Source organism: Talpa occidentalis, unplaced genomic scaffold (assembly GCF_014898055.3).
Source record: "Talpa occidentalis isolate TD23 unplaced genomic scaffold, MPIMG_talOcc4v2.1 talOcc4.13, whole genome shotgun sequence".
Taxonomy (NCBI): domain Eukaryota; kingdom Metazoa; phylum Chordata; class Mammalia; order Eulipotyphla; family Talpidae; genus Talpa; species Talpa occidentalis.
Genome location: NW_023601322.1, coordinates 36,714,748 through 36,858,926, shown reverse-complemented (window position 1 = coordinate 36,858,926; position 144,179 = coordinate 36,714,748). Strand labels below are relative to the sequence as shown.

The following is a 144,179-nucleotide window of genomic DNA, read 5'->3' as shown; positions in this document are numbered from 1 at the left end:
GGAGGGACTGTCAGGGTAAGAAAGATGGAGAGAGAAACAAACACTGACACGAAATTCTTTTCTCACCATACTTGTTCAACAAATTGTTGCATTCCTGCAACAGAATTAACTCTTCCTCCAGGTGCCCCCAGCAAACTGGGTCTTCTGTTCCAAAACTAGTTTCTTGGAATAGTAAATTTCTCAAACAAAATATCAGATGGTAGCATGGGTACTAGTTTCCTCAGGCTCAAGTAAGTGAGACCTTTTAAAGTGCAAATTTCTTGCCCTCACTTATTTTGGGGGTCTCTTTGTGTGTGGGGGTGGGGGGTAGCCTTACCTTTTCCCTTCTGCATTTACAGCCCCATCCACCAGAGGGAGCCTGAGAACAGTCAGGACAGTTTGAAGCCAAGTTAAGCCTCAGGCTTAGAGTCAGTGTTTGGTTAGGACCTGTGGGTGGTGGGTTCCCCACTCAGTTTGCTCTGTTCCTCCTCACTTGAGGCTGGGTGGGCACCTGGCGTAAGAGGCGAAGCAATTCTTACCTGATTCTCAAGTCACATGAGTCAAGAAGCCACACACTCTGAAGCTGTCTCTCCTTTTCCAAGAGCTGCTCAGTCCTACCCCAGGTGTGACATCGTCAGATGTGGTCCTCCAAAGCCTACCATGAGTCGTTCCCTTTATTTTTCCTACAAGAAAAGTAAAAGAGGGGAATCTGTGTTTGCCCAAACTCTTTGAACTGCCTTCAAATCATTGCCCTTCTGAGACTGGAAAACTTTCTACAGAAAAGGTAAAGTTCCACACCCCCATCACACCCCCATCCCGCCTGGACCTCACCAGTGCTTGTATCCTGCCTATGTGCATGCTGTACATTGGGCCAGCTCTGGGGAAGGGAATTCCTGTCTCCCCGAGACAATTGAGAATAGTCATTTGGGGGCTTACCTGTTGTCCCTTACCAGCCCTATCTGAGGAACTGAGCTTGAGCTACAAAGGTCACTTTCTAGAAGATTCTCCTGAGAATCAAATAATTTAATCTCTTCTGTGGACCTCAATAAGACACCCTCCTTCTGCTTTCTACCCACCACAACCCTTAATCTCCTTTCCTCTTGTAGCTTTTCTGGGTCTGTCCCTGGGGGTTAAAACAGTCTGTGATACTCTTTTAAATTCAGTTTCTTCACCATTTGCTTGTATTCCCACTCTCCACTGTCACTCCAAGAGTCCACCTCATCTCTCCCCACCTCTTCCTTCCTTGAGATCTTTGCCTCATATAGTTCTCTACTTTGACGGATTATAATCAGTCTCCAATGCATTCCCTTAAATGTTCAGAAATCCTGGATCCAGCCCCATGGCAGGTGCAAATCATAGTTTAAAATTCTATTTTCATAAGTCATTTGCCTATTAACTCATTTAATATCTACATTGACACCATATTCCTGGAGGGTGGTAGTACTCCGTACCACTCAGCTGGAAACCACCCTCTTTCCGCAGGGTTGTGTTTAAATTCCAAAGGAGCTTCAGACAGTGCTAACAGGTTTGGTGCCCAAAAGAAGCTAAGAAGTGCCTGTTTTTCATTCCTCTCCATCCCCTGGGATCCACTGGCTCTACACCACTGCCATGGCACTTGCTGCAAACAAGACTCCTTTGCTCTCTGGATGCCACATTTTGGCTCAGAAACGTCTGCAAAGTTCTGCATAGTCTCTGGGGACTAGCAGTTTTGCCACCTCCTTCTGGTATCACCTTAGAAGCAATGCACCCTCGCTCCAGCACCCATCAACCTCTCTGCTCTCATCCATCCCCAAATCTCTCCTTCACTCCCAAGGGAACTTTCCCCTACCCTGTAGAAATTGCTCTCTCCTCAATCCCTGTTCTATCAGTCCCTGCCTATATCCCATATATTTTTGATCCATTACACGGCAGGGAGAGGGGCAGCCCAGACCTCGCAAACCTGCCTGCTCTAAATAGGTTCTGCCATCTGCCACATCAACACAAAACATATGAGACTTTAATGGGAAGGAACTTTAATACAATTAGGAAATAATACAAGAAAGACAAAGAATCTAGTTTCTAAATCAAGCACACAAAGTTACCCATCCCCTCGTGGGTAAAAGTCCACCCAAGCAGGATTGGCCCAGAACAAGGCCCCAAAGCCTGTCACAAGTCTAAAGCATCTTCCAGTGGGGACCCACATAAAAGGGTCAGAAACAACCAGACAAGTCTGGGAGGAAAAGAGCAAAATCAAGATAAAAGCTGCCACTGTCACCTCCCCACGGGTCTCTCACCCATGTCTGTGTCACCCAGTCCACGACCAAAAGGCAAGCGCAGTTTCTTCATGTGTCTCTCAGCTCCAGGTCTCCTTCTGGCTCTCCATCCTGATTCCTCCCTTCTCAGTCTCCTCTGCAGCTTCTTCTCCTCCCTGCTCAGCTCCACCCTCCCTTGGGTGGGGCAGGAAACCTGGAACCTCCCCCCTTTCCAGGGGACCACCCTGTTACAAGTCCTTTCCAAGGATCAGGTTTTAGAAACCAAAGTCATTTTCTTTTTACCTTTGGCACTTTGTCACATCCCTCCTTTGAGGCAGTGACACTATAACAGCGTAGGTGAAAGAAATTGCCAGCCGGCAGGATGACTTGCCCCAAGTCCGGTTTGACCAGACAGACTAAATCATGGACCAGTGAGTCCTGGCCAAACAATTCAGCCCACCACACTGACCATGCAGCTCCGTGCTAGACAAAAAGCGACTAATAATCACCTCAGAATTTCCTGGTTGGAGAGGGCAAGAGGCCACATGCGCAACTGGATGGACCAGCTGTGCATGCCCGGCACAGCCAACAAAGAAAAGCGGTGCGGCTGCTGACCTCCTGGCCTCATGGACGTACTGAATCTGAGGGCAAGTTAAGGATAATTAGGCAGCCTCAAGGACAGTGCAGGGACTTCAGGAGAGTTAAGGAAGTCTCCAGAGATAAGGACATCAAGAGAAAAGTAACCAGTTCTGGTGAGATTAACAAACATCCCAGGACTAAGGTCAATAAGACATTCAGTAAGGAGTACAATGAAAGATAAGGAATGTAAAGATCCCCGCTCAGTAGCAGATGAAGTGAGACCACCTGAGAACTAACCAATCACAAGAGACTGGTGGAGCTTTAGAATAATGAGGGAAAGAAGTGACTCCACTTTGGCTTCCTTGCCCCTCCCTGGCCTGGTTTCATGGCCTGGGAGTCCCACTTTATTTCTGTTCCTTTTCTCCTCAATAAACTTTTCTTTCTCTAAACAAACCTGCCTCTTCTCGCTTGCTTGTCTGAGAGTCTGCGAAGTTCCTGCCGCGGCTTCGTGAGACACTAACCCATGGTGGTCTAGTGGCTGGGACTCAGTACTGCCCCTGCAGCCTGGGATGGTTCCTGGCTAGGAGACTAGGCCTGAAAACCTGCAATTCCAGTATCAATACCTTTTAAATATCTCCTCTTAGCTGCCTTTGAGGAGCCAGGCTAGATGTTCCTTTTCCACACTGGCTCCCTCAGGCAGGAGTTCTCTAATAAAGCCTTGCTTGGTTCAACTACACTTAGTGCTAAGTCACAGGGCAAGAGGATAGATTCTGGGTTCAGAATAGAATAGGGAAAAGCCTCGGAGGAATAAAAAGCCTCCAGATATATGAGCAACAAATTCCAAAGGGGATTAACCACACACACACACACACACACACACACACACACGCACTCAGACTAGGGGCAACAGGACATTCACAGACTGGGAAGATGAAGAAAAAGTGTTATAGGACAGGGAGAGGGGCAGCCCAAACCCCCGCAAACCTGCCTATTCTAAATGGGTTCTGCCATCCGCCGCATCAACACAAAACATGAGACTTTAATGGGAAGGAACTTTAATAAAACTAGGAAACAATACAGGAAAGGCAAAGAGTCTAGTTTCTAAATAAAGCACCCAAAGTTACCCGTCCCCTCGTGGGTAAAAGTCCATCCATATGGGATCGGCCCAGAGCAAGGCCCCAAAGCCTGCCACAAGTCTAAAGCATCTTCCAGTGGGGACCCACAGAAAAGAGTCAGAAACAACCAGAGAAGCCCAGAAGGAAAAGAGCAAAATCAACATCAAGATAAAAGCTGCCATTGTCACCTCCCCATGAGTCTCACCCACATCTGTGTCACCCAGTCCACGACCAAAAGACAAGCGCAGTTTCTTCACGTGTCTCTAGGCTCCATGCGCCTCCTCCAGGTCTCCTTCTGGCTCCATCCTGCTTCCTTCCTCAGTCCCTTCTTCAGCTTCTCCTCTTCCTGCTCAGCTCCACCCTCCCTTGGGTGGGGCAGGGAACCTTCCCCTTTCCTGGGGACCACCCTGTTACAAAAGGACTCCTAAGATAAGGGCTGAGATGCAAGATGTAATTCTGGGCACAGAGACCTTAAGACAGAGTGAGACTACAAAGAACTACCCGATCCCAAAGAGACTAAAGGGATTTCAGAATAATTAGGGAAAGAAGGTATACATTCCCTGAGGCACAACTCCTTTTCAGCATCCTCTCCCTCCCTGGCCTGGGAGTCCCACTTCTTTTCTGTTCCTTTTCTTCTTAATAAACTTTTCCTTGTATCTATTTCTCTAAATAAATTTGCCTCTTTTTGCTTGCTTTCCTGAGGGTTAGTTCCTGCTGTGGCTTCATGAGGCACTATCTCGTGGTGGTCTGGTGGCTAGGGCTCAGTGCGGGCCACCGCAACCTGGAATCAATTCCTGGCTGGGGAACTAGACCTGAAAACCTGAAATTGCATAACAATGCTCTCTGGTGAATTTCCTAAAAAGGATCCATTCTTTTGGGTGAGGGCCTATAAAAACCCTGGAGGACTTACTAAACCAGGTATGCAGCAGAGAGAACGGGAAGAATAATGGCAGGAAAGATAGAAAAATGCCCATTAATATTTTTTTCAGCTTTTTATTAATTTTTTTTATTTTTTTACATCATTGTTCATTTTTAAACAATATTTGCTTCCCCTCACCCCCTCAGGTGTAGTACCCATAGAGTTTCCTTCACCAATGCACCTGTGCACCATCACCTCAGTCCCCTGTACAAAACACAACAAAGCAAAAACAGACAATTATAAATCAGAGCCATTAATATTTTTAAATGCCATCACATTTGCATCTGCTATTACCTGATTAGGAACTGTAAATCTCAGAAGACATTAGTGATTGAAAGATGTCTGCCCTCCAAGGCTATTTTCCTTGCTCTCAGATCATGAGTCTTGCCCTATGCTTATCTCCAGTCTGGAAGTATTTAGAGGTATAAGCTCTACAATAAGTCTGGCTCTACAATAAGTCTGGCCCTATTTTTACAGTAACCACCTCTCTCTCCATTATTCCACTTAGGCATTCTTCTGCCTAAAGCTCCTGGACCACTTCACATTTCATTAGGTGCTTCATCAGGAAGGGAAGAAAGAAGTGGGGTACCTCAAAATGACTTCCTTCATTTGCTGATTTCTTTGTTTTGCACCAGAAAGCATTTCTGCATCTCGGTTGGCATATTCAAACAGAGTGAAGAGAAACCCCTCCTGTTAATTCCAGTTCCACTCCATTTACTGGCATACACAGTTGAGTGAGTTGTTTAAGTGGGGTTGTTATGAAATGAAATGAATTTGAATTTTCATTACATATTCTTTCAATTATTTATGGGTTGGGGTAGTCCATATCAGTGACTTTTCCCCTCTACCCTCCTGAATCATCAAGAGAAAGCAGAAGGAAAAGTAACTCAGCACTTTTTCCGAGGCCTGATGGTGATTACTGCTTACTGTGCCGAACTGATCTTCATTAAGGACTCCTAGCCTGATTTCTTCCAATAGCCTTTCAGACCTTTGAAGATCTTTGGGTCTAGGGCCACCACTCTATAGAGCAAGAGGAGACCAAGTGTGAGCTGAGAGACCCCACTAGGTACCAGGTGTTCTACACTACTGAAATCCCCAATACTGAATTTTCTTTCTAAGCCGCTTTCAGAAACAAGTCTTAATTAGTTACTATTTGAGTGATTCTTTGGGAGTTGTCCTGTAACCTCTTACAGGTCACCTCTTACAGGATATAAATAGATGATATAGATATATAGATATATATGTAACCTGCCTGCATAGGGAGTCTCCCCTAATTTTTCTCCCATTATCAACTTAGCTAACCATCGCCTAGGAAGGTTTAAACTCTGATTATAATGGTGAAAAGAGAAAAGTTGACTATTCATAATTAAGCCATCTGATGCTTAAGTTCGTGTATGAACTCCAGGAGAATATTCAAAATAAGTCCTTATTTTATTAAAAACAAAATGTCTCTTCAGTTAAACCTAGGAGACTAAACTCAACAGGAATCAAAGCGTTCACCTCCTTAATTTAGGGCTGGAGGTAGTTACCAAATTCATATTCTTAAAATAGCTCTCTCCTGATCTATTCCAGACTCACACCACCAAAGTTTGTACAGGCAATTTGTTGATTTTCATAGTTTTCATAAATAAGGTATACAGTGGAAAGTTGGGATGGTATTACATTTAAAAATAGGTAGATATACAATTATAAAGAATGGAACTAGTGGGCCTCCCCGGTGGCGCAGCGGTTGAGCGCTGGGTTGCGAAGCTAACCGGCCTCTGCAGCGCCGGTTCGATCCCCGGCTGCTCCCCGGCCACCGGAGGAGGGTCCCACATGGCGCGCAGATCAGCAGTGTACTTCAGTCCTTCTGCCTGCTCTGCTCCCCGCTCTGGCTCTGGTGAATTCTCTCACCCTCCTGCGCTTCTGACTGTACCCAGTGCATGACATGCCTCTATAAAAAAAAAAAAAAAAAATTTAAAAAAAAAAAAAAAAAAAAAAAAAAAAAAAGAATGGAACTAGTGACTGAAAGTAGATTACAGGATAAAAGGCCAGGGTGAATACAAACAAAATGAGGGCAGCATTTGGAGATCCCCCTAATTGTATGGTAATTGGGAGTCAAAGCAGAATCCATTTAGAGTTCACAAAACCTATTAGGAGTCCAGAGGACCAATAGCAAGTCAACCAAAATTAGAAAAAGAAATCAGACTTTAACTGTAAACAGAAGAGTAATCATTAGCTGTTCCTTTTCCCTAGAGTAAGTCATGGATAGTTGCCTGACATTTTACATGTTACTCTAAGTAAGAAAAGAAAAAAATTACACAATTGGCCTACTGGTTAGCAGGGTTTTTCTATGTTAATGGCCCTCGTCTACCATCTACATACGATCATCCAGCTAACTTCTAAGATTAAAAAACGTCTTCCCAATTGCTCCACAATAGTGTAATCTTCTAATTGTCCTGTACCCATTCAGGTCCACAGGTGCAGACAAAGTTCCCCCACTCTGCATATGTGCATGACAGCTCACCTATGGCTTCATGCCAAGCCACCATCTGTCATTCAGACTGATTACATATGCAATAAAAATATTGCTAACCCAAAAACTTTTAGGAATGTGTCTCACTGCTAAGTAACAAAGAACTCTTTTCAATGGATGCCATGTTCATGTGATACAGGTAAATAAGGTCAATGTAAGTCACAATTACCTACATACTGATAAAGAATCAGATGGTCCTGAAATTGGCAACATCTTTTAATGACTGTGTTTATTATGTGCAGACAAACACAATTTTAATACTTAAATTAATCTAGTCATAATATGTTACTAGAGTGCCATTAACCCAATATATTAAAGCAACTTGTCATTGAGTTACAAATGAAATTATGACAGATGTTTTTGAAACGGCAGATTATGTTGAAAATTAACAACTGCTAATACATGGAAAACTACCACCAAATCTCTTGCTTTATTTGGTTTCACTTTAATACCCTACAATTCTTTGTCAGATCCACATACTAATCTTTTCTGTGCAGGTTCTAGGAACATTTCTACTTCTTTATTTTAGCTTACTGAGTAGTAAAAATTATTAAGGGGGATTTAAAACATTTTTTTGGACACAAAGTTCATATTCCCAGGACTTCATGCTATACCGTTTTTAAAAGATTGCTTTAAGTCATTCAGTTAATAAAATCTGGCAGGCACTGAGTGGAATATTGGAAAGACCACAAAACTTGTATGAAGTTGCATAGGGTTAACATAATAAAACAAGGAGCTCAAAGGAGGAGGAATGGTTTCCTGGCAAAGAATCAGGAAGACTTCATAGAAGGAACAGAATAAGAGTTAGGCTGAGGAGCTGAGAAGAATGAGAATTCTATTTGATTGCTAAGCAGAAATTCTTTTCATTTATTTAGTGTATATTTGTTGACCCCAAACCTGTGCTGAAAAAAAAATACCATTTAGCAGGAATTTAGAAAACCTAAATAAGGGACCAGAAAAAAGACTAATACAAAGTAAAAATCAAAATCAAAAAGCAACTATAAACCAGAGACACACTATGGGGGCGGGGGGCGGGGAGAGAAAGGATTAGGGTCAAAATAAGGGGGGTGCAATTGTATGGGGAATATAACCAAAATGAAAATGCATACATTGTGTAAAAATGAAAAATTATGTAAGAATTATATAAAATAAAATATTAAAAAAAATATCATGGGTGAAAGTGCAGAGGCAGATATGCTCTAGGATATTGGCATGACCACCAGCAGACTGGCTCAATTCAATGAGACCCTTTTCAACATATGTTGGACTGACTCATGAAAGTCAGCCTGAGGTATTTGGGCTTTGCTTCTGGACAACGTGAAGTCATTAGATGTTTGTAACCAGAAAAACATCTGCAACAGCTTTAACTTGGGTAAAGAAAAACTGGCGTCAAAGAAACAGCAGAAATCTGTCAAAACTAGTGTGAACCATTTGGAAGCCATGCACAGAAGCTGTGCCAAAGATTTGCAAGAGATTATCTGGAGAGGAAGATTATGTAGACAAGAGAATAAAATCAAAGGGACTATAGTAAAGAAGGTGAAATTGAAGGAGTAGGCAGTCATCCAAAGCAGGAGAATTAAGGGGAAATGGTGGCTAAGACATCCAGAGAGCAGTTTCATGAACCAGGGAGTGAACAAACACCTTATGCTACAGAGTGGTCAGAGGATGTAAACTGAAAGTAGCAATCTGGAGCACTGGAGAACCAATGTGAGCAGGTTCAGTGATTTTGCAGAGTCAGAAAATTGTGTATCTTGATAATTGAGGAAGAGGGAGGAGAGACAAAAACCAGGCAGAATACTCAAAAAAAGGGGGGGGGGCTTTTGTGGGCTTTTAAGATATAGAGCAGTGTCTTGACCATGAAAAAACTTCTTTAAGGTGGAGGAGACCTGGGAGCATTCATATATTTTAGGGAAGGAGCAAGAGAAAGGAAGAAGCTATAGAAGCAGTTAAAAAAAAATTAAAAGCTGATATAATCTAGTAAGTACTTTCAGAGAAGCAGTAAGTAGAGGAGAAATGGCGTGGATCGTCAGCTCCCTCAAACCCACCACCACAGAGTCAGGCAGGTGAACATGGTGAGAGAAAAAACATACATAGGAAACAAAACCCAGAAATTCCCATCAGGGCAAGGTACATAAGAAATGAAACACAGCTGCCCTACACATAGTGATGAGAAACACCCAGAGTGACCTGGAGAACAGTCCAGGGGGATGTTTCCATACATACTCCATGCCTCTGCCACCAGAGCACTGCAGACATTCCTGACAATCTAACACGTTCTGAGCTGCACATTAGCCCTGTTTCAAATATCGGCACTTAAAAGTGGGTTTTCTGGCTGCAGGTTTCACGGATCCAACCAAGTTTATGGAAGTAGACAGGAGAATTAGGAAGGATGCACATATGCCAAAAAAGTAAGAGTTGGTTCACCTACCCTCTATCAAAGTGGTATAATTCTTGATGGCATTTTAATTAATTAAGTAGATGGAAATTAGTTAGAATGAGCAAGTAAAATTTAGCACACTATACAAATGATTTCCAGTAAATTCCTAAAAAAAAAAATGCCCCCAAAAAGTTGCACTGAGAGAGATGCAGTTCTCTCAAATGAAGTAAGTTTGCTGTTGAGTTTCTAGGGTGAACGCTTTGACAAGAGTGTTGGTCCCTGAAAAATTTCCAGTTGCTACCACTTTCCAAAGGCCACCTCCCTGTAGACCACTGAGCAGGGTTATATTGTAAAAAGACTTAGGCTGAACAGGGGTCTTCAGAGAGGGCTATAGGCTCTCCCGATTATCACAGGGACTCTTGGCTTTGCCTATTAGAAGGTTAATCCTAATTTCTGTAAATGAACCAGATTTGAAAATAGGTATTTAGGAATAGAAGCGGCCCCAATGCCACGGCTCACAAAGCAGCTGGGCAAGCCGCATGGTCAGCCCACCGTTCAACGATAATAGGTTTACCAAGTGAAATAAAGGCTAAACTGGGGATAGGTGAGAACAATTTACCCTATATGACCTCTTAGGAAAGTCACCCAGAGCACCCTGGGGGGGGAGTAGAGCATAGGAGGGAAATGCGGATATGCCCTCCCATCTGAGTTGGAAGTCCCCTGTTACGGAATTGAAACAGAAAAAAATAAAGTTTCCAATTACTTGTACAACGATTTTATTTGTTTGTATTTTATATATTAAAGTGTGTCAGCGTGTGTCAGGTTCTTTTGCTTAGTCTCCTGGATTAGGACACAAGGCCTTGAATGGAACCCACAATACCTCAAGAGCAGCATCCAGCCCATGTTCCTGAGGACACATTCTGTCCCATGGATAGACACACAGACATACCCAGAAATCCTGACAGCTCTTTTCAGTGAGAGGTTGTGCAACAAGGATGTGGGTGGAATAAATCATAATTTAGGAGGTCTAAAGTTCCGCATTGCATTGCATTGTTTATTTTACCAACCCCAAAATACAGCTTTTAACAAATGTTTAAGTCAATCCGTCTATGGAAAGAGAAAATTATATGGATTATTAATTCTGTTTATGCCTTTTTGCATAAAGATCATTGGGTTTTCAGACCACTAGCTCTACACATACAAACACACATCACATTTTAGCAGCCTGCATGAGCTCCTTTGCAAATGTTAATGTTTCTTTGTTAATGGGAATTCTTGTAGTGTGTGTATGTATATATATATACACAAATATATATATATGCACTCTACACAGTTTTGAATGATTTCTGCTCTCCTGATTCTCATCATTTTCTAAAATATTTTCCCTACTTGCAAATGGAATATATGTTTATTATAGAAAATTTAGAAAGTAAAGGAAAGCACAAAGATGAAAATAAAAATCATTCATAATAAGCCCCTATCCAGAAATAAACACTCATCATTTTGGTGTATATACTTACAATCTGGCTTTCTATGTTTAAGTACATTTTGTGTTTTTCCTCCAAAATAGAATTACACCATATATACCCTTTAAAAAGCAGCTTTTTTCTTTTCACCTAATATGTCACACACATATTTCTATATCATTAAATATTCTTCTAAGTATAATTTTCAAAAGATACACAGTATGCTATGTAACAGATATACCTAAAGTTACTCAACTGTGCCCTTTTGTTGGATATTTAAGTTGTTAATATTTTGTTATTATTAGTCAGATTATGTGGAACATCCTTTTATCCTTGCTTAAATCCACAATTATTTCCTTAGGGTGAAATCTTAGAAGTTGAAATGCTGATTCATGGAATTAGACCAGTATTAAGACTTTCTGTATATTGTAAAACTGTCTTTTGGAAAGGTTATACTAATCTACATTAGTGTATATGGGCATGCATTTTCCAACACTAGGTTTTCCATTATTTTGGCTTTTGTTTTTTGGGAGTACGACTTATTCTGACCATTTTCCCTAAACCAGTAAATGAAAAGCCTGATCAGAGCTGGATATGTTCCCATGATGTCTTTCATCAACCTGTCAGGCAAACTGGCCATCAGCATATTAAATCTGATCACTGAACACAGTTCTAATGTGGCTCCTCACTTTCTATGACTAATCTGTTCCCTTTTATCCACACAAAATGTTTCTGATCAGATATCTAAATGCTCTTAAGTAAAAATAAAGGCAATTTCAAGCAGTTGGGGATAAAGATTCCAAATATGGTTCTATAAAATGTAATGAGGTTTTGAATTGTAAAACTCTCAGTTGAGGGGAGAGTTCTCAGTAATGACTGTGATACTAACAGGAAGATCTAAAGAGTAAACAGCTCAGATCCCTGAACGGACCTCTGAGGAATGAAAGCTGGGTAAAAGCTAGCAGGAGTGAACAGAACAATATCAGAGTAAATAGACTGTACTGATTCCAAGAGATAAGATTGATGAAATCCAGTGTAGCACTAATACATCCCACCCACATAGTTATATAAATAGGCTTGTGGAAGAGAGCTTACAGAAATGTATGCCCTTAAAAAAAAAAAAGAAAGAAACAAAGAAACAAAGACTGTGTCAGGCCATGGCAGCAGGCTTATTTTATGTAATGAACAATCTACCTCCCCAAAGAATCCTCCTAAAACTGGATCTGAGACTAGTAAAGTAACAAAATGGGGTGTACTAAAAATAATTTTTTAACTGGTAATGGTAGTTCATATGAACTTATGATGTACATCCAATTTCTCATCTAAAACAGCGTGGAACTCAATAATTAGTCTGAAAGGTAACTTCTAGAAATGTTTGACAGGAAAACCCATTATTTCTGTGTGAGGCAGCCACCTGGCCTCCACGTCAACCAAAGTAGTAAACGAGTCCCAGAATGCTCAGGAAAAGCTGACACGCTGGACTAATCTTTAATTTATTGATTTGCTACTTCACTGAAAAAAAAGTAGTATATCAATAAATGGCTTTAGTTAAGAAGTTAAGGTCCAAGAAGAAACAGTGAGGGTTTGCTGGACCACATTGAGTACATCAGAAAATAAAATCAGGAGCTTCTGGGAGAAAATTGATATTTGGGAAGGACACCAGAGCATCAAACAATATAAACTTGAAGATCAACAAACTTGAAGATCTGTTTTATAATGTCCTTCCTTTTTTTGCCTTCTTATTTGTACAAAATAAAAAACAACAATAAACTGGAAATTTTCAGACAAACTAATCTAAAATCAGTAAGTGAAATGAATAATTTAAAATCTAGGATCCAGCAAAATGTGACTTTGTAACTTATGACTTCATGCTTAATTATAATGATCAATTAAAGAAATCTCTGCATGAAAATTAAAAATAGGGAATCCTAAAATGATAAAACTAAAAAGGAAAGTAAAAGAGAAAGGCAATGGTGTAAAATTAAAATAATCCTTAATTCTGAAGATGAAAATGGTCCCTGAACATATTTAAATTACTTCTTGCTCTTGCAATTTTATATTACTCCTTCAAAGGCAGATATTGTAAAATTTTCCTTTATAGCCAGAGAAAATGTTGCTGAAACACACTTTCTGAACGTCTAAAATAGGATGAATTAATAATTTTGATGTATGTAAAATTTTTAATTAACATGAAAAATTAATTTTGAATAAAATTTTAAGTTAACTATATAGATGCAAATTTCAAAAATTTTACTTAGTGAAGACTGACCCATGATCTCATTCCTCAACACAATTATTAAAATGTTTTTGTACTCTTTTCTAATATTTTTATTTGAATTGCTTGTTATACTGTCGTTACCGTGGGTTGCATAAAGTTGGGTATCCTCTTTTCATTTAATATCCTATCACAAGCATTATTTTATAAATGGGACCAGGAGATTTTTTTTAATTGAGGTAACATTGGTTTGCAACACTGTATAAGCTTCAGGTGTACAACTGCATACCTCAAGGACTATATATGCCACACCACACATGCCACCAAAGGTCTAGTTTCTAGTTTCTATTCACCACAATCCAACTGACCCCTTCTGTTCAACCCAATCCCACTCTATGACCCTCTGATGACCACTGTTCTATTGTCACAATGTAAGGATTTTGCTCTATTGTGTTGTGTGACTGATCATTTGCTTTCATTCTTCATATTCAAATATGAGTAAAATCATAGGCTTTTATCTTTCTCCTCCTGACTTATTTTACATAGCCTAGTCCTCTTACGGTCCACGCACATTGTCACAAATGGCAAGATTTCAACTTTTTTAATAGCTGAGTAATAATCCAATGTCTATCGCATTTTCTTATTCATTCATCCATTGATGAGCACTTAGGTTGTTTTCATGTCTTGACTATTGTGAATAGTGCTGCAATGAACATAGGGGTGCACATATCTTTTTGAGGTAGTGTTTTTGTGTTCTTCAGATAAATACCCAGCGTGGAATTGCTGGATTATATGGTACTTCTATTTTTAATTGTTTGAGGAAATTTCATGTTGTTTTCCACAAAGGATGTACCAATTTACATTCCCACCAAAAATGTATGAGAGTTCCTTTTTCTCCACATCCTTGCTAACACGTATTTTTCTTGTACTTTTGATAATAGCCATTCTAGCAGATGTGAGATGAAATCTCACTGCAGTTTTGATTTTCTTGCCTAATGACAAGTGATGGAGAACATCTTTTCCTGAGTCTGTTGGCCATTGGAATGTGATCTTTTGTGGAATGCTTGTGTAGATCCTCTGCCCATTTTTTATTTAATATTTATTTTGTTTAATTTAATTATATGACAGCTAATAGTCTTCCTAGTGTGTCATAACTTCTTTTGTTAGACTTGAATAACATTTATGTATTACTAGACTACAAAAGCCAGTGTAATAAATATGCTTGATTGCCTATGAATTGATAGATTGTAAAAAATGCCAGCAGTTGTTCCCTTTCCAGTGCCCATGCCCTCTTGCCATGTAACTGTAAGTGCCCTTCTGCTCTGACTCTGAACTCAGCCATGTGACTTGCTTGGCAAATAAGATATTAACAACCCTGATGCACACAGTGCTTGCACATCAAAGCTGCTCCTTTGTTCTCCTGGGAGCTCAGTCACCATACGAACAGGCATGAGCTAACTAGATGGGAAGACACATAGTCCAGTTGTCCCCAATCCTTCTGCAGACCTGTCAACCACCAGTCCCATGAGTAAAGCTATTGATATTATTAGGTTACTTGGCTACTTCATCAGCTGAACACAGAGATTTGAGCAAACCTTGCCAAAACCAGCATAACTGACTCAGAGAAAAAGAAATGCCTAGTAATCCACACAATTATGAGTAAAATAAGTGGTTATTACTTCAACTTACTTTTAGAGTAGCTTATTACAATAGCAAAAAGTTAACTAATATAGCTATATATATATATCTATATCTATATATAGATATAGATATATATATATCTCCTTATGCTACTTTCCCATAAATGAATTTATTGGACCAAAGAGCAAGGATACTCATTATTCTTCAGTAATCACATTTGCTGATAATAAATTATGGTAAACAGTCTACCTTCTCAACATTCAGTAGCTCCAAGACTGGATTGGCGATTATCTAACTATTATCTGAGTAGTTTTAGAATCCTTGAAAACTTTTTTAGTAAGCCAGAATATGACATTTGATATATGAATAGGCTAAAGGAGAGGCTAAAGGAGAACCAGGATTTGACATTTTGTGGGGCCCAACTATGCTAATGGTGTGGAAATTTTCCATCGTCTGTGCATCCTGACTCTAAAGCCTGATGAGGTCCTCTATGAAGGAGGGAAGCCATTCTCTTCTTTATTTCACTCACTCATTCAAAGCATATTTACTTAGCATTTATCAGCTAACAAATCAGGTGTTAAGAGGCAGCAAGAAAGTGGTTCCTCCAAACAAGGGATCAGGAAAAAAAAGACAACTAGCAGACAAACTGCTAAATCAGAGATATTCAGCAAGGGAGAGAAAGGGATTAAAGCAGGAGAAGGAAAAGAACAAGAGACTATGATGATGGTTCATGGTGACTTGGTGGAGGGAATTTTGTGGGGACTACATATAAATATAAAATATAAAATATATATATAAATATTTTTTTAAAAAAAGTGAATCCTGGGCCTCCTGGTAGCGCAGGCGGTTGAGTGCTGCACTGTGAAGCTGTCTGCAGCCTCTGCAGCGCCAGTTCGAGCCCGGCTTGCCAAGGAGAAACCCACATGTTGCTGCAGACCTCTCCTGTCTCGCCTGCTGCTCCACTTAGCAGTGTATTTTGTCATTCTGCCTGTTCTGTTCCCCACTCTGTCTCTGGTGAATGCTCTCACCCTCCCACACATCTGGCCTGTACCCAGGTTATTGTATAAATAAATAAATTTTAAAAAAAGAAAGAAAGAAAGTGAATCCTACCTTCAAGATGCTTAGTCTTCTAGGGAGAGGAGAAATGTCTAGCCTCATCAATCCTGGCAGCAATCTCTGAACTTCTTATGGAAATATTTCCTGAAATACAGGCTGTTTATAGCTCCCCAGGCCCTACTTGATCTTCATTTCATGTCTCTTAGTTGTGGTTGTAAAGTAAAAGTGATTTAGAACAAAACAATTTCAATATTGATTACTTGTTGAAATGATAAGATTTTAGACATATTAAGTTAAATAAGATACATTTAATTTTATTTATAATTTAAATTTAATTTAAACTAAATTTCATCTTTTTATTCTTTTTAATGTTGCAGTCTGAAAAATGTAATGTATGATTCACATTTTGAGCTCATATTATATTTCTATTGGACAGTTTTTCCCTTTCAATACCTGAATGAGAAGGATGTTGATTTAAACTGAGTGGCAAAGAAATTAACTGAATGAAGGTAATTGTAATCTGTACAAAACTGAAGACTCACTTCAGATAATAGTATTTGGTCAAAGTGTGCATTTGGAATTCCCTCGTGATATAGAAAATTGGAAGATTACCTAAGCTTTCAGCTGATGCCAATCATCACAGGAGTACATAGGTATCAGGTCCCCATAGCATCTCTCTCTGTCCATATTGTAGCCATGACTTGTCCACATAGCAATCAGCCTTAGTTCACTCACTTGAATAAATCTCATGGGTAAGTATATTCTCCAGATTGGGAAAAGCACAAATGAAGTACAAATATAATTAAATAAAACAAACTTACAGTATTAATAATCTTGTATTAAATTCAGAAGTAAATTTTTATATCATTAGGACTATAGGTGTATATCTAGTTTGAAGTATTTTTAATTTTTAAGAAATGTTGGAATATTAGGGATTCTGATAGCTATTAAACTTTGTGATTTCAACTTAAAAATGTATAATTCATTTTGGCATTATTTTAAAGGATGAAGAGTTTTTTTAAGTAGTAAATTATCTTGGCATGTTTAGAGAAGGTGTTTGTGTTTATGATTTGTTTTACTATGTTTCCATTTAACATAGATTTATAATATAAGAGTTTTTTTTAAGTGCTTAGGAAGTTTCTCCATTTTGAAGTCAATAATTTGCCCTGTCAGACATCCAAAGATCTGTAAAAGAAAAAAAGAAACCTATTAAGTATACTGGTGAATTTTTAATTGTTTAAGAAATTTATAAGTTTGTAAATAGTACTGATTGTTTAAGGACTTCTAGTCTTTTCAATTTAAGTTAATAAAATAATCTAAGAAAAGTGGAGTTATTTGCCTTTTTAAAAGACTTTTATATAAAACATAAAATTTAGCCATTGTTTCATTATTATAAATATTAACTTAAAAAGTCAAATATCATAGGGCCTCCCTGGTAGTGCAGGCTGTTGAGCACAGCTCTGTGAAGCTGTCCGCAGCCTCTGCAGACTGATTCAATCCCGGCCGGGCCAGGAGACACCCAGATGGGGCAGCAGACCTCAGTCAGTCTGCCTGTTCTGTTCCTCGCTCTGGTGAGAGTGGACATCCTTGTCTTGTTCCAGATCTTAATGGAATTGCTTTCAGCTTTTCACCATTGAGAATGATACTGGCTGTTGGCTTATCATAGATGGCCTTTATGATGTTGAGGTATGTTCCTTGTATCCCAAGAATTTCAAGGGCTTTTATCATGAATGGGTGTTGCACTTTGTCGAAAGCTTTCTCAGCATCTATTGATATTATCATATGGTTTTTATATTTCTTTTTGTTGATGTGTTGGATAACGTTGATTGATTTTCGGATGTTAAACCATCCTTGTGTCCCTGGAATGAATCCAACTTGGTCGTGGTGAATTATCTTATGGATACATTGTTGGATTCTGATAGCTAAAATTTTATTGAGGATTTTTGCATCAGTGTTCATTAGGGAGATTGGCCTGTAGTTTTCCTTTTTTGTGTTGTCCTTGTTCGGTTTTGGTATTAGTGTAATATTGGCTTCATAGAACGTGTTTGGTATTGTCCCTTCCTTCTCAATTTTTTGGAAGAGTTTGTGAAGGATAGGCACTAATTCGTCTCTGAATGTTTGGTAGAATTCATTTGTAAATCCATCAGGTCCTGGGCTTTTGTTTTGGGGGAGGTTTTTGATTACCATTTCAATTTCGCTGCTTGTAATTGGTCTGTTTAGGTGTTCTATTTCTTCTTTATCTAGCTTTGGGTGATTGTAGAGTTGTAGGAATTTGTCCATCTCCTCTAGATTGTTGAACTTGTTTCCATATAACTGTTCATAGTAGTTACTGATTATTCTTTTGATTTCTGCTGTGTCCGTTGTGATTTCTCCTCTTTCATTTATGATCCTGTTTATTTGTGCTTTCTCCCTTTTTTCCTTTGTGAGCCTGGCTAGGGGTTTGTCTATTTTATTGGTTTTTTCAAAGAACCAGCTCTTGGTTTCATTGATCTTTTGGATTGTTTTTTTAGTTTCAATTTCATTTATTTCTGCTTTGGTTTTTATTATTTCTTTTCTTCTATTGGTTTTGGGGTTTTTTTGTTGTTCTTTTTCTAGATCTCTGAGCTTCAAGATTAGGTTGTTTCTTTGAGTTCTTTCTTGTTTCTTGATGTGAGCTTCTATTGCTATATATATTCCTCTTATTACTGCTTTTGCTGCATCCCATACATTTAGGATATTGGTGTCCTCCTTGTAATTCAATTCAAAGAATTTTTTAATTTCTTCTTTGATCTCCTCGTTAGTCCAGTGGTCTTCCAGTAGTGTGGTTTTTAATCTCCATGAGGTAGGATAGTTCCTTGCCTTCTTTTTATGGTTTATTTCTAGTTTGATGCCTTCATGGTCAGAAAAGATGGTTGGTATGATTTCAATCTTGGTGTATCTGTTGATGTTTGTCTTGTGCCCCAGTATGTGATCAATCCTGGAGAATGATCCGTGTGCGCTTGAGAAAAATGTGTACTCCGTTTTTTGGGGGTTTAGTGTTCTATAGATGTCTGTTAAGCCCAAATGCTCTAGGTCCTTATTTAGAGCTTTAGTTTCTTTACTTATTTTTTGTCTTGTTGATCTATCCATTGTTGATAGTGGTGTGTTGAAGTCTCCCACTACGTATGTGTTTTCTCTGATGTCTGTTTTCAGAGAGGACAACAGTTGTCTGATATATTTTAGTGCTCCTTCGTTTGGTGAGTATATGTTAATGAGTGTTATTTCTTCTTGAAGTATTGTCCCCTTGATCATAATGTAGTGACCATTGGGGTCTCTTTTTATTTTTTTGAGTTTGAAGTCTGTTTTATCTGATATAAGTATAGCTGTTCCTGCTTTCTTTTTTGGTCCATTTGCTTGTAGGATTGTTTTCCATCCTTTAACTTTGAGCCTATTTTTATCTTTTGTAGCTAAATGTGTTTCCTGGAGACAGCAAAAGGTTGGGTTTTGTTTCTTAATCCAGCCTGCAACTCTGTGTCTTTTTATTGAAGAGTTTAGTCCATTTACATTTAGAGTTAATATTGATATGTTAGCATCTGTATTTGCCATTGTGTTTGTCTTTCCTTTGATTTTATTTATTTATTCTTTTAATAACTTTTTTTTTTGGTCTTCTTTCATTGTTATTCGTCCCTCTGAGGTTCTGGCTCTAGGATTCCTTGTAGTATTTTTTGGAGTGGGGGTTTAGTCGTAATGAAATTCCGGAGTTTCTCTTTGTCTGGGAAGGTCCTTATTCTTTCTTCATAGAGGAAGGAGAGCTTTGCGGGATAGAGTATTCTTGGTTGGCATCTGTTTTCTTGGAGTCTGTTGACTATGTCCCTCCACTCTCTCCTTGCCCATAGTGTTTCTTCAGAGAAGTCTGATGTCATCCTGATTGGTTTTCCTTTGAATGTTATCTGTTTCTTCCCTCTTGTCAGCTTCATTATTTTTTCCTTGTCCTGGATTCTTGGGAGCTTTACTATTATGTGTCTTGCTGTGTTTTTCCTTTCGTCATGGAAGTTTGGTGTTCTTCTTGCTTCTTGTATATCAATTTTCAGCTCCTTCTTCATGTTTGGGAAGTTCTCTTCAATTATCTCCTGGAATATTTTCTCTGTTCCTACATCTCTCTCCTCTCCTTCTGGAATTCCTATAACTCTTATATTTCCTTTCCTCATGGAGTCAGATAGTTCCCGAAGTCTTTCTTCATTCTTTTTCTTTTTCCTTTGTTCTTACTTCTCTTTCCTTTTCTGTTTTGGTTCTTTTTGTTTCTGTGTCTTCAAGAGCACTTATTCGTTCTTCCATTTCATCTATTCTGCTTTCATTGCTTTTCCCAGAGTTCTTTAGTTCCTCCATTAATTCTTTGATCTCTTGCATTTCTTTTACTTCCCTCTTTAGGGACTCAATTTCATTCTTCTGACCATTGTTTTCCCTCTTTAGGGACTCAATTTCCTTCTTCTGATCATTGTTTCCCTTTATGACTTCTGTCACTTTTTTAATCATGGCAATTTTAAATTCTCTTTCTGGAAGGCTCAGAAGTTCTTCCAAGTTACTGTCGTTGCAATCTGGAGGGTGGTTTTCTTTTTGTGGTGTGCTTCTTTCCTGAGGAGTTGTTAGGTTGCGTGTGGTTCTTCTACTCCCTACTGTCTGTTTTCTAATTTGTCGTATGCATTGGGACACTGTGTTGCTCGGACTGGCCGGCATCTTGGGTGAACTTCTCCGCTCCCCTCTGGCTCCTCCAGGAACCATCTCTGGCTTCTGGGGGAGCTTTCTGCTGGTTTTAGGCAGTCTTTACTGAAGAAATGTCCCTGTTCTAAAATGGCGAAGCGGGACGCAGTCCCTGCGCATCCGGTCTCAGGCACACTCTTCTGCGCGCCCGGTCTGACCCGGACGTGTGTGTCCGCTCCCTCTGTGGGCTCAGACTGCTGGTCGGAAGGGTCCTGGCGTGGGCTAACTTCCCAGCTGGCCACTGGGTCCTCCAGAAGCCTTCTGCCCTTTTCAAGAAGTCTTTTCTTAAGAAATTTCCCTGTTCTATGGGGTGTTAGTGACTTTTTTTCTGGTCGCTATGTGACGCCAGAGATCTCTCCTCTTGTCCTTGGGGGGCTGTTTTTCAACCCCCCCACCCCTGTGGGACAGGGAACAGAGTGAGAATGGTAGGGTGAACCTCAACGGCTTTGGGGTGCTGTGTCTGCCTTGTGCCCCACCGTCGTGGAGAACCCACGCCCCGAATTTCATGCCCCGGGTCTCAGTTCCAAAGCCCTCAGGTCTAGGACATGGGCTGTAGCCCAGTTCAGTGGCGCGGGAATGGCGCCTTTTGCCCCTGCTTCCGTGCCTGGGCACCTGGTTCCTGCTTACTCAGTGAGGGACTTTCACCTCAGTGAGGGCCTCCGCGCGTCTCCCCGCAAGCCTAGGTCGCAGGTGCGGGGACCTGGGCAGCTGCGATCCCTATCCGTGTTTGCTTTTCAAGCGCGCCAAGCGCGCCGCTTTTCCACGTAAGCTTACCAGCCGGCCTGGGCTGTGTGCAGGTCTCCCGGGGTCTTTGTTGTTCTCTAATGGCACCGGGAGCCGTTCGCTCACCGCCGCGGCGAATCCTGCAAGGTTCTCCACAGCTCCCGTTCACAGGGTGTGGTGGCTGCAATAGTTCCTTTCCACTCCCAGTTCCGCTTGCTGCGTAGTTTGTTCTTGTTGGTCATTTTAGTGTGTTTTTTTCCTCCTCTCTGCGGGTCGGAGAGTGCTGACTCTGTGGGAGGGGGAGGGGAGCAGGGTTCTGCGCTTTCCTCCCTTCTAGTCCTCTTTTATGGCAACTTTCTTCTTTGGGTAGTTTGCTGGAGTCACCCGTTTATCTTCCGCGTCCCAGTTCTCACTGGGACCTGCCCCTTTTCCTCCCTATTAACTTTTTTTAATGGGAGATCTTACTCGCAGCGCCTCCTCGCCGCCATGTTGCTTCGCCCCTTTGTCTCATTGTTATTTTAAAACAACTAAAGTTGGGTCTATCTCAGAGTGTTCATTCCTTGTTCTGGCAGTTTCTAAAATATCTTCTGTATGCCCACACTGTTGGCCCAGGGCATTTACTTTATTTAAATGGTAATGAAGATTTGGCAACCATTTTAAAGCATACAAATAAATTTATCCCAAAAATAACTTTAAAAATTTCGATCTTTACTGGAAGCTTACATTCAGGGAAAGCCTAGAGGTAAAAATCCAATTAGGGGGTATGGCAAGAGATACTCAAGAACTGAACCAGCATTTGCAAAAGTTGTAGTCCTAACCTCATTATTTAGTCTGGACACTTTTGTGAGTGAAGGAGGGTGGTAATAGAATGGATACTGAATTTAAATTCCACTGCCTATTGTATGATCACCTCAGTCAGTTGAAATACAAAATGGAAGAGAGATGAAAGAGAAATGTGAAAAAAAAAGGCAAAAAGAGTAATTTACCAGATTTGAGAGGTAAAAAGGGAAGAGTGTAATAAAATGCTAAGCTCTGGTACAATGGAAGACACTGGCACTGTCGATAAAAACAGGACACAAGGGCCCTGGGCAAGAGAGGAGGAAACAAGAAAACAGCAAATGACTAGGTCTGGATGTAGAAATATGGGACTCATCTCTACTAAGAGGGAGAGAAAAGAGGACAGAGAAAGACAGTCTCAGGAATATACTTATTGTGTGCAGAGAATAGGAGGAATATTTAATGAAAGAGTCATGAAGGTAATCAGAGACTTATAAGGGCATTATAAGGAAAATTGGGCATTATTAGCAAAACAGAGGCTTTTAAGTGAGTTTGGGAGAGAAAAAAAATAGAAGAACAAAGCTACCAAACTTTTCTGGAAATACTAGGTTGAGAAAAATAGAGTCAAAGCTACTGAATTAATAATTAGAAAAGTCACTAGCAAATATTAAGAAAGTTATTTCTTTAGGGATGGGATCTAAGGGTAGATTGCAAGAAAGTAAAAGAGTAGTGATGAGGAAATAGAAATACAGAGGTAAAGACTATTCTCTTTCAAATGTTTGCTAGTAAAAGGAAGGAGAAATATAAAAGTATAAATAGGGGAAAGTGTGACTATTAGGGGAAAATCTATTTACACAGCAGAATTAAAAACCTAAATTGAGGTTCTCTTCCCACATAAGAACAATGTGAAAGCCACCCGATTCTCTTGGGCTCTGTCTATTCATTTTGGAGGGAGCCCAAGAAAACCCACATAATAACCTACAACATGTTAACTTTTGTTTAAAGTCTCTAAATGATTGTAAATTCTAGATCAATTGCTTTGGTTGAATTCAAGTCAAGTGGTTCTTTGTGTTACTGGAATTTTGTAAAAAAAAAAAAAAAAAACCTGATTTCTCATTTGAGTTTCTATTTTATTGTTACTTGGAAGACTGTGGATTTAGAAATATAATTTTAACTTATAAGTTACTGAAGTAAAGGTTACTTTCATCTGAAAATTTTGGAGATAGAGGAAAGGGAGATGAGGATATGAAGAAAATAGAAAGAAATGGCAATTTATTATAGTATATGTCTATATGTACACATATATAAAAGTAAATAAAAATCTCTCTAGATTTCCACATTTGAAGACTCAGTCCTTAACCAAGGCAATACTCCAAAAATATTAGATTTCACTTACTTTATTTATTGTTTTGTGTATTGCCAACCACCCCAATCTCTAGCCCCTTTCCCACAATGGTGAGAGACTGAAAGTTTCAGTTCATGTCAGACAGTACGTGCCTCTCCTGGCACCTGGGGCTCTGGAATATGCTGTCTAGGAATCCAGGACTTTTTCCCCTGTCTGCGTCCTCCAGAGAAGTTGTAACCTCCTAAGAGGGGACAAGGGCATTTGTGGGACTGAACGGTGGCAGCGGAGGATGGAAATGGGTGTGCAGACAGTTTCCACATGTGGGCATGAGGCCCCTAGCAGTAGGAAGAGAAGAAGAAGCAAGGGATGAGCTTAGGCCAGCTAAAAGTTCTGGGAATTCTTCATTTGGCAAATTCCAATTTGTTAGGGTGGTATCTGTTTAGAGGAAATACAATTTAGGGCAAAATCTTCCCCTAACCCAGAAGCTCTTTCCACACAGGAGGTAGAGAAAGAAAATAGTTTTTGGTTTTTTTTTTTTTTTTTTTTACAGGTTTTTTTTTTTTTTAAAGATTTATTTATTTATACAAGCACTGGGTACAGTCAGAAGCGCGGGAGGGTGAGAGAATTCACCAGAGCCAGATCAGGGAGCAGAGCAGGCAGAAGGACTGCAGCACAGTGCTGAGGGGAGCAGCGGGTGGCAGGAGAGGTCTGCACGCCATGCGGGACCCTCCTCTGGTGGCCGGGGAGCAGCCAGGTATCGAACCAGCGCCGCAGAGGCCGCGGGCAGCTTCGCAACCCAGCACTCAACTGCTGTGCCACCGGGGAGGCCCAAGAAAATAGTTTTATTAGTGAGTAAGTATTAAAGCAGAATGTGATATGCACCACAGACAAATCACTGAGAGCATATAAAGAAATCTCGCTGTTTAATGTAACAGCAGAAACAACCCACTAACTGTATGTGCTGAAGGTAAACAGCAACTCGTGGCAAGTGAGAAGACTTGACAATACCATTTATTACACATACTTCATCCTAAATACACCTGGCAATTGCGGTAACTATCTGTTAGCTAATTGGTTTCAAACAAAGGACACCATCTTTGTGACAGAGGTAGTTTTGCAAAAGGGAGGAAAGTAAACACCAAAGTTACTCTTGTCTTTCTGCAGAAACTGGGAGATGGGGTGTTGCCTTCCTGGATTACACTTCAAACACATGGCTCTCAGGTCTTTGAGGAAGACTTGCTAGGTCAAAAAGAGATTGACACCAGACTTGTCCAGCATCTTTACAGATTTACATACATTTCAAAAAGACAAAAAATTTTCAGTGACAAGAAAAAGGAGGGAAGAGAACTATATTGCCTTATTTTTAACAGGAAGAATTAAGCCTCTTATTTTTTTTAATTATTTTTTATTTTTATTTATCCTTACAGATAGAATGTGTTTTACTTAATAGTCTGTTACCTTAAATCATAACTGCTAGATACTTAGACATAGTACATGTAGACTTCTGTTTATTTTCTTATCAGGATCACAAATGTCAGAAGTAAGTCTGCCAGTATACTTTTGTATTTTTTTTCCTAACAATGAAATTGATTGTTTTTGTATGATTTATTTTAATTTTTAATAAAAGAACTGATAAAAGTTTAGAGATGAGGATACTGAGCAACTGACTCACTCAGAAAGTCAGTGACAGCTCTAACCAGTCCTCCAGGTAAAACTCAGCTCTCCTCACACTGAATCACTCATGGGTGGTTTACTATGATTTCATACTGTGTTGACATGACTCAGTAAGTCTTTTTTTTTTTTTTTTTTTTTTTTTTCAAAAAGCCTCAATATGACCTGTTTGTCATGCACAACTATGACCTGAAGAAAGCTGAATGTTGAATCTGAATACTTGAAACTTGGAGGGGAAACACATATTTATCACATAACTATTGTCTAAGAAGCTCGTCTTGAATTAATTTGTCAGTGTTGTGCCCAAGATCAGCAGACTCGGCGAGCATAGCCTCCAAGAACCCAAAGACAGCCGATGCAAACACAAAAGGGAGTTTATTACAGACTCGAGTCCAGGCTCACAGCACCTACCAACGCAGCAGCAGATATCGAGAGCCCTGAACAAATGAAGCAGGGTTTTTTTTAATAGGGTTAAATCATGCTGGCAGTTACTTATTGGCTACAAGGATGCGTTCTCCAACTTTGCCTGGCTATAACTCTAAGCTGACTGGCCTGGCCGAGATGCAACTCCAGCCTGCAGCTCCAATTACAGCAAGTTCACCCTCATTGGTGACTGGAGGGCGAGGGTGGAGTGAGGGTCAAAAGTGTCGAAACTATCTCTAGAATGCAGTCGTCATTCCCGGGGCAGCAAAACCTAAAATTCTAAAATGGCAGTTACACACAAAATGACAAAGAAATGGCTAAGAATACTTATGCTTGGTTCCACAGTCAGCAGAGGTCATTTTGCAAGTCCAGAGTGAAAGATTTTTTTCTAACTGGCATATCATTTCCCACTCCCCATGCTAGCTCCAAGATTCCTATAAATGCCTGAGGCGCACATTCCCCAGGCTACCTGTGGCGCCAAACTCTTCCTCTGTCTTTCCACTTCACCTAGCACTGCATCTCTTCTGCTCCATGCCAAACTAAATCTGGAATTCATCCTTACACTCCGTGAAGACTTTACCAAATGTCACCTTTCTCCTTAACATTCAGTTTCCCCTCTGACTTCTCATCCCTCTGTGTGCACACATAGACAAACACACACACATATACTTCCAGGCTATTTTCATTCTCCCTCCTTGATTCTCTTTCTCTTGCCTCCTCTCAAAACTCAATTCCTCTCATTATGCACAGTAACTTAGGTCTTACCCACAACTCAGCAGCTACTTTTGCATAGCCAACACTCTGGAAGGACTAGCTACTCTACTATTATAGTTACAGAGCATCAAAGAGAGGAGGCCGTAATTTCAATTTTCTCTTTTGCAAATCAGTGGGAGGGAGTAGTGCAGAAATTCCTTTTCCCACTGTATCAATTAAAATGATTTCATCTGTAAATAATATAAAATGTAATTCAAACTGATTTAAACTAAAAGGGTTTATTATACCATGTACCAAGAAGTCTAGAATTTGGGAGGTTTAAGGATTTCATTTCAAGGACACAAGCACCTCACCTCCATCATTTTGCTTTATTATCTTCAGTTTACTGGCTTGGTCCTTGGAGCTGTTCTCGTATGGTCACAATATAGCCACCATAATTCCAGAATCAGAGGCAGACACAATGTCAGGCTGAAAAACATGCAGATTTCCTCACATCAGTCTCTTTGTATCTCTTAGAAAAAGTCTTCTCACATCACATTGACTCGAATTGTCACACATGTCCCCCTAAAGTACTTTTACAAAAGAACTGAATTATCAAAACTGAGTTAAACCAATTATGAGTCACTTCCTAGGACTAAAATGGGGAAGTTTACTGTGTATATTTGTTCTGTCATCTGTTATTATGTAACAAACTAGTGGTTTAAGATAACAATTAACTGCTATTTCTCACAATTTTGCAAGTTGAGTAGACTCGGGCATTTCTGGGACTCGAATATAGCTGCAGTCAGATAATAAGTAAGGTTGAAATTTTCTGAAGTTTCAGTGGGATGGGGATGTTCTCCAAGACTTCCTTGCTCAAATATTGCATTCCTTGGGACTCTTTAACATAGCCTCTCTTTCTAGAAGAGTAGCCTAAACTTCTCACATGGCAACCGCAAAAGGCACATAGCAAAAACTGTCAGTTAATGCTAAGCCTAAAACTAATCCTATTCTGTGATGTCCTATTCTCTTGCATATTCTGTAGGTAAAATCAGTCCAACCCACAGTCTAGAGAGTCCGCTTCTCAATGGGGGAATGGCATGCGTGTCCAGGGAGAGAAGGAATTCATGGCAATCATCTTTGGAGTCGTTACCACAGAATTTCTGATGAACATTCAAATAAAATTGGGATCCTGTAGACAAGGAAAAAGTAGAGAAATCATTGTTAAGTAGACAATCACTTTAGCTATCATTTGGGAAAATTTTCTCTGAGAAGAGGCAGGCCTGTAATCCAGCCTGAACATGGGACTGGATCTCTAACCAAAATGGTCATTTATGAGGAAAGTACTACTTACTATTAATACATCTAAACTCACTCCTATGTGAGCTAGAAGGAGTAAGAGAAATATTGGATGGTTTCATTTATATGTGGAATCTAGAGAAAGCAAACAAAGAATAAGACAAGGCCAACTGGACGACCAACCCTTGAAAGAAGACCATAGGTCTGAGACATTCAAGAGGAGAGGATGAGGGAGAAGGGTAGAGTAGAAAATTTGGGGGGAAGCAGGATAGAACAGTGGATTATGGTGGAGAACTATGGGTTCTTTGGTGGTGGGAAAACTATGGTGATCAGACCTGCGGGGTAAAATCTTATATTATGAAAAAATAAACAAGGGTATTTAAAAATAATAATAAATTTAAAAAAATAGCAGTCAATGGCAGAGCCAGGACATTAACCACTAAGCCTCAGCCATTTCTCAGTCCCCCATTCAGTCTCCACAATGTGGAGCTCACATCCTCAGTTGTGCAGCAAAGTTAAAAGAGCACTGGATTGAGTCAACGACTAACTTCTATGTCTAACTTTGTGTGACAAACTGTTAGTGGCCCCTCCAAATTGAGCCTCACCTTTTCCATAGTAAATGAACTCCCAATTTTATGTGTGGTGTGTGCATTTCCCAGACTTCTTAGATACAGCTCTGTGGCAAATTTCTGCCAATAAGATTTAAACAATAAGATGTATGACTTCAAGGAAACCAGTTCCCAGGCTGGCCTTCACATCTGGCCTTTTTCTTGCCCCTTCTTGTTCTTCTTCCACTGATGCTTGACTCCAGTGTGGCACCAGAACTCTAGAGCCATTTTGAACCACACAGAAAAGAGCCAGGCCCTAAGGAAGTAGAAGGAAACAGGGCTTCTGACAACTCTGTACAGCCACCCATAAATGATTTTATTTATCCCCCCAAATGTTCTTTCTTTCAGCTGCCACAGTCTCAGGGTGCAGCATGACTACCCTCCCAACCACAAAGCCATCCATAACTTTAGCATCATCCTCAGTTCCCTTATTTCTGTTATCAGACAACAGATTCTTCTGTACATCTTTGTAATTCTTTCATCACTGCATCTTTTGACTCTTCTTTCCTAGCCTGGCTCTGCCTGAGCAGCTACCTGATTGGTAGTGATAGTGACAGCAGCAACTAAATCTACTTGCCAACCTCATAAGATGATGCTTTACTCACTGTATTGGCTGTATCCTCTGTTTTTGTCAGTCACTGTTCATTGTGCTCTATCTGGGCAGTGCATCTTACAAGGCAGAAAAAAATGGTAGGGGTACGAATTGCTTCCAGTGAATATACAATCCTACCAAAGCGATGATATGCCAGTCAGTCAGTCAACTTTTATTAAGTGCTTGTTTTGTGCCAAGAACTGAGCTGATGCCAGAGATTGAAAAATGACTGAGACACAGCCCCTTTCCCCAAAGACCACCCCCTTCCAGAGGAGAAGAGAGTTGTGTATAAATAGAAACCAGAAACAAATAACTAGATGAAAATTTATATTCAAGAGGAAAGTCCCAAAGCCAAATTTCTGTTTGCCATTCAAAGAAGAACAATGCAAACATCACCCAGAGTCTCTTAGGCCCAGTCTACACATTTTGAAGAAAGTCCCACAGAGCCCATGCAAAAACCTACAGCACACTAACTTCAGTTGTAATCTCTTAGTGGTTGCAAAATGCCCATCTATCGTTTTAGCTAAATGGGATTTGGGTGATTACTTTCCTTCCAGCTCTAAATTTCTATGTTCTATGAAATACATAACTAATGACAGTTATGGTTACCCAGACACATATACATGAGTGCTTAGAGGTACTTAGAGTGATAGGAGTGTCTGGAGATGAGTGAGTTAATCTAGAAGGGTTTAACAGAGGAACTACCCACATAGGCATTCCAGTAAGAATCAGAGTGCTTTCCTGTCCATAATGCTTCCAAATGAATAACAGCCACAATCAGAACTCTGACTTGTGCTTAATACAAAAAAAGTTTCCACATATATGTTTCATTAGAAAATAAGACAATACTATTTAATAAAATGTTATGGTTTTATGGCACATATTTATTTTCTACACCCCCACTGTTTCTAAAACTGAATTTGAAATCACTTATAATGAAAAACATTCATACACTAGGAGGATTTTGTAAAGGATAAGAAAGCAAGAGGCTTATAATGGAAAACTAAATTAAAATGACTAAACTGGTCAGAATATTTAACTCCAAGTTTCCTGGTAGCTCAGGCAAAATGTAAAGGATTTTGGATTACTTAGTTCTCATTAACTGATAAAAAGAAGGATACCAGTTGATCAGAATCTTTTTTCTACTTTCTGAAGAGAACTAAATTTATAGATCTTTATGAAAGATCTATAAACTGAGCAAGTTGAGACTATATTCAGGGACATATTTACTAATAACTCCAATTAATGCTCAGTAAAACATCAAAGCAGCGATTCAAGTTATAGTCCATGTGGGACTACCTAACAAATAAAAAGTTAATGCTGTTCTAGAGAGTCTTTTGTAAAATTGAATCTGCACACCCAACTGAGTGATCACTTTGAAAATATCTACTGTGTATCACCTAGAACTTGGCAATAGGACCAGGAGGGGCTCTCTAAACTCTCAGTCAGTATTAGCTACCTACTTGACCAAAGTAAGACAAACCAGTCCACCAAGAACTACATCAACACACTCCCAGTATTGTCTCCCATATTTCAAATGAGATTTTTTTCTTCATATTTTTTAAATTTCATTTTATTTTATTTTTAAAGATTTATTTATTTATATAAGAAATGGGGTGTAGGTCAGAGGCACAGGAGGGTGAGAGAATTCACCAGAGAGAGCAGGGAGCAGAGCAGGCAGACGGACCAAAGACACTGCTGAGGGGAGCAGCAGGCAAGGCAGGAGAGGTCTGCCTCGCCATGTGGGTGATCTCCCTGGCCGGCTGAGAATCAAACCCGCGCTGCAGAGGCTGCAGACAGCTTCACAGCGCAGCGCTCAACCCACTGCACCAAAGGAGAGGCCCCAAATGAGATTTTTTTAAGATTTATTTATCTATGCATACAAGAGCTGGGGTGTAGTTCAGAAGTGTGGGGGTGAGACAGAGTGGGGAAAAGAATAGGCAGACTGACTGAAATACACTGCTGAGGGGACCAGTGGGAGAGACAGGAGAGGTCTGCTGCTCCCTGGCCAGCCAGGGATGGAACTCATGCTACAGAGGCTGTGGATAGCTTCACAGTGCTGTGCTTAACCGCTTGCACCACCAGGGAGGCCCCTGAAATAAGATTCTTAAGTTATTAATCTTTTAGAATTCAAGACCAGCACTGGTGACATGTTGGGATAAAGTGGAGTTGTATGCTCAGGAAGGTTATGGAACATATGCAAGGAAAATATTTTAAAGTGTGACTCTCTAGAGTTCCCTGCTTTTTTTGTTCTTACCCTAGCCCACTGATTTCTTCCGCTTAAAAACTGAAAGCCTCTTTTCTCTTTAGCTCATAGTCAAAAATCTCTCACTAAGAACTGACAAAGATTCTTTGCTTGACTAAACTTTAATCAGGTACCTGAACCTTTTCTAGACCCAACCAGGCACTTTTTGTAAAACCCAGAATTACAAGAACTATGCTAAGGCACTCTAAGTAGAAGCTCCCACCCTCTATACCTGATCACCCTTGATCTCTGATGTGGTTCCTCATCTTCATCCCTCAGGTGAAGTCAAATCAGTTTTCCATAAAAATCCTGTTAAGTTGGTTTATCCAGAATGCCCTTTAACCCCAGTGCTTCTTCAGTAATTTTCCATATGCTAACCCCCACCTTATTTCTTGGCAATAAATTCCCACTTACCCATGCAGTATTTGGAATTAAGCCCAACCTCCCTCCCTATTGTAAAATCACATTGCAGCTGTCCTATACCTGTCATGATTATCCTGAATCAAGTCTAGCTTTAAAAAGTGTCACTGATTTTTTTCTTTAATAGGACCAGAAGGAAAAGCTTCAGGCACTTGACTATTTTGGGAAAAAAAGAAAATCTATTAACCTAAATCCAAGGAGAAAGATTCAAATGCATACTTGCAAAATGGGCTTTCCTGTTCTTAGAAGTAAGAAAATATTCCCTTCTCAGCTGAGAATGGGAGAGAAAAAGTGACAAAGACTATGCTGGGAGAATGTCTGAAAAGAAACTTCTAGAGCCAAATACTTGAGCCCACTGTCTTGACTGGAGGAGCCCAGCAGACAGCAGTTAGCAGTTAGCAGATAACCCAAGCATTCTCTGGTTTGGGGATTCCCCTAGGGCACCAGAATCTGTCTCCCCTCCTTTACCCACCCATCTCCTTAGGAAACCCTTGCCCCGCAATAACCCAGGAAGTGAGTTCCTCTCAGAATGGAGAGCGAAATTCAGAATGAAAGAAGGAAGGGAAAGCCCCCAATAGGAAGGAAGCAGATGGAATCATTTTGAAATCAGCCACCTAGTCGCATAGCCGGGGGACACATCATCCCCATTACAACAGCCTTATCATCACGCAATGCTCTGAAATATGGGCTCTTCCCACTGTAGACATCAGGCGACTCGGGTGCCAAGGTTCCACTGGTCCCTACAGAAATTTAGTTAAATGATCAATGGCTTGAGGAGGGAACCAGAGTTTCTGTCTCCATAGTTTTCCCTGTTTTTCTGTTTGTGAGGCGTCCTTCAGATCCTATCATCCAGCTTCCAGCTAATACCCCAAGTGCTAACATTTTTAGTACTGGGGGCTTGCTTCAAAAATATGCTTAAAGTTAAAATCTAACCTAGAATATATATTTTCTTACTTGGTGACTGAGGCATGAAATGGAATCATGTGGGATAAGGAAGTGGCAGAGTAGAACAAAGAAACAATACCAACAACACAGAAATTAGTGTTTTCTGAGCTCTGGGAAACACATGTTTGAGAAAGTTAATTCCCTGGGAAGTACTTGCTTCTATGTTGTAGTTTTTTTCTGTTCTACTCTACCACTTCCTTATCCCATGTGATTCTGTTTCATAGCTCAGTCACTGAAAAGAAAATGTATATTTTAATTTTGAAGTGTGAATTCTGAAACATCTTTGAAGTGTGTGTTGATGCAACAAAGCTGAATCCCTAGGCCTGACAGATCAGCAACAGAGCTAAGACGATTGAAAAGAAAGTTAAGAGCTCAAAAAGTTGATTCAGCAAGAAAATTCAGGATGACATTAGATGGTGAGAATAAGTGGCAAACTAGTCTGCTGTTACTCAAAAGCAGGTAATATTACGACCACCAAAAAAATAATTCAAACACTATTGAAGGCAGGTGGTAGCAATTAACAGGAGAACAAAGAGAGTTTTTTGCATTGATTTTTCTGGGAGGGAAGCATTGCAATGTTTGAAACAAATTTTAAAAAAATCTCATATTAATCGCTTCACTTGCATGGAAGAATAAATCCAAAAGAAAGGTGTGTACAAAAGGCTATTGTTGGTTTTTAATCAAAGGTATAGCATTTTAAGTGTCCAGTCACATTTTTTTTAATGGTGAAAAGGGCTTCAATTGTTTTTCCAAGACAGTTCTTCAATAATTCTTAAACTAACTGTTTGCTGTTATAAAGAAAATCTTTGGAGAGAGGGCATTGATGGTCATGGAGACTCAGACTGGCTGAAGTTCCAACACAAAAATGCTCCTTATGTAGTCGACAGATCTACCAAAGTCAACAGCCATCTGGGGCTTGAGTGTTACTCCTCATTTATTTAATATAAACATTGTATATATGTGTGGGGGGGTGTATATATATATATATATATAAATACATAGATACATATCATAATTTCTTTGGCCTTTCTGAAGAAAAAGAAAGAGAGAAAAAATCAACTTACTGTACCCAGAAAGATAAATTTTTAATTTCAATGGGAAAGAACTTTATGCTCCTATGTTACCTTAACAATAACATTCCTGTTACCGAGACAGCCCCCTAGTTCCATAATAAAAAGCAATTTTTTTTTTTTTCTGGAAGATGTTTTTTTTTTTTTTATAAATTTTATTTTTATATTCCCCATACAATTGCAGCACCCCCATTCTGACCCCAATCCCTCCCCTCCCACCCCCGCCCCCCTAAAAGTGTCTCTGGTTCGTAGTTTTTTGTTGATTTTGATTTTCACTTTCTTATAGTTATTCGTTTTCCTGGTCCCTTATTTAAGTTTTCTAGATTCCTGCTATGAGTGAGACCATCCGGTATTTTTCTTTTTCTTTTTGGCTTATTTCGCTGAGCATGATCCCTTCCAGTGCCATCCATGTTGCTGCAAATTGCATGTGTTTATCTTTTTTGAATGCTGAGTAATATTCCATGGTATATATGTACCACATTTTCTTGATCCAGTCATCTATTTTTGGGCATTTGGGTTGTTTCCAAAGCTTAGCTATTGTAAACAGTGCTGCTATAAACATAGGGGTGCAGGTGTTCTTTGGAATTGATGTTTCTGTGTCCTTTGGGTAAATACCTAGGAGTGGAATTGCTGGATCATATGGAAGCTCTATGTTTAGTAGGTCCAGAAATCTCCACACAGCTCTCCACAGTGGTTGGACCAGTTTGCACTCCCACCAACAGTGCACAAGAGTTCCTTTTTCTCCACACCCTCACCAACATTTGTTGTTGCTAGTTTTTTTAATATGTGCCATTCTCACTGGTGTAAGATGGTATCTCATGGTAGTTTTGATTTGCATTTCCCTGATGACAAGTGATGTTGAACATTTTTTCATATGTCTGTTGGCCATTTGCATTTCCTCTTCAGAGAAGTTTCTTTTTAGCTCTTCTGCCCATTTTTTGACTGGATTCTTTTCTTTGTTGTTGTTAAGTCTCATCAGTTCTTTGCAGATTTTTGTGATCAGTCCTTTATCATTAGTGTTGGGTGCAAAAATGTTCTCCCAGTTGGTGGGGTTTCTCTTTGTTTTTGTTATTGTCTCTTTTGCTGTGCAGAAGCTCAATAAAAAGCAATTTTTTAAGGAGGCACACAATTCCTGAGATAGTCATCATCCCACCTATTTACTGCAGTAGAGAAGAATGAACGTTGATCCCTCAAACCCTCACTGCAATTCCAGGGGGGTCTCAAGATTCCAAAATTTGATTTGATGTTAAAAAAAAAAACCCTACAATGTTGTATATGGAAATTCATGTCCTATTAATAAGCCTGAATGTTATAGATTCACCCAAAGAAAGACAGAACTGAGGTAGAGAAGTCTTAGAGAGAAAGTCCCTCCATGACAATGGGTCAGCTGTCCCTTCAGGGGATGGCACACCTTTACAGACTTTTTCAGTAAACTAGTTCAATTCTCTATTAAATCTCTACTGACAACTTTTCACTTCTGTTACTTAAATAAAAGTGAAGCAAATAGCCCAAACAAGAAAAAAACAAATACTATAAAAATGTTTAGAAAAATCAAGAACATTTTCCTTTAAATCATGAATTGTAAATTGTTCAAATTATGACTTTGGTCATTGATTTTTTTATTTAAGAGGAAAATGTACAAAATCTGAATAATGCACACATATGTGTAAATGGCTCAGAAAACCAAAGGTATAAATTCAGATATTAAATCCCTTAGTATTTCACATAATTTGAGTTCACATAAGTCAGTACATTCTGAAGTTAGGGGTTTCTAGAGTAATAAGACATTTCTAAATCTTCCATAGTGAATATTTTATGCTTTTAAAAATATATAAATAGGGCCTCCCCTGGTGGCACAGCAGTTGAGCGCTGGGTTGCGAAGCTGACAGCAGCCTCTGCAGCGCCAGTTCGATCCCCAGCCACCGGGCGAGGATCCCACATGGTGTGCAGACCTCTCCTGCCGCCTTCTGCCCCCCTCAGCAGTGTGTTTCATCAGTCTGCCTGCTCTGCTCTCCGCTCTGACTCTGGTGAATTCTCTCACCCTCCCGCACTCTGACTGTGCCCAGTGCTTGTATAAATAAATAAATAAATCTTAAAAAAAAAAAAAAATATATATATATATATATATATATGTGTGTGTAAACCTAAATTGAGAAACATTCTACAAAATAATTGATTTATACTTTTTCAAAGTATAGAGTAAGCCCAGGGTCTTCACTCTGACACCATCTTGACCTTTTTTTACAAAGATCCCAAGTTCTTGTTTTAATATTGTTCTCTTTGCCCCTTTAAAGTTCTCCAGATAAATGTAAAGCATGAGTAACATGGCCACATTGCCAACTGTAGTTTTTTTAATTGCAAAATTTCATACCCGTCTTCATTTTCCAATATAAATATTTATTTTGAGTATGAAATCTCAGTTAAGAAAAAAGCAAAGGAATTGAGGCATACAGCAAAGGAGGGGGTGTGGTGCAAAACAGTGGAGGAAAGAACACAAGGGAATATGGTTATGGTTCACAGGTGATACAGTGCGGGGAGAACTATGGGGACTACAACGATCTAAGACACAAAATGAAAAATAAATAAACAATAAAGGAAAAAGAAAAGCTAAGAATTAATGCAAATGGTGCCTTGTTTTAGCTTCACCTGAGTATCTCTTCATGTTACATGGATTGCCATGAATTGTCTAAAGTATTTGGACAGAGGTTTAAATTTTTAATATTCCCATCTTAAAAATATGAAACCATTTTTCTTCTAATTTGACTTCATTTTCCTTGCTCAATGAGAACTCTACTCACATTCAGTTTGAAGTTTATGGCTTCAGCTTTTTGAGTTATATAAGACCAAAAAGGTCAGAACACCTTTTTTAGAGAAGAAAATGCATTTTTTCACCCTCATATGACTCAAATATGACTAAAGTGACACAACTGAAGCTTTAAAAGGACTCACCTGCCAGTTGGTTTGGAAAGTTTTAATATAAGAGAATGTAATCCAAGACTTTTCAGTAGCATGTGATTAAATTACCTCAATTATATGTTCGATAGTAACATGTGGATATTTATTAAATATCCAAAGGCTTAAATTCAGAAGGTTTAAAATTTAACCTGATGATCATTTATTTGATTTTGCAACACTCTTGCTCAACTTAAGAAATGGCCTATCTGTGCCTCCCCTGATGGCGCAGTGGTTGAGTGCTGGGCTGCGAAGCTGCCCGCAGCCTCTGCAGCACCGGTTCGATCCCCGGTCGCCAGCAAGGGTCCCACATGGTGGGACAGACCTCTCCTGCCGCACCCGCTGCTCCCCTCAGCAGTGTATTTCGTCAGTCTGCCTGTTCTGTTCCCTGCTCTGGCTCTGGTGAATTCTCTCACCCTCCTGCACTTCTGACTGTACCCAGTGCTTGTAAAATAAATAAATAAATCTTTTTTAAAAAAAAGAAAAAGAAAAAGAAATGGTCTCTCAATGGATTAATAAATTGGCATTTTTAACTAACACTATTTAACAAATAGGACCAGTAGTCATAAAGCATTTCCCACTGTCCTGTAAGTCAGCCTTATCTGCGGCTAGTTTCTCCTTTCTTTGGATGACTGTCAGGGTAGGTTCCAAGGCTTTTCTGGATGCTCTTAGGTCAAACATAAAATTCCTCTGGTGACTCCTGTCCCCCAAGCAGTCTCAGTTCGTTAATAAAATACTCAAATCCCTGATATTTGTCAAATGGAATTTCCAACTATGCTTAAAGTTTCCTTCACCTGTGCAGTAAGGCCTGATTCAGAATGGACATGAAACAGATGAGCACAATTGACTGACTTACCCTACCTGCTCTATTCCTCCCCTCCCCATCATACCCACTGGGCTGTAGTTGAGGTGTTCATCTCAGGTTTAGAAGAGAGGAAAGGAGAAATGGTAAAAGAATAATATGGTGCAAAACTATCTTTTGGAGGACTTCAGAGCTGACTCCATCTCTCTCTCACAGGCTTTTCAATGTTTTATTAAGTAATAGAAGATCTCTTAACTGCAATTCTCAAACTCTGAAGAAAATATTGTTGTAGGTTAGAGACTTATACCACCTCCCTCAGGCTGTGCCACCTGGTTGTACAGGTTTCCCCAGCTATTTGAAAGTACGGCATTCCCAGAAAGACTTTGTCAGAGAAATGGTCTAAAGCAAAGAAGCTATTACCATTAATTAATATGGAAAATTTTTTGAGCATTCGCAGATCCAAAAATTAACCTACAAGTAATATATAAATCTCAAATGACATTAACCTGTAAAAGCAGGAATGATATGCTGAAGACATGGGCTGCATGAAGTTGTACCCAAGGAAGGAGCTTGAAGTTGTTCCCAAGGAAGAAGTTGTTCCCAAGGAAGGAGTCTGAATGATTCCTCAGAATGGCTGGCACAATACAAATTCGGATGCTATTTCACTTTTTGATTTTACTTGTAAAAGTGAAAATAATCTACTGATTTCTTTCAGGTCATGAAAGCAGGTACTTGGGTCCTTCAAAAAAATTAAGTGTCTGAACACAAAATTTCATATAGCGGTGCAAATTTATACCCCGTACTATCTTCCTGCTAAGGTCAACTTCACCTTTCAAGTGGGCCTTTAGGATAGAGTCATGGACAATCCCACAGCAGCTCTCTCTCTTTTGGAGCCCACATTGATTCTGGAAAGACCACCAAGCATTTGTGGCTCCACAAATCCTGGGTGTGCAGGGTATCACTCCTGCATGTCAGTGCCACCTTACTTGTAGAAATTTGTAGAGAAGTGGCTATGGTGACATCCAAGAAGACTCTCTTTCTGAAGGTCTTTTTGTAAAGATTCTTATTATTACAGGCTATTGTTCTTTAATTACAATATTTTATAGCACCAGAAGTCCCTTTTTCTAATGTAAATGCTCCAATTCATTCAGTATTATCAGAGTGAATTATAACAGTACTTCAGAGCAGAGCCTTTAACTGAGGGACTCTTGTTAAAAAGTAGCTTCTGATTCAGTCTCCTGGGTGAGGCCTGAGTTTCTTTAGTTCGAAGAAGTTCACGTGTTATGATGCTGCCAATCAGGTTTTGCAACGGTAGCAAACAAATCTCCAGAAGAGGCCTACAGAAACTAGAGCACAGACACAAATCTGGTAGTGAATAAGGCGTGTTCCACGCTCAGGAAGCCATGCCTTGGGGTCTCCTACTTTGGGAGATTATGAAAATCATCCATGAAGAAAGAACCTGAATAGTGATGAGTCACAAAGAAGACAAAGCACTAAAAACTGTGTTTGATACTTGAAAAAAAAAATGCAAAGCCGGGCTCAGCAAAGAGAATGGGTGGGTCTTATAATGAGCCATCTATAAGCCTTGCACCCACCTGGGCATCCATGAGAGCCTAGAGTCCTGGGTTGTTTAATAAAACCCGATTACCAGGCTCCCCTGACTTTCAAGTTAACACCTCACCGAAGTGACTAAGCCCTAAGCACGCACTGGAGTCACACCTCTCCTTGGCGGCAGCAATATTATCTGATTGAAGATGATCTTCATAAAGTCTTGGGGACAGGAGCGTTTGCTAAGTTGGTTTCAGTGAGACTTTCACAAAGCTCCTTAAGCACTTTGCCTCATAGCAGGCAATATTCAGCCTTCCTCCCTCTGTGGCGTTATGCAGGGGCTTGGAGCTTCATTAGCCCCAGCTTAATTTTTACCAGGTCCCTGCTGAGCATACACAGAAGCAATTTTTTTAATTGGCTATTTTTTTATATTTTGTACTTTTCTTTCTTCTTCTTTTTTTAATTTACGCAAATACTATTGCACAGGGGAGATGAGTCACTGATGAAGTTTGAAGTCTTATTTGTTAGGACAATTTTTAGGCAATTTTTCTTTTTTCAGACCTATACAATTTAGCAATATATACTTTTTTAAAGATGGAGAATGTCTTTGCATAACAAAATAAAGAAAAACTAGCTCTAAAATGGTTTTTGTAACTATTGTATATGTAAAATGATATTCATTACTTAGCAAAATAAAGTATGGATTTAATTTCTAGAAATAATAGTTATATCTTTTGTGTTTATCTTGAAACATATTTTCGCTACATGAAAACATTATTTTAATTATTATTTGTCAGTCAGAAGCTTGAGACAAGCCAGAGCTACCCTCACTTTTAACTTTCCGGATTTATTGACCCCCCCTCCTTTTGCATTTCTTCAGCCTTCCTTGAGGGTTCATGTTGGACAATGAAGGTGTTTCAAAAATACTCAGCATTTAGTCCTCTGACACATACACACACACACACACACACACACTGGCATTCAGTATATTCTGCAGGGCTTTTCTAGCTCTGCTCTGCTCTGCACTTCCCATGTTGAGAAGTCTTCCTACTTCTTTTCTATCACTGAAAAGTTAATGTTATTTTAAAATGTCCCCTGTCACAGGCTAGATTCTCCTGAGGAGCATATTCCTTTCCATAGAATGGGCATTTTTGCAACTTAATATCTTACATTTGATTACCATTGGTGCATATTTAAGTGTTGTCTTGCTCATCTTGTTTATTACATATATGTATTAAAAACTAATAAAAGCAAAATAATACAAAAAATGAGCATTTCATTTTGGCATCCTCCCTACTACAAAACCCTGCAGATGTTTGGCTGCTTGTGATATATTTTGGAGGATGGAATTTGCAACTGTTATAATTAAGCAATACCATTAAGTCACCCGAGAGTAAATTAGAAGCTAAACTGGTGCTGTGTGCTCAGGAACCCAAGATTATGGGCTGAGATCTCTATTCAGTGTATGAAGTCAGCTCCCTTCAAATTGATTCTGAAATAAAAGGTGTTATTTCTATTCCCCACCCCCAAAATACATAAGTGTATTAAACATGTCCCTAATATTGATTTGGCATGCCAGTTGTAATCTTAAATTGTAGGGGGAAAATGTTTTAGTAAATAGAGCTATTTCTATTTTGCTACTCCTGTTTCAGTTGTAATGGGCAAGAGAAATGTGTAGGTCTGGATTATTTCCAGGGATTTGGCTGGGTTCCATGAACTCAGTTGTGGTTTAAAAAAAAAAAAAAAAAAAGAGGCAAGAGAGAGAAATCAAGAGAAAGAAAGGGGAAGAAAAGAGTCCTACTACATCCTGTTGCAGTTCGAATTAGATAAACGTAATGTCACTTTTCAGAGTTCTCCCTACATAATACCATCTGGAGAGAGATGTGCAAATCCCAACAACCAAAAATACAAATTGTCAGTAATCTGAATAAGACATTGATACAATAGTAGTTACCAAAAGCAACTTAAGCAACCTAAACTCCCATAGACTCAGAAAATTAACAGATAAAATCATGTCAACCACTTATTTAATAAAATTAAAATATACAATCTTGAACACACCACCATTCTAAACACCTCTCATCAATAACAATTCAAGTTGACAAGACAAATCCATAAGGTTATCTAGCCCTTTTCTATTGAGGGTAGTCTTTTCTATAAAGACTATCAGATTAAAACCAATTAAATCATTGAAACAATATTATGAGCATAGTCTGAAAGTTTGATGGAAATGCAAAATCCTAGTCCCACCCAAGGCCTACAGAATCAAAACCTACACTTTCACAAGATCCCTAGGTGATATATTCCCATATTTCATAAATCACTCATCCAGACCCTTTGCTTCTTGCCTGTTTTTAGACAGTTCAGGTGACCCAAACTCAAAAATCTTTTATTCTAAGTCACAGGACAGTGGTGACTTAGCATTGCACTTGTTCTCTACTTCTCTACTTCCTTGACTTTCTTGGTGTGGCTCATCTCTCAAAAGTCACACCTCATTTGGGCAACTTCCAAGCATTCATCACAAACACCACTGGCCCAGCAGATCGATTGCCCTCCCTCTCCTTTTCAAAAAAGCTACTTTCACTGAGTTCCTCACAGAAACATCAACAAGATATTGATGCCATGCACTTTCAATTTAGTCCTTACACTGATCTTTTTGCACCTGAACTGCTGTTAGGATGGATTGCTTTCCTCCCCGTATTTGACATACATCTCCCCTGATCTCACAATCTGTTGCAATTTGGCAGCCCAAGTTTTTGAAGCTTTCTATTCTTCTTCCAGGTTTTCTTCTATCAATACTACTCTGCTTTCCTTCACTTGTTTAGATTGACTTGGTTTTGATGTGATAGTCTTTATGCAAAAGAAAAATATTTGTAAAGTGATGTCTGCCCTTGAGATATATGGGTAATCAGGAATGTGTCCTCCCTAGAACCATTCCAAAAGCCTTTTCCCCCTATCCTATCAACAGACCTGGAATAGTGTTTCCCATTCTCTGTAACTTGTTGGAAGGTTATAAAGGACATCAGTACATGAGCATATATATTCTCTAATCTTTGAAAATAAAGGAAAAACAAAAACTCAGTCCTAACTCTATTAGGTCCATTACATCACGTTCAAACAGATGTAAAAATATTTATTTACGGCAAAGCCCAATCAATAACTTCAGTAATTAATGTATCAACCAAAAGGCCAATGTCTGCTTTGTATTTGGTAGAAGCTTAGAATAGAAAATTTAGGATGGAATTCCCTAAGGCAAGGAACTGGAGGAGGGGAGGGGCAGGTGGACATGATGAACAGTCCTCACAGAAACCAATCGAACCTGATCCCAAAATGATAAATTCCGCCATAGAACAATATATAATGATACCCCTTGCTCCTGGCAAAATATAATTCTTACCCTTTAAAACTACCTGTTTGTGTCTATGCAAATGCCTTTTTCTTAAAAAACCTACCCTATGCTGCTGAACTAAGATTTTGTCAAATTCTTTCTCAGTGGGATCCAAAGGATGTGGGGATACTCTGTACCCCAACATAGTCAAGGCAGTTCTGTTCATTCTTTTCCTCCTCCCCCAACACATTTTCTTGTCAGTTGCCTCCATGATTATGTTAAATCCAAGATTTTTCTACGTAGGGTTTTGCTTTTATTTCTACTTGACAAATTCAGCATTGCGATGATTTCCACAATCTCAAGATCATGAATCACTTGAGCAAATAATGAGTCGATAAACTCAAATACAGGGAAAATTCTACAAAGCTGTCTTTTGATTCTTTTTACACAGAGTGAGGTATTTCTTGTCATGGGATAATAATTTGAGAAATAACATCTGGCCAGATCCACTACTTGGTTTCAAATTGTGTACTATTCCTTTATGGAATAAATATCTATTGAGTGCTTACTATATGCAAAGAACAAAAGAACAAAGAAAGAACTCTTAGAGGTAAATGATTTTTTTCTTATTTCTTCAAGCTGGTTCTTCTCAAATCCATCACAAGGGCCTCCCAGTTAATTGAAAGGTCTCCATGGCTCTCCTACCCCTAAACTGCTCACATCAGCCCTGGGAGCACTATCAATTCAGAAGAGGCCTTGAACATCTTTCAACTCCCCATGGAGGCACTCTCCCGAGCATCTAAAAGAGAGAGCTCTTGATGGCAAATCAAACATAATTTTACTTAATATGTTTCTTAGTCATCTCGGTTTAATTTTTGTCCTCCCCCGCCTTAAGCCATTTTTCTTATTATTTCCAATGGCAACAATTTCCCAGCCTCTTGAAACTCTATGTGCTTAGCACTGTGGGACCTAATCAGTTTTTCTGAGCAATTCCACGCTGTGCTGTCAGCACTCTGGGGCAGTGGAAGACAACTTTGAAATAGACTGGGGGGAAGTATGTTTTCCTTTTCCTATTCTCAAGTATTAGTTGGTTCTCAACAAGTTTGCTTCTGATATAGTAGCCATTCATAAAACTCTTGGATCATATTGAGAATCACTAGCCCCAAGCTGCATCCAAAGGTGCTGAGAGACTTCAGAAGCCAGAAGGGGGTTTGGCATTAGCCAACGGAGGGGGCACTCAAGAAAGCAAGTCCCTGCAACGAAAGCTAGATTTGTTTGTTATTGACTGAATAGAGAGATATACATGAACAAATAAAGTGTTATTTTCATGAAAGTCCTACTGATCTAACCTACATGCTCCAATTTGGACTGTTTTCCAATTAAGATGTTCTTTTACTTGGAAGAACTCTTCATTCTATTTTCCTAAATGTTCCCTGATAAATTCTTCTCTTTTGCATAGGGTGTCTTTTATTTCCAGAACCTTTGCTTCTAGGCTTTGCTGGGGTTTCACATAACCTCTCTTAGGAGATATCATAGGAGACTAGGCAAACAAAGTATTATAAAGTTTAAACAAATAATGCCTGTTTCTAAAGCTAAAAACAAATAAGATCCAACCATTACACTCTGACAAAAACAAACCCTATTAATAATAATACAATGCTTCTGATACATTCCCTACTTTGTATTTTGTAAATTAGTCTGCCATTCTCATCAGTTGCCCCTCAGGGCTGGCGAGAAGAGTGCTGGCGCCCCAGGTAATATTTTTTTGGCAACCCCTCCCCAAAACAACAAAGCCAGTCCCCCACTGCTCTCCCCTCTCCATTCCTCAGGTCGCCCCATCTCTCTAATTGGTATTCATCCAACTCGGAACAGTAGCTATCAGTGCTTGATGATTAACAGCCTTGTGAGACCTTGTGCTAGCAGCAAGAGTTGGCTCCTACATCCACCATTTAAAAGGGATGCTGGAATATGAGATTCTTGTTTCAAAGAGGTGCAGATGGATGGTTTTGCATTTCCACCATCTGAATGGATCATGGGAGCAAGGGAATGTGTGGTGGAGGAGTTATACCGAAATGCCTCTGTAGTGTCCCTCCAACATTGCTATATACTGGGGAACTTTTAAAGCTTGATCTGATTCTACATTGCTCAAGCATTAATAAATCACTCGATTGTTTAGTATTGAGATACCCCTTCACATTTCAAAGGGCTTATGATCTTCTTTCACATTTCTTCCTCATACTGAGTTTTGTGCTATCCACTTCTTTTCATTCCCCCAACCCCAATTACAGGATTCCTGACTCCCCACCTTATACCAGTTCACTGAGACAGGAAACTGGATATCTGTCTATATTTAGAGATGTACTAGAGAGTAGCTCAGAGTTACTTGCAGAATTCCACTTCTATTCTGAAAGACCCTGAAGGTCTCAAGTTATAAAGAATTTGTATGTCAAGATTATGATCCCACCATATGGGGTTCTTTGTTTTGCATTGGAGTTGGGCACAGGATTTCAGAAACATGTTTTGGGTCTCGTGGAACTACCAAGTATGTTTGGATTGCACCAGACTTTATAAACCATGGAGCAAATTGTAAATACTTTTGGATACTAGTGCACATTTTATAAATAATTCTGGCAGAGTTTTAATTCTCTAGGACTTCAGGGGTTTGTTATATTCCATTTTTCACTATTTGTTCATTTCCATGTGGCCTTATTTCTGCAAACACAATTTCTTGAAAAATGGAATTAGGTCCAGATTAAGCAAATACAAAAGGATGATTTGTAACATTTCTCTCATAAACTGGTTCTGAGCAAAGGCAAAATGAACTCATTTATACTTAGTGAAACATAATTATAAATTTACACATAAAAGTTGAAGGGAAAATTGATATTTTAAATTTTACCAGTTTCTACAGTAGCTATCCTAACCTCTTCAGGGTGACTAGAGCTCTCTTTTTTTGGTCTATCTTATGCCCAGAACCCCACGGCATCAGTAATCTTGACTAGAAGAAGCAATGACTAAGTGGCCCCAGTGATGAGCTGCTCTTAGAAGAACTATTTCTCAGAGTGCTTCATACTCACCACCCTGTGTTGAATCCGCAGAATGACTCAAGGAGAAAGGAAATGGCTAATATTAAAAAAGAAATTCTGAGTTGTTTATACAATTGTTCCTTCTGTCTACAATACTTTTCAAGCAGATGTCTCAATCACTCCCTCCCTCACTATTTCACTCACTCAATCACCACTTTCTTTAGGAGGATATCCTTGATAGCCTATTTAAAATTGCAACATCTTAACCCCCAAACCCTTAGCTTTCTCTGCTTTGCTTTTTTTCCAGAGTCACTGTGCATATGTGCACATGCCCATGCACACACACACACACATACATACATACATACACCCCACTAGCATGTAGGTGCACACCCTACAGTTTCTAACAGAGGATAAACACTCAATAAATAAGTGTTGAATAAATGAATGACTAGAAATCCATAAACAACATATATCTAAACACATTCTGAACCACATTATCAGTATTAAGTCCACACACCACTCATATGCACTTTCCTTCTAGACCTTGTTTCATTAGCACTGATCCTATGCTTGACATTCCTTTTAACCTGCTTTCAACTCTGTAGAAAGGTTTGAAAGTGGGAGAAATGCATTTCCTGAACTCTACACTTTACTGGAAGTAATTAGCCAAATTCTTAAATGATTCCTCTACGTCTTTATTTCCTCAACCGAGAGCCCCTTCAACTCACACAGTCTGGATTCAGTCTCCACCATCATATCACACAGTGCTCAGATTCTTCACGCCCAATTCTAAATCCAACTGGACAAGTTTTCACTTTTCTTCTTTTCTCCTTCTCTCCTCTTCCTCTTCTTCTTCCTCTCTCTCTCTCTCTCTCTCTCTCTCTCTCTCTCTCTCTCTTTCTCTCTCTTCCTCCCCCCCCCCCATTCCTGAACCAACCACTGCTACTGTCCTGTCCCTGTCCTTGGCACCATCCCTTAGTACTATTTGAGCACTGTTTTAAATACTCTTTAAATACAAGGTTCTTACAAGACTCCAAGAAAGCACTTATGCAACTAGCATGAAAACTTGAAAACTACACCCAAGAAGAGTGAGTTATAGAGAAAAATGATCCTGTATTTCCAGGGAGAAGGTAAAAATGATTCACAAGAGAGGACACACAAGTAAATATGACACAATGACAATATTTGAGCCTACTAATAATGTGATTTGAAGGACTTTTTTATGATTCTCTTTTTTTGGGAGAACTATTTTAAAATCTCACTGGCTAAGGCAGACCTGGTACAGCTAGCTAGACCGATTAATTTTACATCTTCTCTAACACAAATAGAAAACAGGAATATTTTCAGATTCCTAAAGGTGGGTGAACAGCGGTGGTGTTAATTCTTGAGTACAAATGTGAACATGCTCTCCCCCTATTTATACCCCATCTTTTTTTTCTACTACTTAAGCAGTAGTTCCATTCAGAGTTCCTTACTTCTTATTAAGGAAACTAGATCCTTTTGAAAATTAGAAATAAGAGGGGTTTTTATTACATGAACACTACAAAAACTTTGAAATTTGCCAAAACTGTGGTGCTGGATTTGGGTTAGATAAGCTCCTATCAACAGAACTATTGTAACAAAATGTTTGTTAATATTTAGTTTTCCTCATGGGACTTCCTCTGAGACTCAGTTCTCCATCCAATTCTAACCCAAGTGGAGAAAGAGATATAGATATTTTTAAGTATTACATTTCATTAGTTACTTTAGCATGGGATTGAACATTCTTTAAATAATAAGACTAGAAAAATACCTCTGGAATTCTAGGCCTTCGGAGAATATGAAGATGAATTAATTATAGTCCTTGCCCCCAAGAAGTTGATAATCTAACAGGGGGATAAGACAGTAGGCAGTGATAGCTTACATAAGAGAGTTTCAAACAAAATATAATGTGGATTCAAAAGAAAAAAACGGGTTAAGAGCTAGGGGTTGTTGGCATTTGAGAAGGTCCTTGAAGGATATTAACAGGAATAAATTGAGGAGAGGGAGAGGAATAGAAAGCTGTGGAGAATATCTCAGAGAGTAGGAAAGCATGAGACACTTCCATCCCATTGCCCCTGGTCCTGACCGATGATCATGACTTAGCCTTTTCTGAAAATCCAAGTTGATTATTAAAACTGCTCCATAGGTTTTTCTTAAATCTTGCTTTATTTTAGTCATCACTGCTGTTAATCACTAATCAGCAAGGAAATTCTTTTTTTTTTAAGATTTATTTATTCATGCATATAAGAATGGGGGTACAGGCCAGATGTGTGGGACATGGGATAGGATTCACCAGAGACAGAGTGGGGAGCAGAACAGGCAGACTGACTGAAATACACTGTGGAGGGGAGCAGCAGGTAGGACAGGAGAGGTCTGATGCACCATGTAGGTATCTCCGGCAGGGATAGAACCCATGCTGCGGAGGCTGCGGACAGCTTCACAGTGCTGCGCTCAACCACCTGCACCACCAGGGAGGCCCAGCAAGAAAATTCTTAATGCCATCTGGCCATAACAATTAAAAAAACTGGATAAGTCAAGGTGGTTTAATGATTAATGTGAATACACTGGATCTCCTGTTTATGGTTCACTTTGTTATTTGCCAATTGATCCCAAAGTTGTAGTCCAGGAATAGAAACATGTAAGGAGAGCTCAAGGTCAGAACTTGCCCTGTGCCAAAAGTCAGTTCACACAAACATGCTTTTATATGTAAGGCTCAGCTTTACCAAAGATGATCCCACAACTACTCCCTTGAGAAATTTGTTGGAGTGGCTACTTACAAAATTTCATCAGGCAATGCTTGTCTTTCCTTTCTGAGTGATATACCTTTCCTTAAGAAATGTTGCAGAGAAAAAGTAAGCATAATATAATATACAAGATAATAACTCAACAGAACTAATTGGAACCAATAAAAGGGATTTCATCTAGTGCAAGAGATGCAAAGGCTTTAACACTTGAACTTGGACAGTTTTAGTGACCATCTTCTGTAACTCTCTGCATTGCCCTGCCAGTGAAATTGGGGCTAATTCAACTCACCTAGATAACTCAGACAAGATGGGGAGATTAATTATTCAGGGTTCATTGAGTGCTTTCAATATGAAAAGCACGATGTATGTCACAAACAGAGGACTGTGACTTCAGGGGAGACAGTAAACAACAGCACAGATGAACTTTTAAAAAACAAAGGCCTATTCTCATGTAAATACTCGATAATAAAGGCATGGAAAGAAAGCCACAGGAAATATGAAATATAAACAGAATATTTTCCATGAGGAGTCAGCAGATTTTATCAAGTTAATAAATTATTACAATAGAGTATATAAAATCAAACTCATGCAGAATCAGACCAGAGAATATAACGTGTGGCTGCTGGGATTATCTGGTGGGAAAGATCTCATTGATTTTTGTAGAGCATTGGATCTGGGAGATTTTTAAATTAGGCAATGATGATGACCCAGTTTGGGTGGGAAAAGCTTACAGGATCCCAAGAGAGAATACAGCTCAAGAAGAAATATCTGGAGGCACAGTTATTTTTAACCTTTCAGACCTGCATGACATGAAGAGAATTCTGAAAACTGAATGCAAAAAGGAAACATTTTAAGAACTTCAATATCCATTTCTCATTGTCATGATCCTAGCTTAGAATTTAAAAGGACAGGTAAAGTTTATTTACAATTAAAGATGGATCCCAGTAAAAGAAAATTGAGGGTTTTTTTATACTTACCAATATATGAGAAAATTAAGTTGGATGAATTTTCTCTTGGACTGTGATTTGACTTAAAAATCCATAAACCATATATAAAACATACTCAAGATAAATACAATTTTTAAATTAGTAGTAGCATAGGCACACTAAGAATTTTTTAAAAATTGTATCAGTTAGCTATTGTCTAAACAGTACTGCATAACAACCAACCACAAAACTTATTGGCACATGACAATAATCACTTGTTCTCATACTTTTATGAATCAGTTGAGTGGTTGGTTTCACATGTAAGTCTGTATTTGCTCCATATGTCTCTCATCCTTCTTGAACCAATAGGCTAGGCAAGATATGCTCACATCATGAGTCTAGACTCAAAACTAAAACTGCCACTGTAATCAGTTAGCCAAAGCAAGGAATTTTGGTGAAAGTCAAGGAGCAGAAAAGGACACTCCATCCATATTACAAGGATCCAGCAAGGATGTTAATGTCAAGAAGGGTGAAGAAGCAAGGTCAAGAATTCAAATTACATTTTGTTTCAACATTCCATATCAAAAAATTTCTGGCAATATGGTCCAGAAACAGAGATCAAGATGGACCTAAGATGCCAAAACACAAATTTTCAATAGTCAGTCATAACAACGTTTTCAATTTCTTTTTTTTTTTTAAGATTTATTTATTTATACAAGCACTGGGGTACAGGCCAGAGGCATGGAAGGGTGAGAGAATTTACCGGAGACAGAGCAGGGAGCAGAACAGGCAGAGGACCAAAATACACTGCTGAGGGGAGCAGCAGGCACGACAGGAGAGGTCTGCCGTGCCTTGTGGGAATCTCCCTGGCCTGCCAGGAATAGAACCAGTGCTGCAGAGGCTGTGGACAGCTTCACAGCGCTGTGCTCAACCTGCTGCACCACCGGGGATGCCCTCTTTTCAATTTCTTTTGCATCTAAGTATATATAATTCCATTTATGCACATAATTCTAATGGTTGGCATTGACTTATTCTCTTTATACTGATAATAATAATGACATCAAATGGCTCTACAATATGGAGAGAACAGCTTCTTTGAGAAGCATTTCCCACAAATTGAAAGGTTTTGAGAGTATTATTTCTACATGCCGTAAGTAATGGCACAGGGGTTAAAGACAGAGTGCTATCAAGCTATCACCAGCTAATACAGCACGAGTTCGATCCCCAGACTGCCAAGGAGCAACCCACATGGCGCTGCAGACCTCTCCAATCTTGCCCGCTGTTCAGTGTATTTCAGCAGTATATTTCAGTAGATCTGCTTGTTCTGCTCCCCACTCTCTCTGGTGAATCCTCTCACTCCCCGCACCTCTAGCCTACACCCCATTCTTGTATGCATAAATAAATAAATCTTTTAAAAAAGAGGGTTCTACCAAATTATCACTTCCAACCATAATTCCACCTCCATGAATTTTAGGAGTTTCAAACTAAATGAGCAGCAGAGGCAGCAGCCTCAGGATTTCTCTTCCATATTCATCAACAAAATAAAATTCATAATGACTCTCAAGAAAGTTAAAACTACTAAACACACTTTTGAATTCAACTACTCAGAGACTATTTCCTTCTGTAATATCAAACAGTTCCTATGTAAGTTTTCATCTTTTTCAAAAAGATAGCTTCTTAAGACATAAGTTTAACCAGTTAGAGATATTGACAATGCTCTCCATTATAAAAAAAATAAGCACTGTTGGCTAGGGAGTACATTTGCATAAATTTTTGGAAAGCAGTCAGGCAGTGTGCATTAGTTAGTTAATTGATATATGAAAATATTATACCCTTTGACCCAGTATTCCAATTTTTTAACTCACCTAGATAATTAGCTAAATGCAAAAAGAAGTAAACATAGGATATTACTGTTGTTTGTAAAATAAAATGGAAGCTACTAAAATTCTTATCAATGGAGAATTTCAATGAATAATGGTACTTCTATACCAAGGAACATTAGGTATCTATGAAAAAAGGCAATACCCTTGGGTTAAAATACAAGATATGTGACTGACTGGAAAGTAGTGGGTAAAGGGGCCTCCTTGGTGGCGCAAGGTGTTAAATCTCAGCACTATGAAGCTACCAGCAGCAACTGTGGCACCAGTTTGATCCCCAGCCAGGGGCACAAAACCACATGATGCAGCAGACCTCTCCTGTCTCACCCACTGCTACCCTCAGCAGTGTATTTCAGTGAATCCGCCTGTTCTGCTCCCCACTCTGTTTCTGGTGAATCCTGTCACTCCCTCCCACACCTCAGGCCTAAACGCCAGCTTTTGTATGCATAAATAAATAAAATAAATCTTAAAAAAAAAAGTAGCAGGTTAAAGACCAGAATATTATGTATAATATATTTTATATATTCTATATGTATGAAAAGTTATATACCAAACTATTAGTGATTCTCTCTGGGAAGAATGGATTGTTTTAATGGAATAGGGGGAATTGCTGGTTTTGTTTTTCTTCCTACACTCTTACACTATTTAGATTGTTTATAAATTTATAAATATGTGTTACTCGAACAATTTTTAAACAAAAGGTACCTTTTCAACTATTTTTATTTTCTCTGCCCTCAAAAATATCCTTTTAACTATTTTTACTTTCTCTGATCTTTATACTACCTAAACACAAAAAACCCCATCAAAATCTCACAGATGCATTTTCTATTGAGTAAAATATATTATGGTAAAGTTAATGATGGGGAAACTGCTCAATTAGCCACCAGTAATTTGAGTCAGGTGCTAGATTAAAATATGGTTTGTTTGAGGTCTGTCTACGAGTTGGTGTTTAGTCTGGTTTAAATACCAATATGAACAATTTTAGGTAGCTGTCTGATATATTAAAGGCACTACCAATAATCCCAGTTATTTCCTGGTTAATCAGTATGTTCACAGCTATGAAGATAAGTCTAAGAGATTACTGGAATGTTACCACATTCCAGTGCTTTCCCACTTCCAAAGATGGGGTTACCTGATATTCCCCTGGCCAGGCCTCCATCCCAATCCATTGTCAGCCCTTTGCCCACAGTAAAAAAACAGCTCTCCCAGTTTAAGAATGGGTCCAAGTGAGGACAAGAGCCAATGCCAACCATTCCACCTGCTTTCACTTATCATGGATACATTACTAACAGATTTTTCAGACTTCTGAATTAGAGGTCTCTAACCAGATTGCTTTCATGAATTTTTCCATACTTTCCCTATACCATTCCCTTCCATATTTCTCCAAGGAAATTGCTTTTTTTCCCATTGGCCCTACAAGGAGCAGTTCAAATGCAGTGTTGTTTATGTGAAGCCACAGAAATTCCCATCTTCAATTCTGAGAAAACACTTCACTCACTTCTCTGATATTACCCATCACTTTGTACTTCTATCATTGCAGGGAGAACACAGTCTTGCCTTGTAATTTGTTTTATACATTTCTGCCTTCCCAAAAGTTAGTGAGAATCTTCAATCACTCACACCATCCTTCTCATGCTTTACCCTTTTGTGCCTGCACTACACTTACCCAGCAAAATCTCAACAGATCAAGCCAATAATATTACCCATTCCAAAGTCCCCAACTGTAACTGAGCATTGCCTAAAGCAAACTCACTACCATTGTCTACACATTGTAGCTCTTCTAAACCTTCCCGACTTAGTCGGGAAGGGTCCTCCCCACCATCAGCAGTTAAATTGATTACTCTTTGAGAGCAAACGAACCCACTCATCAGAATCTCCCAGTCTCTTCTCCCCTCTTTTTCCTTCACCCCAACTTGCAATTATGTAAGTTTCTTTTTTTTCTTTAATTTTTTTTTAAAGGCATGTATTTTTATTTATTTATTTATTTGTTTGTTTGTTTATTTATACAAGCACTGGGTACAGTCAGAAGCGAGGGAGGGTGAGAGAATTCACCAGAGCCAGAGCGGGGAGCAGAGCAGGCAGAAGGACCGAAGTACGCTGCTGAGGGGAGCAGCGGGCGGCAGGAGAGGTCTGCACGCCATGTGGGACCCTCCTCTGGTGGCCGGGGAGCAGCCGGGGATCGAACTGGCGCCGCAGAGGCCGCGGGGAGCTTCGCAACCCAGCGCTCAACCGCTGCGCCACCGGGGAGGCCCATCTTTTTTCTTTTTTTTTTTTTTAAGATTTATTTATTTATTTATTTATTTATTTATTTATTTATACAGCACTGGGTACAGTCAGAAGCTCCGGAGGGTGAGAGAATTCACCAGAGCCAGAGCGGGGAGCAGAGCAGGCAGAAGGACCGAAGTACACTGCTGAGGGGAGCAGCGGGCAGCAGGAGAGGTCTGCATGCCATGTGCGACCCTCCCCTGGTGGTCGGGGAGCAGCCGGGGATCGAACCGGCGCTGCAGATGCTGCGGGAAGCTTCACAACCCAGTGCTCAACCGCTGCGCCACCAGGGAGGCCCATAATTATGTAAGTTTCTACACTATAGTAGATATTGGTGCTCCACTAAGTTCTGCTTTACAGGCAGGTGATTTTGTCCTTCAGCTGCTCTGGGTAATACACCTCTTCTTGGAGAATTGCCCTCATCTAGACAAGACCCATCTCATCTGCAAACTGTCTAATTCCCCTGGTGAGCAGACCTCAGCCAATGAGTGACTGGCATTAGGAAACTGATATTGAGGCTCTCAAGAAATGATGTGTTAGTAAATATTTAACTGGCTCTCTGGTGGAGGGGTAAATGCATGCATATATATGTACATATGTTTTTATGCATTTTATTCATATTAAGAATGTATATGCCTTATTTACAAATAATAATAAAGTGTATAGTACTCTTCATTGTAAATTCTATATCACCTATTAATTCTCACAAATTGTTTTTGTTGAACTTTTCTAAACTCTTCTATCCACAGGCAAGCTATGACTGCAATTGATGAATGAGTGTGGTTATGACAGGTGTATTGATATTTACATTTATGTTAAGGAGTAAGCGGAAGTGAAAAAATGAAGATGTAGGTCAGAACTTCATCAATGAGATGAGCAACTGGATAATAAAAGTATATTTCCTCAAATTTTTATATTATTCAAAATGTGATTGCTATAGACACAAAACACTGTTGAGCTTAATTTACACTAACATTTTCTCAATCACTTTCTTAAGTATAGGCAATCAATAACGGAACAAATCCGATTTTAACATGTCTCAATTTGCATTGTCTGAATACTCCCACTGTGGCACTTTTTAAATTGCCAACACAACCTGAATGTGGAGTCGGAATAGACACACAGTAGCCCAACATTATATAGTATTTCCAATATGCAGATACAATCGACATACTTAACCTCAAAAGCATTGATAATAAAGAAGTATAGCAAAATTATTAGAAATGATTTTAAGTATTACCTCCATTTTAAATACACTTTTTTAAATTGTAAGTTTCTACAAGATTAGTAATAACTCATAAAATTCCTGAAATTTTCACAATTGAATTTTGTGAGCTGGTGCAGGCTGCTTGTAGCACACCATTGATTCAAAGTGAAATAGAGAGAGCTGGGCTGAGATATAAAGTGTATAAGTAATAGTGATACCAGGAATATGGAAAGAAACTCCCCCAGGGAGATTATATTTAGTAAGAAGGCAAGAGGATATTGTTGAGGATGATACTCTGGAAGAAAACAACATTTAGGGTTTTCCTGGTGGCACAAGGGTTTAAGACACAACCTATGAAGCTATCTGCAGCCACTGCAGCATGAGTTCTATAACCCACCAGGAGGATATCCGCATGACGCAGCAGACCTCTCCTGCCTCGCCCACTGCTCCCCTCAGCAGTGTATTTCAGTCAATCTGCCTGTTCTGTTCCCCACTCTGTCTCTGGTGAATCCTCTCACCCCCCACACCCCTGGCCTGTACACCAGTTCTTGTATGTATAAGTAAATAAATCTTTAAAAATAAAAATAAAAAAAAGAAGAAAACAGCATTTAAAGGGAAGACAGTAAAGACTGAGTATGGGGAGGAGATAAGAAGTAAATGATGGAAAAGTAGAAATGGAGACAGGTGATGGGAGTCAGAGGCACCAAGGAGTGACATAAGAAGAGCAAGTGGTTAACAGTACAAAATGGCACCAGGAGGAGATTACAAGAGATGGAAAAACTAGCCATTCATTGATGCTATCATTTGTTCATTCATTCACCATTTACCGTAAATTCATTGTTTCTGAATATGCTGGAGTGCTTAGAAATCTAATGTATTAAAGTGGGACCAGTTATCCTTACTTTAGGACTGAAGTAAAAAACACACTTCAGATGGGGTATTAGTCCACCTACATATGGTTTTGTTAAGGAGCAGCTTAAGACTTTTTTCACAAAACTCACTTTAAGACATAAAAGGAGTAAAGTTAAAGTGATATAAGAAAGAGAATTTCTCTAAAGAGAGTTTTTAGGGGATTATGTGTGATAACTCTATGCATATTCTCTTCACTTAAATTGCCAGAATGTCCTTCAGAATTACCTTAGAATTTATCACCTGGAATTTCTGGAATTTGAGGAAACAGTAGCCAGGTGTCTCACTCTAGAAAAAAAAATATGTACCAAAAAACCCAGAAATCACCAATGTTGATGAGCGTGTGGATCAAAAGGAACCTTCATATGCTGTTGGTGGGAATGAAGACTGGTGCAGTCTCTATGGAAAACAGTTTGGAGATTTGTCAAAATTTTAAAAATAAATCTATTGGGGCCTCTCTGGTGGCCTAGGGGTTAAGTATCAGTGCTATCACCACTACAGCCTGAGTTTGAACCCCGGCCAGGAAGCTTCCCACATGGCACAGCAGACTTCTCCTGTCTCACCCGCTGCTCCCCTCAGCAGTGTGTTTCAATCAATCCATCTGTTCTGCTCCCCACTCTGTCTCTGGTGAATCCTCTCATCCCCTGCCCCTCACCACCACATACACACATCTTATCTTCTACATAAAATTAAAAAAAAAGAATAAAAATAGATCTATCATATGATCCAACAATTCCACCCCTAGGTATCCACCAAAAGAGAATTAAGACACTAACTCAAAGGAATATATGCACTCTTGGTGTTCATTGCAGCACTATTTACTCTAGCCAAGCTATGGAAGCAACCTAAGTGCTCATCTACAGAGCAGTGGATTAAGAAAATACAGTGTACACACACACACACACACACACACACACACACATACACACACACACACACAACAATGGAATACTCTCAGCTATCTCTCAGCTATAAAAAAAATGAACTCTTGCCATTTGCGACAACATGGATGGAACTGCAGGGGATTATACTAAGTAAAAAAAGTCATCAGGAAAAGACAAATACCAGATGATTTCACTCATATGTGGAATACAGAGAAAACAAACAAGCAATAAACATCATTCTGTATGACTATAGTTACATGAAATTTCTAGAAAGACAAAATTACAGCCACAGAATGCATATCATTGGTAAATTGGCCAGGAATAAGAACAGACACTGTCTACTAATAGACATGAGGAAATGTTTTATTTTTTTAAAGATTTATTTATATGTGCATAAAAGAACTGAGGTAAAAGCTAGAAGTGTGGGGGGTGAGAGGATTCACCAGAGACAGAGTGGGGAACAGAACAGGCAAACTAAATGAAATACACTTCTGAGAGGGGCAGCGGGTGAGAGAGGAGAGGTCTGCTGTGCCACATGGGTCTGCTGTGCCACATTTGATCCCTGGCCGGACAGGGATCAAACTCGTGCTGCAGAGGCTGCGGATAGCTTCACAGTGCTGTGCTTAACCCCTTGCACCACCAGAGAGGTCCCAGGAAATGTTTGAGAGTGATGTAAGTATTCTAAACTAGATTGTGGTGAAAGTGTTTTCAATTGTATAAATTTACTAAAGTTCTTTAAGCAGTATACTTCAATTGGATTGATTTTTATGATATATAAAGTATACAGCAATAAATTTCTTTTTAAAAAGTTGCAGTGTTCTGCAATGTGCATATACAACTAAACCATTTAAAATAAGCAAAACACAGCATTTGTACATCTGAAAGAATACAGATAAAATTGTAGAAAGATAATGTACCATCCCATTAATATTGGTTATCTCAGGGAGCAGAACAGAGTGAAATTAATTCTTTTCTTTACACATCTTTAAAGATAATTATCAGTATAAATAGCAATATTTAACATTATAAATATATGCTGTTTTGGAATTAATTCTCAAAAATAACAAAGGAAACTAAAAATTAAATCAAGGGGTAGCAAGAGACTCAGCTCCAGCAAACAGTGTCAGACGTGTTAGATGTTTACACGCCACAGAGAAGGGATAGGATCAACTGAAAAAGAGCATTAAATTAAAAAAAGAAAAATATTCAAAGGGCTATTCTTCCAAAATTAGAGAAAAATACCAGAGGGAAAACCAAATGGATGTGGGCTGTTGAGGGTTCCCACTACAAGAAAAGAAGTAATAGGAATATTTCTGTGTTAAGTTGCAAAGCTTTATCAAAATTTGAATAAACAAAAAGCTGATAGACAGGATCATATGACTAATCAAAAATAAAACAAGGCAAAGTAAAAGTAATAGTCCAGTGGGATTTACCCTACTAGTTATTCATTTGCTTGTTTGCTCATTCATATTTTCAATATATATTTATTAATTCTTCTATGTACCAGGTACTGTTCTGGGCAGAGATTATACCTATACAGAAAAGAAGGCAAACATTCTTGTTCTTATAAAGCTTACATTCTAGTACAGAGAAATAGTCGATAAATAAAACACAAGATCTCTCTCTCTTTCTCTCTCTCTCTCTCTATATATATATATACACACGCACACATATATATACACATATATACATATATATGGTGAACATAGAATATATCTACATATGTGTGTATATATACATATATGCACACATATACATATATACATATATAACCATATATATATACATGTATATACATATATACATCTGTGTGTGTATACCTATATAGAATATAGAATATATATAACATAGAATATATATAACATAGAATATATAGAATACATATAGTTAATATAGAAAAATATTAGAGAAGGGGAATAGGAAAGACCTAAGAGAAGGGGTTGCTATTTTAAAATAGATGGATAAGTGGTCTGGGAAAAACCATGCAAACAAGGTGAATTTATACACAGGACTCGAGAGATGAGAATGGCATGACCCATGTGGGTATCTGAGAGAAAAGCGAAAACAAAGGCTTTGAAACAGAAGTGTGATTGGCATGTTCAGGAATAACGAGACGACTGTGACCTCCTTATCTCAAAAACGTTTGTAAGCCTAAAGCAGTTAAAGTGGTGGGGTTCGGGCCTCCCCGGTGGCGCAGCGGTTGAGCGCTGGGTTGCGAGGTTGCCCCCGGCCTCTGCAGCGCCGGTTCGATCCCCGGCTGCTCCCCGGCCACCGGAGGAGGGTCCCACATGGCGCGCAGACCTCTCCTGCCGCCCGCTGCTCCCCTCAGCAGTGTACTTCGGTCCTTCTGCCTGCTCTGCTCCCTGCTCTGGCTCTGGTGAATTCTCTCACCCTCCTGCGCTTCTGACTGTGCCCAGTGCTTGTATAAACAAAGCAAACAAACAAACAAATAAATAAATAAAACATGCCTCTATAAAAAAAAAAATCTTAAAAAAAATATTTAAAAAAAAAAATAAAGTGGTGGGGTTCAGGGCAAGGAAAGAAAAGTGAAACAGTATAAACAGCCCAGATTTGTATTATTTAATACATAATAAAGGAAGCAACAACAAAAAACAAATTATATCATGCAAAGGGGGCGGGCAAGAAGGGGAAATACCAATATATTAATAATGCTAATTGCTAAATACTAACTTTACAGATAATTCAATTTTTCTAAAAAGCAAACATTACTTTAAAATACTTTTAAGGGGGCCTCTCCTGGTGGTGCAGCAGTTGAGTGCTGGGCTGCGAAGCTTCCCGCAGCCTTTGCAGTGCCGGTTCGATCCCCTGGCAGATAGACCTCTCCTGCCGTGCCCGCTGCTCCCCCTCAGCAGTATTTCGGTCCATCTGCCTGTTTTGTTCTCCGCTCTGGCTCTGGTGAATTCTTTCACCCTCCCGTGCTTCTGACTGTACCCAGTGCTTGTATAAATAAATAAATAAATCCCTAATAAATAAATAAATAAATAAATAAATAAAATACTTTTAAGGGGAATGAATTAGTCAATAAAGGTTTGGGGAAACAACAATTCAAGAAAAAATATTTTATTTAGAAAATTTACAGGCCAATTAGAATTATATATAAAAAAATTCTAAGTACCGTAAGAGAAAGAAAAAGGCTTTTCCAAGCTTTTAAGAGCAACAAAATACATTTTTTTGGCATTAAAAATCAAATTTATGGAAAAAATCAAATTTATATACATATAAAAGGCAAAAAAAATGAAAAATTAGTAAAAAAGTAAAACATACTACATAATTAACTTGTCAAAATATATCATAAGGGCCTCCCCGGTGGCGCAGCGGTTGAGCGCTGGGTTGCGAAGCTGCCCGCAGCCTCTGCAGCGCCGGTTCGATCCCCGGCTGCTCCCTGGCCACCAGAGGAGGGTCCCACATGGCGCGCAGACCTCTCCTGCCGCCCGCTGCTCCCCTCAGCAGTGTACTTCGGTCCTTCTGCCTGCTCTGCTCCCCACTCTGGCTCTGGTGAACTCTCTCACCCTCCCGCTCTTCTGACTGTACCCAGTGCTTGTATAAATAAATAAATAAATATTTAAAAAAAAAATATATCATAAAAGGGTAATATTTATACCTATTTAGCTTATCCAAATATATAAGAAGCCCTCAAAACTATTAGTCAATAAATAAAGAATAAAGAAATATGAAATGACTAAGATACAAAATATTCAATTCAACCACAATAGTAACAGGAGAAAGAAATATTAGAATAAACTGCTATTTTCATTGAGGAGATTAACAGTTATCTTAAAAATGCTAAAAATTCATAAGGGTGGGATAATTTATACTCAATCCATTTCAGGAATGTAAATCCAATCTAATTGGAAAGACATTTATATTTATCCAGTCTGTTCATACTCTTTGACAAGATAATCCCCCTTATAGGAATCTATCCTAAAGAAATAACCCCAAATAATAGTTTACGCTGATAGAGCTTATTATATGCTAGGGACTAGTCTTTGTATGTATTTACATGAAATGACATTAGGAAGTTTGAGTAACATTAGCTCATTTAATCCTTACAATCCTGATATAGGTAAATTTATTATTATCTCTAGATCAGGGATCAGCAATTGCAACACAGAGAGGTAGAGTCATTGCCCAAGTTCACATAATTAGCAAGTGAAGGAACCAAGAATCCTAACCAGACATTATGACTCCACAATCTATGTGCCTAACCACTCTGCTATATTGCCTCTGGATTTGAATACACATACATACAAAGATGTTCACCTCGGCAATGTTGAAAATAGAAATTTCCATAAGGAAAGTAAAATATTCCACAAGAGCAGAAATTATTAAGCAATAGGAAGTATATACGATATAATATACTTATGTTTAAAAGATGTGGTTTTTCTATGATAGGCTTTTTAAAATTTAGGTTACTACAGGTCTCTAAGAAACTTGAGTCTATTAAGAAAATGAAAATAATATATCTGAAAAGGCAAGATCCTACATTTCTCAATCACATAGTATTGTAAACCAATGTTACCTTAATAAAAAATTTAAGAAAAAATGAACATTAAAAATGAAAATAGGACCTCCCCGGTGGTGCAGGGGTTGAGCGCTGTGTTGCAAAGCTGCCCGCAGCCTCTGCAGCGCCAGTTCGACCCCCCGGCTGCCAGGTGAGGGTCCCACATGGCACGCAGACCTCTCCTGCCGCCTGCTGCTCCCTCAGCAGTGTACTTCGACACTCTGCCTGTTGTACTCTCTGCTCTGGCTCTGGTGAATTCTCTCACCCTCCCACGCTTCTGACTGTACCCAGTGCTTGTATAAATAAATAAATAAATCTTTTAAAAAAATGAAAATAGGATGTACTTTTAAAAAAGTATCATAATTAATTTAGTCTAAAGCATCATTAATTGTAATAGTAAGACATGTAATTTTCTGTCTTATCACGAAAGGTAAAAAATGGGAGATTTTCAAGTGTGAACCAAATGATTTAATTAGATATAATTATAAATAAAAATATGTAGTCTATTAAGTTCAAATGAGGAGGTAGTAGTTCCTTCTGAAGATAATTTTAGATCAGTGTTTCCAAATATGAAGTGATATAACATGGTTTATCTTTTTCAGCCTGAATTTTCACATCTTCCTTTCTCTTTTGTGGCAGTTATTGATGAACCAGCCAAAGAGGAGTATAGAGATTCCACACGTTTACCAAGAAGTTCTTGCTATTTTTTCTTCTCAGATTGTATTATTTGCCATAACTATACAATTTGGGGAATACAGAACCACACCCCCATACGTGCACATGCTTCACTCACCCTTCACCAAAGCTCCACTGCTAAAATCCTATCACCTTCCTTCTATCTCCACCTCCCCTGTCTACTTATCCCCAGTCCCTCTGGAAACCACTACAGTTTTCACTAAGCATTACTTTTGTTGTGTTGTGCTAACTTGTTTTCTTTGGTTATTTATATTCTGCAAATGAGTGAAACTTTTCAGTAACCATCCTTCACTTTCTGGTTTATTTTATGTAGCAAAGTTACCACAATATCCAAACATTTTGTCCCAAAAGTACTATTTCACCTTTCTCATAGCTGCATAGTATCCTGTAGAATAAATATACCATAATTTATCTGATCACCTGTCAGTGGTAATTTAGGTTAGTTCCATGTCTTGGCTATTGTGAATAATACTGTTATGTACATAGGTGTACATAAATCTTCATTTTAATAATTTTGTATTATTTGGGTAAATATCTACAAGTGGTATTGCTGGATCACATGGTTTTCCATTTTTAGTTTTTTGAGGTGTCTCTATACCATTTTCCATAAAGGATGTACCAATTTACATTCCCACCAACAGTGGACGAAATTGCTTTTTCTCCCGAACATTTGTTGCTCCTAGTCTTTTTGATACAGGCTATTTTCACAGGGAACTTAAAAGCTTTTTAACCATAAAAGAAACCACCACAAAAACAAAAAGGCAAGCTATGGACTAGGAAAAATTATTTACATAGCACAGAAAAGTTATTTGCACATCACATGTCCAACAAGGAGTTAATTTCAAAATATATAGAGAATTCATATAACTCAACAACAACAAAAAAATGGGCAAAAGATGGAAACAGATACTTCGCCAATGGAGACATACAAATGGCAACACGCACATGAAAACATCCTCAACATCACTTATTATAAGGGGTTTACTATCTATTTTTTGTAACAGAAGAGAAATTATTACTAAAATTACACATTACATCTTACTAAAATTACATAGACCAGAAGCCTTCACCCATAACATAGGGAAACTGTGTAGTAGAGTAACTTGGAAATGCTTGAAAGCCATAAAATGTTAATAAAGGAAACAGGTTTAACAGGCGGTTTGATTGAACATGGTTGAGTGAATATTATGCAGTAAGGAAAGCCACTTGGAATGTAATAGAATGCTTGGGAAGGGTAATAGGGAGGGAGGGAGAAATACTGGGAAATAGAAGGCGCTTTGTTAAGGCAGAATGGGCATTTAGCCAAAACTATAAGAAAGATACGAAAAGGGGAGGCAATGGGAAATTCATGATGGTAAGTTCATGACATGAAAAAATATTGTTGGCTATATTTGTGAAGGAGAAAAACAGCACGCTTTTCCTAGAAGAAACATGTAGATCCTAATGGTTTAGCTCTGGGCGCAAAATAAGATAACAAAGTTCAAAGTAAAGAAAATAATGTTATCATCAATGTCATCATCCTTCTGTTGCATAAACTTCCCTCTCCCCAGGATTTTTTTATTAACAAGGAGTAATAGGAAAAGTGAGTTACGTTTACCGTTTTATAACCATGAAATTATTGTAATTTATAGTTCATTAATAAATCATCAGTACAACCAGGCAGCTACTCCTGATCTACTTAAAATGAAATGTATCCTCTCTTACACAGTTTAAGTATAGACTTTTACACAGGTTCACAATCCCTTCTAGGAAACTCTCTGAAACTCAGATTCCAAGGACACTCCAAGCAGTGTACATACATATGTTACATGGCAACTCCAGGGGAATCTGAGTCCGATAAAGACAGCTATAAATAACCTCATCATAGGTCATGCCAGGTTTTACAGTCAGATGACCTCAGGGTATTTTATAGTCAGATTTGCTATACCGCTTTCCCTTATGGTAACAACTTTAGCAAATACTTGGAATAAACAGCACATTTACAATCATGCTTCTTTCTCTCTTCCTAAATCTTTTAGTTGTGCCTTAATATTTTTTGTCAATTTATAGCTTTTACTTATTTTCCAAAATAAAGCTTTGGGTTCTTTTTTAGTCATCCTCTATTATGTTTTGCTGTCTTCACTTATTTATGCTTTGATCTTTATTATTCTCTTCCAAATCCTCCTCTACATATTGTTTCATCTGCATTTAAGTTCATCTGTATCTCCAAGGTGAATTTATTTCTTATTTTTCTGTTTTTACACAAAGGTTTTTAAGTCATTCAATTTACATCAAAGAAATGTTTCAGCATCTCCAAGTTTTGAGAGTGAGAAATTTTATTGCTGTTCAGTTCTAAATTTTATTTCAACTGATTTTTCTCTAAAGTTTTTGATTTTCTTCCATTTCTACTGAGAAATAATTGACATCACTGTATAAATTTGAGATATATAGCATGAGCTTGATTTGCATGTATTATGAAATGATTTACCATATTTTGTTCAGCAAACATACATCTTCTCACCTCAATAAAACAAAAAGAAAGAAAAAGGGGGGGCAATTTTTCTCCTTAGATGAGAACTCTTAGGGTTTACTCTTTTATTTTAAAGAGATTTACTTTATTTATTTATGCATGCACGAACTGGGGTGTAGGCCAGAGGTGTGGGGAGCGGGGTGTGGGTGAGAAGAGTCACGAGACGTAGTGGGGAGCTGAACAGGCACATCTACTGAAATACACTGCTGAGAGGAGCAGTGGGTGAGACAAGAGAGATCTGCTTGCTGTGCCATGGGGGTCATCTCCCTGGCCAGGGATCAAACTCAGGCCGCAGTGGCTGGCAATAGCTTGATAGTGCTGAGACCTAACCCATTGTACCACCAGGGAGGCTCAGGGTTTACTCTTTACAGCTTTGCTCTATATCATACACAAGCGGTATAGTCATCATGTTGTATATTAGCTCCCTAGTACTTACAACTGGAAATTTACACAAGTTGTATATTCCTTTTTAAGTTCCTAACACATACATGATTATTAGAGTGACTTTGATAAATTTTAAAATTTGATCAAACTTCTTTTGTAAATTAGCATGAGGTCAATTTTTGTAAATACTACATGTATTTTGAAAAAAGTATACATTCTCTCAGATACAGGATCCTACTAAATTTTCTACATCAGAACTATCCAATATATAAGCAACTGAGGTAATGTGGCATTTGAATGTGACCAGTGATGTGCTGTAAACTCTTGGTTTCTAAGACATACTATAAAAAATAATGTAAAACGTCTCATGAATCTTATATAATACCATTTTGAATATATTGAGTTAATGAAAACATATTGTTAAATGTTTCCCTGTGTTTGTATTTTTAAATGTAGCTACTAGAAAATGTTTAATTACACATGAAGTTATTATATTTCTACTAGATAGAATGGTTCTATATGCTATTATTGTCTGAGTCAAGTTTCTGCTAGATTAAAATCTTTTCACTAAGTTTTAGAGTTTTACAATTGTGCCTTTAATTCTCAACTATTGCCTTACATATTCCAAAGTCATCATACATATTACTATATATGTAATAGTTACCTATATTAAATGTTTTTTCTATTTATTATTATGTAGGATCCCTTATTACTGTTAATATGTTTGCTTTAAATTCCTTGATAATATGCCTGCATCAATTTTCTAGTTTTTTGTTCTATTTCGATAGTTCCCCAAATTTAATATTTTGAATAAATATCTTTTTCTATGAGTTGCTACTTTGTTTTCATTCCTTCCTCCCACTGGATTAGCACATTTTCTCTACTTCTCACCTTTTTTCTGGCTCTTAAACTTCTGAAATGTATTTTTAAATGATGACTCTTACATTTTGATATTAATATTTTAAACATTACTAATCTTACCTGAAAAATTACCAAGTCTGAAGTTTCCCAGTCTTTCTATCCTCTAGAGTTCTTGATCTATTCACTTGTTATGCAAATGCATCTTGTCTTTGTATCATATTTAAGTCTACATTTTCTTGCACCCCCAAAAGTGTTCTCTTTACATATTTGCCAAATTTTATGTAATGTCATTTCTTTTTATCCTACACCTTCTTCTGGGTTTTTTTTTATTGCTGTAAGACTGAATTTATTTTGTCCTTACTATATTTATCTGGTTGTAATATTTAGACTGACTTACTCTCCCTAAGTACTTAGCTACCGTGTCTTTTTAGAATGTTTTCTTTTGATTGCTGTATAAAATTCTCTCTAAATGTTATTTCTATTTAGACAATATGCCTTTCTCTTAGTAAATATTTATCATCCTCAGCACCATTATTATACATCTGAATATGGATTCAGGAGTATTTTTTTACCCTGATTGGACTTAACAGTGAAATTACAATCTAATATTCAGATTCAATTGTGAAAAACTGTCAGCTTTCATTCTGTATGTATTGTTTTTCTAACAGTCCCTCCATTTCCCCCATTTGAAGCTACTATATTAAAATGTTACATTCATTTCCCTATCTCTTTTTTTTTAAAGTATTTCTTGCTTAGATTTTTTTTTTTTTTTAGATATATTTATTTATTTATACAAGCACTGGGTACAGTCAGAAGTGCGGGAGGACGAGAGAATTCACCAGAGCCAGAAGGGAGAGCAGAGCAGGCAGAAGGACCGAAGTACACTGCTGAGGGGAGCAGCGGGCGGCAGGAGAGGTCTGCGCCCATGTGGGACCCTCCTCCGGTGGCCGGGGATCAAACTGGAGCTGCAGAGGCTGCGGGCAGCCTCGCAAGCCAGCGCTCAACCGCTGCGCCACCAGGGGAGGCCCATTTCCCTATCTCTTAAATGTTCCTTCATGTAGTTCTTCAAAATCTTTTCTTTGTGCATGGGACTGTTTCTCGCACTATCATTTAACTCACAAATTTCCTTTTCAACAGTGTCCAGCCTACAGTTTATGCCAACTGAGCTTGTTTCAATAACAGTATTTTTCACTCAGTTTCCTCTATGGTTTTCTATGTACATACCTGTTTTGTTTCTCCATGTTTTGTTTGAAGATATATGTGAATGACTGCATATATTTCTATGAGTATCCTAATGTTCATATTTTAAAATCTGCCCGACTTTTTTTTAATATTTGTGATTTTTAAAAAAAGATTTATTTATTTATTTATTTATACAAGCACTAGGGTAAAGGCCAGATGTATGGGAGGGTGAGAGAATTCATCAGAGACAGAGCAGGGAGCAGAACAGGCAGAAGGACCGAAATACACTGCTGAGGGGAGGAGCAGGTGAGTCAGAAGAGTTCTGCCGCGCCATATGGGTTTCTCCCTGTCCCGCCAGGAATCGAACCAGCGCTGCAGAGGCTGCAGACATCTTCACAGCACTGCGTTCAACCTGCTGCGCCACCGGGGAGGCCCCCTACTAACTTACATATAAATTTTATGTAGTAGGAATGCATGGTCCAAATGATTTTAACATCTTTTGAAAATTAGGTTTTACTTGTCTTTTTATGTTCATCTGTAGCACACCCTCATCCTTATTTCTGTACTTACACTTGTACACTTGGACTCTACGGCAAAACCCAAAACAAATCTTTGAGAACTTCTTCCCTAGTGATTTTAGGAATAGTGTAGACGTAATCACCAAGGTTTATAATATGTTTGTTCAGCTCCAGATCACGAGGCTAAATAGGTTCTTTCTAGCATCATTATGCTCAGCTTCCTCAAACAAGACCGAGGTAGTAGCCAGCAGTAGCAACTTTTATTTTTCTTTTTTAAAGCTTCTTTTCTGCAAGTGAAAACAATAGGGAAGAGCCACATTTTAGCTTCAGATTTCAAGCACTAAACCTGGCTCTGGTACATAATCATGTGTAATAACTTTGTCACTCCATAGGAATCATTTCTCAACCTCTACTACCCACTTCTAGACCAAGAATCTAGGGTTCCTACGGTTTCATCTTTACTACCAATTTACATTCTTGCTACAGAGATGCTCAGCTTTTTTGAACCTGGCTATGTATGGTTTGGTTCACTTTTTTTTCTTTTTAAGATTTTATTTATTTATTTTTGCACAGAACTAGTTAGGGTGCAGACCAGAGGCGTGGGGGCAGGCAAGGTGAGAGGATTCACCAGAGACAGAGTGGGAAGCAGAACAGGCAGATTTTACTAAAATTCACTGCTGAGGGGAGTACTGACGAGACAGGAGAGGTGTGCTTCACCATGTGGGTTAGCTCCCAGGTGGGATCTAATTCAGACTATCGTGGTGGTAGCGCTGAGACAACTCCTACACCACCAGGCAGGCCCTGGTTTTGCCCACTTTTTTATTTTATCTAGTGGTAGTAGTAGTATGTGCTTGGAGAAGATACATCAAAGCATAAAATGACACCTTCTCGATCAATAGTCTACATGATACACACAAACACACACACATTTCCTCCCCCTCTCTCTTAAACACATATAACAAAACCGGAAAAACCCATACATTCTTTCAGGTCCTATGTAACTGAACTTTTTCCATTTCTACTCCCCCCGCAAAAAAAATTTACCTCAAAAGAACACATTTTTAGTGATATTAATGATTAAATATAAAATATTACTATCTTCCAGCAAACTATTGCAAATTATGGTTCAAAGAACATTATATAATTTACGTAGATCTTATTTCAAAGAACCAAAGAACTAAGAGCCACTCTTTGCAGCTTGGAATTCAATTCCTTCTTATGAAAATCCAGTTACAACTTATTAAAACTCAAAATGTCTTTTTTTGGGGGGAATGGAGGATGAATGACTTTTAGAATAGCCTGAGAGTCGTGAATAAAGAAAAACATTGCTGTGTTTATTTAGAGAGTATTACCCCTTGGAGCCAGCTTTTGCACTAATGCATTTTACATTAGTGTGCCGCATCAGGAAATCCTGACTTTTTGGTGCCAAGGGGGTAATTAATATCAGTTCATGTTTTCAAAATGGTTGTGTTTATGTGGGAATGAGGACTGAGCACTAACATGTAGAGCTTCAAGTATGAAAGCTTGCTGTGAAGCGAGATCTTGGGAAAGAATGGAATACTGAAATTAATGAACAGGAAATCAGATTTCAATGGATATAATGGTATTAGTACTGAAAAGAGAGCCACAGCCACACTTCCTTACTCTTAATTTACTAAGCATTAAAAGAAGTAATTCCCTAGCATAGTCATATTGATAGAATATAAAATGCTGATAGCGATCAACAGAATTCTGAACCAGACATCAAAACCAAAAGGTTTTTAAAAATTTGTGTACTAGATACATAGGAAAATCAATTATTATTCCAAAGTATCCTTTCATAGCAACAGAGCTACACACTTAAAGATATAAAACTCATTATATTTGACCTAAGCTGAAAAGTAAGAGCCCTTATGGGTACAAAATAAAAAATTTTAGTATGTTTTTTCCTGAAAAGTTGACAGAACTAGAATCAAGGCACATACATCACATAGAGAAAGTCAAAAAACAATAGAAAGGGCAAGAAAGCATTAGTGAAAAAAACAAAGTAAAGTGGTAGAAGTCAAAATAAAGCTAAAAACCTAGGAATTCATGAGGTCCTACTTGACACAACTCCCAAAATAAGCACTTGGAAAACATGGTGTTTATAAAATCTGTAACACAGATGTCCAAAAGTGGTAAGTATGAAGTTTACTTTACCAATACTTTAAAATTACCTAAACCTATTATTACTATATATAATAAATTCACTCGTGATGGAAAGCAAATGTTTATAAAAATACAAAGAATTTTGTCCTAGTTCATTAAGAATATAAACTGAATAATTATGAAGTATACTATATACAATACACTAACTTGTTATTCCTAAAAATAATGACTTCTCACAGACTATGGTAGTACAAACTGGCCATCCACTCCATGACCCTCCATGAGATTACAGTTATGTATTTACTACATATTAACATTTTGGTCAATGATGGGCTGCAGATATAATGGTGGTACCAAAATTCCTATTGTTCAGTGACTTCGTAGCACACGCTGCCAGTGTACTACATGGACAATCAAGATGTCATGGACAACCCAGTTCCTCTTCCAAGATGCCTCCCATCCTCCAACCCCCACCCTGAATTGACAAGCTAGTGAAATAGAAATATTTCTTAATAATATTCACACAACAAAATCATTGACACATTTCTTGGAATTTATCTCCATTGTTAAGCAATGCATGACTGAACAGGCTTTGTTGTTACAACAAATAGATTCGTAAGCTAGAAGTGTTATTGCTCTTATTTCAAAGCCTGTAGACTAGGTTTCACTAGGCCATTCAAGGAACTTGTGATTCTGTCTAGTTAGCACTGCCATTTTCTATTTTTCTAACTCAGAGGGCCAAAGCTCTCTATGTCATGTTCCAGTCCGTGAGAGACAGGAAAGAGAAAATGGAGCGTACCTTTAAATAAAACATTGAAGATACACCGATCATTCCAATGTACACTCCTCTGGTTGATTCTAACATCATACGACCACACCCCATTGCAATGGAAGCTGTTAAATGTAGTCACTAGGCGGCCATGATCCTACCCAAAATTGGAGTTTTTATGAGAACACTGGGGAAACACTATTTGCTTAGAGACCAAAAGATGATGAAAATGTTTCAGAATACTCAGGATTTTTTGTTCACTTATTAAAAAAATATATACACACCTATCCACATATAGCAGTGCATTTAATACATGTACATATGTATGTATCTGTACATGCATGTGTTTATATTATCTCTACCATTTTCATTCTCATTTTCCAGATTAAGCAATAACTTACCCTATCACTCTGTAAGTCTTTATTGAATAATGAAAATCATTTTGCATTGTCTATTTCGAAGGCTTGGATATTTTAATAGAACATTTCCTATTTATTTCTATTTTTCTTGTAAAAATCAAATTGAGATACTGTGGACAACTATGGAGATAATTAGTAGGGGACAAGAAATTAGAGCTTAAAATTTTAACAAGCAAAAATCTCTAAGAGATTCTAGTTATACTATATAAAGACTCTTTTTGGGAATTATCTTATTATTAAGAAAACTTGCTATTAAGTCATTGTTTATATTCTGGCAGTTAAATCTTAAACAAGAAAAAACACCTTATACAATAAAAAACTATCACCTTGTTGATGGGAAAAAGTCTGTTTTATGCCAATAAAATAGACTTAAATGAATTTAACTAGCCTATGAAATGACATATACCAAGCATGCCATAACTATAATTAAATGTTTTGAATAAGAGAATAAGATAAAATCTCAAATCAGTTGGTTTATTCAATAAAGGTTGAAGCAAGTGGTTATCCACATAGGAAAAAAAGTTAATGTTCTAAATCATACCATGTAATAATTTTAGAAAAATGGAAGCATACTACATAAAAATCTTTAAACTTTAATACAGTGAAAGACATTATAACCAAAGTTTAAAAATAATGGACAGAAGAGATGTGCAATATATACAAGAGAATAAGGAATAGGTACATGTAGAGAAAGCCATTTGTAATTATTTTTGTATAATTATTTATCTCTTACACACCAAATATATCAACAGAAAAATGGACAAAAGGTATTTCACAGCAAAAAATAACTTTATTTCACTAAGCATTTGAAAAGATATTCAACTTACAAATAAATCACAAGTAATATATATTAAATTATGGGCTGGCATTTTTTAAAGCCTACCAGAATTGCAAAAATTAACAAGGGTAACAATCTGGTATAGGCAAGAATATGCTTCCTAGGGGAACACCTTTTAAAATACTCATAGTCTTGCACCTAACATTAGATATTCAGTGTATAGAAATACAACAATAAGCTTACAAAAAAAAAGGCACTTCCAGATAGTTTATGAAAGCTTTGATTTTGCAAGAGCAAAAAGCTAGAAACATAGGTTATTTCTAACTAAAAAAAGTTGCAAAATAATATTTATTCTACAGTTCATTTTTGTTCAAAAAGACAAAACAATAATAATATGCCAACAAATAATGTTGGCATATGTGTAAGAATGGAAGTACAGAAGAAATGTACCAAGTCTTAAATAATACTTTAGGAGATGAAATGAAATTGTGGGAAAAAATTATTTTTTTCTATATGATCTGTTTCTGCTGTTTTAATTGTTTCATGAATGACTTTTTAAATGAGAGAAAAGGCAGTGATTTACATACACAGATTCTGAGATGGCTTCTAGGGAAGGATTTTTTGAAACAGTAATATTTGTATTTGAGAGATCCTCACTGAAATAATTAAGTGACACAGTGTTTGCTTCAATTTGTGGGCGTTGTACACACAGTGCTAAGTGGATAAGTTGCATTAATGGTATTTCTCTTTCTACTTAAGTCTACATTTAAAGATTTAATCAAAAAAATTAAAAACAATGTGCCATCATAACGCCACAGATTAATACTAACATATTCTCAAACAACCAAACCAACACAGTTAAATATTGTAAAATGTTGATCAATAATCACCCTGCTCTATTCTTAGCAATAAATTACTTCTGGAATTTTGGGGGATGGTATATTTCCTATTATAATACATTTTTATTAAAGAAAATTTTCAGTTTTGGAATATATAGTCTAAATGGGAATGTCAAATTTGGTGCATGTTACTGGTAAAGTTATTCTTCTTACTAGGTATCAAAGGAATAAGGTAATTTTTGTCACCACCAATTAAAAACTTTTACGAAATAGGACTGTTATAAAACAATTAAAACTTGCAAATGCACTAGTCTCCAGGAAGAAAGTCCTGGAGGAAATTCTGCTTATTAAAATTGCAATTTTAGTTTCCATTAAAAGGAGAATAAGACAACAGAAGATGGGTTGGCAAGACAAATTATTTCTTAATGTCAGTTGAGCTTATTTCAAATGAGATAACATATCTACACCAGGTTGGGTTCAGCACAATTTTGTCTCCTCAACTCATTTATCTAATTCAGTCATCTTGATTATAGCCTCATGGACTTCATTTTCAGAGAAAGAATTCTGTAACAAACAGCCCACACAACATGCTGATTACTGAACAGTTAATTCTAATTAACTTGGGCATGGCAAGAGAATTTTGATAAAGTCCTAGAATACAAACATAGTCTGCTTATACTGGACTAACTTATAAAAAAAACCACAGCATAGTCTCTAGACAAAACATGAGAGTCAAAGAGATCTAATTTAAAGAAACAAATGAGAAAATTAAAATCACAAATAATTTATTTTTCCGTTAGAGTTGATACAGTTTTAAATAGCAACAAAGTACACAGTGGTGGAAAATTGGCACAGAACCTATAAGCATTTCAATCACAACAAAGATCTCCATTCTTTATCTGTTCACCCTTGTTGTCCATTTTCTACTGACCAAGTTTAAAAAAAGCCTATTCTGACCTTAAGACACATATACACTCTCTCATTCACACACAGAGACACGCTGAAATTCCTTCTTTTGATTACAGTATGTTGAGAACAGTACATTTTACTTATACAAATTTATGGGATCCCTTCTGTTCTGTTTCCAGTCAGAAGTGGGAAAAATCAGTTCAATTATAAAGAAACATCATATTCCCTGGACAGAGGCAACTGTGATAAAAATAGGAACTTACCTTTGGGCTAGATGTTTTCAAATTATACTTAAATAAATGTGGTTATAAACTTCTCAATGCATGATTTCCTGCCCAATGCAATATCCCTGAATTTAGTTAAAATAAGCAAAGTAGGCATAGGGCAGTTTCAAATAAAGATTAAGTATGTTAGACTAATAAACAAAAGTAATCTAGAATGCAACTTGTATGCTTTTAATATACATAAGAATAAACCTAATTAATAGCATTTTCCTAAACATCTCTTTGTGTCTATTAACGAACACAAAAAGGGGGGAACTTAAAAGTGACTCTTTATAAGTGATATTATTTCCGGTTAAGAAAGTTGAAATAAAAAAAAAAAAAGTTGAAATAATGGTTTGGAAGGATTCCTGAACTATTATATAAACCAATTATCCTCCACATGTTAAAAAAAAAAAATTGAATCAATGTTGACTCTTCTTTGATATCATTTATAAAATGCTCTGATATTACTAAGTTCCCTGATTACTCAAACAAGGTAAAATTAACACTTTCATTTTCAGTTATTGCTATTTTAGGAGAGGACTGCCACTTCATTTACATGAAACTATTACTATTATTTTCAGGTCCAACAAGAAATATTTCTTATTGCCTCATGTTAAAACCGTATTACAAATGATCTTTAGAAAAAGGATTTAATCCACAAAACTGGAAGGCTTTTAAAAAATGTTTTTTCACTCAAAACTGTATCACAGTGCCCTTGATTATCTAAGTGATAAAGGGGATCTGAATTTCCTCTACATAACAGTGGACATATGGTGTGCTTTGTCTTTTCCCTCACCTTTTATAGAACACCATTTTGAGACCTACACAATCAACCATCCATCAAACTCCAATCCTCATTAACAGAGGATTTTTGATTCTGTCCGGTGCGTAGTGTACCATTTTGCATATTCACCACATGAAATAAACATAATATACAAAATATTGCTGCTGTAAAAAGTGTACATTACCCTCTTCCCCTTACAAAAGAATCTGTGGAAAAGTATTAAATTCCCTTAACCTTCATAAACATACAAAGCTGTTCACACCTTTCAGTCTGTAACAGTCCATTTGAAACACAGTTCCGAAATCATTGCAAATTGGTTATATGTCATTGTATTTTCTGTCCAATGTTGCCATCTAGAGTAGAAATGTGAAATCAAGAGTATTTTTGAGCTACTAAAGCCTTTTACAACTAAGCCACAAAGGCTGCTCACTGATGAAACAGCCATTTATCCACAAGATTTTTCCAAAAACAAGATGGAATGAAAGGATCTCTATACAAGGATGTGTCCACAGTGCTGAGGTGACAATATGGCTGCTAATAGATACTGGCTATTGGAATGTAAGTATTTTTTCACTGCTGGTAATTTCCATACTGTCCCTAAAAGATAAAAGAACAACACAAAATTAGATAATCATTTGACCATAGCATGACCACAATTAAAATAAAAATAAATCTTATAATACAAAAGCACATCATCTGCAACAATTTTTTTTTTTTTCATACTTAGGTATATAGCATCTGTTATTTTTTCTGACACTTTATTCAATAGCAAATGACTTTGGAGACCAAAATATGCAAGGGATTATTACATTTTCAACCTAGAATAGTATCTGTCACATAGTGAGAATTTAAGAGTTTGGTGACTGAATTGAGCAAGAATGAGTGAAGAGTTCTCATTCTAAATTCTGCTTTGATATATGTTAGTATATAAATTATATGCTAGTGTGACAACTGTGTGACTGTTCAGTTTACAATTATTGTTATGAATGAACATCAAGAGAGTATTTGGGATAAGTGGCAAGTGAGGATGAAAAGGTAACTGGAAAATAAGGGAAAAAGAAACTTCTATCCATACTATAAAGTATGTGGGTCTTTCCTGGAACGCAACAAATTATCACCGGAAGTATTCAGACAGACAGCTGATACATAAAATCAGGGGAAGTTTGTTTTGGTTTTGTATTTTTAATAAGGTAGACTCAAAGACCTATAGTCTGACAGGTCAGGAAGACAGAAAGTATAGATAAAAAGGGGTGGTAAATAAAGTAGTAAAATTCTATAAATAATAATATCTAGTATACAAGTGTTAAGGTTAGCTTTTGAAGAACAGAAGGATCACCTTATCCTCTAAAAATTAGAGGAAAAAGGTAGGAGAAAGACATACAAAAAATTTTCTACTAAACATTTTTTAAATGTTTAAAATAGATATTCATAAAAACACCTATTTTCCAAAAATAGGACTCACTGGAAACACAAAATCAGTTAATTGTTTCCTTGACTAAATCTCTCTCCAATTCTATTAATTACTTTGTATCAGGAAATATTCTAGGGCCTCCCTGGTGGCACAAGGGGTTAGGATGTAACCTCTGAAACTACCTGCAGCCACTGAAGCAAGAGTTAGATCCCCGGCTGGCCAGGGAACAACTCACATGGCGCAGCAGACCTCTCCTGACTTGCCTGCTGCTCCCCTCAGCAGTGTATTTCAGTTGATCTGCCTGTTCTGTTCCCCACTCTGTCTCTGGTGAATCCTCTCACCCCCAACACCTCTGGCCTGCACCCCAGCTCTTGTGTGCATAAATAAATCTTTAAAAAAAAAAAAGAAAATATTCTAGAGTTGAAGTACTTCTGTATCATTACTAGTACAATATAATCTACCATTTCCATAGAAACAAACACCTGAAAATCTTTGAAGAACTGTTCAAAGTTTTGCTTTAAATTTAAAGTTATGCTTTATTTAAAGTTATGCTCATCTTGAAACATTTAGGAGGAGAGTATCAATCTACGATTCATTTTAAAATACTCTGGAAAAAAAGAGAGGAATATGTGTATATATACATATATATACACACACACACATACACACGCGCGCGCGCACACACAAACATATATATATACAGCATTGGCTTTAAAATATTGATCATTGTTAAAGTTGGTTGGTGGGTACACAGGGATTCATTATGATTTTTTTTTTGTATTTGTGTAAAGATTTTTCTAACTACAAAGGTAAAAATAAGAAATAAAAGTCAATGCTTACCTCACAGAAACTTACTATTAGACTACTTAAGTAATATAAAACTGAGTTTAAGTCCCAACTCTAGTAACTTTCTATTTATATCTGGAAAAGCCCTCTGACAATCATGTTCTTTACCTTTGGGATAGCAACACTTTCATCTCTAAATCTCAATTTTCTTCCCATTCATGGCTGCATTAATTCCTAACACATACGCTTCTTAGGACACTTAAGAGAGGACATGAGAAAAGTTTTAAAAATTATAAATAATTGTAAATAAGCAAGTCTTAATGCTGAAAGGAAATGGTCCCCCAGTGAATGTGTGTAATAAGATACTAACGATGAAATATATTGCACATATAGTGAATGATGTGAAAACACAATAGAAGTTAAGCACTGCTATAATTTATCTATTATATTATAAATGACTTGAGAATAGGGACAAGGTTTTATCCATTTTTATGTTCCAAGTATTAAAGAGTGTCTGACATATAAGACGTCTACAAATAATACATGACAAACATATGCTAACAATTATACTATTTATTAAGCAAATATATGCTCATTACCATAATTTGAAAAATAGGGGAAAAAAATCCAAGTATGTAAGTTTTATGAGTTCAGAAATGAAAAGAATACGTGTGCCTTAAAAAAAGGTAAGATTTGAATACTGAAGAAAAGGGGGCATTCAAATAAAAGGACTAGCTAAAATGAAAGCATGGAGAAAAAGTAGAAGAAATCTTAGGGAAGTGAAAAATAAAAAAATACAATAATTAAGATTAGAAGCTAATAATTATTTACCAACACAGCCTGAAGTAATAGAAAGAAGTCTAGAGAATATTATCAGTAACTCTTAATATATCTCAATAACTAAGACCTTACCAAGTACCATGTCAGACACTTTAACAAGGATTTTGTGTCCATCTATATTCTATATAGTTAATATTATTCTCCCTTTCATAGATGAAGATATTGAGGCACTGAGACCATTGAGAATTTAAATAACTGCACACTTGATCATACTGCTAGGACCAAATCAAATCACAAGTAAGCTCCTAAAAAGTATAAGGTATATTTGCAAATGTTAGCAAATTTCAGGGTTAAAAGTTTGGGTTTGGGAGCTAGACAGCAATTACTATTAACTCTGCAAAAGAAGTTTCACAGCTCCTGGTTTGGTAGAGCAGCTGAGGATGCCTGGCTCCATTGGACAAGATGGTCAACCTCAGCACAGATCAGGTTTCATGTACCAATGGGGTTTGGGTTTTGAAAACAGCACCAATTCTGAAAACACACCAATCAAGTTTCAAATCTGTGAACCTTATAAGTCATAAAAAGCCAGGGCAACAGATGATTCAGACACCCTTGTCAGAGACTCTCACCTGCGCATACTTTTGCTTCTGATCCTCTGGCACTGCCACCCGACTGCCACTCCTGCTTCTGGCACAAAGGGTACTGCCTCCTGACTAGCACCATTGGCCTGTGCCCATCAACTTAAAGAGATGTTTGTTGCTGGTCTGTGGCCTGATACTGTGTCATCCAGTGCCACTGGCCTGTACCTGTCACCTCTAAAAGCTCTCCACCACTGCCTGATCCTTGCTTGGCACCACTGCCCTGGGCCCAGTGACTCCAAGAGCTGTTGTTCACTGCTGTCTGATGCTCAACATTACTTGCTCACTGGTGCTGCTGGCCTGTGGCCATACCACCTCTAGAGCTGTCTCCTGTTGCTATTGTCCAGTCTTCCTCTGGGCTGCTGCTGATTACCTCCAGTTGCTACCATGAGTTGGGGTCTGGACCACCACTTATCAGTGTGTCACCAACTCAAGGCTCTTACTGAAAGGACAATGCCATCACTCATGAGCAGCTTTTATCATAATTTAGCAAATGTACTCCTTGGTATTTCTCTATCGATAAATGAGTAAAATTTAAACCTCCACATAGAAGTTTAAAGCAACTTTATTTATAATTGCCAGAACTTGAAAGCAACCAAGATCTTCCAGTAGGTGAATGGATAAACTGTGGTACACCAGCCATGAAATATTATTCAATGCTTTAAAAAATGTTTTCCTCACTACTCATAATAAATAAGATATGGAAACAACTTAAAACCTGTTAATAGATGAATGGATTAAAACATGCAGTAAATAGTCATGAATTGCTTAATGATATGGATATATTGTAAGAAAGGTGAAGTTAGGTAACTTTGTTGTTGTGCAATTATCATAGAATGTAACTGCACAAAGCTAGGTGGTATAGTCCAATACATACTTAAGCTATATGGTGTGGCCTATCAGGACCACCTTTGTATGTGTGGTCTGTCAATAACCAAAATGTCATTAATCACTACGACTACACACACACACACACACACACACACACACACACATACTGGACTACAACTCTGCTATAAAAAAGATGGAATTTTTCCATTTGCAACAACATGGATGAAGGTTGAGGGGCTTATGCTAATAAGCCAGAAGGAAAAAGACAAGTACTCAATGGTTATAATTATGTGAGAAAGAAATAGCAAATGAACAAACAAAACAAAAACAAATTCTGAGATTCTGACAAAAGAATGACTATAGTAAGAACTATTAGAAATAATAAATTAGTAAAGTGGTTAGCTACGAAATCAATATAAACATCAGTTCCATTCCTATATGCAAACAAATCAGAATAGAAATAAATCAAGAAAACAATCCCATTTATCAATGAATCAAAAAGAATTAAATACCTAACAATGAACTTAACAAAGGAGGCAGAAAACTTGTACGTTGAAAACTATGAGACGTTATTGAAAGAAAAAGGAAATGACACAGAGATAGAAAAATATTCCTCCTCGTGGGTTGGAAAAATTAATGTTAAAATATCCATCTTACCCAAGGCAATATATAAATTCAATGCAACCCCTATCAAAGTTTCACTGGCATTCTTCAAAGAAACAGAGCATATATTCCTAAAATTATATAGAATCACAAAAGACCACAAGGAGCCAAAACATTCCTGTCAAAAAAGGAATAGAGGTATCACACTCTCAGATTTCAAACTGTACAAGTTTACTAATCAAAATAGTGTGGTATTAGAATAAAAAGACACAAAAACAATTGAATATAATAAACCCTAATTTATACGAACATTTCATTTTCAACAAAGAATACAACTGAGTAAGGAAAGTCTCTTGAACAAACAAATGCTTTGTGAAAACTAAATAGCCACATGCAAACAATAAAAGTAGATCATTATCTCACACCATACACAGAAGCTAATTCAAAATGCATTAAAAACTTGGTTATAAAACGTGAAACCATAAAATACATAAAAGAAAGCAGAGGCAAAATACTTTACAATATTGGCTTCAAGAATGTCTTCAGGCACTCAACTTCAACGACAAAAGAAACAAAAGCAAAAAATAAATAAATGGGATGACATCAAACTAAAAAGCTTCAGCACAGTGAAAGAATATATTATTAAAATGAAAAGCCATCCTATCAAATGGAGAAATGTGAAAATATGTATGCATCGTACATATATATCTCACAACAGGCTAGTATCCAAGATCTATAAAGAAAAAATAAAAAGAGAAAAAAACAAAAACCCCAATCATCAAAAAATGGGCATAAGAATTAAAATGAGACTTCTCCAAACAAGACATAAAGTGGCTTATCAAGTACATGAAAAATTGCTCATCATCTCTTATCATGGAAATACAAATTAAAACCACAGTGTGATACCACCTCACAATCAAGAGAATGGTTCATATGAAAAAAGACCAGAAACAACAGGTGTTGGTGAGAGTATGGAGAAAAATTTAACTCCCATCAGAAACAGTAAGAGGGTCTTCAAAACATTAAAAATGGACCTATCATATGAACTAGCAATCCCACTTCTCGGTATCTATCCAAAGAATGTGAAAACACTAGTTCAAAGGGATACCTGCATGCCCCTATTCATTGCAGCACTATTTACAATAGCCAAGTTATGGAAACAACCAGAGTCCCAACAACAAATGAGTGAATTAAGACAGATAGATAGGGCCTCTCTGGTGGCGCAAGAGGGTAGGACACGACCCGTGAGGCTGTCCGCAGCCAGTGCAGCAAGAGTTCCATCCCCAGCCAGGGGATGGGACCTCTCCTGCCTCACCCGCTGCTCCCCTCAGCAGTTTGTTTCAGTTAGTCTGCCTGCTCTGTTCCCCACTCTGTTTCTGGTGGATCTTCTCATCCCCCACACCTCTGGCTTGTACCCCAGTTCTTGTATACATAAATAAATAAATCTTTTTTTTTAAAAAAAAGTAGATAGATGGAAAGATACATAGAAAGACAGATAAAGAGAGAGATATGCTAAAGTAAAGGTGAGCATTTGTAAAAGCACTGATACAGATGGATTCCACATCTTAACATGAAGGGGATCAGAGAAATTAAGAGGTACAGAATAGGTAGAGATATTTAGAATAGCTAAGGGAAATATGGTGGGGGTAAGAACCAGGGAAAAAGAGTAAAAATATGAATAAATGACTATGACTAAGTATTGGTGTCTAGAGCTAAGTCATGTTTTATATGTTTAAGGAATTATAACTGACTATACTAACATGGTATGAAAAAGACTTAAAAATAAATACTTTTTTTGTTACCTCATGTAACATGAACAGGAAAAGGAGAAAATGAACCTTCAAGTGAAAACTATTTAACCAACACTGGGACAATCAAACAGTTAACCAGCAAATTACCTGGTCATATCCATAAGGCCTCTGCTGCGGTGGCTGTGGTGGTCCAGGTTGCGTTGGCCTATAACCCCCATACTGCTGACCTTGTCCCTGCGGGTAGTTAGGATACTGAGGACCTGGACCACCCTGTGAAGGACCTACAAAATAATGAACACAAACAAAAGTCCAGATAAAAATAAATCAAGTCCCTAGAATTCTAGGAGGGATTTAAAACTTGATGTCATTATATATTAATTTATAAACTAAAAAAAAAGTCTGATATATTGATTTTTTTGAATGCCTTTAGAAATAAATTCTAATGATTTCAATAAAAATCAAAATATTAAAAGAATACCACCAAGTACCAAATACTTTGGTTCAGATTAACTACTATGCCACAAGATAGCCACTGAAAACTTTTATGTCAAAAAGGGTAAAAGAGACTCGAGAGTTGTAAAGCAGGTCAACTCTAGGATATTAAAAAAGCTAATCTACCCATTTTAGAAAATTATCCAGTATAAAAGAGAAAGAAGAAAAAGCAAGAAACGAATTCAAATAAAAATACTCATAATTTCTAAATCAAGTTCAGAATCAGCGATAAAGGTATGACTCTAGATCTACCCTTATATTGATCAAATAACCACAAAGAATGATTCTATATATAATGATTCTATATATAAGTTCTAGATATAAATTCTAGATTTATATTTGCAATCACCAAAAGTTCTGCAGACAAACATATTATCACAATATTTTCATAAAGAAACAAAAGTCTTGAAAAGTCATGGGTTGCAAGTGAAAAAAACTTGATTAAAAAATTATACTCTGGGTGCCAATCACCTTTAATACTTAACCCATAAAAAATGAATGATTTCAAATCCTAACGATAACAAAGGAATAATATTGCTTGTCAAACAAATGTCTATTTTATAAATTCTGCTATCTATTGCAAACAATGTTTTATAAAGCATAAACTTTTCAGTTTCACACTTAAATGTTCTCTGTCAGTCATTCAAAAGTTGCCATAAAAAAACAGTGATTGCCACTTGTAATCAGGGAAATGCAAATCAAAACTACCATGAGATACCATCTCACACCAGTGAGAATGGCACATATTAAAAAAACTAGCAACAACAAATGTTGGCGAGGATGTGGAGAAAAAGGAACTCTTGTGCACTGTTGGTGGGAGTGCAAACTGGTCCAACCACTATGGAGAGCTGTGTGGAGATTTCTGGACCTACTAAACATAGAGCTTCCATATGATCCAGCAATTCCACTCCTAGGTATTTACCCAAAGGACACAGTAACATCAATTCCAAAGAGCACCTGCACTCCTATGTTTATAGCAGCACTGTTTACAATAGCTAAGCTTTGGAAACAACCCAAATGCCCAAAAATAGATGACTGGATCAAGAAGATGTGGTACATATATACCATGGAATATTACTCAGCATTCAAAAAAGATAAACACATGCAATTTGCAGCAACATGGATGGCACTGGAAGGGATCATGCTCAGCGAAATAAGCCAAAAAGAAAAAGAAAAATACCGGATGGTCTCACTCATAGCAGGAATCTAGAAAACTTAAATAAGGGACCAGGAAAATGAATATAAGAAAGTGAAAATCAAAATCAACAAAAAACTATGAACCAGAGACACTTTTTGGGGGGTGGGGGGCGGGAGGGGAAGGATTGGGGTCAGAATGGGGCGTTTGCAATTGTATGGGGGAATATAAAAATAAAATTTAATATTTAAAAAAAAAAAAAAAGAAAGCAAACATTGTAAAAAGAAAAGAACAATATGTAAAATACATATAAAAAAAAAAAAAAAAAACAGTGATTGCAATGCAACAATAGTTGCCCTAGAAAGTGTCAAAAAAATACACTTTCAAGCTTAAATAAATGTTATCAGTGTTTTGCTTCCTTATAGTCTAAATTTTATTAAATTTATTAAAACTCCAAATTATTATTAAAACTCTTAATCTATTATTAAAGAAAGTTTGACAGCCTGAAACCTGTGGGTAAGCAAAATGGGAACTTCTTTAAGATTTCTGATGTCTAATAAAATATTATTTAACTACTTTAAACAAATATTGAGTTTCTTTTACTTTCTCTTTCAACCAAAAATATTTCTCTTAAATCACTAATTTTGTAACATATTTGTTTTTATACGATTGCAATAAAATTAGAAAAATTATTTAAAGTACAAATATATAGTAGTCATGAAATGAAAAGGCCATTTAAGAAGAGAAAGAAGGTGCCTTTGTTTAAAATATAAAATCATGGAATTTTTCTAAAGTGACATCTGGAATAGGGAACCAGAATTTATCATTTTTGAGAAAATACCTCACGCCCAATACCTGACTGAATTTCAATGGATAGTTGATGGTGCAGGAGAATTTCATGCTGATCTTAGATCTCAGATTTGCTATCATACGTAGACAACAGCCCTATCAATGGCAGACACCCAACTAATAGATATTAAAGTGAGTAAATATATATAATAATGAAATATGATTATACTCCCACCGAACTGTAAGATATATAACTGCAATAAATACACTTCTACGGGGTCTCCCGGGTGGCGCAGTGGGTTGAGAACAGAGCTGTGAAGCTGTCCGCAGCCTCTGCAGCATGGCTTCGATTCCCAGCCAGCCAGGGAGAAACCCAAACGGCGGGGCAGACCTCTCCTGTCCCGCCCGCTGCTCCCCTCAGCAGTGTTTTCGGTCGTTCTGCCTGTTCTGTTTCCCACTCTGTCTCTGGTGAATTCTCTCTCCCTCCCACGCCTCTGGCCTGTACCCCAGTTCTTGCATAAATAAATAAATTAAAATAAAAAAATACACCTCCACGGATGCGTATACTACCTTATAACCAGAGAATGACAAAAACTTTACTATGTATTACAAATACATCTTTTTACTCTAAAAACCAATGTTATTTTTAATAGTCAGTCATTCGTTTTAGAAATGCAGATTATGTAGATATCCTTAATCATAACCCATTTCAATAGCTTTCCAAGCACACAAAGTTACCTGGCTTGTCTTAAATGCCAACTAGGTTTTAAGAATTAATTTTTCTTGTATTTTAAGTGACTATATATCACCTTATCTTTAGTCAAAGAACCACCTCTAGTTTATCTTTCTTTTTAAATGGATTACTAGTTTAACAACATTCTAATAAAAATAAGCTCAAATTATACTTTCAAAAATGATAAAACGGGCCTCCATGGTGGCGCATCGGTTGAGCGCTGGGTTGCGAAGCTGCCCGCGGCCTCTGCGACGCCGGTTCAATCCCAGCAGCTCCCCGGCCACCAGAGGAGGGTCCCACATGGCGCGCAGACCTCTCCTGCCGCCCGCTGCTCCCCTCAGCAGTGTACTTCGGTCCTTCTGCCTGCTCTGCTCCCAGCTCTGACTCTGGTGAATTCTCTCACCCTCCCGCGCTTCTGACTATACCCAGTGCATGTATAAACAAACAAACAAACAAACAAATAAATAAATAAATAAAACATGCCTCTATTAAAAAAAAAATGATAAAACCCACTTCCATATTTCAAAATATTAATCATCACATTTTTGGGAGACAAAAATAAACTGTATGGAGTTATTACCATAGCCCTGCTGCTGTCCTGGATAGCCCTGCTGCCCAGGGTACTGCTGCTGCTGTGGGGGATATCCCTGCTGGGGAGGTGGTCCTTGATAAGCATCTTGCTGCTGGCCATACTGTGAATTTCCTACGGGGTAAGTGGAAAAGAGGAAAAAGCCTGAGAAGTTTGCTTAATTAACTTTTTTCCTCTAAGATGCATAGCCAACAACACAAGAACAAAATAAAATGCCATATTGATTTTTAAGTTAACAAAACAAAGAAAAAAACTCAAACCAAACAGAAGGATTTCGGCCAAACAAACTGCAGTTAAAGCCAATTTTGCAAGGTTGAACTGCAGCATTTTCAGCGTCTCTGCCATACGAGCATTACATTTACTGGAACATCACAGTCATAAGATCATGACTATGCTAAATAAAATAAAAAAGACAAAATTAAAGACAGCTACAAGAGCACATACTAGCTACACAAGATCAGCAAGCTGTTTCCTAAAGGCACTATACTTGTATGTAAAATTATACATATGTAAACAAGAACAAGAAAAGAAATTGGAGTGATGGATTTATATTCAAATAGAAATTTTCCACTGAGAAAAAAATCATTTTTAAATGTTTAGTCTTTTTATTGTTGTTAGAAATGGCAAGTCATGGTTATACATTTTAAATATTTGTAAGGAAATTATTTTGATTTATCTGGACTCCCTATAACTTTCAAGACAGCCAGCAACTAGTATTCTACAAGAGCTTTGCATGGGTAGAAGTTATCTTATGCAAGAATTTTCATTCCTGTAGAAGGGGATATATACGTGTATGTGTGTGAAGGTATATAGATACCTCCTTCGTAGTAATGTTGTGAGGAATCCTCATAAGGCCTATCGTAGCCTTGTTCAGGATACGACGGTTGCTGATAACCGTAATCATTATGACCTACATCAATTCGACAAGAGACAGGAAGAAACGTTAATGGCCACTGAGTGAAAACCCTAAATATATTTCAACTTTCAGATAAAATTGAAAAAAAAAAAAAAAGAAAATAAATGGAAATACATAAAAAATAATTTCAATTGCATTAGCCAAATATTTACCAATAGGACTGTTTTCATATTAAGGTAACGTGCAGTTTTTTTTAAAAGCACAAAACAGTAATTTTAGAAACATTACACTTCTTAGTCTTAACTCTGATAATCCTCATGGGGAAGGAGGGGAAACTTTATCTTACATTAAAAAAAAAAAGAGAGAACGAAAGCATTTAGGCCTTTCACATGTAAATAACTTGAATTAAATTACAATGAACAAAGGAAGCAATTATCATATTTTGTCAAACACCTGTTCTGCTGGTCGCCAATTCCACAGCATATGCTAAAACAATGCAAAATATAAAAGAGTTCCATAAGTTTTTTTTTTTCCCCTGAAAGAAACTGAAACAAATTTTATATTCTATTTACTTGCATAAAGTATATGTTTCTTGAAATATTTTCAGATGCAAAAATATATAGCTTAATACTGCCATTCTAGAGGTCTACAAAAAATATTTCTAAAGTATAAAGAAATGCACCTCCATAAAATTAATACTGCGTTTAAGTTCTAGAGTACAACTTTAGTTTCAAAGCATGGTAAATTTCATCTGCAAAGTGACCAGACTTTAATGCAAATCAGTCTTTTTAACTAAGTTGCACATAAAAAATGCAGGGAATAATCTTTTAGTTAGCTAAATTCTGCATTAAATTTTAGGAGAATGTCCAAGGAAGGAGGAATACAGTTATGAATAAATGTTATCATCAGTGCTTTAGCATTGTAACATTTCAAACAACCTGAGATAAATATCTACATTAAGGGCTGGCAAACTGTGGCCTGCTTCTAAACAAACCAGTGGTTTGTTTTCATAAATAAAGTTTTATTGGAAGAGTCATGCCCATTCATATTTTCTATAGTTGTTTTCATGCTGTGAAAAGAGTTCAATAGATGAGACCAAGACCACATAGCCCACAAAGACTAAAATATTTACTCTTTGGCACTTTACAAAAAATGTTTGCCAACTCCTAATCTACATATTTATTCACATAAATATCTGAATATAATGAGAAAATATCTAATGCTGTTTAAAAAAATTAACTCATTATACATGGAAGCAACACTTTGTAAACATCAGACAATAAACATCTATGCAAAAATGACACCATTTAAATTCTAAAATCCCCTCATATTATAAGATTTAAAGTAACCTTAAAGTTATTATATTTACAAACTAACGTGTTTTGAACAGTAAAGTCATATTTACAACAAAACAAATTTCACATTCAGAAAATACTTAAGACCAATTTATAATTAGGGTCAAATTCAACTCAGTTACTTAAAATGCATTTGAAAAATTAAACAATCACTTATTTTCAACACTGTCTAGTGCATAAATTTAGTAACAGATCCAGCTCTTAGGTTATCCATGTCTATAAAGCTTACTAGTTTTTCACTAAAAAAAGGTAACACAATGTGAATGGAAAATTTAAAAAAAAAAACCATTTTAAATAATTCAAGGCAAGAAAATCTATTAAATTTTTTTAACCAGATATATCTATACATATAATCACTATCATTTGTAAACATTTATTTTATACAAAATTCTACAGGTTGAATGTTTGCTTTGTCTGTATAGTCAGAGTCTCTGCAGTGAAAACCAGTGTCCTTATATGGACCTCTTTCTATGCTTTATACAATAACAAAAAAAAAGTGGGCAAAAAGAATTCTCAAATATACCAAAATATTTCTTCTAGATAGTTAACATTAGCTTCTAGCGAATAGTCCCTTTAGCTTTAAGTTCTTTGATTCCCCAAATTTTTCTGTTACGTAGTATATCTTAAACACAAGAGAGTTTACTATATATAGAAATATTTTGGAAAATCCTTTCATAACAAGACTAATCATCTGGTAATGTAAGTGAACAACTCCAATTTATCAGTTTTATATGTTTCGATTGTTTCTTCAACACTGTATCATACATAATATCTTTAACAGAACAGAAAAAGTGAAAGATGTGTAGCAATATAAGCTTATGTGTATGCTCGGTTTATATTTAATAGAATATATCTTTAATCACTTTTTCACAACACCTTTCTTACTTAAAAATACTATTACTATTAAACTAAACAACTAAAATTAAAACCTGATTTCCAAATGCCTTTCCAAATTTACTAACTGTAAATAGCTATATTGTGAATATAATTTAGCTTCCAAAGTTTTCTCAAATGCAAATGCTAATGTATATAAACATTACTTCTTTGAGAAGTATGCAACATTAAAATGATGGAACTTACAAGAACTATATTCTCTGTATTTATTTAATGCACAGCAGCAAATCAATGGGTGAACTTTAGCATGTAAATGATTTCAATCTCAATTTACTTTGGTTCAAATTAACAATTCCCAATATAAAAGAATCCTTCTATGCAGAAAAAGGATTCCAGTGACACAATGTGATTCCTGATGGTACCAAACAGGGAACAGCTAAACAAAACGTACTTTGAAATAGAATGTAAACTAATAGCTATTATTAGCTTTAGATTGAGATGTTTCTAAATTAGAAGAAACGGATAGTTTCTTCAACCTCATTCAAATGTTCTGAATAGCCATCTACATTAATATTGGGTAGGGATAGAAAATGGGAAAGTTAGCATTAGGAGAGATTACCATCAGGGTAATATTGCTGGTTCATGCCTTCAGGAGGACCTTGTCCACCATGACTGTATTGGTCCCCATAATAGTCTTCCTGGCCTGAGTACTGCTGTGGTGGGCCTGAAAAACCACAACCAGTCAAGATGTAAACAATTCATTCTGTATGTCATCGAAAGGCTTTCTTTTGAATCTGATGCTGAGAGATTATTTCTCAACTGCAGATTCCCCTCCCATGTTTTGGCACTTCAGATCCTTTTAACTATTCTTATACACATACATACATAAACACACAGCAACATCATACATACATTTCACAAAAATTAATCTTAAGACCATACAGGCAATATCAAACAACACCAACTAAAGAAAATAAAACAGACTTCTAAAAAAGAGGTGCAAAATGGTAAAGAAATTAATCTCCCTTTTTTTTTTTTTTTGGATATTAGAGCAGTTTGAAATAAAACTGGGTTTCTGACCTCATACTAACTTATCAAAAAATAAAGCATAATTTTCGGCTGTAAATTAGTGAGCATTTGATACAAATTTTATGATGTAACCTGTCCCCAAAAAAGATAAAAGGTGAAAACCAGAAAGTTCCTATCTACTTCATAACCCTTTTGTATCTACTATATCCACTACCTTTTTACTGTGGGGAAGGGTATGTGTGTGAGTGTGTGTGTCTATGTGTGTGTGTCTGTGTGTATATATATGTATGAATGTGTGTGTATACAAATAGATATAAATATATAAAATTTAAAAGTCCTTACTTTGCCTAAATTAGAAGTCCATTAAAGTTTAAAGTCTTTCAACTATTGTTATTTACGCAAGCAGGAAATTTTCCAAATTGAATCTTACCCTGTTGAGGTGGTCTATAGGGAGGAATCTGTCTCTGACCCATCATATGATTGCCTTGGTTAACTTGACCCATCATTCCCATTGGTGGCTGCTGGCCTTGGTAATGCTGCCCACCTCCTTGTGGCATATTGTACTGTTGAGAAGGAGGCTGCTGATGCATCATTGGACCTGAAAAGCAGCAAAATATTATGGACAAAATATTTTTAAAATCTTTGAGAGAAATAAAAAGATCTTTTATTATATAATCCTCAAAATACATAATGTATGGTAATAAAAATTAACTTCAAATAAAAAAAATCTCTGGAGTTAAAGGTTGTAAGTCTAAATAACCTACAAACAAAGGAAAACAACAGAGCTGTGGTGGTTTGAAAATTCACTGGACGAGCATTCTAGCAATTTTTTGAAAAACAAAACAGATACAGGATATGAACATCCTAAAAGTATGCTTTTCTCATTCTCTTCTATATAGTATTTATCTACACATTTTTTCCAGAAAAGGTAGAATACATATGACACACAAGAATATACAGTAAAATAAACTTTACAACAACAACAACAACAAAACCACACAGCAAATGAGTTGTCAAACTGTAACAGGGTGGTCCCCAGGAAAGGGGGAAGTTCCAGGTTCCCTGCCCCACCCAAGGAAGGCTGGAGCTGAGCAGGAAGAGGAGAAGCTGCAGAAGAGACTGAGGAAGGAAGCAGGATGGAGCAAGGAGACCTGGAGGAGGCGCATGGAGCCTAGAGACACGTGAAGAAACTGCGCTTGTCTTTTGGTCGTGGACTAGGTGACACAAATGTGGGTGAGACCCGTGGGGAGGTGACAATGGCAGCTTTTATCTTGATGTTGATTTTGCTCTTTTCCTTCCGGGCTTGTCCAGTTGTTTGTGACCCTTTTCTGTGGGTCCCCACTGGAAGATGCTTTAGACTTGTAGCAGGCTTTGGGGCCTTGTTCTGGGCCAATCCCATTTGGATGGACTTTTACCCACGAGGGGACGGGTAACTCTGGATGCTTCATTTAGAAACTAGACTCTTTGCCTTACCTGTATTGTTTCCTAGTTTTATTAAAGTTCCTTCCCATTAAAGTCTCCTATGTTTTGTGTTGATGCGGTGGATGGCAGAACCCATGTAGAATAGGCAGGTTTGCGGGGTTTGGGCTGCCCCTCTCCCTGTCCTATAACAAAACCAGCTGGAAAAAACATCTAATTTCTGATTATTGTTTTCTTTTTAGTTTTACAATCCCCACTCATATAATGATAGTCAGGGCAACAAAAATTTCATAAATTTTAATTTTAGAACAAAATTTTAAAGGGTCTTCTTTCCTATTTCAAACTAAGATTTATAAGCTAAAAAGGTCTTTCTAATTTCAAAGGGCTGTAATACTTCTAACACAAAAATATTCCTAAACAAAGAACTGCAAATAGGTCATATACTTAGAAACCAGAACCAAGCATTCTCTAAAATGGTGAATATAAAAGTAGTCAAAATACCACTATGACTGCTCTAGTATCACAGAGATAGCAGTAAAATGTGAATTAATAATAATGGACACAAAGTTCTATGTGGCCATCCAACAATATAAGCAGCTCCTCACAGGTTCAATGGGCCAAATTACCATTTGTGGAGCTTAACATTCTGTCCGTATAGCCATTACAGTCTCAGAAATATGTGTGGATCATCCCCCAGTTTACTGCTTAAATGTAACTTCGTATTCCTCCTTTAATGACTTGGAGGCGATTTAAGTAGTACAAAAGAGAAAGGACTAGAGAGCTTAGGAAAGTATTACAGGTAAAATTGCCCAGGTGAGCCAAAAATCCATTGGTAAAGTACTTAAACAAAAATTCAAAACAAACAAGTTCACCTACCTAAATATATTACTGACCTATGATAGCAGCAATAATGTAAACAGAAAGAATTCAATTCTTCCAATTTGATACTGTATTACCTGAGGAAGTATTTTATCAGAGCTAACTCTTTTTCTCCTATTGGCCTTTTTTTTGTTCCACTTATTTTCAAATTCCTTTTTCCTTCTAATTTTATCATAAATATGAGCCTTTCAGAGGTTACTCTGGGATTTTTCTTTCAACAGGAAGTAAACTCTTAATAGTAGAGATAAGCTAGCTCAGAGGAGAACAGAGGGGAAGAAAACAAAGACTGAATGTACTTACACTGCTAAACATGCTTTCACATTTATTTCATGTAAATCATTAACAACAACCAGAGGTAAGAATCCTAATTTTCAAGTTTCTAGCCAAGGAATCTAAAGATTAAAACTACATAACTAACACATATCAACTGGGAATCAGATAAAACACAAATCTGATTTCAAAGCACATTATTCCACTATTTCTCAAGGCTTTATTCAAACTATAGCAAATTTATTAGTTCAGAAGTAAATAATGCAAAAAGTTCCAAACATGAACAGGTTTTAATTTAGGTTACAACTTTTAAAATAGTTTGTACACATTATCAAATAGTAGCATTTATAATGTAATAGACAGCATGGTTGAGCATTTATGTAATTCATTTTCAGTAAATGAAGGTTTTGTCCCGTTATTCTTCTCCAGCACTGATTAAAGACCTCTCATCTTTAAGTTAGCTTAAAACTAAAGCATATACTTTGCAATGGAACCAAAACTAAAAATATGTAAGGGAGAAAGCAAAAACATGATAACCATGGAAAAGATCAACAGGATACAATAATGATAAATTTTTAAGTTTTCTTCTGAAGAAGTAAAGTAAGTCTAGCTTAAGCCCTAGCTAAAGACCATGTCACTTGTGCTTGATCTTTTGGGACTGTCAGCAGTTCTAATCCCAAAGAGCTCAATTATCACCTTCCTTTTATTCTGTCACTCCATCCCTCTGAGGATCCTCAGTATCGTTCAGGATCAAGCTTAAAATCATCGTGAATAGAAGAGAATAGCACTGCTAAAACATGGTGCTTTTCATCTTTTTTCTTGAAGCTTTCTTCTTTAAAAAAAATTATGACTTCAATTCTGATTGTTTTGGAAGTATGTTATTTTCCTTATGATAATAAAGTATGCTATACTCGTATTGTACATTATCCCTTGAGATACTAATGGAAATAAGAAAGCTAAATTGCAAAAGGTTACCCCAAAACACATTTCAAAAATGTGTCACAGAGTAAAGTAAGATTACAAAATGAGTCTATTTTAAACATTTTGTACAAACAGTGGTATCACATTACTATAAGCTTTAAGGTCATTCTTCACCTCTTACATATATCATTTTCAAGCTAAGATGTACTCAAAAGTAGTGATATTCTAACGGTCTATGGAAAAAATGTCCAACATCTTAAATACATGGAACATATTCTCTAATCACCATATTATTGGGATTCTTTGCTCCTATGGGTAAAGAACCTTAATTTATGCATCGTAATTTACTGGTCAGATAGAATAATTTCTTGAATGACACTTAAGATAACACTAAGAGCACAAGGGACTATGGACTGGTGTTGGGAATTCTATGGGGACTACACCTGAGAGGAGAAAGCATATATTGTACAAAAATGAACAATGATACAAATATATAAATTGTATAAAAATTTTTAAAGATAACATTAAGTTTTAAATAATTTTGTGAAGAATTTAGAATTATGTAATTTTTTAAAATTCCATATATACACATATTCACATCTTCAGATGCAATACATTCCATACATCAAAACTCTATAAAGTCATATTATTAACCTATGAATTATTTTAAACAAAAATTTTAAATAACAGTTAATAAGCACTTATTATAGGCCAGGCACTAAGCTAAAAGCTTTATGTCTATTATCTATCTTCTCAAATCCCATGAAACATGTAGTATTATCATAATTTCACTTTACAGACATTATCTGTACCCAAAGATACATAGTTAGTAAATGGTGAGAACTCTAAAGTCATTAGACTCTAAACTCTTAGCCACTTTCAAAGTCAAGTTATATTTCTCCTATATAATGTCATCTAGGAAAAGTTCTATAAAATATCTCTCTCACTACAAAACATATCTCTATCACTGTAATATAAAGATCCTAAGATAAATTTTTTCACCCTACCTATATCTATGATATAGTAAGAATTAGAAACTATATAGATAATACTCTCCAATGTTTTCTCACTCATATTTCATCATTCACTCATATTTTCTTATTTGTTGCTTAACTATTCAATATCAAACTATTTATGGCTCTCATCTGAAGGCATTTCTAACAGTCTATTTGCAAGAAAAAAAATTCTTGTATTTCAGCAAACTCAATCATCTAACCTATTACATAATCATTTAAAATGAATAAAATTCCCCACCTAAAATACAGATCTCTCCTTATTAAGAATTTCAAGTAGTCATAAGTTTAGATAAACTACCCAAGATAAAAATAACAAGAATGAAGTAACTAAGAAAATCCCAAAGGTTTAATAGTCACTATAGTTATATAAACTTAGCTGAGTTTTCTAACAATGAAAATAGAACCACGATAGTTTTTAGCTAGTAAAAAGAAACCGTTCAAGACATACAAACTCTTTCACAACATGAAATTTTAAGAGACATTCTCATGAAAGTATTTAAAGGTATTAAAATAGTATAAATAAATTTTATTATCATTTGTCCTTAGTAACACAGACCATCTTTACATGTAATTCCTTACAGCAAACATTTATTAAAGCTGGGATTCCTTATTGTGGGAGGTTTTGTCCCTCAGGGACATTTTTAGCAAAATGTAAACTTTCTCGCTGTCACATCTGGCGAGGAGGTACTACTGCCACCTACTGGGTACAAGAGGAAGAACATTGCTAGATATCTGAATGCACAGGTCAGGTCTCCACAATAAAGAATTATGCAGCTCAAAAAGTTTGCAGTACTGATTAAGAAATCTTAGATTCTCAAGGGCATAATTTTAAATCATAGGCATTCTACAAACTATTTTGGGAATTAGACTTTTTAGCTTTTAGATTGAGAATTAGGAAAAGGCTGTGCTATGGTTTAATAAATCAAACAAAATAAAGACTAGGCAGTTTTTTAAGAGTTAGACAATCCCTCTTAAACAGTTTCAACCACATTATATAATAAAAATAATTCAAAACTAAAGTCACAGCTAAACATCTATCATAGATTGAATGAAACTCCCAAAGCTCTAGATTCTAGGGTCCGTAGGCTACATTTTAACATATAGCTTTGTGTCACTTAGCATAAAAGTTGAAAAGTTATGAACCATCTGGCACAAAAGAGATTATCTTGTCCCCCCAAATTCTGAGGGAACAGACTAAAAATAAGTATGATTTATTAAAGTGTAATTTCTAAAATTTACCCATGTAAGATTCTGGTTTAGCAAGTATGCGGTGAGCAGACAAACCTTACTTTTACAAGTTTCCAAGGTGATTCTGATCCAGGTAGTCCTAGGACAAAATACTGAAAAAGAATTCTAAGAGAAAGAGTAACCAATCCTTCCCTTTTTTCCATAAAAGAAGCGAAGTTATGATTCATATGTTTAAATTGGAATAGGTCTCTTCTCATAGGCATAAAGTATATTGGCTGTAAAATGAAGCCTAAGGGGTTTGTTTTAAAACTATCAAAACTCATGAATGAGACATAAGATTTGTGTATTTAATTGTACCTAAATTTATGAAAAGAAAAAAAAAACAAAAACTTTTAAATGTTGAGCTCTAATAATATGCAGACTAAAATTTTTAAGGATAAAGTATACTAATATCTGCAAATTACTCTGAAATGCATTTGAAAGATAAGATGCACTAATGGATGAATAGAAGATAAATAAATTTACTAAAATATTAACTTATACAGTTGCTTCAACTTTTCTGTATGTTTGAAATTTTACATAATAATATATCGGTGAAATTTTAAAATTTAAGCCTAAAAGAAAAAAGCCTTCTCAAAATTCAACAGTAAAAAAAACAAACAATCCAACTAGAAAAGGACAAAAAATAAAGAGACATTTTACTGAAGAGGATATACAGATTGCATGTAAGCACTTTAAAAGATACTCAGTATCTCTGCGCATTAGGGGAAAGTGCAAAGCAAAATGAGCTATCACTAAACATTTTTAGAATAGCTAAGTTTGTTTTAAAAAGTATTTACTGACAATACCAAAGGGCACCATGGATTGAGAGAACACAGATCATTTATACACTGCCAGTGGGACTGTAAAATGGTACAGTTAGTTTGGTAATCAGTTGGCAGTTCATAGGAAAACTAAACACATACTTAGGATATACTCAGCAACTACACTTCTGGGTATTGATCCCTGAAAAGTCAAAACTTATTTTTAAGTAAAACCATGAACTTATTTTTAAGTAAAACCATTGTTCACAGCACCTTAATTTGTAAAAGTCCAAAACAGGAAACAGCAAAAATGACCCTCAATAGGTGAATGGTTAAAAAATGGTGGCACATCCATATCAGATTCCTACCAAGTAATAAAGAGGAATGAACTACTGATACACCGAACAACTTGGCTAGATATTAATTATGCTGACTTAAAAAAGCCATTCTCGAAAGGTCACAATGCTATATGATTCTATGTACATGACATTCTTAAAATGACAAAATTATAGAAACGGAGCAAAGAGTTACAGTAGTTATGAGGGATTAGAGATGAATGGGGCAGGACACACAGGATTTCTGTTACCATAACAACTTACTGTTAACCTAGCTATTTCAAAATAAAGTTTTAAAAAATGAATCAAACTGAAATTGAGTTTATAATTTGTTGAATAGAACTCATCTGGATTTTGTCTTCCAAACCCTAAAGGTTTTGGTGTAAGTGACAATCATCTGTATTATCTGACAGTAACTGACAGTTCCTTCTTCGGTTCATTCCTGGAATGACAGCTGATGAATGACAACACTGCAGAGAAGGATGCTAGTTTTCTAATTTGTTATTACAGGAGGAAATCTAGCTAATCTATCAGACAACAAAAAGTAGTGAAAAAAACAAGACACAATTCCTGACTTCACAGAACTTAAGAGATGAGGGAAAAATAATCAAGCAGATATTTATAAATGCCTAAGCAACTGCAAGTATTCAGACTACTGCTACAAAGAGCCAAAGTGTTGGCAACCTATCCAGTTTGTCAGCATAGTAATTTAAAATTTAAAGAGCAAGAGTAAAGGTGATTTTTACTTTATGCTTTTCCCTACTTCCCAGACTTTTCACATTAAATATTAATTTTATATCCAGAAAAAAATGTCATTATTGGGGTAAAAATTACAACATTGGAAAATTCATTCAATATAGTAATATTGGTGAAATGTATAAGACAGTTAATCTGAATTAAATAATGGCTGAATGTACCTCAAACTGCAACAGAGTCCTGCAGAATTAACAATACTGCATAGATACACCAATTTTAACACTGGAGAACGTGTACACACCACTATCATGCCTTCAAATCCATTATAGACATCAAATATGACTTTTCTATGAAATAAAACATGAAATAATTTCATTTGTAATTTTTCTATGTGCATTTCAAAGGAGAAAAATTTAGTACCTGGCTATTATAAATTGAACATTTATTAAATTGGATAATTCCTATAACTCTTGAACCTTGGTGGGTAGAGTAGAAGGACTAAGTAGAATGACTGAACTCTAGAGTGGGATTAATAATGCAGTTAATCAATCTATCAAATTCATATATTGGAGATCCAATAAAAACTCGCAGGTGATCTGCCCTGGTTGGAGATGTTATGCGTGTAAAGTCACACAATGGGATCAGGAGAGCTATGCATCCTGATTCCTTAGGGAGAGAAACTATCTTAGCTCTTCTGTACCTTCTCTAAGCACTTTTCCCCTTGTTAATATGTATCTTTCTACTGTAATAAATCATAACCATGAGTGTAACAACTTTCAATGTGTTCTGTGAGTCTTTTTAGCAAATTACTGAACTAAGAGTGGTCCTGAGAACCCCAGAAGTTTCAATTAGTGTCTACAATAAGGCCAGTCTTATGGACTGTTGTCTAGATAACTTTGCTTTGGTTAAATCCTATAGTTAAAAATCAGAGTTAAGAGCAGTCTTGGTGACTGTGCCCTCAAACTCTTCCCAGAAAGTTATATACAATCTCCTACAGTTGTCCCCCTCTCCTCTCTCTCTCTCACAGCATTCATTGTTCCCTCCCTAATGTATCATTCCTATACAAACATGCAAACATGATATTAGTATGCAAACATGATTAAATATCTTACCATGTTTAAAAAATTGTTAATCATACATCTTCCTCTAGCTATTAACCCATTTTTATATTCCTATATCAAAAGACTATTTGAGAAGAATTATCTTTACATGGTATCACTACTCTTCTCATTTCTTCTTGAATACAGTGCAGTCAGGTTTTTGCCGCCATACCACCACCAAAATTATACACACCACACCCTGGTCATAGTCCAATGACTAGCTTTCAATCCTCATCTTACTTGATCTTTCAACAGAATTTGACATGATCAATAAACCACTCATTCCTAATCACTTATACCAACAGGTCACCCAAACTAAACTCTTATTATTCCCTCAAATCTAGCATTCTCCTATTTTTTTAATATGTCAGTATTAAATATTTTGTCATACATAAAACTCTGTCCTTCTGTGTTGCACATCCAGTACATTAACAAATCCTAGCAATCATAGCAGTTGTACCTTTGAAATATATGGTAAATATTCCAAAAGTGACTACTATTATTTCCATTGAATCAACCTACTCATCATCTCCTACCCATATACACCAAGAGCCTTTTAATAAGTTCCCCTTGCTTCCACACTTGTCCAACTACTATTATTCAGCTATCAGTCAAGACTCTTCTTAAAACATATATTCAGATGTTATTCCTCAGCTCAAAAATTTCCAGGGGCCTCCCTGCTGGCACAGAGGGTTGAGCACAGCGCTGTGAAGCTGTCCGCAGCCTCTGCAGCGCAGGTTTGATTCCCAGCCGGCCAGGGAGATTCCTACATGGTGTGGCAGAACTCTCCTGTTGCGCCCGCTGTTCATCTCAGTAGTGTATTTCGGTCCTCTGCCTGTTCTGCTCCCCGCTCAGTCTCTGGTGAATCCTCTCACCCTCCCGAGCCTCTGGCCTGTACCCCAGCTCTTATATAAAAAATTAAAAAATCTTTAAAAAAAAATTTCCGGCAGTATCCCCATTCTCTCAGAATAAAATCTAAAATCCTTATGGACTACAATACAAAGTCTATCATAGCCTGGCTTTCAACTATATCTTCAATCTTATCTCTTATAACTCCCTATACTACACTCATTCAACTTCAGCTACACTCATTAAACACCAGCTAGACCAGTCTCCTTAGTACACCTCAAACAATCCAAGTATGCTCCACGTTCAGCACTCTTGCCTGCTATTCCTGAAATGCTCTTATTTTTAGGTATTTGCTATTTACCCTAAAATAGCACACACATCCTCATCATTCCTACCCTCTATTATGCTTACTTTTTTATAGCACCATTGCTTGACATATTTGTATATGAATCTTCAAAATAGGAAGCTCTTCACCTGACCTCATTTACATAAAGTTAAAAACTTAATAGCCTTTCTCAAAAGCATATCCTATAAAACTTTATAGTCCTCACTTTCCACAGTAATATGGGCTGTATAAGTGACTGTGTGAGCTAAAAACATGCAAAATAATCTTAAAAATTAAAATGAGAAAAATACAATAATTTCAGGTCTTTAAAAATTTCAGGTCAATAAATGCTTGTTGCAAATCCACAGGAGAAATTTCAAAAATCAGTACACAATGTGCCCTATTATTCTATAGTACACAATGTGCCCTATTATTCTGTACCTAGTAGTATAAATTAGTAGAATACTTATTTTTCTAACATCAAAATGATAAATTATAAACATATAGCTATCTGTTGAATTAATTTCAATCAGTCTCTTAAATTATGACAAGATTTTTAGACAGGTTATTTTCCCCCACTTAATTTCATTTTGACAACTGAGAGACAAGGAGGGAAGGGAGAGGGTAACAAATAAAGCCACTTCAAAACTACCAGTATAAATGCATCCAGACTTTTACCTCCAAAGTTCTGGTTAGAAATTTACCACCACATAATTAGCTAAAGTTTTCAAATGACAAATAATTAATAATTATTAATAAAATAAATTTAAAATCATCATATAACTGCTCTTCTTAAAACAAAATTCTCTGGGTTAGTCAAAAATATCTTTTTTTAAGATAAACTCATGCCATTCGCAGCAACGTAGATAGAGCTAGAAGGAATTATGCTCAGTGAAATAAGCCAGAAGGAAAAAGAAAAAAATCGGATGGTTTCACTTATAGCAGGAATATAGGGAAACCAAATAAGACATCAGTGTAAAAAAATAGTAACAGTACAAAACACAAAACACAAAAAAAAAAAAAAAAAAGGACAATTATAAATCAGAGACACCCTGCAGGGGAGAAGGAGGGTGATGGTGCACGGGTGCACTGGTGAAGGAAATTTTATGGGACTACACCTGAGGGGGTGGGGGGAAGAAATATTGTTTAAAAATGAACAATGATATAAGAAAATTAATAAAAAATATCTTTTTTTTACTTGATTAAGATTTAATCTAAGAAATCTTGTGTTTCTTTTCCTCCACTAGTAAAACCCCTCTATTAAAAACTGGTAAGATGGGGCCTCCCTGGTGGCACAGCGGTTGAGCGCTGGGTTGCGAAGCTGCCGGCGACCTCTGCGGTGCCAGTTCGATCCCCGGCTGCTCCCCGGCCACTTGAGGAGGGTCCCACATGGCACGCAGACCTCTCCTGCCGCCCGCTGCTCCCCTCAGCAGTGTGCTTCGGTCTTTCTGCCTGCTCTGCTCCCCGCTCTGGCTCTGGTGAATTCTCTCACCCTCCCGCGCTTCTGACTGTACCCAGTGCATGTATAAACAAAACAAACAAACAAATAAATAAAACATGCCTCTATTAAAAAAAAAATATATATTAAAAAAAAAAAAAAACTGGTAAGATGGGGCCTCCCCGGTGGCGCAGCGGTTGAGCGCTGGGTTGCGAAGCTGCCAGAAGCCTCTGCGGCGCCGGTTCGATCCCCGGCTGCTCCCCGGCCACTTGAGGAGGGTCCCGCATGGCGCGCAGACCTCTCCTGCCGCCCGCTGCTCCCCTCAGCAGTGTACTTCGGTCCTTCTGCCTGCTCTGCTCCCCACTCTGGCCCTGGTGGATTCTCTCACCCTCCCGCGCTTCTGACTGTACCCAGTGCTTGTATAAATAAATAAATAAAAATAAATCTTTTAAAAAAAAAGAAATAGTTAAAAAAAAAAACTGGTAAGATGCTTAAACATTTTTTCTACTATCTATTGTTATAAGTAAATGCATATAGAAATATAGGAATATACAAAAGATTTCAGTGTTTTGATTTTTATTCAAAGAATTGCCAACACCTCAATAAATGTAAGAAAAATTTCTAAGTCAAAATATTTCCTTTAAATTTTTGTATTTTCTAAGTTTTTCTTTAAGGACCATGTAAAAGTAGTCTCTTCAGCATCATGCTCAGCTAAATAAGCCAGAAAGAAAAAGAAAAATACCGGATGGTCTCACTCATAGCAGTAATTTAGAAAACCTAAATAAGGGACCAGGAAAAAGACTAACTATAATAAAGAAAAAATCAAAATCAACAAGCAACAAGCAACTATAAACCTGAGACACACTACAGTGGGGGTGGAAAGGGAGTAGGATCAAAACAAGGTGGGTAGGAATTATATGGGGACTATAATCAAGATGAAAATGCATACATTGTGCAAAAATGAAAAATGATGTAAAAATATATAAAATAAATTTTTTTTAAATAAAAGTAGTCTTTTCTAATTCCTCCCACATATTTAGATTAGAAGTTTTTTTGTTTGTTTTTGTTTTTGTTTTTAAAGATTTATTTATACAAGCACTGGGGTACAGTCAGAAGTGGGGGAAAGTGAGAGAATTCACCAGAACCAAAGCAGGGAGCAGAATAGGCAGACTGACAGGTACACTGCTGAGGGGAGCAGCGGGCGGCAGGAGAGGTCTGCGTGCCATGTGGGACCCTCGCCCGGTGGCTGGGGATCGAACCAGCACTGCAGAGGCTGCGGGCAGCTTCGCAACCCATTGCTCAACCGCTGCACCACCGGAGAGGCCCAGATTAGAACAGTTTTTACTGTAAAATTTGTAGTTGGCTTTATAAAGGTAGCTTAGAAAATATTCTATAATAGGGCCTCCCTTTTGGCGCAAGGTGTGAGACACAGCCTATGAAGCTGTCCGCAGCCACTGCATCATGAGTTCAATCCCCAACCAGGGAGCTGCCCACATGGCGCAGTAGACCTCTCCTGACTTGCCCACTGCTCCCCTCAGCAGTGTATTGCAGTTGATCTGCCTGTTCTGTTCCCCACTCTGTCTCTGGAGAGTCCTCTCACCCCCCAAGCCTCTGGCCTGTACCCCAGTTCTTGTATGCATAAATAAATAAGTCTTTAAAAAAAAAGAAAACATTCTATAATAAAATGAATATTAAAATTAACATGAAACTTTCATGTTAAGCAATATTTCTCATCAAACAGATACCATAGTTGAAATATTTTATAAGTCATTAAGGTAATTAAATAAAGTAAATATGGCCAAAATCTTATATAGCTTTTTCTTTTTTCATTTTTTGGTAACTGCAATATTCTTTGTTGTTCTTTTCATTCTGAAATATCAAAACTTAACTGAAAAGCTTTTTATTTACCTGAAGAGATTTTTTAAATATTGAAAATATTCTCACTGACTTTCTACTCCATTTCCTCTTTTGAAAAGCGACTTTTATTTCTTTAAATTTTATTTCTTTTTTTTTAAGATTTATTTTATTTTGTCTACACATGCAAGAACTGAGGTATAGGCCTGAAGTACCAGGGGTGAGAAAATTCATCAAAAACTGAGTGGGGAGCAGAAAAGGTGGATCTACTAAAGTACATTACTGAGAGAAGCAGCAGGAGAGACAGGAGCTGTCTGCTGCACCATGTGGGTTAGATGCCTGGCCAGAGATTGAACTCATTATGCAATGGCTGGCCATAGCTTGACAGTGCTGAGATTTTAACCCCTGAACCACCAGAGAGGCCTCTCTTTTTATTTTCTTGAAATAGATCCCAACATCTTCACTTTCTATATAGTATATTTTCCATTAATTAATTCATAAATTAGAGGAACAAAACCAAAAGTAATATAACCATTGTAATAAAAGGAGAAATTATACATTAATACACAATATGGTATTTTGAAAAATATAAGTCCCAAGGTTTTGAAAAAAATTCCTATACATAGTCCTCCCCACTTTTATCCAAAACCAGTAACTATTTTCTACATGAACAATGTTGCATGCATTATTGTTTTGAAGATTTTCTTCAAATCTTACATCAAACCTTGCTACAGCAACATTCATTTTTGTGTCCAAATTATCTTTTTTTTAACTATCGTTTCTAAGAAGTATGCCATCATCACTATAGCTACAGCTAGAATCACTATCAATTTTCTTGCTCTCCTAGTAATCAAACTGCACATAGAAACATTTGAACTCTAATCTTTTGATCTATAAGTGACTGGATCTTGTTATTGTTTTGAAACTTTAACTGATCTAGTAAAAGAAAAGAAGATATCCTTATCATGGGCATTAAACTAAATGGGGGGGAAATACCGCAGCAAATGCAAGTTTAGTAAAACTACATTCATTGACAGTTTATTCAATTATCTTCCTTTGTTTTCAGTAGATCTCATAAAAATTAAAGAAAACGTCTGTTTAAAATTAGAATATATTACTTCATAACAAATAATTATCAAAAGATGAACATTAAATTCCTTTATCTAGGGATTATTTTAGTGATTTATTTTTCATAAGCAAAATCTAGAAGATTTTATTGCAACTACATTTAAATCCATTTTATACTCTTAATCTTAACCATACTGTGTAACTAAAATTGCTTTAAGTTGGCAATATGCCAAATGTTTTAACAGGCAATTAGTAGAACAGAGCGCCACTTACTGGTGTTTAGCTATTATTCACAAGAATACTTAAAAGAGAAACATGATAATTTCATTCCGAGGTTGGTAATTAACTTTAACAGACTCACTAAGACTAGAAGAAAACAATACACCTCTACTTAATATTAATAACAAATTATATTAAAATTACCTTTTAGTACTAAAATACAGCATCAAAAAACCTCCACATAGCTCAAGAGAATGTCACAAAAACTAATATAGCCTTAATCAGTGAAACAAACCAGAGTATGATTTTAAAAGGATTACAGTTATAAAGACAACTATATTTTCTCAAATTTCTCATTCTAAACTAACTGTTTGGTTACCCATTGCTCAGCTTTAAAAGAAAATCCAAAAATGCAGAATCTCAAACTGTGCAAAGGTCAGCTAAAAAAGCTAAATTAAGCAATTTCTAATATAAAAAAATTATTTTAAGCTGATTTCAATCTCAAAGTTCCCTTTCTAAAGGTATGATTGTCACTGACTACAAACATTTTTATGACTCAACTAACAATTTAAAAGAATTGTTTCATTTCCAAAGACTAGTGTGCCATAAACAGTTAAGAAAAAAAGCATAGAACTTATTTACCTTGGTTTGGCTGCATATTCATATTTGGTCTGGGACCATAGTTTCCCATTGGTTGCCCTTGACTCATCGTCATTTGATTCTGTACTGGCATGCTCTGCGATGATGGCACGGAATGGTTATAACCTCCCATGGATCCATGGCTACTTGAAGGCATGTTTATGGAACTATTTGTAATATTGATTTGATTGGGTCCAGGTCCCTGCATAGGCATATGGGTAGGCCCTTTGAAGAAAAGTGATCAGACCAAAGTATGAAAGTTAAAAGTGATGATCTACATGAAACTACTTTGCAAAGCTTTTCATTTTTTTTTGCATTACCGTACTACCAAACAATAACCTGAATATTTACATATAGCAAAGTAAATGTTTTACATGATAAAGAGCAAATACTGTGAAGTGGATGTTATTCCTTTTACAGATTAAGAAATTGATGCTTTTCAAAAGCCAGAAACATTCTGAAAAGAATAATGAGGAAGACTAGCTTTATTAAAGAGCAAAACATATAAAGCTAGAATAATTAAAAGTATACAGCACAAGCAAAGAAATGAATTAGCAGATTGGTGGAACTAGAATTAAGAGTAGACCCTATAAATAGACCCAGGTGCATAATTTAGTAAATGATAATAGTGGTGGTATTAATTACCATTGGGCAAAAGAAAGAAATTCAATAAATGGTGTAGTGATGAGAGTAGCAATCTGGAAAAAAATAAGTAATATCCCTACCTCATTCTTTCCATCAAAACTAATTCCAGTAAGTAAAACTAAACACTAAAAGAGAAGAAAGTAAAAGAAAGAAACCATAAAAATGAACTCCAAAAGGGAGGATTTCTAAAACAATCTTGGAAGTAGAAGAGCTTTCTAAAATATACCACAAAACCGAGAGCTGTATGTCAAGCAATTTGGCAGTAACTATTTTAGAATACATATACCTTTAACCCAGCAATTTTAGTTTTATGAGTTTGTCCTAAAATATACAAGCTTGTGTGTACCTATGTATGGATAAAAATGTGTGTTTGTTTATAAAAACATACAGGTACATTCATAGGAGCATAACTTTCAATACCAAAAGACTTTAAAATAACTTATTTCTCTTTGAGAATTGTTCAAGTAAATTAGAAATATCCATTTAAAAAAAGAGTGCAGTGCAGGTCACCAAAAAGAATGAAGTAGTTCTTTACCTTACTAGGTGGTCTCAAAAATTTATTTTTCTACATAAACTGTCTCCAAGATCCATCTTTCAAAGGGAAAAAATATGCTACTGATTATGTATTTTTGAAAAAATGAATGAAAAGAAAAAGAATGTGTGTGTGTGCAGACAATTATGTTTTGTAGGAAAATATACACTAGTGACACTCTGGACCAGTGTTGAAAGAGGTAAGGGCTATTTGTTTCGGTACCTTTTGATTTTGGGAACATACACATGAACTATTAGGCTTTTTTTAAAAAATCGGTTATACTTTAAAAAGGAATCTGAAACTAATAGCATATAAGGAGCTCTGCAACTTAGATTATAAAATAACTAAAACAAAACTAAAATAGGAAATTAAGAGCCTAGATAGAAATTTATGTGTACAAAAAGGTTGGCTAAATGTTATATGGAACATAGTAAATAAAGAAAATATAAGTGACTAGACTTCCAATTTTTCCTACTTTCAATTTCTCTTTTAACTATAAATTGTTTTGGAAATTATACAGTATTCTGACCATTTAGATCAAAACTGGTTGAAAATCTCTGGCTTGTAAAAAATAGAACTACTCCAAATGATCACACACAGAAACTAAAATGTCATGTTAATAATTGTATCACTGCTCAACTGCTTCTTCTGTCTCAGGCTTCAATGTTATATGGAGAAAATAAAATCGGAATTAAAGGTACCACCACGAAAAGTTATAAAACTCCTACTTGCTAACCTACATTAACACTACCCTTCCTGTTCTAAAAACAATGTGTTCTGATGAACTAAATGTAAATTCAGCATGAAGAGTCCCCCTCACTATAAGCTGACAACTATTTATGTCTTTATCCCTTCTCCATGCAGAATGTGAGCCATCTATAATGGCAAAATCTTAGCAGGAAATAGGAGATAAACCATCCAAACACCATTATCCTTCTATATAACCCATGCTACCTGGCCTCTTTTACTCTACAGATCCTCCAATTACATTTTCTAACCCACAGTCCCTACACATACCACCCTAAGGGTACTCATTAATAATTTTACAAATAAATTGCTTTGTCATTTTAATTTACTTTCACTATTATTTGTATATTTTCTTTTTGTTTATGTTTCTTTTTGTTTATGAAAATAACATTTGCCTTTAGAAAGTAAAGGTACTGTCATATAAATTTAAAAACCCCAGCAAAAGTGGGTACAGGTGACTGCAGTTGTTGTAAAAACAAAATAATTTAAATGTATTTTTCCAATTCAAAATTCAAAAGTGCAAAAGCTAACTAAATTAGCACCCAATGAGCTGAAAGTTATTGGTATTTTAAGGGACTAAACTTTAAAATAAGTGAAAAGGAACTGCTCATTATGCTCATTATACAAGAAAGCGGATTACTTTTCAATTTTTAACTTTGCTTTATATATCAACTTCCATGATTATATTATGCTATAAACATACTTATGTTTATAAACATGTTTCTATTATGCTATAAACTGAATAATAGTATCGCATACTATTGCTTCATTTCAATAGTATGAATGAGGAAATATTAAAGATAGCAATTCAGGACCTTTTTTATTTAAAGAATTATTTATTTACATTCCACAACAGCTGGAGTGTAGGTCAGAGGTTTTAGGGGGGTGAGAGGATTCACTAGAGACAGAGTGAGGAGCAAAAGAAGCAGACTGATTGAAGTACACTGCTGAGGGGAGCAGCAGGCAAGATAGGAGAGGTCTGCTGCGCCATATGGGTTAGCTCCCTGGTCAGGGATCGAACCTGCACTGCAGTGGCTACTGATAGCTCCATAGTGCTGAGACTTAACCCCTTACATACCAGGGAGGTCCTTCAGGGACTGTTATATTTCTTTTCCTGAGCAATCTAGTTTCTAAGATCAATAAATTTTTAAGTAAATACAAAACTCAGGGAAACATTATAATACCTTATTATAAATAGATTTTAATTCTTAAGTCATGGTACAATGCCTTTTTTTCCAAAAAGCTTCTAAAGCCAGCTGTATTGCATAGTTTCAGACAGACTAAATTTAGCCAGTTCTGTTCATCAGAGGAATGCTGTATGTCAGCTACATCAAAGCCCAAGGGCAGCCTGATAAACACTGAATACAGGTCACGTAGCTCTGTAGCTAACAAACTCTAAGAGAGCTTGTACTCGAGGGCATTCAAAGCAGTTTTGTCATCAACAATCTAGTATCCCTTGAGCCCCCATGTCGTTTCAGTTGCTAAGCAACTCTGGTGTTAATGTCTTAGAGGAGAAAAACTTACCAGGCATCTGGCCGTTCATCTGGTTCTGCATGTGTGGTGCAGGAGGACCCCCACCTACCATTCCATCTGAAGGCATGTTGTGAGAGCGTGGAGGTGGGGGAGGGCCACTCTGATTCATCGCTCCAGGACCCATAGGCATATTCTGTGTGGGTGGCTGAAAGAAGACAGTTTAGTAAGGAAACAGGCTAACATATTAAAGATGCATATGATACAACAGTTAACTATATTATTAAATTGGATAGAAAAAAAAACACAAAATAGTTCAATTTATTCTAATACATCATATTTAATATACACGCAAAACTTCATAAGATCACCAGCATAAACATGCATCATCTGACCACCCTGGACTAAAAGAAAGCAATTAAAGCCACTTTGCAAAATCTCAGTAGTAAAATTAAACTTTTAATGTTCTATACCAAAAAAAAAAATCTCATTCATTATATATAAAGATTTCTAATGTGTTTATTGTTATTTAAATTACACTTAAAAAATTAAGTCTCAAAAAAATTAAGTCTCCCTTTATTATTGATATATTGATGGATTTTACCTGAAAAGACATGATAGCAAAAACTATAAATGGACCAGAAGGCCTCAAATGTTCTATATTTTATACTATCCAAAGGGAGAAAAGTGGTCTCAGCATTTCATACTGTTGGGGGCTGGGGGGGAATTGTTTTGGCAGGGGCAGTGTTTTAAAACATGAAGACAGTTCAGTCCAACATTTTTGTGCCGACTACTCTGGAAACATTACTGATGGCCTCCAAGGGTACAGAGACAGCTGCCTCAAAAGGATGCCTTTGGCAAATTTCCTAATGAAAGTGTGAAGAAAATCACTGAATAACCTTGAGAGTTCACAAAAGGACGAAAGGAAAAACACAGATACAAGGTGGTCTGCAACACCTGGCTCCCTTATATTTGGGTGGAGAAAGCAAATATTTAGTTTCTTTCCAATCCCCCATTTTTAAGCCTAGAGGAGGGTTGGTAAGTATTATTCTATAGAGTTCTATTTCTGCCTTCTTTCTCTACTTCTCTAGATTGTAAACATTTATGTCTATTCCTATAACCTCATTCTCTTCCTCCCACAATTTAGATAGCCAGTTAGTTACTGTGTGTATCTTTCCTGATTTTGTGAACAATACTCTCTGGTACGCAAAAAAACATACACTGTTCTTTAGTCATCACATGAAACACTAACATCTCCAACCACTTAATACTTAGTAACATTTACAAAAATTACCAAGTGCTACTGTAATAGCACCCACTTAAAATTCAGATACTCAATTTCTTCACTACTAAATTCAGACAGTAATTATTCTTTATTAGATGTCTTTCATCAATTCTCACCTCAAACTCTTTATTTTTTAAACACTTCACTGCTTATTTTTTGAACACTTAAGTTTTAAAAAAAATTACCGAACATCAACTTTGCCACATCTTACTTTTAGTTTTTCCTACTCTTCAACATGACTCACTATGACCCTTTTCTGTTTGAAAAAAATAATCCTCTAATCTTATCAAAATTTCTCTTGGAAATTCATGTTTTCATTCAGTAGGAATCAATTATTCATTTTCTTGTGATTCAATTCATAAAAGATCAGTATCTGCAGTTCCCATAATAAAAGAGAGTAACTTGTATCAAATTAACCCACCTGCTAATAAGAAGTTACAAAATCTAGACAATGTAAAAAAAAAAAAAATTGAAGGCATCAAAGAGCAACATACACAGAGAAGAACAGGAGGGGTTACAACACTTGAAATAAGGAAAGCATTGAAGATCAGCTCTACAATTACCTTGGCTTTTTCCTTGACTTTGCTGTGTAACAGGGAAACAGAGCCCAAGTCTAGAAAGCTGCAGTCCTACTGGACTGAGGATAAGAGAGAAGTTTCTGGCTACCACAGAGCTAAAAACTACAGAACAGAGAGGAAGAAAGAACCACAAAGAGGACATTAAAGGAAATAAGAATTAAGAGGCTAAATATCTTAAGCAGAGATTTGTTTCTGCCCAATGCTACGGAGACAAAGATTGAAGGACATGCCCCACAAAGTTGGAGAGCCCTTCATAAACAACTAAGCTTTGTGCTGAGATGCTGAGACTTCAGCACAGTCTCTCCTCCTTAGATTAAGGTCAAAATGGAAATAGAGCAATCCAAACAAGTCTTATAAATCAATCCTCAGTAGGCTCAGTCATCTCAGAGTAGTTAGCCTACCACTTAACTATCTTGGAAGAAAAATAATACCAAGTAAAGCCTATATAATAGTTCATCCATGTCTGACATTTCAATTAAGAATTACAAGGCATTCTAAAAAACAAAAATAAGTGGTTAATACCCATTACCATGACTATAACAATTAAAAAAAAGAGAGAAGAACAAGTATAGGCAAGGCAGTGGAGGAAGCAGAAAAGGATAAGGCTGTTGTGAAAAACAATTTGATAGCTCCTCAAAATTTAAACGTAGATTTATAATATCACCTAGCAATTCCACTCCTGTTTAGACCCAAAAGAATTAAAGATGTATTTACACAAAAACATTACTATAAAAAAAGTACATGAAAGTTTACAGTATCATTATTCACAATAGCCAAAAAAGTAGAAAAAATCCAAATGTCAATCAGATGATACACGAATAAACAAAATGTGGCATATGTAACCACATAAAAGAATATTATTATGTCATGAAAAGACTTCAGTATTGATAAATACCACAAAGTGGATAAACACGAAAATACTATGTTAAAATGAAAGAAGTCAGACTCAAAAGACCACAAATGGTATAATTCTATTTATATGAAATGGCCAAAATAGGTGATTCCAGAGAGACATCAAGTAGATATTTCCAGGAGATAGGCAGGGAGGGGAATTAAGATTGACTGTCAATGGGAACAAAGTTTCTTTGGGGGATGATAAAAATGTTTTGGAATTATATAGTGGTACTAGTTGTACAACACTAGATATACTAAAAACCAATGAATTATGTATTTTAACTGATAAAAATGGTGAATTTTATGTAACATGAATTTTATATCAATTTAAAAAAAAGAACAAATGGACCACCAAGAAATAACAGAAAATAGAAAATAAAAACACATAGACTATTCATATTTTGGAATTACTAAGAGATTTTAAAACAACTGTCACTGATATATTCAAGGGGGTAAAAATGAATGGATGGAGATTTCCAACAAAGTGCTAGAATGCTTAGAAGAGTTTTAAGTGAAAACTCCAGAACTGGACAATACAGCCACTGGATTTAAGCTGATCTTTTTTTTTTTTTTAGGGACCCTCGCCGGTGGCCGGGGATCAAACTGGCGCTGCAGAGGCTGCAGGCAGCCTTGCAACCCAGCACTCAACTGCTGCACCACCAAGGGAGGCCCTAACCACTGGATTTAAGAACTCATAGTTCAGAAACTGCAAAACAGAGGACTGGTGAAGAGACAAAACATGACACACCATGAGATATAAGAGAAAGAACAGAAAATATTTTTTAAAGGTGTAAAGACATGTAAACATGGAGAAAAGGTCTAAATATACATGTTCTGGAGTTATAAAACTTGAAGAGAAAATGAAGCAATAAACAATATTTCAAGAATACTGGATTGAAGAATTTCAAAATTAATAAAAGACATGAGTCTCTAGCAAATGTATGATGTTCTATGAACCTCAGCAGGATACAAAAACAAAACACACCTAGACACATCAGAATCAAAGTCTTAAACACCAAAATCAAAGAGAAAAATCTTAAAAAGCAACTAGGGGAAAGTAAGATACATTACCATCCAGGTAACAGCACTAAGACTAAGAACCAATTTTTTATCAGAAATAATGGGAACAGAAGACAATAAAACGACATCTTTAAAGTGCTATGGGGGCCTCTCTGGTGGTGCAGGCAGTTGAGTGCTGCAGTGCTGTGAAGCGGTCCACAGCATCTGCAGTGCCAGTTCGATCCCAGCCAGCCTCAGAGCAACCCACATGGCGCAGCAGACGTCTCCTGTGTTGCCCGCTGCTCCCCTCAGCAGTGCATTTCGTCAGTCTGCCTGTTCTGTTCCCGGCTCTGTCTCTGGTGAATCCTCTCACTCTCCCACGCATTTGGCCTGTACCCCGGTTCTTGTATAAATAAAATAAATCTTTAAAAAAAAATAAAGTGCTAGGTCTCCCCAGTGGCGTAGCAGTTGAGCACTGGGCTATGAAGCTGCCTGTAGCCTCTGCAGCGCCAGTTCGATCCCTGGCCGCTGGGTGGGGGGTCCTACATGGCGCACAGACCTCTCCTGCCACCCGCTGCTCCCCTCAGTAGTGTACCTCATCAGTCTGCCTGTTCTGCTCCCTGCTCTGGCTCTGGTGAATTCTCTCACCCTCCCCTGCTTCTGACTATACCCAGTGCATGTATAAATAAATAAATCTTTAAAAAAAAAAAAAAATCATTGTTATTAAAAAAAAATTTTAAAAAAGTGCTAAGATTTTTTAAAAAATAAGTAAAAATCAACAAACCAACCTAGATTCCTACACAAAGAAAAATATTCAAGCATGAAGATGAAATAAACACAATGAACAAAAGCTTTCTTGTTACAAGTGAAAGAAATATCAGACTAAAAGAAACGCAAAGAAAATGATGACAAAAGGAAGTATAGAACTGAACAGAATGTGAAGGTATTTGGATAAATATAATATTGACAACTGAAATAACAGAAACAATGACTTCTATGTACAAGTAAAAAATATATGACTAGACTAATCCAAAAGATAGAGGATAAATGTTCAGTTGTCATAAGGTTCTTGTATTTTCTAGTTAAGTATCAAACACACAAATTTAGACTGGAATCTAATAAAAGCTGCACATATAATCTCCGACAATGACTTTAAAATGCATACAGACATACCCGTACAAAAAAATGTATACTAAAAAACTAGTAGAGGAAAAAAAAAATAATGCTTGGTAATTCAAAATAAGGCAAGAAAGGGACAAAAAAAAGTATTAAGATTAACAGCCTAAAACCCTACTTTTTCACATTCTACATTAGATGTACACAGAACCATCATTCCATTAAGTATTACTAGACTGGATCTTAAAAAACACACAATATTTTGCTTATAACAGATCCACTTTAAATGTAAGGGGACAGATATATTTTTTAAAAAGGCAGGAAAAGATACACCAAACACTAATCAGAAGTATGTTAATATCACTATGTTTATACCAGATAGTTGATTCAAAGTACTATTTCAGATACTTGATATTTTATTGTGATTACAGGATCAATTCTATGGAATATGTAACAATCACAAATTTATATACATTTCATAACACAGCCTCAAAGTCTATAAGCAGAAATTAACAGTACCAAAAGGTGAAACAGAATAATCCATAACTGAAGAGATTTTAATATACTTCTCCCAGTAGTTGACCCAACAAGGAAACAAAAATCTAATTAGTATATATAGAATAGTATAAACAATAGCATATTCTTCTCAAGTACTCATGTAACATAGATTAAACTAGAGCATATATTGGACCACAGCAAATAAAAAAAAAATAATTTAAATTATATGAAACTTGTTTCTGAGAACAATAGAATTAATCTAGAAATCAGTAACAAAAAACTAATAACCTACTTGTCAATAAACCACAATGGAAATTGAAAATATTTTTAATTGAATGATAATGAAAATTCAACATCAAAATTTGTGAGATGTAACCATGCTGTGCTAACAGGCCAAGTTATAACTTTAAAATACACATGCAGCATGTTTGAGAAAAGCTGAAAAATTAATGATACAAGATTCCTGCAATAGCTAGGAAAAAACAATCAAACCCAAAGTAGTACAATGAAGGAAAAAACAGATGAACTCAAATGAATCATATTTGAGAAAAAAGGAGGGAAGAGGTAAAAAAGGAGAATTCTCAATTTTTTGTGTGGCCACCAAAACTCTGATACTAAGACCTGACAGGGAAATAATTAAAAAGGAAATTTATAGGTCAAAAATTCTCATGACTAAGAACAAAAAAATCTTAGTCAAAATTTTAGCAAATCAAATCCACACTGTATTAAAAACATGCATATTATACCACTGGTGTTTACCGAAGGAACACAAGCTAATTTTATTTTTGAAAATTAACCAATGTAACTCTCCAAAGTACCAAAATAAATTCCATATAATCATCTCAATAAAGAAAATTAATTAGTAAAATTCTACAATTACTCATAACAAAAACTTTCAAAAGTTAAAGGGAACACCCTTAATCTAATAAATCCAAATTACAAAAAAAAATGCAGCCAACATCATTTTAATGATGAGATACTGGACTTTTTCTCCTTGATTTCAGGAATATATAAAAGACAAATATATCAATGAACACCACATCTATTCAACAAAATCAACACAGTATAAAGAAAAAATAGAAATAAAGTAGAAAAAGTTATAAAGGAATAAAGATTAGAAAAGGAGAAACAAAATTTTCATTCACAGATGATATGACTAAGTGGAGAGAAAACCCAAGAGAATCTATAAAAAAACTGTTAGAGTCAATAAGGTAATTGGATGCAAGTTCAACATATAAAAATCAACTAGCTTTATATTTCCAACAAACTAGAAAATTAAATTTAAAAAATGACAGCACGCCAAAAATTGAATAGTTAAGAACAAATCTAACAAGAGGTTCAAATACCACTACAATGCCACAGAGTTAAAAAAAATTAAACTCAACGGAGGGATATGCCATTTTTATTGACCAGAAGGGCTCAACAATATGAAGATATCATTTTCCCAACGTTAAACTAAAGATTCCATGCTGTCTCAATCAGTTTCCAAGCATGTTTGTGCAGAAATTCATAAGCTGATTCTAAACTTTATATGGAAATGCAAAGGGCCTACAACAGCTAGGACACTCTTGAACTTAACCTGCTATAACAATTAAGATATGTGGTTAGTACAAGGATAGCTAAATAGATCAATAGCAAAGAACAGAGTTGAGAAACAGATTCATGTATATTACATATAGTACTTCACAACAAGACAACTTATATTCAATGGGTAAAATATGATCTTTTCAATAAATAGTATTGGATTAATTGACTATAATATGAACAATGAACCCTGGATCCTAGCTTAGATCATACACAAATTTAATCTTCAATAGATAATGGACACACTTTAAGAAGAAAATACAGGCATATTTTCATGACCTTGAAAAAGAAAATATTTCTTGCTATATACCTGAAATTTATATAATGTTAAAAACCAATGTTACCGCAATAAAAGAGAAATATTTATAAGATACAGAAATAATCATCAAAAAGAGATTGATAAACTGGATTTTATTTAAACTAAAACTGTTCAAAGATGCCATAAAGAGAATGAAAAGTAATTTTCAAACTGGGTGGGAGAAGATATCTGTAATATACGTAGCCAACAAAATATTTGTATCTAAAATATATAAAGAATTCCTTAAGAAAAGACAACCCAATTTTAAAAATAGCGCCCAATCACCTAAGTATCAAATAGAAGAACTCAGTAAATACTTGTTAAATGAAAAAATAATTTCAAATATAAGCAGCCTTTCAAAATAAATCAGGGCCCAGTACCTTTTGGTAACTTTCAAAATGTTTCTTAACTGTCAAAATTGCCTATTCTACCTTCACAACTCCATCTGGAAGTCTATAAGTTATCTGAAACTTAAAATCTCTAACACCAAATCTCTGATATCTCTGCCTACCTCCCTCATCAAATCCCTTAACCCAATAGTTGTAGTTAATGGCAATTTCATCCTGTTGAAAAAACCATGGACACCTTTTTCTTAACTTCATTTTCCTTTAAGACTTTTTTTAAGATTTTTTATTTATTTCTACAAGAACTGGGGTACAGGCCAGAGGCAAAGGAGGGTGAGAGAATTCACCAGAGACAGAGCGGGGAGCAGAACAGGCAGATCTACTGAAATACACTGCTGAGGGGAGCAGTGGGCACGACAGAAGTCCGCCGCACCATGTGGGTATCTCCCTAGCTGGCCAGGAATCAAACCCACGCTGCAGAGGCTGCAGACAAGTTCCTAGCACTGCACTCAAACTGCTACGCCACTGGGGAGGCCCAGAATTCCACTTTCAATTTTAAGAAGACCGCTAATAGTCACAATCTGACCACTTCTACCATGTGGTACATTTATCAAATCATGTCCTCCAGGCTGACTACTGCAGCAGCCCTCCTGACTGGATTCCTTACTCTTTATTTCTATAGTAAATTCTCCACAAAGTTGTCAAAATGAGCCTGTTAAAACATATCAATTCACTCTTCTGCTCAAAATCCTCCAAGAGCTTCCGATTTAGAGTAAATATCAAAGTCCTTACAGTATCCTACAAGGTTCTGTATAACCTGCCCGCCGCAACCATCACGTTGTTCCTTGAATAAGTTAGGCAGTTTCACTTCAGGATCTTTTTGCTTGTGTTTCCTCTGCCTAAAACACTCTATTCTCAAGTCTTTGCTCAAGTCACCTTCCAATGAGTCCTAACCTGATCATTCGATTTCATACTGCAAATTCCAAGTGCTACCCCCAGCATTCTTAACTCATCTCTCCCTGATCTACACTTTCCTTTTCCATAGTCCTTATCTTCTAAGAAACTATGATGTACTTAGATATGCCTGCCTTACTGATTGAATATAAAACCTGAAAGTAGAAATGCTGTCTGCTTAGTTCTGATGTATAAAAAAAACTATCACTATTTCCTGACCCATACATAGTAGGCACTTAATATTTACTAAAGAGTTAATTTTTAAAGTTAAATAACTAACTATAAAATTAAAAATAATTCTCACTAAAATTATCTTCAATGTCTCTTTAGTTCTATTATAAAAACCTGACTGGTTGGATTTTTACACCTAATATTTCCTACTTATTTTCACAGTATCATGATTCTCTAAATTTCCTAAGTGGTTTGGCCCCAGAATGACATACCTACCAATAATACTCTCCCAGTTTTAGTACTAGATTCCCTATTAAATTCAACCTTTATTTTGTGCAACAGAAACACTCCAACCCTAACAAATATGTATTAGACTTTACCTCAGCTCTCAGAAACTATGCCTACCTGAACCTGATACTAATTAGTAAACAATCACCCAATCTTAAAGAACAGAAGGTAAACGCCTTCTTCCCAGATGTGGAGAGTTCTCTCAAATATACTTTCAAAAGCAAACAAAACAAAAATGAATCCACTCCTGATATATGAGCAAACTGAAGGCTTATCACCTGTTAAGAAAACAGGAAGATACTTTTATTTGCTTAATCTTGAATTTATCCTTTGTATTATTTTTACATTGATACCAATCTGGCCAAATTACAAAAGTAGTGTGCAATCATTATAAAAACAGAAACAGTACAAATGGGGACCACAAAAATACAATATGCATACCTCCAGAAACATTTTACAAACTTATATATATGAACATATATATATAGTTCTTTAAAATAGGGTCACACAGTTCTGTGACTTTTTTTATTCTACTGTAGGCATTATTCTTTATTGGTATATAATTCAATCTCATTCGAAAGTATAGAAATGAATAGTGTAAGTTGCAACAGTTTGTTTTTTTTTTAAAGATTTATTGATTGATTGATACATACATACATACAAGCACTGGGTACAGTCAGAAGCATGGGAGGGTGAGAGAATTCACCAGAGCCAGAGCGGGGAGCAGAGCAGGCAGAGGGTCTGAAGTACACTGCTGAGGGGAGCAGCGGGCGGCAGGAGAGGTCTGCGCACCATGTGGGACCCTCCTCCAGTGGCCGGGGAGCAGCCGGGGATCGAACTGGCGCTGCAGAGGCTGCGGGCAGCTTCGCAACCCATCGCTCAACCGCTGCGCCACCAGGGAGGCCCGAAGTTGCAACAGTTTTTAACTCATCCTAATTTGGTTGTTGATTTGTTTTGTTTCTGATTTTGGGTGGGGATTTGCAATTACAAGCATAGCTTAAAATACTCTTGTAATTATTCTGTGCAAATATTTCCAACATTTTCTTTCTTTTTTAGCAATGAAATTCTGCTCCTCATATAGGCACATTACACGTTTTTTTAGTTTCCCTAGTACATCTGGAAGCTACTTTCACTGATATAATACAATTCTGGAAAAAAAAAGTTATACCTACCTACCTACATACATTTATTTGCCTCACAGTAAGATATATCTAATGTCTTTTCATATTTGGACTTAAGTAGACAGACTTCTGAATTTTATATACTATATATATACTGTCTAGCAAACAGTTAATTTTTTTCGAGGATTTTGAAAAGACAAGACAGACAACAACATTGACAAAATGCTCCCCATATTAATCCAGAGAACTGTGCCCCATAAATAAATCTCTACAAAATACAGGGTGCCTTTATTTTGTGAAACTTTCCCTAATCCTCAACAGCAGAACTAATTCATTCTTCTATGTTTCAAATATACTTTAAATAAACAGTGCTTCCATGACAGCATGTACTGTATTACACTGTAGAATTATGAGTTGTCTAATTTCATTTATAGAATGTTTGGCATATAAAAGATTGATTTTACATTTTTAAAACAACCTTCTTCAAAATTTCCGCCTTTGCTTTTATTCCAGCAAAGCCTTTCTTACCTCAAGATCAGATAAATGTTGATGCTTTTATAATAAATCTCATGCAAATAAACATTTCAACTGTAGTCTTACTTCTCTTTATAATACCAAAAAGTTTTAATTAGGCACTTTTAATTGTGCAACACCATACTAGGTACAAGAGAAAGACTTAAAGACCAGCAGTGGCAGGTCAAAAAGAGGAGAGAATTCTGAGAAACAATGTTGCTGACTAAAAGGAATATGTTTATACTATTCACTTGAAATAGGAAATAGGATAAAGAAGGTGTGGACATTTTTTCTCTTACTAGCAGGTAATAACAGTGAAGAGCTGAGGAATATGGTTTTTGTTCATGTTCCGTTAAAAGGTCTGTGGACGTAACCAAATGGATCCCTCTACTGGAAGTAAGATTCATGTTTCACACTCAAGCAACAAAGATAAATATTTAGAAGTCATAAAAGTAGAAGTGGATGCAAAGGTCAGGACATCTAAGAAACCAAGAGTATAGATGAAATCTCCCAGGAAACACATATATAGTATATATAATAAAAATGTTCAAAAAAGAACATCAATATTTGATGGATATGTTAAAGATAGGAGCTAAGCAACCAGAAAGGTACAAAAAGAAAATTATCACAGAAGTCAAATAGCAAAAGTTTCAAAAGAGAAAATAGTCAACATTATCATTCTGGATCAAATAAACATTTTTATGTTTACCATAATACTTAAAGCATTCTTAAAATGATGCCGATATGTAAGGGAAGTTTTCTTTGCAGAATTCCAAATAAAAATTTAACCTTTCACTAAAGAAAAAAGTAATTTAAAAAAAGAAGGTATGCAACAGTGTGTATGGCAAGGTTCTAATTTGCAAAGACAAAGTATGTTTTTATCTTGGTTTTTATTTGCATAAAAAGCAGTAAGAAGCTAGAAATGGGAATATGACTGTTTTGTCATTTTGAATGTATTGTCTATGCTAAGAATTAAGTTAAAATTTACAAATGAAATAACCCTAGTAATCAATAAAATGTTTTTCACTGTTATAAGCATGCATTCCTTCACTTCACTTGGATTACATCTATACATAGTAAGTTCTGTAAATTCAAATTTTAGTGATTTTACATTAGCAGATACTCTGCCAGCATGATAACTGAAGCTGAAGATTAAAATATTATCAATTTTTCTGAAGCTTATGTAAGGAAAGGTTAATCAAGTTCTGCCCATGGGTTGCTCAGAACATCAAGTGTGGCATCACCAAATCGATATAATTTAGGAAATGAGAAACAACATGTAAGATGTACGAACACTTACTCTAAATCAATTTATATTAATAGTCCAGACTTTTTCTTCTTTGTACAGAATGTCTATATTAAACAAAAATTATCTTTAATGAATTTAAAATCAAGAAGTATATCTGGGACTCTTAAAACTTAATACTCATAATGAATTAGGTGAAAAGATAAGCAATTCCAATCAGCTTTCAGCCTTCTTTTAAAGTTAAGAGACATGCTTATTTACTGAATCCTGTGTAAATGGCACTGCTAACAGTCAAGTCTCTTTCTCTTCCCCTTCATATGTGTTTAGTAATTGAATCCTGATAGTCTTACTTCAAATACTCCTGACTCTGACTCTTTCCACTTGCATACTGCCTTCATTATATTAATACTCACTAAGTAACTCCTACATACTAGACACTGTGGTTTATTTTATTTAATCCTCATAATGTTATGTATTATTTCTCATATTGTAAAATTAACCTACGGTACACATCACCACATGAAGGTGATACTACAAGAACAGGAATCATATTTTCCTGAAATTTTTTACATCCTCAGAACACCATGAGTTGCACCATTTAAAAAAAAAAAAAAGAAACATAGTCTTCAATTCTTAGCTGTACACTTGCAAATGTGAGGTTTTTAAAATGTATAATGAAGGTAGAAAAACACTAAACTGTGATTATCCAGGTTCTTTCCAGCTCTAAATTTTTTATTCTATAGAAGTATTTCCAGATTGTATGCCCTAAAATGAACTACCACAAAAGAGAGACTATTCCCCCCAAAATTATATTAATGAATAAAAACTTGATTTAATATTACTTGATTTAATATTAAAACTTGATTTAATATTATTTAATATTTAATTCTCGCCTAAAGCAATGGTGTCTTCCACTTTGTATATGCTAATACTAGCAGATAACAAAAAACAAGTATTAGGCTGAAACTTAAAAATGCAATTTCTGCAAAGTACGCTTGAGAAGGGAAAACCTGTATACACATAACAGTCTTATTTTCTAATGGTAAAACTGTACCTAGTTCATATGATAAAAGTAATTATGTCAACAACTTATGCTGCTTCAGAAACTAATAGCAACTCAGAATCAATATTTAAATGATGTCTCCAATAATTATCAAGGTCCAATACACCTACACTAAAATGAATGTAGAGCAGTGTACATCTTACATTATGTCAATTTTTTTAATGAACATTCAGTCTCTTAACATGTCACCATATCTGGCAGATAACACTGCTTGTGTCTATGCCTGGCTAGAGAATAGGCTTTCCCATTTCTCATTTGCTTCTTCTCAGCTGCAGGCTTAAAATTAAGGAAACAAAATTGTTCAAATATGCATACAGATAAGAACAGTTTCTGTTACAAACTAATTAATGTCTTTGCAATGAAAGAATACAAAGGACCGAACTAAGAAGGCATTATACTGCCTTCATAAGTTTCTCCTTATAGGTTGGTTTTTATTTTTTTGAATTCCTTGTTTTTTGAATTCTTGACTTTTTTTTTTTTTAAGATTTAATTTATTTTATTTATACAAGCACTGGGTACAGTCAGAAGCGTGGGAGGGTGAGAGAATTCACCAGAGCCAGAATGGGGAACAGAACAGGCAGACTGACCAAATACACTGCTAAGGGGAGCATTGGTGTGGCAGAAGAGGTCTGCGTGCCATATGGGACCCCTGTCCAGCAGCCGGGGATCGAACTGGCGCTGCAGAGGCTACGGGCAGCTTCGCAGCCCAGGGCTCAACCGCTGCACCACCAAGGGAGGCCCGAATTCTTGACTTTCTAAGAGAAGACACTATACCCAGTCTACTTCCATATACACAAAACATTACTATATACACATAATTCCTCTTTTGGGGAGAACAAGGTGGGGGGAAAGCTGAACTTACATATAATTATGAGTACATTACCACAACTAGTTTTCCATTCTGGAAAACTTTAGTAAATTCATCCTAAAACATAATTCTTAGGATCAAAATTTCTCAAACTGGTTAGTAACTAGTACATTCTCCCTTTTGGCAAACTGACAGTACTCATTAGATAAAGTTATTATTGTTTTCCCAAATTTACTTTTCTTCCTATTTCACTTGCAATACAGTTTCTTTTCCTCTAATTAGATTTTTCCCCTTTCTCAACCCACTTTTTCCTTATTGGCCAAAATCTGTTCTTTCCCTCACTATGAGAATATATTATTTTTATTCTTTCTAAAATCCCACCTCCTTTGTTTATGCTTCTCAAACATAAACCCCCTATGTTTATGACTTGAGAAGCAAATGACTCCTCAAAATGTTCGTATTTTAGTGAACATCTGATCATATACTTTAAACTCTGACTAATATTAAAAAAAGGACTATAAAAGTGTACTGCCATGTTAAATGAGTCTGAAGTGATAGTAGGTTAATAATGAAAGATGTCTCTTTTCTTGGTAATGGTTTTTAACCAAGTGATGGTAAGATAATATTATGCTTTTCCTGAGTATAAATGAAAGCAGTTTTTAATTATCATTTTTGATCTAAAGGAAAAATGTAAATTATATGCAAAAACGTAAGACTTTATAACTTAGCAACGGATGAGAATGGAATAGTAAATTCTGAATTAGAGATGTCGCTGTGCTCTTATGAATTTCCATGGTAAGCTCAATTTTACCAAACTGGCTTCCAAGAAGCCTGAGGTAGAGCTAGAGAAATGAGTAACTAAATCTCAAGATACATGGAGATCTGACCAAACATTTTGTTTTTTATAAAAGTCAGGGAGAATATGAGACATATTTGAGAAACTGTAATGTTTAAGACATTGACATTTCCACATTTTATGGAGACAATATTACAAATCAAGACAAACTGATAAAATGATATTGCATGGTACTATAAAGAATCTCCACTGGTTGGGTAGAAGGGTTTTAGAAGGGATATCAGAATCACCTGCAAACAATTTGCAAACTGCACCCTTCACTAATTCTCAAGACTGTAGTAAGACTATCTGATGGAAATGTGTCCCTCTCCACCCTTAATGCAACAACTTGAGAATCCTTGCCATAAAGAGTTACTGTTACTGATCAGAACCTGTTGAGACTGTGTCGGCTCTTTCACATGTCCTGGAACAGGAAAAAAAGGTTAAAATCACTGAGTTAGAGGTCACCATGGTGATAATAAGCTAAGTTCTGTCACTTAAACTTAAAGATTTAAAAAGCATGCCAACAATGACAAACCACTGAGGAAATGAATGAAAATAAAATATCTGAAGATCCTTGACAGCATGGGATAATATAAACTATATTCTAATCACTGAAAGAATAGTAAGTATAAGTTTAAAGTATATAACTTCCAAACAAAAAAAAAGAAAAAAGAAAATAATAAAACAATTCATTACAAAGGCAAAAACACAGAAAAAGGGGATATACAACAGATGAGAAAGCACATTGCATGATGGTAGGTTTAAACTCATATGATGACTACACATATGAGTATATAAACAGATTTATGCTCCACTTAAAAGACAAAGATTGCTAGACTGGATATTTTTTTAAACTTACATGTTATTCATCAGACACTTATTTCTAACACAAGAAAACAGAAAGCAGGAGATACCACACAAACACTAAAGAAAGTTGATTGAACTACATTAATATCAGACAAGTAGACATTGAGACAAAACTATTAGTAGAGTTAAGGGATACTTTATAATGATAAATGTTACAAGCAGCACTATTTACAATAGCTAAGATTTGGAAACAACCCAAATGCCCAAAAATAGATGACTGGATCAAGAAGATGTGGTACATATACACCATGGAATATTACTCAGCATTCAAAAAAGATAAACACATGCAATTTGCAGCAACATGGATGGCGATGGAAGGGATCATGCTTAGTGAAATAAGCCAGAAAGAAAAAGAAAAATACCGGATGGTCTCACTCATAGCAGGAATCTAGAAAATTTAAATAAGGGACCAGGAAAAAGAATAACTATAAGAAAGAAAATATCAAAATCAACAAATAACTATGAACAAGAGACACTCTATGGGGGGTGGGGGTGGGGAAAGGAGGGCTTGGGGAAAAATAAGGGGGTTGTAATTGTATGGGGAATATGAAAATAAAATTTAAATTAAAAAAAATTTAAAAAAAATGATAAATGTTACAACCAACCAAAAAGCTGCAACATTTCTAAATATATACCCATCTACAAAAGTGCCTCAAAATATATTAAGCAAAAATCTTAAAAGTTAGAAGAAAAAACTGTCAGTCTATAATTAATAGTCACATGTCACTTAACAACATTGTGCTCAACAATGGATCATATTCGGTCCAGTAGGCTGAGCTATATATATAGCCAATATGATCCAGGTTTGTACCATTTACACTCTACATGACATGCATACAATGACGAAACCACCTAACAATGCATTTCTCAGAACACACCCCATTGTTATATGACACATGACTGTACACTTGTACATTTTAATAATACATTTCTCAACTGATCAAACAAACATCAGAAAAATTTAAAAAATCAGTAGGGCTGTAAAAGATTCAATACCTAACCCAATAAAACATTTATGGGACTACAGACTCAGGGTCTAGAGAATACACATTCTTTTCAAGTATACATGAAACATTTGTAAAACCTAACCATCTGCTGGACCATAAAACAAATCTCAAAGAATTCCAAAGAACTGAAATCATACAAAATGTTATCTAATCATAATACAATGAAGCCAGAAATCATTAAGAAAAGGAAAGTAAGTTCCCATTATGTTTGAAAACTAAGAAATGTGTGTGAACCCATGTATCAATATAATGAATACTATGAGTATTAGAAAATATTTGTAACCAAATATGAATATACTACTCCTCAGAAGTACAATTAAAAGGAAATTTATGCCCTTAAGGATGAAAATTGTTAGTATGGAAGGATGAAAATTGAAGCAGGCATTCATTTCAAATTAAAAAAAAGGGAAAAAAGAAAAAAAACCAGCAAAATGCATCAATAGTGAAAACAAATCCTAAAGATCATAAATTAATCACACTCAAAACAAACAAGAAAAGAATGGTTCACAAAGAGTGGTTCTCAATACAAAGGTCAAAATATTGCAATAAAGATGTCTGACTTTTATTCTATGTTGATATTTATAATGATAGTGCAAAAGCAAGAGGATATAACTGCTGGAGCCTTAAGAATAAATCAAGGAACGAAATTCTACTGTAAATCATTGAACTGACTGTCACATACTACCAGTGAAACAAAAAAAGAGAAAAGTCATTTTCACTAAACTATGTCCTTGATGGAGCAGTAAAAATTATTCATTCATTAAATACTCTGTCAATTAAATATTGTGTGACAAAATGAGAACATAATAAATTTATCTGTCGCATATGAAACTAAGATAAAAGCATTTTGTGACTGAGTTGCTCACTTGTGTAGGCACTGTTTTCATGGAACATTTTCATTCAAAGGAACAATTACTAGACAAACCCTATTTATCGAGCCTATTTGACTTGACGGTACTTGCTCAAAATGAACACAATGAGCCTAAGAAACAACTGACAGCATTGTTGCCAATGATCAAATATGACTTTTCAAGCAAAAACTGGGGTTTGGGAGAACCTGATATCTACTTTCTTGACTTTGACAGCATCCCAATAATACTTATCAGACACTTTGCTCCTCAGATTGGTGGAAATTTCAGTAATTGTTGTTTTGGTATGGTATAATAAAATATATGAGTATTTTAAAAAATGTGCATGAATACAGTGAACTTCAATTTTTCAAATGACCAAAGAATTATTTTCCAAAGTAATGCATGAGTAAAAGATTCATCCAAAATGCATGACAGACCAATGAATTTTAATATACCAGAGCAAAATAAATTATTATAGTTTAAGATTTTATGCTGCAAAAAATCTTTTAAAAAATTATTGAGGGGCTCCCCGGGTGGTGCAGCGGTTGAGCGCTAGGCTGCGAAGCTGCCCACAGCCTCTGCAGCGCCGGTTCGATCCCCAGCCACCGGTGAGGGTCCCACGTGGCGTGACAGACCTCTCCTGCCATGCCCGCTATTCCCCTCAGCAGTGTATTTCTTCATCAGCCTGTCTGTTCTGTTCCCCGCTCTGGCTCTGGTGAATTCTCTTACCCTCCTGCGCTTCTGACTGTACCCAGTGCTTGCATAAATAAATAAATAAATCTTTTTAATAAATAAATAAATAAATAAATAAATGTTGAAATGTGCTTTACTATCAAAGAAGAAAATCAGCAACAATCTTAAAAGGCTACTAAAAAAATTCGTCCATTTTCTAACTCCTTGTCTGTATTGGACAAAATTTTCTTCTTCTTCAACCTAAACATATTACACCAGTTAGAATTCAGAAGTAGGTATGAAAATAATAGCTATTTCTAGTAAACCAAGCATTTAAAAGAAATTCAAATTATAAAGTGTCATTCATATCTCATTAAATTTGTTCTCAGTTATTTTTCCCTTAAAGAATGTTATTTATAAACATGTAATGAGCTTATTATTGTTCAATTTAAATTAACTAATAAATAATTTTATCAGTTTTAACTAAGAGAAAAATCTACAACATATTAACATATATAATCCATGTAAAACTATTGAGTGTCTTCAGCTACTTTTAAAAATAATGGGGTTATGAAAACAAAATGAGAAGTGTTGCAACAGAGAAATCACTAAATAAATGATAACAAAAGGCACAAATATAAGCTATGCTCAAAATAAAAACTGTACCACTACACATCCTGTAGACATTAGAAAGATTTATCATTAACTTTATACCAATAAATCTAAAATTTTAGATAAAATGCTAAGAAGCACAATTTACCAAAATAGACAATTCATACAATAAGAAATAGATAAACTGTCCCATTAACGTGAGAGAAACTCATTAACTTTATACCAATAAATCTAAAATTTTAGATAAAATGCTAAGAAGCACAGTTTACCAAAATAGACAATTCATACAATAAGAAATAAATAAATTGTCCCATAACGTGAGAGAAACTGAGTAAGTAAATGAAAGCCTTCTCACAAAGAAAACTCCAGATCCAGACAGCTTTTCTAAAAAACTATACAATCATTTAAGAAATAACTGCTATGCAAATTCTTCCAGATAAACTGAGAAAATTTTCCAGCTCACTTTATGAAGCTAGCATAAACCTCAAAATAAAACCAGAAAAAAAAGCATAAGAAAAAGAAATTAAAGCTCAATTACACTCATAAACAAAGACATAAAATTCTTGATAAAATTTTAACAAAATGAATTCAGTAATTTTTTAAAACACCATGATCAAGTGAGTCATGAAAAAGTAGGTAAATTTACAAGAATGCAAAACTCAATCTGCATTAAAGAATAAATCAATGTAATTTTCCACATTAACAGGTTAATGAAGAAATAAGTTATGATCATCTCATCAGATGTAATAAAAGTTTTAATAAAATTTTAACATCCATTCAAGTTATACACTCTTACTCAACACAACAGAAACAGAAGGGAACTTCCTTAATGTGATAAAAGATGAGCTACAAAAAAACTACAACAAACTTCATACTTAATGGTCAAACAGTGAAAGCTTTCCCTTTGTGATCAGGAACAAGATAAAGATGTCCTCTATCACCACTTCTATTCAGGAATGTAGTGGAGGTCCTAGCCAGAGAAGTAAGGCAAAAGAAAGAAATAAAAGGTGTAAGGATTGGCAAAAAAGGAATAAAACTCATTATTCACAAATGATATGTTGGTGAATATAGAAAATGGAAAGTATGTACAGAAATTGTTAGAAATAAGAGTTGAACAAGACTATAAGATTCAAAATTGTATTTCCACGTAAAAAGCAATTGCAGCTAAAAATGAAACTTGAAAAACAAAGATTCCACTTAAACATGCCTCAAAAAATATGAAGTGCCTAGCAGTAAGTCTAACGAGAGATATGCAAATCCTCTCCAGGGAAAATTATAAAACTTCATAGACAGATATTGAACAATAAAACTCACAAAAAATAGGCAACAATCATGACTTGGAAAAGTCAATCTTGAAAAGGTATCAATTCTCCCACAATTGATTTAGTCAAGTAATTCAATGAAAATCACAACAGGATTATGTTGGACATACTGAAGTTTAAGTATATATATAGAAATGCAAAGGACAATAGCCAGGATACTCTAAAAAAAAAACAAATAAGTAAAGAATATCTCTAACATACATCAAGACTTCCTAGATTATGAAAAGCGTGAAAAGTAGAATTCATAAAAACAGATCAACGGAACAGAATAGTGAGATCAGACTGACAAATATATAGACGCTTCACATATCATTGGTGGCATGTGAAAAATAGAAAAAAGATATTTTATTTTGTTATCCAACAGCTAATGGACAAAGAATGGTCCATATGCAAAGAAGTGAAACTGAACCCACACTTCACTCTATTCACAAACATATATTCTACCTAGCTGATAATCAAGTTCATGGCAATAATAAGATAAAGAATGGTTTCATAATCAAAACAAAACTTAATATATCCCTGACAGCATACAGGTTAAGGACAAATGTCTTATTGTTAGTGGTGATCTTGATACTGAAATTATTTTACAGACAGTACTATAAAGCAAATAAGCAACTATAATAATAATGTCATCAAGGTACCAAAACTTTTAGACTAAGACAGAAGAGATACTAATACATGAAATCAACATTAAATAAAATAACTTTCCTGAAGTAGAAATATTACTAATTCCATTTTTTCTTTTTCTGGGAAAAAAAATATATTTACTAGTTCTGTTCACTGAAAATATCTAGGAATAATTAAAACCCAATGATAACTATGGTCTCAAAATATCCATTCAGATTGAAAAAAGGACTGCTTAACAAATCAGTTGGGGCAGAATAGTTCTGTGTGGAAAATAATCAGCTAAATCTCTTTCTCAAATCCTGAAAGAAGCTATCCAAGAATATTGGAATCATGTCAGAAGGAGAAAACAGCCAAATGAAGAGGTCTCCACTGACCAAAGATGAGATAACTTGAGTAACATTTAAAGTGAATAGACTGGATTAAAACACATTAAAAATACAAAATTCTGTAAATTCAGATGATAATAAAAACAAACAAAAATTATGGTACCTTCACAGATTACTAGGAACCAACCTGGTAATCTGAAAATCGTTAACAGGATAAAAATCAAGCCTTTACCATGATTTTCCTACAAGGGACTCTCCATTTCAGGATAACCAAGTATTTGATGAAAGGAAGTTTTTTTTATTTTAAAAGAAATACAGCTAGTAAATGCAGCAGGAATAGTAAAAGTAGAAACTCATCATTCTATGATCCCAAAATGAAATAATGGATCTGGTCAACAAGCATTAATAAACGCTACAATCATTAAATGAAAGGTAGATGGAGAACTTTATGATCAATCTTAACATTACTAAAAATGCAACCAAGCATGTTCTTCTTGATATGATACAACAGGCAATACACAGAACCACCAATGAAATATTCTTAACATAAAACTAACTGTAAAAAAGCCTTTCTAATTATCAGTTTATAGGAAGTAAGAGACATGAGATGAAGGAACATGTTAAAGGACCGTAAGGATACCATCAGTCAAATTCAAAATGTGAAAAATTCTACAATATACGTGATCTAGTTTCATCAACAAATAAAAGGAAAATAAAAAAGATAAACTGATAAAGTAAAAGAAACTTAAGACATCAATCAATACAATCCATGGGGACTTTGGATTCTATGGCAAACAATCATTAAAACTTTCAGGATTTTTTTAGATAACTGCTGAAAAACTGAGAACAGTGTTGTGCATTATAAAATTAGACATTATGGTTAATTTGGTTGGGTGGGATGATGGTCCTTAAGTTCTAGAGATGCCATGATAAAATATTTATTGATGAAATTATATTATATCTGGGATTTGTTATGAAATACTATAAAATTTATTCATAAACTATTTGTGCAACTACAAATTAAAATAAATAAGTAGGTGGGTGGATGGTGTGTGAATGAATGGATGAGTATAATTTTCTTGAGAAGGAATCAATTCTAGGTGAATTCAAATTAAGTGCAAAGGCAAAACAATAAAGTTTTTGCATCATATAGGAAATATCTTCAGGCTCTCAGAGAAAAGCAAAATTTATTAAACAAAACTCAGAAATCACTAAACAAAAATATGTTATCTCATACGTAACTTTATAGAAATTGTCTACTTCACACTATTTTAAAGGTACTTACTGCTGGTAAAAGAGACTGCATATTTTGATTAGAATCTGCTATTGTAGCAAGGTAGACCAAGTTTGTATGTAACATCTGCTGATACCTATTAAAATAAAACAAATATCAATATTAAAAAATAATGTTCTTCCTATCTGCTCAAGTACAAGCAGCACACTTAATTATTTCTTGAGTTAAATAAAAGATGTTACCTGAACATCAACAGCCCTTCAATATTTTCCTAATTCCTCTGAAAAATAATTCCAAATAAACATCTGATAATAACAAACAGAGATCTTGATGTTTACTAGATATACAACAGATTATACACTTAGGTATCTCATTTAATCCTCAAACTGACACTATCAGATAAAAGTTCTTATTTTCTCCAGTTCACAGATGAGGAAACTGAGGTTCGGAATAGTTAATAAATTGTACAAGACTAACATACTTACTCCCTTTTCTCTTCCACTTCATGTTACCAAAAATCTATACTCTAAATCAGAATTCTCTGCTAAAATATCAGAATGGAGGTAGGAATCACATATTTTTTTCCTTCAGGCTCCTGCAACAGAAGTCTGCTCTAGGGGCCTTCCCAGTGGCGCAGTGGCACAGTGGGTTGAGTGCAGCACTGTGAAGCTGTCCGCAGCCTCTGAAGCACAGGTTCGATTCCCAGCCAGCCATGGAGAAACCCACATGGCACGGCAGACCTCTCCTGCCTTGCCCGCTGCTCCCCTCAGCAGTGTCTTCAATCCATCTGCCTGTTCTGCTCCCCACTCTGTCTCTGGTGAATTCTCTCACCCTCCCACGCTTCTGACTGTACCCCATTTCTTGTATAAATAAATCAATCTTTTTTTTAAAAAAAAGTCTGCTCTGGTTCTACTGCCCATCTATCAGGACTTATTATAGAAGAAAATAAATAGGTGTCTTCAACTGCAAAAAACAAAAACAACCCCCCCCACACACACACACGTTAATGCACAGAAAGAGAAGAAACAATACGACACCAACATCAATAAGGATTGTCTCTAAAAAAAATTAAGTAAATTCTCACTACTGGAGATAAGCGGTTAAACATGTTTACTGTGATCTTACAGTTTTGCTAAGCTTCTTTCTTAATTTTAAAAATTAACTCAGATGAAACTAAATTAATATCAGGGCATCCCTGGTGGCGCAGCGCTTGAGCGCTGGGCTGCGAAGCTGCCCACAGCTTCTGTAGTGCCGGTTCGATCCCCGGCCACCTGCAAGGGTCCCCTCAGCAGTGTACCTCAGTCCTTCTGCCTGTTCTGTTCCCCACTCTGGCTCTGGTGAATTCTCTCACCCTCCCGCGCTTCTGATTGTATCCAGTGCTTGTATAAATAAATAAGTAAATAAATAAATATTTTTTTAAAAAAAATAAATTAATATCGGTAGTGATACAATTAGTAGTGTTTGGAAACCCCAAAAATTCAAACTTAAAACCTGTATCAAATTACCAGACTGTTTTATAATATCATTTATTAAGAAATAACAAAGATAAATTTAAAAAATGAAAATAAGTCAAAATGAACTTTATTTAGCTAAAAAAAGTGCTCCAATTCAGATGCCACATAAAGTAATTTTCTAAAACAGACACCATAAAAGGAATCCTAGGAAATGTGTTGCTGCTTTATTTTTTTTTTTCCTGTTTTAAAAACTAATTTCACCAGTTTTCTTATTAGGAAAAACAAACTTATTTCTTACTGACCCTAAAGCTTTCTCGCTAAAAGTTTATGCTTTTCTGTTTGTTTTTACAGATTTATTGAGATATGAATGATACACAAGAATTTCACATCTTCATGTATACAATTTGATAAGTTTGGAAATATGCAAACACTTCTGATACTATTACCACAAACAAGGTAGTAGACATATGCAACATTTCCCAGTTTCCTTTTGTTTTTGTTGTTCTTTAAAAACAAGTCTATGTTCTTAATGTTCCTCCTCACATATACATCGTGTAACCCAAACATGAGTGGGAGCTTCACATAAACAAAGACCAAGAATTATTGCATTGTACTGAATCATTCATAAAGGATAATTGTTGAAATTCTTCAACAATTTCAATTCTCCAGTTAGTTGAACTATTTAATTAATCCAGAGATACTGAATAGAATTTAAGATATAAAGCTCTACAATCTTGTCATTTTTAAAAAAAAACAGTAAGTCATATTTAATCAGCACATGTAACCCATTGCAAAAGTCTACTCCTTGAAGCTTTTCTTTTGCTGAGTATTAGTATAGCTGTATTATGTCCAGATGTGAGATGTGTGGACTACCTTATCAAAATAAAAATACCTAACCTTACTAAAAGACTATATGGTTTATTTATGATCCTTTCAAACTGATATGTACAAAATAAACCAGTGTTAAAATACTGTTAAGTCTAATGTCACAGCCTTAAAGTCTCAATTGTAAAATGAGAGCTAAAGTAAATCACTAACTCCTTTGAGTTTCTAAGTATCTATAAATATAGCATCTTTACAGAGCACTTTAAGACAATTTTCCAAACCATCAATTTCATTTTAAGTTTTAATTCTGAAATAATTTCAAACTTAGTTTCAAAAACAGTATAAAGAGCTCACAAATAGGGCCTCCCTGGTGGCGCAGGCTGTTGAGTGCAGCACTGTGAAGCTGTGCAGCCTCTGCAGCTCAGGTTACATCCCGGCCGGCAGGCTAGATACCCACATGGCACAGCAGACCTCTCCTGTCTCACCTACTGCTCCCCTCAGCAGTGTATTTCAGTCTGCCTGTTCTGCTCCCCACTCTGTCTCCGGTGAATCCTCTCACCCTCCCGCACATCTGGCCTGTACCCCCATTCTTGTATGCATAAATTAAATCTTTAAAAAAAAGAAAGAACTCACAAATACCTTTCTCCCACAGTTACCTTTTTATTGATTCTTTTCACCTGTAAACACACACCAACATACACATGCATGCATGTACACTTTTTTTCAAAACTATTTGAGAGTCAGTTACAGACATAATAACTTGATACTTCTAATGTGTCAATTTCTCCCCTATACTATAACTACAGTACAACCATCTTAACCAAAGAACATATTCAATTTTTCCAACTGTCGCAGCAGTCCCCAAACCTTTTAACTCCCTTGAGTAGGTAAAAATTGTAATTTTTAACATTTTTTTCCTAACTTCAGTATTTTCTTCTTGTAAAATTATTTTATAGCATTCATTAAATAAGCTTATTCTAAGATAAGTCAAGGCTCATAGATAAGCATTAGTAAAAAGTAGTATAAATTCTTTTATAGGTTTATATATAGGCCACCCAAAAAGTAAAAGGCAGTCTTCTTGGTTCTAGAAGAATTTGCCTTCAGCTGAGACTACAGAAATGATAAAAAGTAGACTCTTTTACAAATACTAGAGACACAGTTTCTTTAGAAACTTATTTTTTCTATTTTTTTCTTTTTTTTTCTATATTTTTATGACTGTTGCTGAAGTAGTTTACTTTTTAATGACTATGCTTATTATTTCTAAAATTGCATATATTAAAGAAATTAAATATATAAGCTAAGGGCAGACACAAAACATTAAACATTTGATGTTTGATGATGCTAATTTCCTAAGGCCATCATATATTTCCAAATATCCATAATAATTAGGCTATTAAATGAGGGAGGTTCACTTCCCCAGATTCACTACCTCAATTGACTTGAATAAGGTAAAATAACCACTATAAATTTATTGCTATTATTACATAGTGAACCAAAAAAACTCATTTTTAAAAAGAAACCTTTACCTAGAGGCTATAGGGCTGTTTTTAAGATAACAGGCATACAATTTACAAAATAAAAGTTATCTTCCCAACTAGAGATTTAAAGCTGAACTCCTTTCTATTGTGAGAAATATAGATTTTTTGCTTGAAAATTGTTTATTGCACACTCAGAAACAGTTGTACTCACCCTAAATTATGAAAAATAAGGACTGACTAAAGCAAATACATAGGTTGATTTAGAAAATGCTCAACACAATCACCAGAGAGCAATAATACATTCTCACAAATATGCTATCTCAATTTAAAGAGGATCTATGCACAAGTAATTCATGGACATATCAGTTTAAGAGATGAGTGAGTGGGAGTATGTATGTAGATCAGGCTAGATAAAGGAATATATATAAAGATGTTATTTTCAATTTAAAAAATGCCATTTCAGGCAACGTTATCACACTTTACAAAACTTTAATTAAAACAGGACTACAAATGACTAGATGGCTGTCATTTATTGACATTCAGCTTTATTTTCATTTTATTTCTATTACGAGAAATAAGAACATTAATTAAATTTGAGGAGCAATTTTTTCATCGTCAGTCACAAACCAACTCTGACAACTTGAGGAAGAGCATCGACAGAACTGTAAGAACGAAATTAAATCCATCAGAATTAAAATAAATAGCAGAATTAAGGGGCCTCCCTGTTGGCGCAAGAGGTTGAGTCTCAGCACTATGAAGCTATGGCAAGCCACTGCAGCACGATTTCGATCCCTGGCCAGAGACCTGACCCACATGGAGCAGCAGACCTCTACTGTCTCACCCGCAGCTCCCCTCAGCAGTGTATTTCAGTAAATCTGCTTGTTCTACTCCCCACTCTGTCTCTGGTGAGTCCTCTCACCACCACCCCCACCTCTGGCATACACCCCAGCTCTTGTATGCAATCAATAAATAAAATTAATCTTTTAAAAAAAGAAATAGCAGAGGATTCTACCTAAATCAATGTATTCCAATGTATGTGAAAAAATGAGGTCCATTCCAATATGCAGCGAAAGAGGGAAATGATAATACACATATACAATATGTGAGAAAAAGAATAAAATACTAGACTTTTTGCTGACTCCAGCTGGAAAAGTTGGTTCCAGATCTGGACATGACTGTCATAAGGCACAGTGTAAACTGACACATCACAGATATTCCAGCCAAACATGTCTAACAAGAATGAACTCAACATTATTATTCAGATATATTATTTCAAAATAATAAGCTTGGGGGCCTACCCTGGTGGCGCAGCAGTTGAGCGCTGGGCTGCAAAGCTGCCCGCAGCCTCTGCAGCGCTGGTTCAATCCCCAGCTGCCAGCAAGGGTCCCACTCACCCTCCCGCACTTCTGACTGTACCCAGTGCTTGTATAAATAAATAAATAAATCTTTAAAAATTAATAATAATAATAAGCTTGGTTCCTATGCATGACTATCATTCTCTATTTACCAGGTATAAACTGTGCTTTCTGAGCTGCTTATGTAAATGCAATTAAATATCCTAAACACATGAAGATTCTACTTTTCCACAAAACAGACTATACAAAAATGTGAAGTCACTGTTAATGCAGGACAATAACTGATACTTAACTCCATCCCAAAGAACAAATTTTCTTTTGAAAAAACCAAGAATGGCACACAATATAGCACACATACACATTCACAAAATGGCATTATTCATAATTTATAAAGAAGTGGAAAACATCACTGAAGGATTAAAAAGTGGTATAGCCAAACAATGGAAGACTATTTGGCAAGAATAAGTACTGATACATGCCTCATCATAGATGTATCTTAAAAATATAATGCTAAGTCAAAGAAGTCAGACAAAAAAAAGGCCACATATTGTATGAATCCATTTATATAAATGTCCACAACATACAAATCTACACAGAAAGCAATTCCATTGTCGAGGAGGTAAGGGATTAGGAGGTAAGAAGAGGAAGTGACTGCTTAAAAGAGGTGTTTTTAAGGTTTGACAAAAATATTCTAAAGTTGAAGAGATGGAAATACAACTGTATAAACTATATAAAAACCATTAAATTACACATTTTAAAACAGGTTAATTGTATGGTATGTGAATTATATCTCAATAAAACTGTTATTTAAAGAAGTGAAAAATACACTAACACAGAAAATCACACGAATAATAAAAAAAATTTTCATATCAATCTTACTGAGAACACTCTGAGGTCTTTCCTTTATTCTGATAGTCCATTATACATTGAATAAGATGGTTATTTTCATCCAACATCTGAAATAAAATAAGAAAATATTATCGCAAATATAGTACATTAAGTTAAAAAAATTTAATCCTTCAGATTTCTAGAAATCTTTATCTATACGGTAACTGAATCCACTCAGGTCCTTTTTAGACATACAATATCTCGCCACAGAAAATCTTATTTTACAACTTTGGGATAATATCATATTTACTCAATAATTCAATTTTTTAACACTTATATTCCCAAGTCTCTCCTTTGAATTACCTAAAGTCCAAAAGGGAAACTTTGGAGTTCCTTTTGAATGTGACCATTTAGTTACCTCTGCTATCTGTCATAGAAGATTTGGGCTGTTGAAACGCAAAGTAGAGTCCCAGCTGGCTTTGCATCATTTTACTGATGCAGTAGTAAAGAAAATTCTGTGCTTATCCACAATGAAGTAAACACAAGAAAACTTCAGCCCAGGTGGCTTGATGAGATAATTGTCTAGTTCCCAAGTTTTATCAGTATAGTTTGCTGACTGTCCAAATATGGAATGATTGAACACAATAATTTCTGCACATGTGTATTTACTGTAGACTCTATGAGCTTACCTTATAATTAAGTTACTCAGAAAGTTTAAAAGCAAAAAGCGTATCAGTTGAACACTCTCTCATAACAATGCAAAGCAACAATGGCTTTAAGGGTCAAATAATACATCTAAGCAAAGTGTCACTGAGGAAAGAGTATTGATGTAGCAATTAAAAGTCCAGTTAGTTTTAGTGCCAGGTTTGCTTGCTACCTTATGTCTACCACTTAAGATTTTAGGGGCTCAGATTTATCTGTAACATCAAGGCACAGGAGCAGACAGATGTTCCTCCTTAACATCCAGCATCCTTCCTGCATTCAATGAAAATATGCAGCAGTTCACCCTTATCTGTTTTAATTCAATTGGAAAATATTGCCTATAATTAGATATTTTGAGAGGTACCACCTATGCGTAATTGTCATTACAGTATATCATTATAGCTGTTCTATACGATTATGTTACTAGTTTTAAACTCTTACTATGCCTAATTTAGAAATTAAACTTTACCATAAGTTTATATGCATAGGAAAAAACAGTATATACAGGGTTCAGTACTATCTGTGATTTCAGGGGCACCCACTGGGGATCTTGGAATTATCCCCACCCTTAAGGGGGGGAACCCTGTAATGCCATAATCATGCTATCTCAATAATATGGTTACTGCAACTTGTAATTAAAAATGAAGGGCCATTTAAGATTGTGGATTTTTGCATATGAACATAATTTTCACTTGTTGTAGAAAAATAACATGTCCTTCCAAATAAGCAATTACTTCCTAAATAGAATAACTGGATGTCAAAAGATAAATCCTTAAAAATGCATTAATCTTCAATTTAAGGATTTCATAACATATCATCTCTGTAAATTTCTCAATCCAACAAACTTCCCTGTAAGAATCTGTCAACTCTCTAACATCAAATTCTCACAGTGCAGAATGAAGTACTTAAATTGGGATCTACTTTTCTTCTGACCTTAGAATTAAAAATAACCGATCAGCCATCTCCTGAATTAATCACGCAGGATAAATAATTTAAGCTCAAAGGGGAAAAAAACTGAATTTTTCAACAGTCCAAAAATAAAAATAAAAACTGAACCCCTCCGTAAACACATTTTGCATTTATATACTTGGAAGTCATTTGCAGTCTTAGCCCAATGGACCATTTGAAAGCACTGCATTTCTGGCCCTGCCAAGTCAGTTTCTTCCTAAAACAAAGCAACAGTTGGGCAAATGTCAAAAGCCACACTACAAAGAATATGACAGTAAACAGAAACCGATTAACATAATCTATTGGGCATAAGAGTAGTGTTCTGAGAGGTACTGATAGTTGACTTTTGTTCAATGTTCAACCTCCCCCAGTGCATGAAGTAAAACAAAAACATTCAAGCCTCACTGCTAAATATAGCGAGAACTTTCCATAGTCTAGCGGACTGAAATTCAGAATGCTGCCCTGCTCGGAGGCAACAGAAGTAGTGGACAACGAAAAACTTGTGTGTGGGGCCTCCCTGGTGGCACAAGGGGTTAAGACACAACCTACAAAGCTCTCCGCAGACATTGCAGCCAGGGAGACACCCACATGGCGCAGCAGACCTCTCCTGGCTCGCCCGCTGCTCCCCTCAGCGTGTATTTCAGTCAATCTTCCTGTTCTGTTCCCCACTCTGTCTCTGGTGAATCTTCTCACCTCCGACACCTCTGGCCTGTACCCCAGTTCTTGCATGCATAAATAAATAAATCTTTAAAAAAGAAAAACGTGCGTGTGCCCAAATGGCAGTAACAGCCGCAACAGCAGCAGCTCCAAAGAGACGCAGCTCCCTGTACTGACCACTTCTGCAACTGATCACGACCATCAGGCTGTCTCCACCACCAGACGGTAAAGGCCATGAAGGCAGGGACCTGAGCTCATCACTGCAGCCTCCGCGCCTAGACTTCTTATCATCTGCTACAGATGGAAGAGGATAAAAATGAACATGTACAGGTCACGGAGATGACCAAAGTAACCAAGTCCACGGGCCTCTCCCTCTCCGCGTCCCCCAAGTTCCCCCGAGCGCTTCCTAACTCCGGCAGAGTTTGCAGCGCGGCGCAGGACGCCGAGCAGCGCCCCAACTTCCCCTCGGCCCCCGACCCGAGATCGAATCCGCCCGCAGCCGCCGCCGCGCGCTGGGCGGGGCAACGCCAAAGTAAGTCCAGAGCGACGCGCGGGGAGCGGGGGCTGCCGCGACCAGCCCTTCCCCGCGCGGCCGCCGCCGCCCGGCGCACGCGCCCCGCCGCCCGCGGCCGCCCCATCCCTGGAGAAATCGGGCGGCGGTTACGTGGGCGCTGCTGCCTGCGGGGAAGAACCCAAAGGCGGGAAGGGCGCCGGGGCGGCCCGGCGCGCCTCTTCCGCCGCCCACTCGGGACCCACGGGGCTCGGGCGCCGCACAACAGCCTCCCGGCAGGCCCGCCTCCGCCCCCGGCCCCGCGTCCCGGGCCGGCCCGGCCCCCGGCCCCCCGAGGGCGGGATAAGTCTGGCACCGCCGCCCCCCGGAGTTTCACCTTCTGAATCGCGGCGGGAGTGATCTCCCCCTTGCCTCGCTGCCTCGGGGCCGCGAACGCCACAGACATGTTGCCGCCGTCACCACTACGGGCAAGTCCCGAGCGCTCCTGGTGATCGGCGGAGGGGGTGGGGGGGAGACGCCGGCCTCTCGGGCCGAACCACCTCGGGAATGCGGGGAGGGGGGCGCTGCGGCGCCGGGCAGACAGCCGCCCGCCGCGCCTGAGGAGCAGCGCCGCCCGCGCCGGCCTGTGCCTGCGCGCTGCTCGGGAACCGCCGGCCTGGAAGGATTTCCCGGCTCTTGATCGGCCTCTCGCTCTCTCGCCCCCTTCCCTCCCCGCGCCCCCGTCTGTTAGAGCTAATGGTAGGGCCGCGCCCCCGGCCTCCCTCCGCTTCAGCGATTCAGGAAATGGTCCCGCCGCCGCGGGAGCGGGAGAGGCTGGGACGGCCCCTGTCACAGGAATGCGAGCGGCCCCGCCGGCCCGCCCCTCGCGCGGCCGCCAACCGCCTCCCTCCCCGGCGCGCCGCGGCGGCCCTGCGCCGGGTTTCTGCGCTCCGCCGGGGGCCGGGGGCAGTTTTCCCAACTTTATCCTCGCCCCGCCTGGGAAGAAGTGCCCGCCGGAGTTGTCGGGGACACCGGAGGTGGAGGGGGGGATTCGAACCCGGAGTTCGCGCAAAGCCGAGAAGCATCTGCCCAGAGGAGGCAGAGGTGGCAGGACTCGGTGAACGCGGATTCGCTGGTTCAAAAGGCTCGGCTACGCCCCAAAAGCGCACCTCAGATCTCAGTCGCACGCACACCGAGTCGTGCCCAACGTGTGGAAAGTGAGCCTGACCCTCAATGGACAATGAAGGCTGCTGTGTCCACCCCTCGGGCAGTGGCCCGACTTGGCCAGGGCGGCCAGAGGAGACGAGTTCGCCACCTGGGACAAGCTCGTGGTCGAAATGTGGGTTCATTTCCACTGTCTTGGGTTTTTGGAATTACTTTGTGAATTAGAGCCCCCTCACGCTTCCTTCCCAGTTATATGCTTAGTGACTGGTAAATTAGGCCCTAACTGCTAAGCTTCAAAACAGTGTGAGGAGGGGGACAGGCTTTCGAATTATGTAAGGAATATGGGCAAATGGGGTAATGTGCCTTCGTGGGTGTTTTCTTCTGTTAGTTTAGACTTCCACGTAACACATAGGGGGAAAAATTTTATGTACGATACCACCCAACATTAATGAGGCTCAAAATCAACCCCTCAGAGTACATATATAATAAACCAGAAAAATAAGATGCAGGTTTTAATTTTTTGTTGTTGCACGTAAATGCCCTTCAAAAAAAAGACAGAATTTTTTTTTTTTAAGATTATGCATACAGGGCCTCCTCGGTGGCGCAGCGGTTGAGCGCTGGGTTGTGAAGCTGCCCGCGGTCTCTGCTGCGCCGGTTCGACCCCTGGCTGCTCCCCGGCCACCGGAGGAGGGTCCCACATGGCGCACAGACCTCTCCTGCTGCCAGCTGCTCCCCTCAGCAGTGTACTTCGGTCCTTCTGCCTGCTCTGCTCCTTGCTCTGGCGCTGGTGAATTCTCTCACCCTCCCGCGCTTCTGACTGAACCCAGTGCATGTGTAAACAAAAAACAAACAAACAAATAAATAAAACATGCCTCTATAAAAAAAAAATACATATTATGCATACAAAAGCTGGGATGTAGGAGATGATGGTGGTGAGAGGATCCACCAGAGACAGAGTGGGGAGCAGAACAAGCATATCTACTCAGCAGTGCTCCCCACTGCTGAGGGGAGCAGCCCAGGAGCCAGGAGAGGTCTGCTGCACCATGTGGACCGGCTCCCTAGCTGGGGATCCAACTGGCTGCAGTGGCTACTGATTGTGCAGAGACTTAGCCCCTTGTGCCACCAGGAAGGCCCAGGAGTCTGTCTCTTTCAGCAAGTTTGAGTGTGTTCTATGCTGAGCACTTAGGATGCAATTGTGAGCATGTCCCGTATATGACCTGCTCTCAAAGAACTTTTATTCCAATAGGACTATTATACCAGAAAAAACGTAAACCAAAATAGCTCTAAGAAAGATTAGCAAACAAACAAATTCCAAAGAACAGAAGCACTCAACTCACTTGAGTTAGGGTGGCAAGTCCTGTCCTCTATATTTATTTATTTTTGTAAAGATTTATTTATGTATACAAGAACTGGGGTACAGGCCAGAGGTGTGGGGGTGAGAGGATTCACCAGAGACAGAATGGAGAACAGAACAGGCAGACTGACTGAAATACACTGCTAAGGGGAGCAGTGGGCGAGTCAGAAGAGGTCTGCTGTGCCATGTGGGTAGTTCCCTGGCCAGGGATAGAACTCCTGCTGCAATGGCTGCTGATAGCTTCATAGGTTGTGTCTTAACTCCTTGCACCACCAGGGAGGCCCGTGTCCTCTATATTTAAACGGAGGCCTATGTTGGGGAAAAGACCCAAGCCATCCTAAGAATAAGGGTGAAAATTTTTATAATCCTACTAATGGCAGTTGTACTTAGCAATTTAACTGCTGTATTTCACTACCCTAAACCTTGGGGAAACACTGGTATTCTATTGAATTAGAACAGAAAGTTTTATCCACTATTAACATTGTGTCCAACGCCTGGCTTTCAAAAGAACATCAGTAATTAAGAACAGTATTTCAGTAGGAAAAGTGAAAAATAGTCCTGTTGCATGACAGTATCGAAATCTTCAAGAACAAAATGAACTTGTAGAAATAGTTCCTGCATTTTCTAAATACTGGTTTTAAAAAATGAAAAATACCCACGGTTCTCCTATTCTAAGAAGGTACCCAGAGATAGATGCCTTCTTTATTTAAATTATAGCTCTCCAACAACTGAATAGGAAATCCACTAAGAATAGGCTGTAGGTCTGCCTGAAATGTTGTATTCCTTCACAGAAGGGTAGGGCCCAGGGTACCCACAGCCTCTAGGCATGGGTAACTACAACCTTTTCTGTGATACCATGTGTGCCATAAAAATGCCATTGTATTTTATGTGTCCATCACATGAGAACAGTTGGGAAGCATTAGTGTAAAGGTCCAGCCAGAAATACAAATGATCTCCCTTAGAAAAGACATATTTAAAGGACTCTACCTTATCCTCAAGCTTCCTTGGTTAACCCAATCAGTCAGCTTGACCTGTAAAAGTAGAAAATACAGAGTGAAAGGGAAGGTTGCAGCCTGGAGGAAATTTCTTAGAACTCTGGAGCCTTTATAACTGTAACAGCTGTGAGTTAGGAGAAAAATAGTTAGAGGCACTTACTAAATTCTGTCTCACTTCCATTAGTTTTGAAATGAGAGGAATCCCAAAGTACAGATCAGGCAGTAACAGAGTTGGGAGGAAAAGGAGAATCGTGTTGCCAGTTACTCTTTAAGAGTATTAAGATTTTAACATGTAAAATATGTAAAAGCACATGGGATATTATAAATTACTAAATAAGGATAAGATTTGTATTTAATAATAATAATCTAATAATCTAAATAATCTAAGTATATATATATACTCTTAAGACTAGAAATGATCCAAAGTATTGAAATATAGTCTACTCTTGGGAATTTTTCATGCTATAACTTAGAGATCAAATTTCCATTTTAAGCCACCAAGTTTGTGGTAATGTATTACAGCAACTACATCTACCCAGAAAAATCAGTCTGATTATTTAGACAATTCTTGGATTGAGATGGTTTAAGAGGAACTGAGGTCACATAAAGAGATGAAAGGTTTTTTAAAAAATCTAATAAAACAAACACAATGGCTCAAAGCAAAATAATCTGCACAAATTCTTGATAACACATTAATAAATACAGATGCAATTAACAAAAGAAGTAATAAGAAAATTGTCCGTGTTTGATTTAAATGTTTTCATTTTGAATTTGTTTCATATGTATTTGTTTGTATTCCTTAAATGTATTTCAGTGGACTCAAAAAGTGAAGTGACCCAGGAATATACCCAATATTTAAACTTTATAATTATGGCATTAAAAATTATCAACAAAAAATGTCATGCATGTGCAGGTAATCGTGATTATTTTCATATAAGCATTTCTTTAATGCTTACTGCTTCATAATTGAGTATATGTACTATCAAATTTGCTGACATTTTAAGTCCCTGTGCTGCCATAAATTCTTAGAATACATTGGGAAGGCAAAGACCAAGCCTGTCTACTCATAATTGGGCTCAGAGCAAAACCCCTCAGGTAATATCTTTCAAAATATTTCTGCTCACTGTCTCCATGGCATTTGATGAGTCATTTTGAGTAGTGGTTTCCACAGATTTCACGACTATAAGGAGAACAGCATACAACTCTCTCTATATAATCATTATTCCAGGCAAGAACAAATCACCTCCAATTCTTCATAAAAGACTTTATTTTCAATAGTACATAAGATTTCATTTAAAGTAGACTATGACATCTATCTAGGGCATTTCCCTATTAGAATATCAAATACTGAATGAACTAAAAATGAGCTGAATCAATTATAGTTTGTGATTTAATGTTATAAGATAGTATTGCATTAAAAAATTAGTTTCCATGTGAAGCTCAATGAAATCTAATTTGCTGTATTATATTCTCAGGTTTGGAATCCCAAGATCTTCCACGTATTGCATGATACTGAACAGGATATTTCTGCATTTTATTGACCTTCCTGAAAAACAGCTGCTCTATCTAAAAGACTTAGAAATAACAAGGTGTTTATTTATTTAGTATTCATTCTGCACAGTCACTCTGCTAAATGATTATCTCACATTCAATTCTTTAAAAGTATCATAATTTTGGGCTTCCCCGGTGGCGCAGCGGTTGAGCTCTGTGTTATAAAGCTGTCCGCAGCCTCTGCGGCACCGGTTCGATCCCCAGCTGCTCCCCGGCCACTGGAGGAGGGTCCCACATGGCGGGCAGACCTCTCCTGCCGCCCGCTGCTCCCCTCAGCAGTGTACTTCGGTCCTTCTGATGCTCTGCTCCCCGCTCTGGCTCTGGTGAATTCTCTCACCCTCCAGCGCTTCTGACTGTACCCAGTGCTTGTATAAAATAATAAATAAATAAAAAATAAAAAGAAAATAAATAAATAAAAGTATCACAATTTTAACATGTAAAATTTGTAAAAGCCCATGGGATATTACAAATTACTGAACAAGGATAAGGTTTATATTTAATAATCTAATAAGAAAAATACATATTTTAAGACTAGAAATGATCCAAAGTATTGAAATATAGTCTACTCTTTGGAAATTTTTCACGCTATAACTTAAGAGATCAAATTTCTATTTTAAGCCACCAGGTTTGTGATAATACAATACAGCAACTATAGGAAACTACCAAAGATGCCAAGATAGTTCAATGGGTATGTTTTTGGAACAGCTACGTATCCATGTTATTAAAAATGAACATTTACCTTATCCTCATATACACAAAAGGTAACTTAAAATAAAAATTTACAACTAAATACAAAAAATTAAAACTATAGGGCCTCCCCGGTGGCGCAGCGGTTGAGCGCTGGGTTGCGAAGCTGCCCGCGGCCTCTGCGGTGCCGGTTCGATCCCCGGCTGCTCCCCGGCCACCAGAGGAGGGTCCCGCATGGCGTGCAGACCTCTCCTGCCGCCCGCTGCTCCCCTCAGCAGTGTACTTCGGTCCTTCTGCCTGCTCTGCTCCCCACTCTGGCTCTGGTGAATTCTCTCACCTTCCCGCGCTTCTGACTGTACCCAGTGCATGTATAAACAAACAAACAAACAAATAAATAAATAATAACATGCTTCTATAAAAAAAAAAAATTAAAACTATAATACTTCTTCAAGAAGAAATAGAAAAATCTTCATGACCTTGGGTTAGAGAAATATTTCTTAGGTTTGACACAAAGGAATGGTGAAAGAAAAATTGACTATTTCATTAAAATTAAAAATGGTTCCCCAATGGGCCTCCCCAGTGGCGCAGCGGTTGAGTGTTGGGTTGCAAAGCTGCCCGCAGCCTCTGCAGCGCCGGTTCGATCCCCAGCCCCCTGGGTGAGGGTTCCACATGGCGCGCAGTCCTTTCCTGCCACCCGCTGCTCCCCTCAGTAGTGTACTTCATCAGTCTGCCTGCTCTGCTGTCCCCTCTGGCTCTGGTGAATTCTCTCACCCTCCCACGCTTCTGACTATACCCAGTGCTTGTATAAATAAATAAATAAATCTTAAAAAAAAAAATGGTTCTCCAATGGGACTCCCTGGTGGCACAGGCAGTTG

At 36.7% G+C, this 144,179-nt stretch overlaps 2 protein-coding genes across 5 annotated transcripts; one reads left to right on the top strand and one right to left on the bottom strand.

The window, feature by feature from the left end:
- Nucleotides 1-71,273: 71,273 nt before the first annotated feature.
- SS18 (SS18 subunit of BAF chromatin remodeling complex) lies at nucleotides 71,274-138,099 on the bottom strand. 4 transcript variants are annotated; one of them, XM_037508711.2, is made up of 11 exons: nucleotides 137,951-138,087; nucleotides 134,808-134,884; nucleotides 128,868-128,952; nucleotides 106,755-106,908; nucleotides 103,310-103,531; nucleotides 88,718-88,885; nucleotides 87,878-87,982; nucleotides 85,031-85,123; nucleotides 84,205-84,327; nucleotides 80,623-80,756; nucleotides 71,281-74,272 (listed from the first exon to the last, which is right to left on the bottom strand). In XM_037508711.2, the coding sequence occupies exons 1-11, from the start codon at nucleotides 138,017-138,019 to the stop codon at nucleotides 74,246-74,248; spliced, it is 1,257 nt and encodes a 418-aa protein (XP_037364608.1). In that variant the 5' UTR covers nucleotides 138,020-138,087; the 3' UTR covers nucleotides 71,281-74,245. The 4 variants fall into 4 exon arrangements, with proteins under 4 accessions (XP_037364607.1, XP_054550098.1, XP_037364608.1 ...); XM_037508710.2 differs by lacking the exon at nucleotides 103,310-103,531 and having other exon boundaries at nucleotides 71,274-74,272; nucleotides 137,951-138,071; XM_037508709.2 differs by lacking the exon at nucleotides 85,031-85,123 and having other exon boundaries at nucleotides 71,284-74,272; nucleotides 137,951-138,099.
- LOC119242802 (uncharacterized) lies at nucleotides 138,018-143,029 on the top strand. The gene is made up of 3 exons (XM_037508282.2): nucleotides 138,018-138,041; nucleotides 138,347-138,892; nucleotides 142,542-143,029. Exons 1-3 carry the CDS (start codon nucleotides 138,018-138,020, stop codon nucleotides 142,605-142,607), a joined length of 636 nt encoding a protein of 211 aa, XP_037364179.1. The 3' UTR covers nucleotides 142,608-143,029.
- The last annotated feature ends 1,150 nt before the right edge of the window (nucleotides 143,030-144,179 follow it).

Excerpts from the sequence above, each read along its gene's own strand:
- LOC119242802 (XM_037508282.2), top strand. The coding sequence starts at position 138,018 with ATGTTGCCGCCGTCACCACTACGG. Across the intron at positions 138,042-138,346 it reads TGCCGCCGTCACCACTACGG|CGATTCAGGAAATGGTCCCG; the intron begins GCAAGTCCCGAG and ends CCTCCGCTTCAG. Across the intron at positions 138,893-142,541 it reads GACAAGCTCGTGGTCGAAAT|GTTTGGAATCCCAAGATCTT; the intron begins GTGGGTTCATTT and ends TTATATTCTCAG.
- SS18 (XM_037508711.2), bottom strand. The coding sequence starts at position 138,019 with ATGTCTGTGGCGTTCGCGGCCCCGAGGCAGCGAGGCAAGGGGGAGATC. Across the intron at positions 85,124-87,877 it reads CCAGCAATATTACCCTGATG|GTCATAATGATTACGGTTAT; the intron begins GTAATCTCTCCT and ends GAATTGATGTAG. Across the intron at positions 74,273-80,622 it reads GGCCTTATGGATATGACCAG|GGACAGTATGGAAATTACCA; the intron begins GTAATTTGCTGG and ends TTTATCTTTTAG.